The sequence below is a fragment of the Mustela putorius genome, unplaced genomic scaffold (genome assembly GCF_011764305.1).
Source record: "Mustela putorius furo isolate JIRA1106 unplaced genomic scaffold, ASM1176430v1.1 tig00000083_pilon_pilon_pilon, whole genome shotgun sequence".
Taxonomy (NCBI): domain Eukaryota; kingdom Metazoa; phylum Chordata; class Mammalia; order Carnivora; family Mustelidae; genus Mustela; species Mustela putorius.
Genome location: NW_025421273.1, coordinates 42,713,565 through 42,849,960, shown reverse-complemented (window position 1 = coordinate 42,849,960; position 136,396 = coordinate 42,713,565). Strand labels below are relative to the sequence as shown.

Sequence of the window (136,396 nt, the reverse complement as noted above, 5' to 3'; positions counted from 1 at the left end):
GTGGCCTGGTCCTGGCTTCAATTAACAGGCCATCTGAACCCCACATAAAACCTTTTTTCCGTAAACAAAAGATAAAAGGGAGTATTTTGGGCCATGTCCGACATGCCTTTGGTGGGACCTAATTTTCATCCCCAATCTCAGCTGCAAGACAGTGCAGGAAATGGCATTTTTAGTTCTCCAGGCTCTGTAGTCCCAGAAGATGTGTTAAGAAAAGGTTGCATGAATGCAGAGGGCCAATTCACCTCACCTGCCAAGCGTGTGAGAGATGTGTGTCACAGTGGATCTCGCACCTGTGCTGGGAGGCTTGGAAGAGCCCTAATCCAGCGCCCCGGGGTCATGTCTATGGTTCAGTTATTAAAACTGTATCATCATAGGAGTCAGCTGTTTTTTAAAAAAGATTTTATTTATTTATTTATTTGACAGAGAGACAGAGACAGCGGGAGAGGGAACACAAGCAGGGGGAGTGGGAGAGGGAGAAGCAGGCTTCCCACAGAGCAGGGAACTGGACGCAGGGCTCCATCCCAGGACCCCGGTATCATGACCTGAGTGGAAAGCAGATGCTTAAGGACTGAGCCACCCAGGTGCCCCTGGAGTCAGCTGATTTTACCAATCACACCTGATGGATGTTGCCTAGCCGAATTAGTTTGGATCAGTTTGCAACACATTCCTAGAAAATACTAGATTTTGATAAACACTATCAAGTTACTTTCTAAAGAAATCTGTAATCAATTTCCCATTAACAGCGGTTGTTGGGAACATCCTTTTCCTGTCACCTTAGCAGCCCTGGGGTCTCTCTCCTCTTTTTCTTGGCATGGGCTCCTTTTTCATTCTGAGAGCACAAACAGTAATGTAGTGAGGACGGTAACTATGGTTTTTGGGGCAAAACTCTGCATTGCACGCAGTAAGGGCTTTTACAAACATGGTTTCATCGCATTCTGACAATCCCATCACATCGATGAACCGCTGCTGTGTTATGTGAACCGCCGCTGTGCTACAGACCAGGCAAGAGAAGTCCAGAGAGGTTAAAGAGCTTGCTGGGCATTCAGAATGGCCAGGGACATGGCAGACACGTGAACAAGGAGGATCTCCTCTGAAGCCTATGGGCTTAGGAAAAGAAGCAGCAAAAAAAAAAAAAAAAAAAAAAAAAAAAAAAAAAAAAAAATAGAGAGAGAGAGACAGACAGACAGACAAACTTAATGGCAAGGGCTCTTACCATTTTTATAATAGTATTTGGTTGGCATTTGATTATTCAAATGGTCTCTCAAGGTCAGAGTTCTGTCTGCCTCCAGCAGTGCAGACATAAAAATCTTATTTTGTAGAACAAAGATCAGCCTTAGGATGTAAGCGGCTTTTGGCTTTCTACGAACTCTTGTTGATTTCATTGTTCACATGGACAGTCTTTGTGGGAGACAGCACAAGTACCATGGCCTTCATTTTAGAACACAGAAAGGAGACCAAAGCTTTCCGGTTTGCAAGTTGGCCACTCTAAGATTCCAATCGATAGATTCAGCCCCTGACTTCATGTTTGCCCTGTGGTGGTAACTTAAAGGAAGCTGCAGGGGTGTGTGTACGTGTACGTGTGTGTGTGTGTGTGTGTGTGTGTCTACACATGCGTGCATGCCTTATTTAAAAAGGGGTGCAATGGGAGTGGGCGGGGAGAAGGAGGTTGTGTGTGTTTGTGTTGGAAGGGCAGCACTAGCCATTTGGAGAAGCTGACCTTGGCCATCACTCCGTCGGAACACCGGGAGACTTTAAAAGCTGACGTGTAGGGCAGAGGTTGGCAGGATGAGCCCTGGAGATAATGATTTCTTCGTTTTTTCAAGATAAGATAAGGAGGTCTCCATAGGTCCCCTCGGTCTCTGTTCCCTCCCACTTCCACACCCACCTTGCCCCACCCCATTCTGCTTTAGAGTCTGAGTCCCTAGAGCGGGAGATCTGAAGGGTGTGCATTTTCTGACATGGTCCTCGGATGAGTTTATCAGCTTGGTTTGAGCCCAGTAGTGTCAGACGTGGATTGACTAGGAAGCTAATAAAGCTTCAAGGAATTCACGTGCACGAGTCCTTCTAAGTTCTGGGAGGGCACCAGGGTCGTGCTCTCCTGCCATGTGTTTTTGTGAAACTTGCAAGAGTACAAGTTTTAACTGCACTTGTCCAAGATTCCTGTCTGACTTCTGCTCATGTTAATGGGGCTGAAGTAGCTGCAGGAAAGGGATTTGATCTCAGGAATTGCATTTTCTTTGGGGTTAACAGAAGGTATGCATGTGTTGACATTGCTTCCTTGCTCAGTTACTGTCAGCTCCTCCCAGGGTGGGAATAATATCCAGGAAAACTTTCATCACGCGCAGGGTTAGCATGGACACCTGAAGCATTTCTGAGGGCGTATCGCAATAGGAACGCGTCCTGTGGCATCTGGCTCAGATGTGCCCATGGAGGAACAATAGGGTCAGAAGCAAATCCATAGAAAATTCTTCCAATCACCAAGGTGCATAAAATCATAAGTAGGGGACTTGTTCTCATCAATACCTACTCCAAACAGAAGTTCTTTCCTATCAAGAATCTACTCTTGGGCGCCTGGGTGGCTCAGTGGGTTAAGCCGCTGCCTTTGGCTCAGGTCATGATCTCAGGGTCCTGGGATTGAGTCCCGCATTGGGCTCTCTGCTCAGCAGAAAGCCTGCTTCCCTCTCTCTCTCTCTGCCTGCTTCTCTGTCTACTTGTGATCTCTCTCTGTCAAACAAATAAATAAAATCTTTAAAAAAAAAATCTACTCTTTTTTCTTTGTTTTGTTTCTTAAATTCCACGTATAAGGGGCACTGGGTGGCTCAGTTGGTTAAGCATCTGCCTTTGGCTCGGGATCTCAGGGTTCTGGGATTGAGGCCTGCGATTAGTCCCTTGTTGGGCTCCCTGCTCAGCAGGGAGTCTGCTTCTCCGTCCCCTTGGTGCCTCTCCCCCCTCTGCCCCTTCCCCGGTTCATGCTTGCTGTCTCTCAAATAGATAAATAAAATCTTTTGAAAAATTTTCACATATAAGGAAATTAATATGGTATAGACAAACAAAACCAGACTGTTTAATACAGAGTACTGGTGGTAGCCAGAGAAGAGGTAGGTTGGCAATGAGTGAAATAGATAAAAGGGATGAAGAATACAGTTATCATGATGAGCACTGAGTAATGTATAGAATTGTTGGATCATTATATTGTACACCTGAAACCAATATCATGCTATATGTTAATTATACTTCAATCAAAAAAAGGAATCTACTCAACAATGTGGCAAATTATAAATGAAGCATATATATGTCTTTCCTTTTTGAAGGAATCACATGAAATAGATTTTTTTTCAGAATTTCTGTATTTATAGGATACAAACCTATAACATTTCTACAAAGGTGAGCATTGGTGTGTGAAGTCATGTGTTTTTATACATCCAGTTATTAAAAGACAAATCTTAATCAACCACATGAGAGGGAAGAATGGCTTGTCTTTTTATTCTCTCAATAAAAAATTATGAAATTGTTACCATAGAAAGAGGCTATTAAAGACCTTGCATCTAAAAAGTGCAAAAAATAAATATTGTAAAGATGGCCAGGCAGCTTGCTAAGAGATACTATGATATTTTTAGAGATTTTGTAATGTTTAACCTATCTTTCGGCTATTGTTATAGTTTATTTGGATTTCTTTTCTCATTTGAAATAAATATTCACATATTCACATAATCATAGCTGATTTTATATTTGTATTTGTTATATTCTTTTTAAAGAGTCCCTCCCCTTCCCAAATTGGTAAGCTTCAGGTCTCACAAAACCTGGATTTACTGCTCACTGAATTATACCACTTTGGGGGGTGGGGAGGGTACATAGGGAGAGAGAGAGTGAGCACCAGCAGGTGGATGGTGGGGCGGCTTTGGGCAGGGGGAATGCGGAGAGAGAGAACCTTAAGCAGGCTTCACACCCTTCGTGGAGCCTGCCACAAGTCTCAGTCTCACAACCCTGAGGTCACGACCAGAGTCAAAAATCAAGAGTCAGAGGCTTAACCAACTGAGCCCCCCAAAAACCCCGTCCCTACATTTCTGAGACTCACGTCCCACATGGATGCCTGCCCATCCCTGCCAGCCCGTCCTTCTCGTCCTGCCTCCCCTTCCAGTAAGACCGTATTTCTCCTCGATTTCTTTTGTCATTCTCTGTTACCAAGATAATCTCCCATTTAATCGCAGCCAACTTGTCTGCCTATGTATTAAATTCTTGTAAAATCAGCAGCAGAGATTTTTGCAATGCCTGGCAGGCGAAATACTTGCAGGCATATTAAATTTGGTCTAATTAAAAGCTCAAATGAAACCGTTTGTTTCACTCCATGCTTCATGAGGGGAGAGAGGCCTTTAAAGGAAATTAACCAGATGACTCTTTTCATTTCAAACCTGCACGTCAGCCATTTTCTTTTCGTAAAAAGAAAGTTCTGATTAGTAAGGTTGAAAGCTTCTGCTTATTAAAAAAATATGCATATGTCCAACAAATTTAGGCTGGGCTGCATCGTCTTACATGCGTTTTTAAGGTCGTAGTGGAGGAAGGCAGGAAAGGAGGAAGGAGGAGGAAAAGTACACAGCTAGTATTCGAGGGGCTAGTTTTCTTGGTTTCTGCATACAAGTGAGTTACTCGTGTATGCACTCACGCCGCCTTTAGGCTCTGAGCTGAGGTTTTTCTTTCTTCCTCTCTTTCTTTCCCCTTCATCCTTAGTTCCTTCCTTATTTTCCTACCTCCGTGGAAATACACTTTAAATTGTGACTTTAAATATGCATCTATTCTTTTTTAAAAAAGATTTTATTTGCTTACATATTGAGAGGGGGGAGGGGCAGAGGGAGAGAGACTCTCAGGCAGACTTCCGGCTGAGAGCAGAGCCCCAGGTGGGACTCCTTCTCAGACCCTGAGATCATGACCTGACCCCAAAATCCAGAGCGGGTGCTTAACTGACTGAGCCACCCAGGTGCCCTAAATACGCATGTACTCTTATGAAACATGCAGTTTATTTTGTACCTACTTTATAGGAATGGCACGTGATACTGCTTCCTACTTTTCCTACTTTTCTCACTCCACACTAATTTTGAGAGATATCCATATTGATTTACATGTGTTCTTTGTATGGTCCTTGTAAAGATATTGAAAATATCTTCTTCCATTCTATTAACTACTGCTAACTTCATGGAAAAAAATTTTTTTTGATACAAACCAATCCATCAAAACCTTGCCAGGGAGATTAAATATTTTCAGTCCTGATGAAAAAAATCTTTCCTTCCTGGGAGTTTGCAGTGACAGTCTCTTGCATTTCCTTCAGTTCACTTTTAGTTTTTTTCTTTACACCAGATATCTGTCTTTGTATATGATATAAGGTAGTGATTCTGTTCTTTTCAAGCCATTGCCTAAGTGGCTTTTATCCACTAATGGGTGGTATCACTGCTGTTCTTACATATCACGAGCCCCTAGGTGCCAGGATGTGGCTCCGACTTGTCTCTTTGGTTTCATTGGTCTGTTTTCCCCTTTCTTCTCTAGCATGTTGCTAAAACAAAATCATAGATACCTAGAAACTGAATAAAACTCCACTACATAACTTTTCAGTTAAAAAAGGTAAAAATAATATGGATTTGCAGGGCGTGCAGGTGCGTGGATCCAATGGCGAACTCTCACGGGAACCCAAAGCAGCCTTTACTACAAGTGAACTCCAGGAATCCTTCAGCAGGATTCACTTTGTCTTCCCTTTTAAGGAGACTTTCTACCATGGAAAACGTAAGCCCCTGCCAAGAATGGTAAGCACAGATCTCCAGATTCTTTGTTTTTAAACCTACGAGTCCCAAGTGCCCTTCCAGATTTTCTACAGTTCTCAAAGGAGGATATCATCATCAGTAATACTTCTTCCACTTTTGAAAATTAAAATTACTGAGTGGCAGAATGTAGCGAAAAAAGTGGGGCTTTGGAATACGTGTGGATATATATATATATATATATATATATATATATATATATAACAAGGGTTGGATTTTTAGGGACTTATAATCCTGCATGTTTAGTTTTTCCTTAATTCTTTCACACAATATTATTCATTGAGCCCTTCCCAAGATCACTAGTGAATTTCAACTAATTCTCTTGGAAGCACTTTTGAGATCCTCTACTTTTTCTATAAATAATTGTAAACCCTTGCCTTTTTCAAATCTTCCCCATAAATAATTGATCAATGAATAAAAAAGTGACATTCAGGGAAAAAAAAAAAAAGACAAATAACCAAACACTTCGGGATGAGCAGGCAACAGCCCATCTCAGGACTCCCACCACCCTATGTGGCATCTTCTGTTTGAATCAGAAAGAGGCACATGTTTTGTGTGACCCCCAACCCTGAGGCGCTGTGAGAAGTGAGCTAAAGGTCCCTTTGGGCAAAGAAACAACATTCCTTCCTTTGTGCAGGGCCTCCATTCACCCCTTCCAGGCCTGATGGGGCACTGAGCAAAAAGCATCACACTATGAGGCTACTTCTGCCTGGATGCCAAAATTCAGGAGACCCAATTAAAGCAGAACTTAGAAAGAGACTTGTAACTTTAAACAAATTTTTAGAAGAAGCAAACAAGGGAGATTGAAAACAAATGAGTTAGGCAATTTTCTAAAGCAGTTAAAGAATAGCAACAATGTAAACCAAGCACGAAGGGCGGAAATAATAAAGATAAAGGGATGGTGGAATCAGATACTAACAAAACGAACACAACGAAGTCCAGAAGATTCATTATCAAAATATATTTATTTTTTAAAAAGATTTTATGTATTTATTTGAGAGAGAGAGAGAAAGAGAGAACAAGTGGGTTGAGGGGCAGAGGAAGAAGCAGACTCCCCACTGAGCAGGCAGCCTGATGTGGGGCTGGATCGCAAGACCTGAGCCAAAGGCAGATGCTTAACTGACTGAGCCACCCAGGTGCCCCTATCAAAATATATTCAGCAGTTTGAAAAAACTGGGATGATAGACTTCTGGTAAGACTGATCAAGAAAAGGAAAGAGAAGACAGAAATATGTAAAAGGTAGAATAAAAAGGAAAATAGCTGTAGACACAGAGATTAAAGGAATTTTGAAATGCTGTTATGACTAACTGTTTTCAAATAAATTTTGACTTAGAAAAACCAGATACATATCTGGAAAAATGTGAAAGGTAAAAATTGGTGGAAGAAAGAATAGAAAATTTAAATAGAGTAATGATTATTTTAAAACCTGCTTATTTATTAGTTATTAAAAACAAAGACCTACCTGTCCAGAATTTGACCCAAGCAGTTATTCGTAGGAATTTTACCAAGCTTTCAAGAATTTCTTTTATTAGTTATTCCAAAAAATTGAAAAAGGAGGAAAGGGTATTCAGCTCCACTGAGAGATGGAATATACAAACAAATAATGGCCAGATCATTGGTAAAAATAGTACTCTGGCCCATATATGCAATGAGCAGCCCAGGAAACGAATCCATTACTTATCAAAACCAGGCAAGGAAGCCAGCTTACGACTAGCTGCAAGTCAGATTTGTAGGAAGTCAGACTACTATCGCTAGTAAACAGTCCAGGAAACCAAACAATAACTCCCATAACCATTGGCCCCAAATAGCTAGGACTTGATTAATAATTGACAGCTGCCCCTATTTTTTTGCCCCCACGTTCAACTTAAAGCCAACCAGAGAAAGACAAATGTGTAGCCCTAACCAATCACACAGAATATCCTGCTTATACCTGGCCATCCCACAGGTTTCCTATGTCAACAGCCTCCAATCAAGGCATACGTGAAGCCATTCTTTTTTAAATCCACCATAAAACTTTCCCACTTTTCTGCCTGCCTTTGTGTCTCTGTCAAAATCCAAGTGATGGTGGCTCATGCTCTTGCTATATTAAGCTCTAAATAGTAGCCTTTGCTTGTTCCAATCCAGTTAGTCTTCATTTATTTCCACATGGTTTAGGAAGCTAGCGCAACTATGATCAGGCAACTGTAAGCTCATTTCATTTATTGTCGCAGATACAAAATCCTAAATAAAACATGAGCTACCCAAATTCTACATTTTATTAAAGTATGCGTATTTATATATCCCATGTACAAGCAGGCTTTATACAAGAAATGCAAGATTGGTTTCACAATCTATTGCTGTAACTTGCCATTTAATGATCTAAGGAGAAAAACCATGAGAGTATAAATAGATGAAGAAAGAACACTTGTTAAACTTTTGCCCAGATTAAAAAAAAAATCCTGTAACAGAAATCATGCTTATTGGAGACATTTTTGGATGCATTTCCATAAAAAGCACACTAAGACAAGGAGGTTACTCGCACTTAACACAATGTTGCAGAAATAATCCAACGCCATAAGACAGGAGGAAAGCCTAAGAGGTATGAGGATTGAAGGGGAAAAGTAGATAGTTACTACTGTGGGTATTTTAATTATCCTCATTTAAAAAAATGAGTCAATAGGATCAGCAGGCTAAGTAATAGAGCTAATAAGATAGTCGAGCCTGTTTGCCAGACACAAGATCATCTTATAAAACCAATAGTGTTCCTTTATAACAGAACCTAGAAAATAGGACAGAAATAAAGAAGAATGAGTGGGCTCACTCCAAACATCTGTGGTACCTTCATACAAACGAAGACCACATCATACATTTAATATCAAAAATTAAAAAGTCGAAGCTATTTAAATTAAGCTATAATATGGGAGTGCATTTAACAATATCCATCAGCAAGCCACCGTTTGCTTGTCTTACCACACCACCACGTGAAAGAGGAGCCACTTCTTTTTGCCACCAGGTGAGTTGGCCAGACCAGGATCCCTGGAATGACACTCCAAGACAGAGATTTGCTTGCAGGTGGATTAATGAGGAATCCTATGATATAGAGTCTGTCTTGCATGTGACTGGGGGAACCAGGATGGGGCAGCGGGAGAGGCTGAGACATGTTATTTTATTTTTGGAAAAGTTCATGAAATAGTATTAAATGTCTTTATAAAAATAAGACCATTACAATTCCAGTATTTCATACCCATCTAGTGGCCCGTGTAAAAATTTAATATCGCGTTTCACGCATGTTTTGTCTAACCTGACACTGGTTTGCTTTATCTTTCATTTTCAGCCGTTTGATTATGATGGGTCTTGGGGACCGGGAATTTCTTTAGGTTTATCCCAAGACCTTGTTTTGGAATTGAGTCAGCTACTTGAATCTGATGGTTTTTTGCTGTGGTGGTTTATTGTTTATTTGCTTTGTCTTTCAACAAACTGGGAAGAGGGAAGGGTTCAGACTGTATTTTCTCAAATATTTCTTCAGCCCTGACTTTCTTCTCTCCAGCAGCACTCCAGGGATATGAATGTTAAATCTTTCATAATTCTCACAGGTCCCAGAGGCTGTGTTCTTTTTTTTTCAATTTATTTTTTCTATGTTGTTTGGATAATTTGTATTGATAGATCTTGAAGTCTACTGACTCTCTCTGCTGTGTTCTCTGCTATTGAGCTCATCCAGTAAAAGTAATTTTATTTTAGTTGCCACTCCCAGTGTGGAGCCCAATGCAGAGCTTGAACTCATGACCCTAAGATCAACACCTGAGCTGAGATCAAGAGTCAGACATTTGACTGAGCCACCCAGGTGCCCCACCCAGTGAATAGTTAAATTTTTATTTTCTTGTATTTTTCATTTTTAATGAAATGAATTTTTCATTTTAAATAAATAAAGATTTTATTTATTTATTTATTTATTTATTTATTTGACAGACAGAGATCACAAGTAGGCATAGAGGCAGGCAGACAGAGGAGAAGGCAGACTCCCTGCTGAGCAGAGAGCCCAATGAGGGGCTCGATCCCAGGACCCTGAGATCATGACCTGAACCGAAGGCAGAAGCTTTAACCCACTGAGCCACCCAGGCACCCTATTTTTCATTTTTAAATTTTCATTTGATTCTCTTTTTTTAATACTGTCTGTATCTTTGCTGAGATTTTTTCTAGTTTTCCATTTGTTTTGAGACTATTCATAATTGCTTTTGGAGAACTTTCATGATCGTTCCTTTAAAATCTTTGTCAGATAATCCCAACACTCTTTGGGTTTAAATACCAGTTGATTTTTTTTTCCCCTCTCATGCAAGATGAGATTTTTCCTGATTCTTGCCATGCCAAGTAATTTCGGATTGTATTTTAGAAATTCTGTGTGTTATGTTTTGAGACTCTGGTTTCTCTTTAAGTCTTCTATTTTAGCAGGCAGTCAACACTTCTAGATTTAGGACACACATCCTGGCCCACTTTTGTGGGCTGTGGTTTAAATGTTAATTTAACTTTTGGACCTTTGCAATGCTCTTCTTTCTGGTTCTGTCCCACTGTGACCTGGTGAGAGGCCAGTCTGCCTTGGTAGTTAATGCTCAAGGCTTTTGCTGTGTTGAGTATGGTCAGTGAAATGCTGGTCTCACTCAGAGATGAGTCTTTTTTACCTGCTCCCTTCTCTCCATAATGGGCTCCCAACTCTCTCCTTGGAAAGGGGAGGAGTTGCTACTTCTTTGCTGCTTAGTGCTGGGTGAGCACTAGGAGCAGGGCTCCTCCCCACTGTCTCCACTGCTACTACATCAGTACCTGGGGAAAGGGGAGCCTAGTAAAGGATGGCGATTGGGCTCTGTCCCGTAGACTCCACAGCATGGTGGCAGTGGGGGAGTGTTTCATCTTTTATGGTATATGCTTCCACTCAGATAGTCATGGTCATAAAGGCTCCATCCTCTTCCTGGTTCTTTGTTGAAAGAGAGTGGGTTTTCCTTGGGTCTTTTTGTTGTTGTTGTTTCCTGTCTCTTCCTGGTAGTGGTTCCAGGTTGTATGGTGTTCTAGCTCCCAGACCAGTCTCTGTGGCAGGTAAACAAACAGAAAACTCCTCTGAGGAATTTGCTGCTGGGTTGTCCCTCAAGTCCTAACTTCTCTAGCTAGTCTTCCATCTTCTCTTCACCCTTCAAAGTCTACCAAGAGTTGCTTTGTAATAGTCCTGTTTTAGGGTATTCTGCTGTAATTAGTGGGAGGAATAGAGGGGAAGGCACTCATTCATACCTTAACTGGAATGAGAGACCTTTTTCTTAGGGGTTTCATTAGTTCTATTATGTCTTTAAATGTACTTATTTTATAGTTTGTTCCTGACAATTCCACCACGTGAATCCCTTGTGTTGTGCCATTTGCAGGGACAGCTAACTCCTGCATCCAGGATAGGTTTCCTCATGTGTTTTGTTAGTTTGGTTTTGTAAATCCAAGTAAGTCTTTCTCTGCATCATGGGTTAAGAATATGTTCTTCCAGAAGTGTTTGGTATTTGTTCATATCCAGGGATTTAGATAGGAAGTCTCAGTTTCAGCTTACTATAATCAAAATCATGTGGTATTGGTAAAAGGAAGGACACACAGAAATAGTGAAACACCAAGTTCTGAAACTGACCTATATGTATACGGTTAGACGATTTTTGGGACAAAACTACACAGTCAATTTGAAGAAGAGTAGTCTTCTCAAGAGTGGTATTGGATGGGGAACCTGGGTAATCTCAGTCTGCTAAGTGTCTGACTCTTGACTTGGTTTAGGCTCAAGTCATGATCTTGGGGTCTTGAGATCAAGCCCTGAGATGGCCTCCTTGATCAGTGGGGAGTCTGGTTGAGATCCTCTCTCTTTCCTTCTCTCTCTGCCCCTCCCTCTGCTCATGCAGGCTCGCTCTCTCTCTCTCACTCCCTCTCAAATAAGTAAGTAAATAAGTAAGTAAATAAATAAATAAATCTATCTTTAAAAATAAAGTGGTGCTGGAGGGGAGCCTGGGTAGCTCAGTCGGTTAAGCATCTGACTCTTGATTTTGGCTCAGGTTATGATCTCAGGGTTGTGAGATTGAGCCCCGTGTCAGGTTCCATGCTGGATGTAGAGCATGCCTAAGAGTCTCTCTCACTCTCCCTCTGCCCTTCTACCACCTCCCCCTTCTCAAAAAAAAAAAAAAAAAAAGTGGTGCTGAAACATTGGACATTCATATTTAAAATACTGGACCTGGACTCATACCTCATATATTATATGCAAAAATTAACCCCCAGTGGGTCAAATGTAAAACCTAAAGCAACAAAATAAAAATAAATTTTTTTGTGTGACTGGGATAGGCAAAAGTTTCTTAGTTAGGACATAAAATTTATGATCCATAAAAGAAAAAAATTGATAAATTCATCAAAATTAAGAACATTTGCTTTTCAAAGACAAACTATTGAGAAAATGAAAAGACAAGTCACAGAGTGGGAGAAAATACTAGCAAAATAACACTTAAATAGAGACTTCTCAAAATGCAGCCATAAGGAAAAAACAACCTAATGAAAAATGAGGAAGGGGTTTTGGGATTGAGTCCCACATCAGGCTCTTTGCTCATCGGGGAGACTGCTTTTCTCTCTGTGGGCTGTTCCCCCTTCTTTTGCTCTCTCTATAAATCTCTGACAATTAAATAAATCAAATCTTTTAAAAAAATGAGTAAAAGACTTGAATAGACTCTCCATCAGGTAAGATATACAGTTGTCAAATAAACAAGCCCATGAGAAGATGCTTATCATAAGTCACGAGGTAAATACAAATTAAAAGAACAATGAGATACGTTCCACCATTAGGATGGATAAAACAAAACAAAACACTTGACCATATCAAGTGCTGGAAAGGTTGTGGAGTACATGTTGCTGGCTGAAATGCAAAGTAGTACAGTGACTCTGGAAAAGAGCTGAATAGTTTGTTAGAGAACTAAACATCACTGGGGTGCCCAGGTGGCTCAGTCGGTTAAGCATCGGACTCTTGATTTCGGCTCAGGTTGTGATCTCAGGGACTTGAGATTGAGCCCTGAGTTGGGCTCTGCGCTCAGTGGGGAGTCTTCTTCTCTCCCTCTCTCTCTCCTTTCTGTTCCTTCTGTTGCTTGTGCTCTCTAAAAGAAATAAATCTTTTTTTAAAAAAATAACTAAACATTAGCTACCACACAATTTAGCAATCCCACTCTTAAGCATTTGCCCAAAAGAAGTGAAAACTTACATTAACACAAAAATCTTTATGTGAATATTTGTAGCAGTTTTATTTATAATGGCCTCAAACTGGTATTAATCCAAATATCCTTCCCCTGGAGGTTGTATGAGCTATTGTGGTACATCCACATTAAATAATGAAGAGGAGCAAACTACTGATATATGTAAAACCACGGACGAATCTCAAATGCTGCTAAGCAAAAGAAGTCAAACTCAAAAGGCTGCAGTCCATTCTGAAAAAGGCAAAAGTGTATACAGGGAGGCAAAATAGGCCTGGGGTTACCTAAGGATTGACTGCAAAAGGGCATGGGAGACTATTAGGGAGGTGGTTTGTATTTTGTGGGTTTTTTTGGCTTTGTTTTGCTTTGCTTTGTTGTTGTTGTTGTTTTTTCTTTTTTAAATTAATTTAAGGTGTTTCCTGGGCGACTCAGTTGAGTGTTTGACTCTAGATCCCAGGGTTGTGAGTTCAAACCCTGTATTGGATTCCCCCACTTCCAGCATGGAGTTGTCTTAAAAAAATAATAATAATAATTTCAGTATAGTTGGGTCTTAAAAAAATAATAATAATAACTTCAGTATAGTTGGCCCACAATGTTGCATGACTTTCATGAAGGAGAGGCTTGAGGATGGTGTGGGAGAAGCTGGTTTGAATGTGTGGTAGGATTTTAGTCTGTTTGAGGGATTGCATGAGCCCAGCCTTAGAGGCACGTAATTGACAAACGCTTGGACTTTTCTGCAGGAGATGTGATCTGGAGTAGACGGGCAAGCCTTGAAGGTCATCAAAAACCTCCTCTTTGAGTTCTTTAGAGGCTGAGTTCTGAGCCTGATGGAGTTCCCAAGAGTAACGGTTCCTTATATGTCAACTTGACTGGGCTACAGAGTGCGCAGACTAAGCGTGATTTCTGAGTGTGTCTGGGATGGTGTTTCTGCATGACACTCACATTTTTGAACCTATGGACTCAGTCAAGTAGATTGCCTTCCCATGTGGATGGTCATCATTGAGGGCCTGAATAGAACAAAAAGGTGGAAGAAGACGGAATTGGCTTGTTTTCCTTCCTGCTGTGTGCTTAAACTGGGACATTGATCTGCTGCCCTCGAACTAGGGTCCATACCATTGACTTCTCTGGTTTTCAAGGTTTTGGATTCGAATTACACCACGGGTTTCTCCGTGTCTCTGGCTTGCAGAGTAGATCATGGGGCTTCCCAGCCTCCGTAGTCATGTCAGCCATTTCCTCATAGCAAATGTCTTCTTGTGTATATAATATTCTACTGGTTCTCTTTCTCTCTGGAGAACCCCGACTGATATACTGGATCTAGAAGGTCAGAGATATGGTCTAGGAACCTGAAGATCCAGTTTCTGTCTTCTATCCTTAACCCAGACCACTCAGGATGCCCATAGGGAATGCAAAACGAGGAACTAATGAGCGGAAGTACTCAAAGCAATAAACGTGTCTACATTTAGTGAGAACTGCCATCTGCAGAAGTCATACATTTAATAAGAATTCTAATTGGTAGCATGTATCACTCTCATTTAGGGGTCACTGTGGATACAGAACAATTAGGATTGGGTCAGAAATAGGAAAAGGTAACAGGTTCAGTTTACACATCTTAAAATGAATGTACCCTTGAAGAACAATTGTTCTGTGCACCCACAGGTCACTTTGGTCTCTTAACAGTTTAACTTCTGCCTCTCTATGTATGTGTTTTTACTACCATCTCAACTTGTCCTTTCCTGAACAGAGCCACCTTTTTCCTTTTAGGCACATTAGAATTGATTTAACTTGCCCCCAGTAAGGCTCCTAATCTCTTCTTCAATCTGATAGCTCTTAAAATATTGGACGATTATGGATTTGTGCATGCACGCGCACACACGCATGTGAGTGTGTGTGCACACCCACACGCTTAACATCCTTCCTTCAACGATTGCTCCAAGAATTTGGTTTCTTGTAAAATTTCCATCTGTCACCATTCTGATCATTCACCCAGGCAGAATCCAGCTCTCATATAGTACCTCCTTGGAAAGACGGGTCTGTTTTTGAACTCAGCAAATGTCATGTCACACATATATAAAAAATGGTTGGAAGATTATAGCCAATCACCTGGACCAATCCCAGCCAGTGTCCCACTGTGATGTAACAGTCATGTGTATCTTTTGAGCTTACAGTCAACTATCTCAGTGTAAAAGCAGGGAAATTTCCTGGGGAAACCTGGAGAGTGCTTCATTCAAGGTTTGAGTTCAGCCTCCTCCCAAACGTTCTTCCCCTCTCCAAGCTGTGCAGGTACCGTGTAGCAAGGGCCAGCCATGGTATTTTATGTTATGCTACGATGGAAGTCCAGGCCGAAGGTAGCTGCGGTGAGACCTAACAAGCCACTGTCTTACTTTCAATTACATTTAGGGGGAGGGTAAAGAGGTGATTACATTTTGCTTTAAACAAGAACTCTTAAGTCTCCATCAGAAACCATTTGTTGTTCCTAGGCTACGAAGGACATAGCAGTGTCCATGGACATGGTGTACTGAGAGCTTTAAAGTTGATCCAGAATTAGTAGATGCAGTTACTGTCCTGTTTGATGTCCCACTCCCAAGCTACAAATACTAATCTCTTATTTAAAAACTTAAAGAAATATGTATGTATTAGACATTGTATTTCTTTTAATTCAAGACACTGAATATCCTTTTTGGGAAAGAAGGTGAGTATCATAAAAAAATATTCTTGAGAATGCACTAGGTAAGTTTGTGGATTTGGTGGGGGAGGGGGGTTGTCTGCAAGCTTATGGTTTGTGGCTTAGACGACTTCCTGCTGCTGTTATCCAGAACCCAGGGACATGACTTCAAGGCTAAGTTAATTCACTCCTTGCAGATGCCAGTTAGATTTCTTCTTTTTTGAAGATTTTATTTATTTAAAGACAGAAATCACAAGTAGGCAGAGAAGCCGGGGTGGGAGGTGGGGGTGTTGTAATCAGGAGCCCTGCTGAGCAGAGAGGCCAATGCGGAGCTCAGTCCCAGGACCTGGAGATCATGACTCAAGCCTGAGGCAGAGGCTTTAACCCACTGAGCCACCCAGGCGCCCCTAGATTTATTTTTCTTTCCCTCCATCGAATTTGCCTATGAAGGGGTGACTCGCTTTGCAATTTCTAAGAACTGTTTCATGTTCCATGGTCAAGTTCTGATCCTAGTGATCACTGCACAGATAGAAATCACATAATCACACTTAATATTCTGATGGTTTTATTAACAAGTATATAATACATATATTGCATACTGTATATAGTATATGAGGACTGTACAGTACAAATTTATGTTCACAGTTTGACATGACAAAATGTCATTACTGAATTCCCATTGGACTACAGAGTAGAAACAGCGAAGGTACATTAAACATTCACATCTTTAGTAAGAAAGATTACCAAAATGTTTCAGTATTTGCAAGTATACTAATGCATGCTAAAAACCTTTACCCATTCAGTCTTATTAGCTTATAAAATATATTACACTTTATTAAAAATTTCTGCATAGTTTATACAAGTATTAAAGTACTGTAAATGTACTAATCCTGCTACACTTGCAGGTATGGTTTAAGAGATGCTAAGCAGAAAGATTATTTTGACCCTCTAACACTAAGTACATAACAGCAAAAAAAAAAAAAAAGTGCTAGTATCTGTAAAACGTAATATTGTTGTAGCCCTCGTTTAATGCATGTAAAATGGCTTTGTAAATGTATTAAGTGAATTTGCGATCATTTAGAAATTGTTAACCTCAACCCAGAAGAGAATAAAGACAATTCTGAGCAACTTCATGTAAAACAGCGATTCCTTCAAGATGATGGTGTATTTGCAAACCAAATTATTTTAAAACCTTAGATCTTTGAGATTGTCTTTAAAACAATCTAATGAGGAATGACGTGCAGATATACAGTATCAGCAATAAAGTCTTTCAGATCCCACATTAGTGCAACACTGATAGTGCAGATGGGTGTTTTAATAAAATATACATTTACATCTATGGTTCCCCTAGAAATCTGTTCCAAGGCTCCTGAAACTCCCGCGTATGTAGCATTTCCTTGGTTGGACCTAGTTACACTGCTAACACATTCTCCCTACCGGACGATTTAGAATGTTAATGCCCATTTATGATGTAGATTTCCATTTTGGAACTCTACAATATGATGCATTCAGCCTTAAATTTTCTGATTTCCCCAAGATGACCCTTGGACAATAATCAAAAGAAACTCCTTAACAAGATTTATACCACGCTAACTTCATGTATACAAATTATTCTCATCAATGTAAAATACTGCAATTAAAACCACTGATGGTGACCTGGAACATCATTAAATCCACACGTTCAAGGGCATCCTATCTTGTATTTGAGGTCTTCCACCATAACAGCTAAAAACGTCTAAGAGACTAAATTTCTCAACTATCATAGTAAAATACAAATATATATAAAAAAAGGAAATTTGGTCAAGAGCCAATCAGTAACTGAAGTATACAGACCAGCAATGGGAACAGTGGGGCTTTGCCTTTCTTTCAGACTTAAAATCAATCTTTGTTAATGAACTTGTTAACATAATCTAAGTAAGCTGAACAGTAATGGAAAGTCTTTGCAGGGTCTTGCTTGCTCTTTCGACAAAATTTAAATATGCTGTAACAAACACACCAAATTTCATGAGAACCTACGAAGCTTTCTATCAACCAGACCCACACTCAAAAGCTAATTATTCCAAGATGATCAATTCTACCCTTTCTTGCTTTTCCCCCTACCTTCTCTATAGGTTGAACACGTGCACGCGCGCACACACACACACACACACACACACAGGTCATCTCCATGAAAACAAAAAAGTTCCTCACATTCCAACTTGATCTTCAGTGTGTTGCAGAAGAACCCCTCCTAGAAATACACACTTTGGTATGAAAGTGACAGCATTTACAGTACAGACAATGCCTACTTTCCCAAGAGCCATTTTTATCCCTCAATTCATGTCATAGTTTGCAAAAACACAAAGAAAGCCCAATTAGGAGGTTTTAATATTCTGAACAAATTTCGCAGTGCTTACAAAAAAAAAAAAAAAAAAAAAAAAAAAAAAGAAGAAGAAGAAGAAGAAAAACCAACAGAACCAAGTGCCAAGAAGGTAACAAGTAACTCTGCATTTCTCAACTGCATTTCCTTTCAGCTGGTTCAGAGGGCTGGTAAGTGGGATCTCTTAGGTGCACAGTCCCTACAACTAACTTTTTATTAACACAAAGCCATCAGAGTAAGCTCCCCACACGATTCGCGGGCCTCCAGAATCACTCATTCATTGATGTCTTAGAAACAGATGAGCAATGGATTCCTCCCAGTTAAGGTTGTGTTGGATCCTGAGTTGTGGCCGGGATGGCTCTTCAGGATTCCTCTCCCTTCTCTTCCATCCTTTATCGAGGGATGAAGGCGCGTTTGGTGACACACACCCACTGTTGCCCACTTTCTTCAAATTTAGGACCAATGACTTTTCTATGCGTGAATTATTTTTATTGGCATTTAGACTATGGTGCTCAAAAGCCAGCTTTTGAAAAAATTAAAAAAAAAAAAAAAAAGGAAAAAACCCCCCACAAAACATTAAACTTCCCCCCAAAGAATGGCGCGCTACTTCTCTTTGACATAAACACGAGTCATTTTCAGCTTCTTCTAAGGGGATACTTGAGTGATCGATTTCCAAACTCTTAAATAGTAATGTTGGGGAATTTTGGAACTCTCAAGATCTGAATCCCTGAACTGGGGTTTTCTGTATTTTTCAGAAATCTGTCCCCCGACTGAAGGTATGTGCGCTTCCCAACCAGCTGTTATTTACAAATCGGGTCACTTGGGTCTTAAAATGAACACATCCACTAGAGGATCAGCAGACGCTGATTTACGGTATGTGTCACAAACACAAGTGACAGCCCACTTGGCACCCTATGGTCCACAGCAGACTTTCCGTATAAAAGCTCTATGATTAATTTGATATGGAAATACAAATACACTCAACGTTTCCCTGTTTGCAAAGAAAAAAAAAAAAAGCTGCAAGTAGGTTGAGTGAAAGAAAGGCCATCCAGACTCTTCCTCAAAAGACTTTTTTCCCTTCCTACCATTATTGGGCAAAATATTTTCATGGTGTTTCGACAATCAAGGCTCGATGACCCACATTAAGGGCATCGGAGGAATGGTGACAGGGATGAGGAGGACTCACTCCATCAATTTTCGGCTCTGCTGGATGCTTCTGCACAGTCGAGCAGAGAGACTGAGGCTCTGGGGATGCCCTGTGCAGCTAACCCAGTGATGAAACCTCAGTGGGAAAGCCCGAGCCCAGGAGGAAGGGGCCGGCTTCCTCCCTCGCCCACGCTGCTGCCTCTCCCCTGCGCCACGCCCCTTCATTCTGACTCCCTGCGAGGCTGGGCCCCTCACTGACCGAGATCACCGCCTAGCTCAGCCCCGGGGGGTGGCAAAGACCTTGTTAGCTGCTGGCACAGAAGTGCATCAAGGACTGAGGACATGGTAAATCCAAGTCGACAAGCAGGGTTTGTGAAGGGCACCGGAAGGGAGGAAGGGTGGACGGACAGTCCTCCCTGAAATCCGGCTGCACTGTCTGCCTAACCCGGGAGAGGGGCCGCCCTACTTCTTGCTGGCAAGCACAAAATACATTCACAGGGCACATAGGTATCAAGGTCCCCTGGCAAGGACTTGCAGGCTGGATACTGTATTTCTAATACATTTACTTTGACATTCTTTTGAGAAATACATGGAGAAATCGACAATTGGCTATTTTAAGTTTACATGTTCCCTTGTTCTCATTACATTAAACGTATCTGTAAGAAGGGTTTGCTTAGCATCCCCGGAAAAAAAAAAAAAAAAAAAAAAAAAAAGAAGTGTTCACATTCTTTAGGTCTGACCCGTGGTAAGGAGAGATTAGAGAACATCTACTACTGACCATATGGAAGTTTGCATGATATAAATTCCGAGATTCAGGCCAGCTGAATCCAAATTAAAATGTACATGTAAAAAATGAGTTAGATCATGGGGAGGAGGACAGAGAGCGAGCCAGGAGAGTGGGGAGCCACGCTGAGGCGGGGGACGGAGCCGTTCAAACGAGCATGTGGCGTTTCCTATGGAGGGCAAGGTGATCAGAGCGGGAGAAGCTTCGGTCACAGTCTGGACACTGGAAAGGTTTGATTCCAGTATGTTTTCGGAAATGTCTTGTTAGTTCATCAGACCGAGCAAACTTCCATGTGCATCCTTCCCATGTACATTTGTAGGGTTTTTCTCCTGCAAAAAGGAAAAACGGAGAAGCTTATTTTTTTTTCCCCCCCTGAGGGTGAAAGGCTATTCATTAGTAAAAACTGTAAAGATGTTTGAGTTACAACTCTGGGCAAATATTATTTCCGAGGTATGTCCCTCCATCCGCTCCCCAAACAAGAAAACAAGGGGCTTAATTCTCTTACTATTTAACTAGCACTCTGCACCCGTCCCCACACAAAGAAAAGATCTTAAAAGTCTTCACAGCATAAAGCCACTGAAATCCATTTGGAGGAGCTCGCAAGTAATTTCAGTTTTGCCCTAAATAGCAGGGAGGAAATCAACTTGTGATCTGTATTTATCTTCAAGTCTGAAGCCACCGTGGTGCTTAGTTACACACAATGCTTTCCACTTAATGAGAAGTCCAAACTGAAAGTTTACAGGATTTCCTTCTTATTTTAAGTTTCCTAAAAATAAGAAGCGTGATAGATACTGACAGGAATTTCAGCATCTTTTGTTTGAGTCAACTGCAATCATGCCGAGGTATAATGCTCTGAGACATCCTAAAAATACAGTAGTTCCTCCTCGGCCTGTCAGCAACGAGGTCTCTCGGACACCCTCCCGTGGGATAACGGTAGCGGACAGGTGAGGAACAGAAGACCCTTGGCGGGAAATCACAGGGAGAGCCAGCATGAAGGCCCTCACAAATAAAAAGGCTGTTAGTGGCCATCGTACATGTTTAATGTGAGTCACTAAGGGCAAATGGGCCTCACAAATCAATTCCCACTTACTATCTCCCTCGTTGTCTAGAAATTTTAAGGATTGACATGCCTTGGTATTTCGAGGAGCTCTTCAGAATTGTCTTACCTGCTTTGCTTCAGAGAATGTAAATGCTGAGGTGTTTTTCCTACATCTAAATTGTTGCTCAAATAACCAATGTCTTTTTTCATCTTAAGCTGAAGTTGGTTAACATCCAACCTTTCAGGTCGCATTAATGCCCTGGGAATGCTTTTTTACTGGTTTCCCTGGCATCTGAGACCTGATGCTTCTCTAAACGCAAGGCGCACCTCCTACCCCAAGTTCCCTTTAAGAACCCTGTGACCAGGGGCGCCTGGGTGGCTCAGTGTGTTAAAGCCTCTGCCTCCGGCTCAGGTCATGATCTCAGGGTCCTGGGATCAAGCCTCGCATCGGGCTGTCTGCTCAGCGGGGAGCCTGCTTCCCTCTCTCTCTGCCTGCCTCTCTGCCTACTTGTGATCTCTCTCTCTGTCAGATGAATAAATAAAATCTTAAAAAAAAAAAAAAAAAAAAAAAGAACCCTGTGACCAAACCCAGGAACTCAGCTGTCCACAAGCTGCCGTTCCCTCTCCCTGGGAATCACCGAGTATCTTCACTCCACTCTGCCCCTCTCCTTCCCCTTTCTCTTTCAAACCCCCGATTTTCCTTGTTGTAAACATTCCTAACAGGAGTGATTCCCAAGGCTCAACAACAAACAGCAAACAAACAACGGACATTCTGAGTGAAGGAAAATGTGCCCAGGGGACAATGGCTGTTATACTAGAATTTCACATCCAAGGGTCTGAGGTTAGAGCAGACGAGGCCTGCTGTCAGCACGGATCTCCCACACTGACTGACAAAGCGGGCTGTGGGCACCATTCCTGTAGGGGTTCCTCGAGCTGCTCTGCTCATGAAACGTTCAAGAGCGAACAGAACAGCTGTGTTTTCTTCACCCGTGGAATCACTCCTGGAAGATCTGGTGGCATGCTGTGTTCAATCCTGGGCAGAAGAAATAATACCCCAGAACAAACAGGGCAGGCAAGAGCAAAGAAGTTCCCTCTGTTTTAGAAAATGCAAGTCACCCAAATATCTTTCCTTTTCTGTATTTGTTCTGCATAAAGAACTGTGGTGGTTTTGGTTTGCTTGTTTGCTGCCGTTGTGAATCTGGTGATGTACCACATTTATTAAAGGATGGTGCCTACAAAGGCCACATCCTTGATGAAACAGGCCCAGGGCTAAGAACATTCCCACCCCCCCTTCCCACCCCCCATCTCCCTGGAACACAGAGCACACAACCCCACGGGACTGGGAGCTACCCTGTCACGGTGATAGCCTCACATCCATTCTAACTCATTACAAAAAAGTGCGTTTTTTACAACTGGCAGAAGAGACTGGAGACAGCTCTGCTCCTTTCAAGATGCCTGGACCACGTCCTTATCATCACCTCTGAAAGCTAGAACATTCCTAATATTCCATTTCACTCTCTCTCATGAGGAAAAGATGGAGGGCGTGTGGCGTGTCTGATACCTGTGTGTGTTCTTCTGTGCGCTTTCAAGTGAGAGCTTTTAGTGTACACCTTGTTGCACCCGTCGTAGTCACATCTGTGTATCCTCCGCTTCCTCTGGGTGTCCGGAGATTCCACAGGTAACGGTCTCTTTCCCGGTTGCACTATGACCGACGGGTGATTCCTAGGAAAGCCAACGTGCAGTGTGAAATATCCGGGTGAAAGCCTCTCTCCTGTCCTTCAGTCTACTACCAAAGGCATTAACAACACTAGGCAAAACCAACCAACCAAACAAAACAAAACAAAAAAACCCAACGACAACAACAACAAAAAGAAATTAGCTGATCAACCCAAGAAGCACTTCTATAGTCATTCAACAAACATGGAGTGAGCACCTACCATGAGCCAGGCACTGTGCTTGGCACCGGGACACAAAGATGAATAAAAACAGGGTTCCTGCCCTCGAGGAGCTCACACTCTAGGGGGAGACAGACATGTAGATAAGTAATGACAGTAAGAAGGGTTAGGTGCTACGCTAGAGGGAGACACAGGTGCTAGGAGAGGCTTTCCCTCAGTAGATTCGCCTATTTACAGAATCTCGTGGTAGGAGAGCGAAGCTGAGTAGGGTTCCAGCGTCCTTCCACGGCTTGCCCTAATGGTCATTTCGTGTAGGGAAGAACACAGGTCAAATTCCTAAAGCTCAGGCAATCCCGCTCATCTGCATTTTATCCTTTCTGAAATTGGCAATGAGCTTCGCTTAAAGATCACCAATCCACGTCTGAGTTTCAAATTCTGGCTCTTCCAAAAGGAATAAAGAAAGGCACTGCTCTTTTCAAAACCTCAGACCTTTCCTGTTGCTGTCCTTCCTGCGTGAGGGAGGATTCTGGTGCAAAACCAGTTCGCCTGCTTGCCCACACCCCTTCCTGCGTCCGCACACCTTTCCTGGGGGGCTCTGAAAACCAATCAGGTCAATCACCACTGCTCTAAACTTTCTCTTTTTCAGAAGGAGAGAAGAGGCAGATGGGGAAAGATCTGGGGAAAGGTCTGTAAAGCTTTCTGGGGCTTCCTCTGCTAATTAATGTCAGTAATTAAAAAATTCTAATCGGTTCATTAGCTTTCCTAATGACTGATTACTTGATACATCATCACAAGCTTATGGAACTGGCCTCCAATGGTAACAGGTAATAAAAGACTTGTCTCTTAAACTGGGATCTAAAGTTCTTTAAATGGTCCAAATAAAATCTGAGTTTTTCTGTGCTAAGTGTGGATGAGGAGAAGAAAAGGAATCTGATGAAAGCAAACACACACGCTTGGGAGAGAAAAAAAGGGTAATAAAATTTCACCATCAGGGACGCCTGGGTGGCTCAGTTGGTTAAGCAGCTGCCTTCGGCTCAGGTCATGATCCCAGCATCCTGGGATAGAGTCCCTCATCGGGCTCCTTGCTCAGCAGGGAGCCTGCTTCTCCCTCTGCCTCTGCCTGCCATTCTGTCTGCCTGTGTTCACTCTCTCTGATAAATAAATAAAATCTTTAAAAAAAAAAATTTCACCATCAAAATCAAAAGGGAGCCCCTGAAATGAAGCTTGTTTTGATCTTGGTAAAAATCTCAATACAGTGCCCTATCAGGAGCTCTTCCAGGCCCATTAAGTAACTAGGAAAAGAATAAAAGGTGCATTGATTTTAAGTGACTACTTATTTTTCACTTCTATTATTAGCAAAGAAAACTGGCAGTTTTGAGTCTCACTTTACCCCTACCTTAATGTTTAGTGGGGTCAATACAGAAGAATGAATAGCCAGGTTTAGGTGGAAAAGTCAACACTGAAGGGGGAGTGCGCAAGGACTTCAATTATATGTATGTACAAACAGAGAGAAAATAGAAGAGTGACAGACCTGGGCACACATACAGGTTTTTAGAAAGTGGAATTAGTACTTTAATTACTCTCCTAGAGAAAGAAAAGAGTTGTCGGTTTATTTTTAACTTTCAACTTTAATGCCATCAACTGTAAAGTTTCATCTTCATTAAAAGAACTTCAGGAAATAAAATGCTGGGGGAAAAACGGAATGGTTAAAATGTTATCTCCTCTGCCGCTGGAATACTAGGGGAGTATCCCAGGTGATTTTAGAAATCGCTCCCAATTATTAGATTTTATGGGTTGGAAATCTGTTTCATAGTATCCGTGTGGTAGTTCTGACTGCTTTCCCCAGCTCATTTTGCATATAAAGGTATGTTAAAAGGCTATGTGCTCCAACGTCAAATCCCAGCTCTGTCACTCAGAGTCCCTGGGACCCTGGGCAAGGGACCGATCTCTCTGTGCCTCCATGTCCTCTGTACAGTGGGGATGCTGGTAATAATATGATGTCAGAAAGTTGTAACATACACAGAGGACTGCAGGGTAACATCAATTCCAGATGTGAATCTAGTAAATGGTCTCAGTTAATATTTTGAAGTTCAGAAGAAACCCATTTGCAAACTTGGCCTCTACAGTGGTTTAATTTCATGAGGCGTTTTCTGGGGGATCTCCCAACACCAGGAAAGGAAATCCCTGCTCGAGCCAATGTCTACCTTGAAAAGTAGCATCATTCTGAGAGCGGGTGGTGGCCCCACCTCTGGAGGGCCGGAGGCTGGCACAGGCGGCAGTTGGAGGCTGGGGTCTCAAAAGACTGCCCCCTTTTTGGACTCTCCGCTGCTCATTTTCAGAGAGGCTATTTGGGATCATTACAACCAAGGGTTGCGCTGTAATTCACAGACACAGTTAAATGGGGAGATCTGATCCTCAAGTTCTTTGTTCTAAATACATTTCATATATTTAAATATAAAAAAAAAGAGAAGAGAGAAGAAATCTGATAGACATTCAAGTGCCTTTAAAAATCATCCTAGGGCGCCTGGGTGGCTCAGTGGGTTACACCGCTGCCTTTGGCTCAGGTCATGATCTCAGGGTCCCGGGATCGAGTCCCGCATCGGGCTCTCTGCTTGGCGGGGAGCCTGCTTCCCTTCCTCTCTCTCTGCCTGCCTCTCTGCTTACTTGTGATCTCTCTCTGTCAAATAAATACATAAAATCTTAAAAAATAAAAATAAAAATAAAAATCATCCTAGAGCTCTAACTCCTCTGTGCAAGCAAATGGATTTCAAAGCTGTATCTCAAAGTCTGCCTTCGGACAGGAAGAGTTTCCGGAAAGAGAATTATTGGGACCGCCTCACTGCAATGGCACTAGGCACTTGGTTTCAATCGATTCTTTCCTGGCTAGCTGGCTTCCTATGTGGGCTGCTACTGGGCACATTCCAAGACATTACTTAATCACATCTGTGAGAGAATTACTTAAAGACTACATGTCCCAGTTGTGGCTAATCTGTTGAATTTTTTGAGGAGCAAAATGCATTCATTGGTCAGCATTAAAATAAGCATATTACTCATTGATCATTAAAAGCCACCGAGCTTGAGATCATCAAAAGGACATCACTCAAAGCAAGCAGAAAGTATGTTCTTTTCAGCAGCATTTTGAGCGCAAAATAATGCTCTCCAATCTTCTTCTTCTGTGACGGTTTACGTTGCAATTCACAGTCACCTCGACTTTGGAATCACCCCTTTTCAGTCTGTGGGTCATCCCTCCCTCTCTCTGCGGGCACTTTGGCTGTATTCCATCTTACTCACCACGTGGGCAAGAACAATAAGTGCAAGTCATGTAGCCAGTCACCTTGCCAGAGACACCTGGCACCATAAAAGAGGAGGGAACTTGGCCCACAAGGTATGTCTATTCTGGGTCTTTCTTTGGGTCTTTCTGGGTCTCCTTCCACCCGAGGGCAGGAGTGGGGGGGCACTGGTCAGATAGGGACGTGGCAGGAAGAGCCCTCATCAGGTGGCAGGGGGATGGAGGCTGGACCCCGCTGCTGTTGTTCACACTGTGACTCTAGGCAAATTATTTAATGTCTTGGCTCAGCCGTCTCCATTTGCTCTGACTCCCACAAGCTTGTTGTGCTGCAATGAAATAATTCCTTTGGAAGCACGTGGGAAAGTCTCACCGGGGGTGGGGGAAGCATGATGCAACTGTGAACTGTGAAAGGTAGTACTAGTCCAAGTTCACCAGACACTCTTTCCCTGCTGATGTGGCTGCTCGTAGGATTCATTCTCTTCTCCAGTTCTCAGGGAGCCAAGGACAACCCCTCCCCCCAAAATAACCAACTAGGACTTGTTGCAATGGGCACTGAACATGACCTTGAACATGACCTACTATGAAGGGATGCCTGCCTGGGTTAGATGTGGACAGCACTAGAATGAAGATTTTAAGTTCAAGAAAATAGCTCTTGGAAAGTCAGAGAAATTCACACTCTGTTGCAGAACGCCTTGGGTAGGAGAGATGGGAAAAGATGAAGTAGAAAGGAGTGCAGAACACTGTTTCAAGTTGGAGAAAAGTACTATAGGAGAAAGAGGACAGAAGGGGCCTGGAGGGAAGGAAGCCTACTGCCTTGTACCAGGAAGTCGGCCATGGTAGTCAACCTTGAAAGTGCCACACCACAAGACAATGAACAAGGAAAATAATCACAACCAATAATGAAAACAGAGAAGAAACGGAGGCAGCAAGACTGACTAGGCCAAGGTCATACATATGGTGGAGAGCAGAGCTGGGATCCAAGATGCCTGACCCAAAGGTCACCTTCCGAGCTCCTACAAACACAGCCTCCAGTAGAAGGCCAGACAAGGCTATCTACTGCAGCGAATTCCATTAATAATGCTATTGAACTTGTGTAGGACACCCATCACAAGTTAGACCTAAAACAAGCCACTGTTCAGGGCTTGGATGTAGTTGATACAGAAACCTTCCTCCTGGATGGCAGTTCTAAACCACGCTGAACATTCTAAGGGCAGATGTGATGAAGACCAGAGACCAGAGCATAATGGGTTATTCCAACACTGAACTTCTCCGAGCTACACAGCAACTTTCTGTTGCCACCACTGTCTACAGGTCTTTCTTGGAATGACTTCCTTGGGCTCACAGGTGGCCTGAAAATTCTGACTGAAGACATTCCCCATCACAGAAACAGTATTAGAGGTGACAACTGGAAGGACGAGGTGTGTCTTTTCAAGTTTTCACGATCCAACCTCGTGTAGAATATCCAGGATATCAAATTCAATCCATATTGGGATAAAGATTATGGGAAAACTATGTATAGTCTAGGAGGGTTAAAAAAAACACCAAAAAACTCCCCCCAAACCCCAAAACCCCAAGATAAAAACAACTGTTGTGAAAAGTGGCAATCGTAAGTGCTCAATCTGTTGTCGACTTGATGAGAATGTCAGGATGCAGTCCATACAGCAGAACACACTGCCTTTGGAGAGATTTCCCATCCTTCCAAGTGGCTGCAAGGTGTTCCTGGCAATCCACACAGCACGAGCTGGAAGCGCGTGCTTCCAACCCAGGTCCCAAGATGTGCGCTGCCACGCAAAGTATGGCAGACCTGAACATACTTACTCTTGCAACAGTGCTTGCGGGGGGGACACTGAGTTCATTAAAGGGGGTGACATTTCTTCAGGATAATAATCTGTCCTCTGTGGTTCAATCCCAGGTTCTATTTTAATTTTTTTCTGTAATATAGGCTTCTCGTATGATTCAATTACAGGTACTAAAAAATAAAAATAGAAAAGTCACTCCATGTACAATCGACCGATTTCAGGTTTTTTTAAAAGTTTACTGCACAGCTTCTATCTACGACAAGGATGTGTGGAGTATCTATTGGCTTCTGGCAAAATTTACAGCAGAAAGCAAATCTGGGGGGTGGGGGAGATCTCGTTTCCCCCCAACCACTACTCCACCAGCAAGCAGCAAGCATCAGAAGCTGACCTTTGAGCACACTGGCCCCAAATGGGTCTTCCTTAGGATTCTAGGAAATCTCCTTTTAACCCCACAGTCTTCTGCCTGCAACCAGCCAGTAAATGAGCTGGCTTTTGGTAACCATTACTTATCACCGCAATCAAAGGCATTTATTAAATGCCGTTTTAACGGAACCAGGTCAGCATTCAATAAAGCAGAATACAAAGTCAGGATTTTTAGTATCCTGAAGTTGACAATTATGCAGTGGGCGTAACCATTTCATGGCTTTAAACAGCCTGGTTCCTGGGAGCTCTTCTAGTAGCAACACTTAAAAAAAAGAGAAAGGACCCCTTCAGCCCACCCCAGGACATCAGAAAGGAAATGCCTCAGGCAGGCCTACCCGAAGGGGACTAGCTCCTCCAAGAGCACAAGAGCTCTTGGTCCCGCCCCCAGTGCAGCCCCCGGTGCAGCCCCCAAGCGGCTGCGCAGTGGGCGGTGGTCTTTACCTTGCATGCTGCTGTTCGAGTTCTCCATGTCCTCCGACAAGGAGACCATGAGCGGCTGCTGGAGGTGGCTGGTGTACATGAAGGGGACCGGCTGCACCACGACGGGCTGGATGACGGGCAGTATCCCGGGGCTGCGGATGCCGTGGCGGGACAGGGCGGCGGCCATGACCGGGGGCATGGACAGCGGCACGCCGAAGGGCTGCACGCCCGGGGGAGGCGGCGAGTACTTCTTCATGGGCGGGCTGGAGGAAGGCATGCTCAGGCCGGGCGAGGCTCTCCGGTGCGAGGGCTGGAACTTCAGCGACGAAGGAGAACTGCCCGCGGAGGGCGGCGAGCTGCGCTTGTTCACGGTCAGGTCCACCGGCTCCATCTGCATCCCATGTGACAGGCCCTCCGGGGTCTGGAAGAACTTATCCGGCAACGGGGTGGAGTAGATGACCCCGTACTTGTTGGGCTTCATGGACTCCATGTAACTGGATGGGTAGGACTGTCGGGAAGGAAACACAGAAGCGTCTAAGCCGCGACACAGGTGCATTCGCTTCGGACATGGGAATGAAACTGGAGAGGTCCTCCAAGGCACGCTCATTTCCGTGGGCTCAATAAGCAGGGTACGGTCAGACGGCTACTGACCCTAAACAATGCCATGAGGGGGCTAGTGCAATAAAGGTTAAGGTTAATGGGATAACTGTGTCTCATGAAAAATTCTAACTGAATTCCCCGTCAGACGTTAAGGTTGAGGTTCAGGTTGATACCAGGCAAAAATTCTAGAACAGGTCATAAACAGAAGACTTATTATGGGCCTTGATTGGTGGGAGTCGGTGTTGGGGTTCACCAACAGCTAGCCAAGCCAAGAACCCCCCCCCCCCCAGCTTTGCTGATGGTGGCTCCTCAGCGGGCAGGAAATGCTGTCACACCCTTCCAGAGGAGGACGTCTGTCCTTCTCACCATACGCTGGTGTAGAATACGGAGAACCGGGGCTGCAGGCAGTAGGTTTGGGGGGTGGCTTCAGCTGCTGACCAACCCATGCTGAGGGTCCCCCAACCAACAGTCCTGGTTTACCCCCGACAGTCTGGTTTTAGCACTAAAAGCCCTACGTCCCAGGAGCCGCCTCAGTCTCCGGCAACCAGGTCAGTATCCCTCCCACCTCCACACCCTGAAGCCCACCCGCAAGCAATCACGTCCTTGACCCAAAAAGTCCTTGATCCCAGCTTTTTCGATGGTCTTCGTCACCATTTGAATGAAACCGTAGAAGGTGACCTGATGTCCAAGTTTGTGCATGCCACAGAACTTTGAGACAGTTAATGGGACTCCAGTTAAGGACACAAGGTGCTTGAAGCAACTTGCACACTGACCCAGGCCTGGTGCCTCCTCCAAACCTAAGAGGTGACAACTGACCTACTTTATCTCCTATTCTATTCTATTCTATTTATTTTAAAGATTTTATTTGATAGAGAGTGAGTGAGACAAGCAGGGGGGAGGGAGAAGCCAGCTCCTACGGAGCAGGGAGCCCGACTTGGGGCTCAATCCCAGAATCCTGTGATCATCACCTGAGCCGAAGGCAGACACCCGAACGGCTGAGCCTCCCTTTAAAATACCCTCCTCTCTTGTTCTATCAGAATAATGGACTACTCCCAGTTTTAAATACAAACCAATTATAATCACTACACACTATGGGTATGGTCCTTGGCCCTGAATTAACTAGAATGACTTCTATTCCTTAGTCATCATTGGGGGGGGGGGGGATCTCTGCTGTAGGATGCTTTTTAAAAATTTACATTCAACAGAAGTTATTTTCTTTACTCTTAGGTATTTTAGGGAAATGGAAACGTTCAGTGATGACCATTTCAAGTCCCTGTGCAGGAAACTACTTGTATTTGAATTCTTTACACTTGATCTTAGCCAGAAAGCCAAGAAGCGATGTATATGAATATACTGAAAGTGGTAACATACTATTCCTCCCTTCCAGCTCTCAAATCCAATGCTGCTCTCATCCTGAGACAATACTAGCTCATAATACAGCCAAGAAAACCCACCAGTGGGGCCTTATCATTAAAGGGCTTAAATGCATGATAAACTTCTGGGTTGCCCCAGTCCCCCAGTGGCCACAATTGTGAGTTATAAACAATTGTGGGACAGCGGTGGTTTTTACTGGGATTACCACGGATATCACACCCTTTCTTCTCTGGGTCTCTAAAACCTCCACAGGGCTAAGCACCCTGGTGTTGTTGCAAAAACTCCCTTCTCTGAGCATAGCAGGCCTAAGATCAGAGAGTATATGGGCGGTATGGGACCAGGCAGTATTCATCTTTATCTGCTTTTTAATTTTAATTTTTTTTGACAGAGAGATCCCAAGTAGGCAGAGAGGCAGGCAGAGAGAGAGAGAAAGAGAGAGAGAGGAGGAAGCAGGCTCCCTGCTGAGCAGAGAGCCCGATGTGGGGCTCATCCCAGGACCCTGGGATCATGACCCAAGCCGAAGGCAGAGGCTTTAACCCACTGAGCCACCCCCCCTTATCTGCTTTTGAAGTCACTTTCTCACTGTTAAGATTGTGTGTTTTGTTCTTTTGTCCTTTCTTTATCCCTGTCAACGCCCATCATCTCCTAGAATTGTGATTTCTGTAGTAGGTACACACCTCTCTGGGGGCACCGAAGGGATTTCTAGACAGTACACAAAAAATACACAGTGCTTTAAAATAGTTACGTGTTTATTTAAATTGCACAAGAAAAAACTTTTTTGTACAATAGTGATACGTCCTTTTCAAAATTAATTTATTATGTTAATAAAAGCATGTCGACAAAAGAGGGCAGGAAAAATGACTAAGTATTAGAATCGAAGGTGCCATGGGGATAGGGCAAAATTTGTCAGGATGACTGAAAACCCACATTCTAAATTTTAAATAATTTAAAATTGTAACTGGATTCATTGAGCTATGTTGTGAGCTTTACCCACACTGTGGGGCTAGAAGTCCCTTCTCTTTCTAGACCAGTAGGAGCACTGTAATAGGTCTGATTCCCCCTAATCAGGGCTTCTGGAACCTCACTCTGCATGAATGCTCCTGACCCATCTTGTTAAAATACAGATTCTGAGTTTCTGGGGAGCAGCCCTATGGGCACAGACCCTTTTTGAAGAACAGCATGGCTCTAAATGACAAAGAGATACAGAGTAGAATAAAAATACCAATTTTGAGTATTAAAATTTGGTAAGCCATTCAGAAACAATTTAAAGGTGGGGGAAGAATTTTTCACTAATAATACTGTTTAAAAAACAAGGACGTGAATATAAATAAGGAAATACAAAATATATAAATGGTGATTTATAAAAGATTTAATTTATTTAAGAGAGACAGAGTCCGTGTGCACAGGGGAGGGGGGAGCAGCACGGGGTAGGGGTGTGGGCAGAAGGGGAGGGAGAGGGAGACAATCTCTAAGACACTCCATGCTGAGGAGGGAACCTGATGAGTAAGAGGTCGGATGCTTAACTGACTGAGCCACTCAAACGCCCCCTATAAACTGCTGTTTTGGAAAACAGCTTTGAGTTATATATCAAGAGTCAGAGGAAAAGACTATTTCTACCTTTCTTTAGAACCAAGTACATGTAAATATACCACAGGGTGAGAGACCCAAAACATCAAGTTGTATTAATACTAAATACATTTACATTTAAATATTAAAATATATAAAGTTAAGAGGCAGTGATTTGTTTCTTAAAAAAAAAAAATTCCTAGTATGTACAACAAAGGTTTAAAGAAGTCATTAAATACAGGGGTAGAAAGATTTCTCCTAGTTCTAAAGGTTAACTCACTTCATAGGATTCTCAAAAGGGCAAAAGTTAGGAAATGGGAGGCAGCATTTTTTTCTCCTCACCAAAATGTACTTCTCCCTTATTTTCAGCCCTATTCTTCAAAGACCTCCCTATGACCTAGATTTTAATGCCAAGTTATTGGCAGCTAAATAGAAAGCAGAATGAGGACACACTTTTACTGCTGTCACTGCTGGATTTTTCTAACTGTGGGGTGAATTTAAGGAAAAGTAGGAATTTAGAACCTGGGAGATTTGCAAATTTAATAATCATCTCGGGTTTCTCCAGCCATAAAGAAAGAGAAAGCCACACATCAAGCCAAGTTTTATAAACATGCACATTCCTGCTGACTTTGCTCCCCAGTGGCTGCCCCGCACCCTCCATCCCCTATTCCCTGGCCCGACCTGCAGTGTATGTAAGGCTACAGGGCTACAAGTAGGGAGACACGTTTGGACACACAACAGAGTACACAATTAACTATTTCCAGTCTGACCGCCTTGTTAAAGGGTGAAGAAACGCAGCTCCTCATACTATCTCACCAGAAAACCCCACAGCAGTGGTTACCAGAGCCTTCTGTGAGATGCGTCTGCTTCCATTGTCTGGGTGGAGCACACGAGCTACTACACAGCCAGCAACTACACAGCCAGCAACTACACAGCCAGCAACTACACAGCCAGCAACGGTGCGGATCTCCGCAGGACAGGGTTTGCTCTGGGTGTGTGCCTTCAGGGGACACCACGGTAATAGGAGCCTGTCTCTGTTCCAGACCTTTCCTATCTCCTAGCAAAGCAGTGCAAACAGGCGCTGGAGGAGCCCCAAATCCAAACCAGGCTCAAGTGTTGATGAGGTAGCCAGCCCTCCTCCGGCCCCCGATGGCCACCCAGCCCCGCTGTGCACAGCGCTCACCTGGGGAGACCTTCTATCCTGGAACAGAGCAGCCTCAAGACAGACTCCAGCAAGGGTCTCTCCGATCTTTTGGCCCTCACTGGGGGTGGGAATGGGCTGTTAACTTTCCAGAAAGTTCTCTCCCGTTGTGACAGACATTTATGTCACATTTATTTGCAGACTGCCTCCTCTTACCAGAACAGGAGATGTGGGTCTGGCTTTCATCGATAAACACGGGATGAACGAATGAAGTGAATTAGTACACACTGAGCGGGTTTTTATCACTGTCAAGACTAAAGATAGCACCCATTCTTTGGATTCTTGAAAAGCAGGAGGATTTTAATTGTGACAGGGAAGAAGGCACAGCGTTTGGATGATTTTCCAAAGCTAACACTTTGTACCTAAGTGAACATTTTTTTTTGAAGATTTTATTTATTTATCTGTGAGAGAGAGAGAGAGAGAGAGAGCACGCAAGCACAAGCAGGGAGAGTGGTAGGCAGAGCAAGAAGCAGGCGCCCCACGCGGAACTCGATCCCAGGACCCTGAGATCTTGACCTGAGCCGCAGGCAGGGGCCCAACCGACTGAGCCACCCATGCATCCCTTAAGTGAGCATTTCAATCGTTTGTTTTATTGGGAAGAGTGTTGGTGAGTTTTCCATCACCAGACAGCTGAAGCGGATAAAGTGATTGCATGGAACACTGGCAGTAGGGTCTCTAGTTCACTGTTCTTTAATATGAAAAAAAGAGTGAGAGTCCGTGACAGGGCCAAGGCAAGTCAGAGGAATCTTCCTACCAAGGGTGGGGTTCCCAGTGCTGGAAGGCGTGGTGCCGTTTATAAACACACACTCTGGAAACAGCCGATGTCATACCCTTCTATGCAAACAAAAGTAGAAAGCGCTCTTTCTGCCAGGCTCAGAAGAGTCATAAAAGTTTCTGGGAGAACAGAACAGAGGTCCTACTGATTTTAAGTACTTCTCAACCTGTAAGGAGTCTGTTAGAGGGTAATATTCATTACAAGAAGGGGGGGAATACACCCCCCCCACACACCAAGAAGTTATCTTTCCTTAGGAATAAAATTAAGAAAGACTACTTTGAAAAACTTTGGTTTCTTTCTCACTTCCTGAATTCAATTCCTTAATCTCCAGCTTTCTTTGATGATATACTGGTGAAAGTTAACTCTTCACATGTGCATTTTGTATTCACAGGCTGTTTCTTCACGTACATATGATCATCTCCAATTTGACAGAAAGGAAAGAGGCTCAGGGAGCCATGGGTGGTTTGCCAACATCACACTGATAGGAGGTGGCGGGGATCCACAGCCAGGGGAGGGGGCCGTGGTCTACTCTGCCCCACATTCTTGCACTTTTTCCTAGGGCGGTTCAAAGCCATCCTGTTTGCCTCAAAGCTCAAGGTTGAAGCAGGGGAGGGTACTGAAGTCTTGCATTTCCCTAAGCGAGAAAGGACACTTCCTTATTTTCTCTAAACTACAGCAAAATACCAAATAAGTAACCAACCTTCAGGTCAAGGGTGGGATTTAAAAAAAAAAAAAAAAAAAAAGAGGAGTAAAGGAATAATAAATTAGGTTTAGCACATTCTACCTAGGGAGGCAGGAAAGATAAAATCGGAATATTCAGGAGTGGAAACAAAGGCTTTTTATTTAGTTTTGTTAAGTAAAATAAATCATAACACCCCACACCCCCCAAATGTTTCAGTTAACTGAGGTTTTGCTGTTAAGAGAAAGACATTTCCTTGTGGGGACTGATTCTAACTTTTGGTGAAATGATCTAATTAAATTTTCTAAGTGTCAGCTGGAAGCTGAAATTGAGAACTGCAGTATGAAAGAGAAAAAAGATCATTAATTGCAAAGACACTTCTATATGTTTTAACTTCATGTATTTATTTAAGTTACAGCATTATAAGTATAAATGTTACTTCAAATTCATTTCCCTTCCATTTTTTTTTTCAGTCAAGTGCATTTGCTTGCTCTTAAATTATATCATACCAACTTGGCAATGCCGATCTTCATTTGAGCTTTAAATTGGCTCTTCAGCCGTATTTTCATGCTTGATTAAAGGCAGTGGAAGTATACGGAGTATTAAAATGCATCAAAGATGGTTCTGCATCATTTATAAAATTAATCATATTCTCCAGTACTAAAAACCTATTCATATTTCAAGGATATAATTAATAGGGAAATTTTATACCTCAATTTTCCTGCCGTGTGATCAAGCAATAGTTTGGGTAAAGGGTTGATGAGTACAGTGAAAGGACCACATAACATCAGAAGTCAATTCAGTTTTTTGATTAAGGAAGTTCTTATTGCTCAGTTACTGAGTATTTAGACACTTGCTTATCCAGTTATCACACCAGAATGTAAATGTTATTTCCTGAAAGCCACTCAGACCTCACTTTTCACTGTCCACAGCAGTAAACACTTCACGGGCTCAGTCCTACCCATGGCAACTCAGCTCCAAGGGCCTCTGAGTGACCCCTGTGTCTTGTATAAACATTTTTGGCAGGAGCTTCAGCGGCCGATGCATAAGGATGATCTAATTTTGCAAGCGTGTCATTACCAACCTTCGGATACACCACTCGGGCCAAGTTTTTCCCCTTGTGACTATTTTCCAAGCCCGTGGAAGAAAAGAACAAGTCGGAGTGGGAGCCTTGCCTTGTTATTTCCTATTGGCCCAACCAATGGCCGGGAGTCCAAACCACTCCCTGCCTGTCAGCCCCCCACCCTGGCTTCACATACTGGTGCTGAGAAAGGCAAGCCCACTCCCTCCCAGCCAGACTCCTCCAAGTGCAAAAGAATCCCACCCTCAAGGCCATGTTCTCTTTCACTACCATCTCCTCAAACATCTCAGGATCGCTGCTGTCAGTCGGTTTTTAAGCTTTAAGCTTTTATTCGGAGTAAGTGTTTAGATGCAGGACTTGAGGACTTCCCCCCGCCCCACCCCGTTTCCTTTTTTATTTCATCAGCTCCATGAAGGAGATGCGGAACACTACAGAAGACAAAATGGAATGCTTTCTTCTTCCAGTATTAAAAAGAAAAAGACATTCACAAACATTTTTAAGAAACTCTTCTACTGGGCCCCTGGGTGGCTCAGTCAGTTAAGCCTCTGCCTTCGGCTCGGGTCATGATCCAAGGGTCCTGGGATCGAGTCCCAACGCTGGGCTCCCTGCTCAGCAGACCGCCTGCTTCTCCCTCCCCTGCTCTCCCTCTCTGTGTCAAATAAATAAATAAAATCTTATAAAAGAAAAGAAAAAAAGAAACTCTTCTATTATGATCGGGGTGGTGATCTTGATTAAAAAAACACCTCACAGGATTACTGTTTTGATGCAGATTTCTTATAAAAGTACATCTGAAAATTGCTTCCTAACCATGATAAACATTGCATACAAGGATTTTTTTTTTTTTTTTTTAATGTTCCTGGGAGCAATTGGCGGGGGCAGGGTGGGGATTGGAAGTCCCCAGATGCACATTAATTGTTAAAAATCAGTCTGGCCAGACCTTTTTTTTTTATTTTTTAGCCCAAACCAATAATCCTGAGAGCTCAAACTAAAAAGCTGGTAACAGGAGTTTTTGTAAACCTCCTTCCAGTCATGGCCTAGATTCACCTATGACCCAAGTTCTGTGCGGATCCAATCTTGGGGGCATGGGGTAATGGACCCCACTGATTAAAGGACGCACACTGCTAAAAGGGTGTTCACCCCACTCACTGACTGAGGCTTTAAGAAAAGTCTGTTCACCAAATGTCTGTCCGGTGATGAGTAACTTGAAGGAGTAACACAACACACAGTCATGTTATTGGCACTGGGAATAAAAGAGAAGAGGTGGCTCAATTTTGGAAAACTTACCACCGACACGGGGTCCATGGCCTCTTGCTTGACAGGGACTGGGTCAAACATGAGCATTCTTTTAGTTCAGCTTTCTAGGGTGCTCTGGTGTTTGGCCTAGAAAACAAAACAAGCCGTCCAAATAAATCCCAAGGTTACTTTAAATATAAACTAGTAAAAAGAAAACTTAAGAGTCCTCAAACCCCTTCCTTAGCTCCTTCCTCTCCCCTGGCTCCAGAATGGCTGGAATTTATTTTCCTTACCTACAAAAGATGCCATCTGATAGAATTAAAACCAGATTCCATGGTCCTAAGTCGATGAGAGCCAACTGGCATTTCTAACTCAAATACATAAACCCTGACATTTCTGGAACAATATGTACACAGCCCCCTCTGGGCAGCCAAGCCTGCTTAAGATTGCTGTGCAATTCACCAGAAGTTCACATGATATATGAGTGTTAAATGTTTTTCCTTATGTTCATTACAGAAAAAAAATGAAGAAAAACCAAGACAGGCAAAAAGAAAACCTAGAACCAACCAACCACTGTTCCCATCTTCAGTTTTCATCCTTCCGAACTCTCTTTTAAAATGGATTATAGCACACCCATAATTTCACTTGACAACGGATTGTGAAAATGTTTCTTTTTCAGCAAGTATGGTTCCACACTATTGAATTCAGTGTGCCACTGTGCCAACAGTTTGCTTCAAGTTTTCAGTTTACTTCAAGTTTCCCTTTTAACTGGGCACCGAGGTTGCTTCTAAATTTTCACCATTATGGATGGCAGCGAGCATCTCTGTACTTAGGTCCTCCTGCATACCCGTAATTCATCTTTAGGGTAAACCTTATGTAGGGGAATTCTTGGGTGAGAAGCACTGTACATTTTCCAAAGCAGCTGAGGTATCATCCAGCGAAAATATGATTTCCATGAACAAAACAGAACCCACTTCTCAACATGTCCACCTGCAATGTGTATCATCATTTATTAAAAACAAAACAAAACTTTGTTAGTTTCAAAACTGCAAACTACTTTTATTCTAAATTGATTTAATTATTAAAGTCGGATATCCCCCCCATGTTTATTAACCATTTGCATGTCTTCTATAGACCCTATGTGAGGGTCTTGCACCCCGCCCCCAAGGCTGCCCATTGCTTTCTAAGCACTTTTTATATATGAAGACTATTAGTTTGTATTCATTCCCATTCTTCGTTAGGAAATTAGCTGATCTTCAGCCTATTGTAAAGGAAATGTCCATGTTAATCCTATTTGGCTTTCTCCTCTTCTTTCCTTCACTTTCTTTCGGTGTTCTGGACTAGCTCACTTCTGGCACTTCTCTCCATCAAGCCAACTGCTTCCCCACAAGACAAAATATTCAGTCTGCTCAACAATCAGCTGCGTTTCATAGGCTTTGGAATCGCTGCCCAGCTACTGTCCAGATCTTCAACAACCTCCTTCAGGCACCTAAAATCCAAATTTGACTTAAGTCGTTTAGAGCTTTGGTTGAAGACAAGGTCTTTTCTGGACCCCTCTGGTTTGGGTGGGAAAGTGAGCAAGTTCCCAAAAAAGCTGCCAAAGTCTCTGGTTCTCGGTTACCTCCTATTTTTCAGTATGAAAACTCCCCAGCCCGTACCTCCAGGACCACAGTCCCGCTGTTTGCTGTATCCACGCTCTGTGGGTCATACACTAGGAAAGCTTCACGTACAATGACACAAATAATACTGTCCTCCATGCGTGTCCTTGCTCCGTTGAAGAAAGACTGTTCCGGGTCTCATGACAACACGTGAGAATCGTCATTAACTCCACATAAGGCTCTGACTTCGAATTTTATTTTCCTACATCACAGGAGGTATTATAATCTGTGAACACAATTTGATACCAGGCTGCTCCAATCAATGGTGCTAATACCCTCTTATGTATGCCAGCAAAAACAAACCCCAACAGCCAGTGAAAAATGGATGATTTCATAATGAAGGATGAAAACCCCTTTTGTGTCTTAGGATCTATTATTAACCAGTTCCCAGCCTAGCAGCTGCAGAGATGGATATGGTTCTGAGAACTGCTGCCCAGTGCCTCCTAGCAGACGGTCAACAAAAGATGCAGAGATCTCCTGCTCGCATCAATGAGGTCAGGAAATTCAGCAGCTCTGACCCTTGGCCGGCCACCCCTCCCCCCAAGCCTTTTAAATGGAATGTAAAGGCCACCCCTCCCCCAAGTCTTTTAAATTGAATTTACTCTTACAGATTCATCCACTCTACTGGAGGGGGTCTTGACGCAAATCCTTCTAAATAGGAGCAGTCCAAGTCTCAGGTGCATCATGAAAGAGCCCCGGGCTGCAGACTCAAGCAGGCGATCTGCATGCTTGCTGTGAAATTTAAAGCAAAGCAGAACTCTTTGCCCTGTAAATAGTTTATATCCACAAATACGTATACAAATTTTGGAGATGCATACTGTACTCACAGCACTAAAATTGTCGGTTCCAGCATTTGGAACAACATCAAGTACTGGACTCTGTGCTAACATACCCAGGCTTAGAGGTCAGTCCCCACCGCCCTTTAAAAAACTCATAACCGGGGGGGTCTGGTGGCTCGGTCAGTTAAGTATCTGCCGTCAGCTCAGGTCATGATCCCAGAGTCCTGGGATGGAGTCCGTCGGGCTCCCTGCTGGGGGGTGGGGGAAGCCTGCTTCTCCCTCTATCCACCACTCCCCCTGCATGCACACACTCTGGCACACTTGACTCTCACTGAAAAATAAATAAAATCTTAAAACAAAACAAAACAAAAAAACCCTCAGACCGAATGGTTACAAGTGACCAACAGCGGACATCCTGCCTGAAACCTCACCTAGGGCCTGGTCACTTCCCAACTGCACCACAACTTAGCTTCCGGCCCCACCATACCGTACACCCTTTGCCACCAGCAAGAATGCACAGTGGAATTAGGATGGGCTCTGGTTCAAATTCTAACTCCACCACCTAGCTCAGAAAGCCTTTAGCGACTTTTCCTAATGCCCACAGCAGGGACTACTAAATCCACTTAGAAATGAATGACACAGTAACCTACTACATCTCTTCTCATTTTTAAGATATTATTTAAATAACTTGCATTCTTTTAAGTTTTATCTAAATCTAAAGGCACAAGAATGCGTCACAGGACTTGGACTTGAAATCGCAGAAGAAAAGTCAAGTCTAATAGGGAGCATCTGCTCTAATGACACTTGATTTATTTGTGTTAAAAACTAATTATAAAGGTATGCTTATGTGTTCAGAATGGTACCTCAAGAGTAATTCCATCACTGCAGGAGGGCTATTTTTATTGTAGAAGTATTTCAGCTAGTAAGTGAGAAAGGACTGGTAGAATTAGGGTACATTTCAAAACTCCTGAACAAGCCATCGCTGGACAGTCAATGACTCTGCAGAAGTCACGTATTACTACCAACAGAACCAAAGTCACTCACTGTTCTTTTGCATGGTGAACAGTAGTATTCTGTTCCCAACTTGGTCTGCTTCTAAAACGACTGCTCATACTTTCAGTGGTCTTCACTGGATACGGAACAAGAGTAGGTGAAGGGCATGGAAAGAAAACCGTCCACTCTCAGCTGTTATTAAGACAGTCCTTTCTGGGAGGGGCTGGGAAGGGGGACAGCCTTACACACATCTGTGTGCCAATTCTTTTTTTTTTTTTAAGATTTTATTTATTTATTTGACAGACAGAGATCACAAGTAGGCAGAGAGGCAGGCAGAGAGAGAGAGAGAGAGAGAGAGAGGAGGAAGCAGGCTCCCTGCTGAGCAGAGAGCCCGATGTGGGACTCAATCCCAGGACCCTGAGATCATGACCTGAGCCGATGGCAGCGGCTTAACCCACTGAGCCACCCAGGCGCCTCTGTGTGCCAATTTTTAAATACATTAATTCCGTAATTAAAACGTTCAATAAGAAAAGGTAAGCTAGATAGAAACCAAATTTAGGAAGAGAATCGAACACAGTAACACAAATGAGGCATCTGTTATTTGCAGGAAAAAAAAAACAAAACCTAAACTCTGTAACTACTGTGCCCATCTCTGAAGAGAACACTTTGCTACTGGTATTGACCTTGTCTTTGGGTTTTGGTCTAGAATCAAAGAGGGACTGCCATGTCTCCAAGATGCCTTCCACACAACTGAGAATTAACTTATGTACTGAAAGAATTAGAACTTAATGACTTTTGTTACATACGGGCCACTGCCATTCTTCGAAAAGAATGCTCAATAAAACACGAACGCTGACGGAACTCTAGCACACGACACTGAGTGCAGTCTTAAGTGGAGCCAGCAGGTGGCGCACTATAACAGGTATTAGAGACTAAGGACGCAGGCAGTGAATTTGAGTTTGCCAACCTCCGAGTCTTTAAACCTAGTGGATTTTAAGCAAGCCTAGGAATTCTGTTAACTGTTTTATGTGAGTATCACAGAGATGAGGAGGCCCCAAATGTTTGCAAACAACTATCTTCCAATCATTAATACATTTACATCTTAGCTGCAGAATAATTTTCCATAACTGGAACAAATACCTTCTCTGTGTTCTTTTACTGGGAAGGGTGATACGACTGAATTTTTCCTCCAAAAGGAAGACACACTTCCCTTCACGCTCTCAACTTACACTTCTGACTTTTCAGAAGTCAAAATATGGGTCAGATTTTTTTTTTTTTTTTTTTTTTTTTTTTTTTTTTTTTTGCCACAGTGCAAAAACCGTGGGATTTAGGTATTTAAAGGCTTTGGTGAACCATTTACATTAACTTTCAAAAGCAATACAGTTCCATGTCCCAATCACATTGTCCACAGTAAGGCCTACTCAACAGTCTCTTTATGAGGGCACAAACCTCCTTTGAAAAGTAGCTTGTCTTGAAGCAACAGCAAGTTTTATTATAGAAACAATCTTAATGACTGTCCCTTCCTTAGAAGCAACACACACACACACACACACACACACAAACATACACACAGAATGTGTCTGCAGCGAAGTTTGTGATAAAAGCAGGATTTGCTTCTGCCATTCTCCCTTCTTGGGCACTTTCCATCTCTCTCCTCAGATCCTCAAGGGGTCCCTGCATTATCCTTCCCCAACCCAGCCCGATTCCTCATCCTCAGACTCCAAAGGACCTGCCACCCTTGGAGCAAGCTCGGGCTCCTCGCTGACCTCAGCAAGGTGCGAGGAGAGAAACAGTATGATGACCAAAGAAAGACACGGTCCGGTCCGCAAGCAACCTCAATTTTCCCAAGGGTTTAGATGCTAACAGAGGAAGTGCACTGCCTCCCCCCACTCTTTACTCCCCAAAGGAACTGCAGGAGAAAAACAGAAAAGTTTAAAAATATATATATAGATATATAAAATAATCGTGTGTGTGTGTGTGTGTGTGTGTGTGTGTGTTCTTGGGTCCAGAGAAGGACCAGGGGTAGGGCAAGCAGGCCATATCCCTGCAACCGCAACCTAACTGCGTTTCAAAAGAAACACTTCTCCACTTCTGTACCCAAACTCTTTACGGGGCCCGAGGAGTCAAGTATTTCATGGCAGCTGGCCTGGCCATAAATGCAGGAAGCCAGGCAACAGATGTGGGGGTGGGGGTGGGGGAAGCATGTTTAGGTTGGGGGCTCCTGTCAGAACAGCCAGATGCTGGCCTCTACCTGGAAGCAAGCCCCAGTTTTCCCATCACGAAAGGATTTTTCACCTTACCTTCGTCTCCTAGCATTGGTTTGAGAGGAAAAAAATGCCACACAGTAGTTCTAAATCTTTGCCCCCTCATAAATCAGATTAGCCATTTTGCACAAAAATGTTTTGTAAATGGGCATGAAGTTAATTATTTAGTTTTAGGTTAAATATAAGGATCCGGCGAGCAAACAGCCCGCCCTCTCTCCTCTCTGCTAACAAGCCACCCAATTTTACTTTCTGCCTCCACCCATCTGCTCCACCCTGTGGAGAGCTGCCAAGGCGAGTCCAACTTGTCCAAACAGGACATGGCTTCAGATAAGACTCTGTCCACACCCTGTACTTCGGAAAAGACCAAGTGAAGCAATTGATTTTGCATGTAAATAGGGACAGGTGCAAAGGTAACCACCAGGTAAAATCCCAACACAGTTGCAGACCCGAGAGGCCCAGGGCTCAGCAGGGGTTGGGGGCGGGGAAACCCAAACCCATACCCTTCAGGTAAACTCTCAAGTTCAATGCCAGCCAGCTAGTGGCATTCCACAGTTCTCTTTAAAAAAAAAAAAAATGTTCACAAATACAAGTCATTTCGCCTCCTAAGGTTACACACTTGTTTTCCTTCTTTAGGCTCTCTGACGTTCTGGTGTTTTAGTTTTAAGGACTACCAACCCAAGATCAACTGGAAAAAAAAAAAAAAAATCACCACGCCCATACTGTGCAATAATCCTGCTGTGTACATATCCTACAAGGCCGGCCACAGCCCTCAGGATTCTCTTCGGTGGAGCGTTATATAATCAAATCCAGAAGGGCTGCGTGAGGCCACAGGGCCTAGTCCGCCTCGGGGCTGGTGCCCTATCACTGGGGACCCGCCCCGGCTGGACCCCAAGGGGCCTCCGCCCATGGGCCCCACCCTGGAGGGAGTGGGAGGCAGGGAGGGACCGTGGAACTGGCTCCGGTCAGCAGCCAGTTCCTGGAAATTCCGGCCCAAGCAGGGATGGCTGGAACCTTAAAAATAACCAGAAAGAATAGTTAGGGTGGTGGTGGTCACTCCCCCGGCTCCTGAGGGTTTAGACCTCACAGCGCCACCTGGACCTCTGGATGTGAAACCATCAGCTAGCACCGCCCCCTCCCTTCAAAAGCACACAAAAGGGAAAGAGGAAAGCATTTCCAGCCCCGGCCGAGGAGAGAGAATCCTCCTCCTCCTTCCTCGCACCTACCTCGTGAAGCCTGCCCCCCTCAGTCCCCACTTGCCTTACTTTCGGGTCCTGCACCGTGGAAACCTCGAGGTCATCATCACACAAGTCTTCCTCCCCAACTTTTCTTTCCATTCCTGCTACTGCCACTGGGGGCCAGGCCCTCAGGGCCCCCCCTCCCCCGACTGTGTGACTGGGTTCTGCCCTCAGCCCCCTTGGTCCCTCCAATTCATCCTGAACTCCTGGCCACCGACATGGCTCCAAGCAAGCCCTCTTCTCCTCGGTCTTGCTCAAGCTTGCCTTCCTCCACAGGGATCCCCAGGGCTTGCAGAACGTGTTCAACTGCCCATGCTCCGCACCCCGTTTCCAACCGGGTGATACCCCCCCTCACCCCTGGCTCACAGGGCCCTTTGCGTTGCTGGCTTCCCCGTTCCCCCCACCCCCATGCCTTTGTTCAATTTTGGCCCTGATGCTGGGCAACGGGCGTGGAATGCCCCATCCCCTTCCGGCTTATCTAAATCCTCCTAATTCTTCAAAGACCAGCTCAAGGCCCTCTCTACCCTGTGCAGCCCGCTGATTGTGCCTGGGCTGATCGCAGGCCACCCTTCTTACCTAGCCGGGTGAGGCCCTGGAGAGGGTTTGTCTCAAGACCACCACCTGGACTGGGAGCACCAGTAGGACGCACGCACCTTCTGTTTCCTTGGCGGAGCAGAGCGGGTCCCAGCTCCCCCAAGGACAGCCTTGCTTACTAGATGATGTTTTCTGGCAGGCAGGAGGGGCTCCAAGAGCTCGCAGCCCATCCTAGGACCGCCGGTGTCCCTCCTTTTCCTTCTGCCTCTGAGAACACTTGAAATCTTCCCTAAACAAGTAATTTGGGTGAGGAGGCCTAACCTGAAACTTGTTAAACTAAACTTCCTTAAAAAAAAGTTACTGCTCCTGGGCGCCTGGGTGGCTCAGTTGGTTAAGCAACGGCCTTTGGCTCAGGTCATGGTCCCAGAGCCCTGGGGTCCCAGCTCCATGGGGAGTGTGCTTCTCCCTCTGACCTCCCCTCTCATGCTCTCTCTCACAAAATAAACAACTAAAATATACTAAAAAAAAGAAAAAGTTACTGCTCCTAACCTTAACCTTGCCTCTTAAGGGTCCTCCAGAGACCTTGTTAGTATCATCCTCCAAGAATTTTGTATTAACTACCCAGAGATCTTCTGAACAAATCTAGTGTCCTGTTTTACAACCTAGAAGGAGGAGTGAGGGGCAGAATAAAAGAGCGAAAGGGGAGGAAGTTTTGCATGAGACAAGAGTGTGCGATGGTAGGTATTCTTGTTTTTTTTTTTTTTTTAAAGATTTTACTTATTTATTTGACAGAGAGAGATCACAAGTAGGCAGAGAGGCAGGCAGAGAGAGAGAGAGAGAGAGAGAGAGGAGGAAGCAGACTCCCCACAGAGCAGAGAGCCCGATGCGGGACTTGATCCCAGGACCCTGAGATCATGACCTGAGCTGAACGAAGGCAGCGGCTTAACCCACTGAGCCACTAAGGACACTTCTACTGACCAAGGAAAGGGGCTAAGTGATGTCACAGGTTTTCTGCGGACTGTCACCACCTTCAGGACCCAGGTGCTGTTCTTCACATGGACCCGAATGCCTATCAGGTGGGTGGACACTACTTTCCTATTACTTAGGAGAACTGCGGAACACAGAGGTAAGCGATCTGCCCAAGATCACACAGCTAGCTGCTCAGCGGGACAGCCGCGTTTCTGAACCTGAAGTAGTAGGACTGCGAAACTGGCGGACCTGGCGCTCTCCTCTCCTCCCTTCCCAGCCAGAGGACAACATTACGCCACAAGCGGCAATCGTGGGTGGACGCTTCTGCAAACACATCTGTCCATAGGGGACGCGGAAGGCAGGGACACAGTATTTACAGTGGTGGCAATTTCACCTCCTCCCAACTGGCCCCCACTGCCTACCCTGTCTCTGGGTGTGCAGGCTTGGACGCGAGATCAAAAGACACATTCTGAAGGCCCCAAATTAGGCTATTATTCTTCCCAGCCAATGCACCTGTGACTGGTCCATAAAACTGCTCAGAAAAAACCTGGCAGCACTAACCAAGTAAATACGGAAATCCTCCTAATAACTGTACGAAGGTGGAAGGGTCAGGTCCTCATCCCCATTTTAGAAATGAGGAAATGGAGGAACAGAGGTGAACTGACTTGCCCGAATTCACAGGGCTGGTTGGAGCTGCAGCCAAGAACAGAAATGAGTCTCCCTGTGGACCCGGGGCTCGCTCTCTGCTCGGTGCTGTGGCCAAGTCCTCTCAAACTGGGATCAGTCCCTGGGTACAGAGGGGATAGGTGGGTACCGTGCCTGCCGGTCCGTGTTAGGCAGTGCCCTGGGGAGGTTCCAGAGGTTCATTAAGATTTCCAAATGCCTTTTCAGGTTGGATCACCCGGGACCTACTCCATCCTGTGGCCTAACTAATAATAATGACAGCACGTAATGTGAGATTACCTCTAATGAGTAGGTGCTCAATAAATACTTGGGAGATGAATAAATGAATGGACGTCAAACTACCCTTCTTACACGTGAGGATAAAAAGCAGGACAAGGGCCTCCCAATGATTGTGCAGCAGGTGTCACACAAGGAAACCCTGCCCAGAGGCCGGTTGAAGCTAGCCTGAAAACCATCTTCTAAAACCTAAAACGCAAAGGAAGTGTGAATGCTTTGGGAGGCTCGGGAGAGAAAAACTCCCTTGTTCGGAAAACGGAGCGGAACAGGAACTTGAACTTGCTAAGGAAAGTAGTTTTGGGGCACAAAGCTTTGGAAGGTATCAGGGTATAAGGTATAAAAGCGCAAGAAGAGATAAAGGAGTGGATTTCAGTGATTGAACTCGAGCACGGTAGTTAGCACATGGAAGGTGTACAGGCCAGAGGAGAAAAAAACCCCAGTTCATTCACAGGTCGCTCTCCAGGGTAGAATGCGCTGACCTCAATGTCCACTTGGTCTCTAATGTCTAAGCTTTGGCGAAACTCCACTGATCCGGACTGAGACTAGCCCCAGGCCATCCCTGGAGATCGCCAGGCCTGCCAGACACCGGCAACCACCTCAAGCAGGTCCCAGGCTAAGCTGGGTTCTCTTCAGTATCCTCTGGTCAGGGGACTGCCTCGGGAAGCACCCCCTTCCTATACTAGACCCAGCTTTGTTCAGAATGCATGCGAATAAGGGCTGCTTAACTTGCTCCGTTTGGTCTCCAGCTCCCCTTAATAACTGGATGGAGATAATGATAATGTATTCAGCCGGCCAACACAATGGAATGAGTTTCAAAAAGCTCCAGGAACCTGTTCTGCTAGAAAATGAACTTGACTACTAAAAACCCTGACTAGGCATACAAAATATACTAATTTTAATTTTTTTTTTAATGTTTCATTGAACTATGGTGACATTCTAGAAAAAGTACAGATCCAATTAAAAGGGTATTTTTGCTTTGGGAGGAAACAGTCCTAGTTCTGGTGCAGAACTGAGTCTACAGCACTGGGTCTCTTTCTCATTACTACCAAATTTCAAGGAAGGAGAGCTAAGGGGGGGAAACAGGGCTGCCTCCTTTAGACAATGCTCTCCCTTATCAGGGCAGACTGCTGTCTGGTTTCCTGTCTCAAACTCTGGCTTACTGCTTCGGATGAGAACCAGGGTCCAAAAAAGGGACAGATGAGGCTTGAAAATGAGAATACCAAAACCCACCACAATCCTCTTGTAACTCTCTCCGAGATGAATTCAGACTAGAACATTACACATTAGCAAACCAGAGTATCAACTGCTTTATGAATCTAGGTTTTTGTGGGGTTTTTTTTTTGAAGTTAGAACCAATGACTATGAAGCATTCCAGAAAGAAACCCAATTTCCAGAATAATGTAATTCCTAGTCTTTCAAGGATAAGATTGCTTATATTTAGTTTTTTTTTTTTTCATAAACACAACTGGTATGAAAAAAAGAGAGTAAGAAATACCACCTAAGAAAGCTGTTCACTGTAGCAGAAAGGTTGACTTGGAAATATTAAGACAAGTATGTCAAGGGGGAGGGGAGAAATAAAATGGGATTAAGTTAGGAATGATAATTTACATGGTCAAGAGATGAAACGGTTATTCCCATTTTTTTTCCTTTTATAACTTTAGTAATTATCAGACTGGTGTAATTTTCCCAAATTGTTCAGCTTAGCTTTTAAAGGTTTGATGTTGGGGCACCTGGGTGGCTCAGTGGTTTGGGCTGCTGCCTTCGGCTCGGGTCATGATCTCAGGGTCCTGGGATCGAGCCCCGCATCGTGCTCTCTGCTCCGCAGGAAGCCTGCTTCCCTCTCTCTCTGCCTACTTGTGATCTCTGTCTGTCAAATAAATAAATAAAATCTTAAAAAAAAAAAATAAAGGTTTGGCGTTTTTCTTTTTTCCTGATAAAATATACAAGACCCTAAAGACATCTATTAGCCAACTACCTCCCTCTCCCCCCAAATGGGGAGGAAAGGTAACTTGAAGTAAGCTAAACAAAGATTCTGTCTACAAAAGCTAGGAGGATCATTAACAGCTTTGGAACTAAAACTGAAAAAGTTGCTTCGAATTTGGGTTACTTACAAATTTTAGCTTAAAGGTCCCCTGCGCTGTAAGTCAGCTTAGTATTTCAAGTTTGCTTCTCCCAAAGGAGAAAGAACAAATCTTACTGCAACTTCCAAGAGGCCCATCTTTTTTCAAAGAAGGTTATCAGTAACCTTCTATTTGATTCCAGTAGTTTTCTTAGTATTATACTATGTACTTCCCTTTTCCCATAAAGAATGTGGTGGAATGTGAAGTTAAAAACCAAAGTACTATTATCATCAATTTTGGGAGGAGAGGGTCTGATTTGCTGCCGTGGCAACTCTGAATTAATTCCATTAGAGAACACTGTACATAATTCCTTTGGATTTTAACAAAAATCCAAAAATAAATTTAAAAAGAACCTTGCGAGAAGTTTCTTGTCCAACTTATTTCTTTAAAAACTTAGTTTCTGAAGAACCAAGAGAAAAAGTTAATAGGTTTTAAACAGTTAACCTAGAAATGTTAGCCCACAACTGACAGAATATACCCTCCCCCCCCAAAAAATGGGGATTATGAAAAAGTTGGTGTTGTAAGACAATAAAAACAAGAGAAGTCTCCTTCTGTTTTCAGAATATAAGATTAAAATTTTCCAGACTGTCATTAAAATGAATTTCTTATTTCCAGTTCTCTTTTTCTTGGGGCTTTTTCTTCTTAGAACAGGTCAGAAATCAGATGCAGAATCCATCGTGGTCCTTAGGAAAATGATCCTAGTACTCCCATCTTTGTCTTTAAAAGAGATGACCCTGGGCTGATTCCCTCAAATGTAGCTTATGTTTCTAGCTTCAATACTTTTCCTAAATAAATATAAAAAACCTAGGCGAGATTTTCCAGTCAGCCCAGGGTGCCAGGAACACTTCAACTCTCCCTCCATCCAGTGGGCCCTCCAGTCTGGAGCTCCACTGGGACTGGGGAACAAGGGTGGGGCCAAGGGTGGGCCACTGCCTGGAGATAATGCTAGGTCTTGGTGACTGTGAGGTGGCAATCCTCCCCTCCAAAATTGACAGCTTCAGGGCCAAATGCCTATCTCCAAGCAAACACCCTGCCCACCTCGACACAAGAATGGAAAACCAACCAATGCAACCTCCGTTTAGCCTTCGGGCCAACCTGCACGCGCATTTCTCAGAGTCACACTTTGGCGATGATGAATTTCAGAAGGTGCAAGTATTTATTCACTCACAGAAACACACTGGAGCAAAGGGTATATGTAAAAAGGTTAACTGACTCCTCGTTATGACATAACACAGGCCTCTTAGGCAATCGCAAGTGTGTAGAGACAGGATAACTCCCTGGGTGGAGATCGGGAGTTTAGGGGCAGGGACCACGGCCTGGTCGCGGCTACTGATCAACCAGAAAACAGCCTGAAACAGGAAAGAGCACACATATGCCACTTGGAATGTATGACGCAAACCCCAGCCTTGAAACAAAGAACAGGAAACAGCTCTGCTGGCTGTGCTGGAGAGCGAGCAGAGAAACATTGAGCCAGCCCTCCCTGACCCTATATTCATGAGCAGCTGGAGTTTTTTAAGACAACAACAGGGGGGTGGAGGTGTTTGTTCCATGGGTGTGAATAATAACACCAGCTTTATACAGGGGACCTGCCCTATTTACAAATAGGAGCTTCCACATACAGTAAACACCGTAAGTGAACATGTAATTTTATCACATGCAGGCAGCAGAGACCCTTCCTAATTAACACCAGCCTCCTTTCCCATTTCTTTTGTCTCTTTCTCCCCCATCCCAATGGCTGGTCTCTAGCCTTCATCAGATCGGGGGTGAGGGTAATGATCACTGCTCAGCCTCAGCATCCCGAGAAGGCAGAGAGAGCACTGGTAAGAATTCAGAGGACACTGGGTTAGTCCATATAACCGACAACTGGACCAGTTCCGTGTGTCCCTTCACTATACAGAACTACATTCCTAGACACCAGAGTGTGGGCCACCTAGAGCCACCCCCCCAAATTTCACCATCTTTTTCAACTGCATAGTTAGAAACCTATCCGCACCCAGCTGCACATCTGTTCTCCCTGTCCATACATCTAAAGAAATTCACCTTTGGAGAATGTCACTCTGTTCCTGACATTTCATTTAACCCAAGAGTGTCATACAATCTGGAGACCAGAATGTCAATTTTTTACAAGATATCTGAAAACGTCTATTTTCCCTTAAGTATATTTAAGGTAGTAAAAACCATTCTTAGAGTCGCCCCCCCCCCCACATTATGTCTCTTTTTTTGGTTAGTTGGTCAGGACTGCTCAACTCAGGTTTCCATGATCAGAGATTGAACAAAATGTGTGTAGACAAAACTACAGGTGAAAAAAAAAAAAGGCATTACTGTGCCCATAGCAACCAGAAGATTGGGTTTTAATTTAGAAACTTTGCAGTGAAAAAACAATAGCATGTTTTATATCTGACAAGATTTTGTGGTCTTAGCAGCTACTTTTCTTTGTTGTTCTAACATTTTTATACCTGCATTCCCCTTCATGAAAGCCCAGTGTTCCTTGAAGTGTATCTTTATTGAACTTAAATAGTACACTGAGCTCTTTTTCTTCTAAGACTTCGGATGCAAACCCCACTGACTGGAGGACAGGACACAGTTTCCCTAGAGAGTTGAAATTCATCAAACATCTCATTTCAGGTCTCTGTTAATGAGCTACGGTCAACATATTCCATGCTTGGAGCCAGAAGAAACTCCTCTGTCCGTTCTTTCTTTAAAAAACACGAACCCTCCACGTTTTGGAGATGTTAATATTATCAGACTGGTTTTCCCCTAAAAGCAAGTGTTTCCTCCAGTGGCAGATCATCATCCAGATGGATTTCTTATAAAAATGCTGCTCAAATTCATACAGAAAGCACTATTTTAAAAAAAAAGTGCAAAATTGCTCAGTGGAAAAACCTATAATGAACAACTGTCCATTCTACTCCATGTTGCTAATAATTATACACTAAATGTAAATGAAGTCAGAACACCACTACATACTTCTCAAATACCAGACTCTTGTGAGACTATAACTGATATATTTAAAGTATCCTGGGTGATATTAGTGGAAAAATGCATTTTGAGCTGGTAAAAAATTCAGTGCAAAATGTTTATTTTAGTGCAATACAGGGTGAGCAATTTCCAGGTTCCGTTTCACCTGACTTATTAAAAATAAGTCCAGCTCACACAGATTCTCCATCTATTATTACTGTCTATAGCTGTGAAATGTAACACAGAAGATCCTCCCTGATATCTGCCAAAGTGGATATGACAATTCCAAGTATTATCTGCCATCTCCAAGAAAGCCAATCTGGAATGCTAGGTAAGTCCCAAGGGTCCAGGTCCAGGGGTCAGTCTCTTAAGTCTCCACACGGCTCGAGTCCCTAACGCTGCAGGCACTTGCCAAAGGCGCTCTCCGCCTCCAGCCTCGCTGCAATCCTTGCTCCAGGCACTGCGGCAGGTTCTCGGTGTGCCCCGGAGGAGGACTCTCCAAACCCGGCCAGCTCTTTTCTCCCGCCCCTGAGGATCCAGACGCCCTGGCAGCTCCTGGGCTCCAAGAGCGAGAATGGGATGCTGCCTTCAGTCCCAACGGCCCTAAGTTTCTTCCCAGAGGGCCCGGGAGGCTGCTCCAAGTTTGCTCCGGCGGGCGAGCGGTCGCGCGCCCCGTCCGAAGAGGGGGGCGGCGGGGGGCGGAGAGGGGAGGGCGCGGGAGCGGGGGGTGGGGGACCCGGAGGGGGAGGAGCAGGAGTGCGCGGCCTCCTCGCTACCTTTCTCCAAACAACGTTGCCACACGCGGAGAGCACTGAGATTTCTGGGGCTTTGGAGGGAATTGCGAGCGGGCGGGAGGGCGGGCGGCAGCCGGGGGACCACACAGGTGAGCCCCCGCCCGCGGCCTCGTCCGGGCCGCCGCGGGCGCCGCGGGTTTCGGTCCCCCGCACCGCGGGATCCGCACGGTGGCTCCCCCGAATCCCACACTTTCAACCGCCGAACCCGGGTTCCCCCTCCCCCTTGCCTCCCCTTCCGCCCCCACCCCCGGCTTCGAGGAGCTGTTGCACTTTCCCAAGCCCACAGGCGCCCCCACCCCCGCGCTGCACCCCCGGCCCATTAACTGCGCGACCCCTCTCCGGGGGAAAAAGAAATGAGACCGGACGAGTCAAAAAGGGCGACAGCAGGAGTCGGGGCGAGGGAAGGTGAGGGAAAGGGACTTACTTTTCGAGGCGCGGTGCTGAGCGATGCAGACGAGAAATAAAGGCCCGGCTCCGAGCCGCCTTGAACCCCGCGAATGCAGTAATGTCAGCGCGCCAGCCGGGGCGGCGGTGGCGGTGGCGGCGCAGGGCACGGGGACAGGAACGGGGACGGGCGCGCGTGCGGCGGGCGCTCGCGCTGCGCTCCGGCTCGGGCCCCGGCTCCGCGCGGCTCCGCTCCTGGCTCCCCTCTGGCTCCTGGCACCAACTCCGGGCAGTCACATGACGCCGGCGCCGCTCGCTCTGCGAGCCTCCCGGGGCTGGCGGGGTAAGTAGAGGCTGGGACCCGGGGTGGGAGGGTCAGGGAGGGGAGAGGGAGCCGCCGCGGCCGCCCGGGCTGGGCGGGTCCCCACCCACTTGGGTGGAGGCAGCCGCCGGAGGGGTCGGCCGAGTCACTCGCGCAAACACGCACCCCGCCCTGCGCCCTTCCCCCGCCACCCCCGCCTCCCGCGCCGCCTCCGCCCCGCCCCGCCCAGTCACCCGGGGACGGCCTGACAGACACTCATTATTCCCCGGAGCCGGGCGCCGCCCCGCCGGCCCAACCTGTCCGGCGAGGCGCGGGGCGGCCGAGGGGCTGGGCGTGCGCGGCGCGGCCCCCGCCCCGGAGCCTCCGCCCTTCGCCCTCCGCCCCCCACCCTCCGCCCGGCCCGGCCCGGCCCCGCGCACCCGCCCCAGCTCCGGAGTCCCCGCCCGCGCCCCCTCCCTGCGCCCCCCGTCCCCCCAGTCCCCCGCCCGCTCGGGACCCGCCGCCGCGCCGCCGCCCCAGCCCGGGGGGAAGGAAGGGCGGCGCTGCCCGCTCCGGGCGTCACAGGGCTGCAGCCCGCTGCGCCGCTTCCAAAACACACAGCCGGGCGCGCGGGCCGGCCGAGGCGGGGGACCCGGGCGGCCGGGCCATCAATCAGCCGGCTCCGGCGGGAAGGGCGGCCCCGGGCGCGGCGGGAAGGGCTGGGCCCGGCGGCCAGCGCGGCCCCTCCTGGGCCGAGTGCGTGCAACTCTCTTAAAGAAAAAGCAGGAAAAGGCAGCGGCGGTGAAAGAGCGGGAGGACCGGGGCGGATTCGGGGCAGAAGAGCGGCGGGAAAGGGGAGGGCAGTGGGGAGGACTTAAACCCTAAAACGCTCCCGAGTTTCCAAGGTCATTCGAAGCAGTGTTAAGAGCGATCTTTCTTTGTGCCCGGGACGCTGGGTCCCCTCGTCGCCCTCCCCGCGCAGGGGCGGCCCGGGTCGGGCGTGGGGGGCGCGTACCCGCCGTCCCCTCCCCCGCTCCGGGCTTCTTTGAAGGTCCTGGGACCCCCGGAGGCAAACTTCCCACGGGCCGGGCCTGCCACTGGAGCGAAAAGGCAACCGGTAGCAGCAGCATTTGCTCAGCCGGGCCTGCCTGAAAAGTTGGCAAACTTCGGTCGGGCTCCTCCTGCCCGGAGGGAGGACTTCGGGCCAGCAGAGGGCTCGGCCCGGCGACCTCTCATTTTTTTTTTTTTTGTCGCTTCTCCGGGACCGAGCGCGAGCGTGCTCGGTGCGGGGCGGCGGAAACGCGCTTGCGGTCCTACCCAGGCCCCTGGGAGAACTTGGTATAGCATAGCCCCCGAGTTTAATGCTTTTTTGAATTTCTTTTAAACAGTAATAATGTAATAAAGAATGTAATAAAAAGAACAAAGGACAAATTGGTTCAATTGTTTTAGTCCTGCGTAATGTTTAAAAACGCCCTGCTTGAGTGTATGGCTTGTTATTGCTTCAAGATGTTTTAAAGGCCCTTTAAGTTCACCATTCTCACTTTGAAGCTTCATCCAGGCATGGTACTACTTAAAACCTGGAGATACAGTATATACCGAGCCCCATCATGTAGCTACGCAGTATTATAAAATTAGTACCGGGTAACCTCAAGTAGTGAAATTGCATGTTATAAAAAAAAAAAAATGCACATAACATAAAAGACCACGTGGAGAACAGCCAGCTCTGACACTGGTTCCTGTGCCATCTCTCTGTTCCATAAGATTAAGCTTTAAATGTAAAAGGGATGAGGAGTTTCTGTTTACAAGAAAAGGACAGATGCAGGAAAATAAGTTGGATTTGTGTCAATTACTAATTGCAATTCATTGATCAGTAACTTCAAATGTCTCATTGGATGGTTTAGATGTGTATTAGCTGAAAGACCGTATTAGTGATGACTGATGAAATCATATTGCATTTCCAGGTCTGGCTCTGTAATGGGGGCTCCAAAACCATAGGCTTTGCTCAGAGGACACTATAGGTGAAAACCTAAAGCACATAAACCCGTGTTCTTTACATTGTTCATGTGGGTGTGGACCCAAAGGAGAAACTTGAAATAGGTCTGAGAAAAGTGTGATCCAAGATAAGCAGGGAGTGTCTTTGATATGGAAGGTGGGGGAAGGAGGAGAAAAGTTGTAAAAAAGTTTAATTAATGAACACACTGTGTTCAGTGCCCTGTGGGAACAGCTGAAACACAGCTTGTACCAAAATGAAGGATCCAGGGGAGGAGACCACCATCCATCCAGGTATCTACCACACCAGAAATGCCTGGAGTCGTCTTTGACTCCTCCCTTCCCCTAGCTAGTCAGAGCACTGTCATTCACTGCATCTTGGACCTCTTCAATCCCTACCCGATCTTTGACCACTCTTCTGGTCCAGCCCACTGCCACAGTGTCTTGTTGGTCATCTTGTTTGTAGTGTGTGTGTGTGTGTGTGGGGGGGGGGTGTTCAAGTGTGGGAAAGGGATTGGAGCAAGGGAACAATGAGAATACTTTTTCTAAAATGCAAACCTGAACGTGTCAATGTCTTCATTACATTCCCATCGGATAAAGTCCAAGAGTTTACTACCTGTGCTGACCTGGCCTCCATCTATCTTTATAGACCCATCTCCTTCTATTACCCCCCACCCTACTCTGCCCTCCAGCAATGCTCAACTTTTTCCCCTCCAACTCACTCTCCCCACCTCTGGCCTTTTGCACATGCTGATTTTTCTAGGTGGACTAGCCTCCTTGCTTTCTCCCCCAACTCCTGACTTCCACTCTCATTTCTATACATTGTTTCCATCCTTTAATTATTGACTTACATGACATTTTCAACAAAATGGTTCTTGTCTTACCACCATCCCTCTGATAGCACTCACGCTCCACCTCTTGTAACTCTTTCTTATAACTGGTTATTTAACTCTCTTTCCATGACTCTGAAATAAGAAACTCTGTGAGGGCATGGACATTTTCTTTTTAGCAAAATTGTATCCTTGTGGCCCAGGTGCTCAATGTATATTTGTAAAATGAACAAGTGTCAGCTATGAATTGGGAAGAAGTCATTCAGAGACTAAACAAATAAGAGAAGAATTGGTGAGGGTTAAGGTGGCAGTGGCCATGAACTGTATATACCTTTGAGATAGTGAAAAGGAGGGAGTTCTCTCTCCCTGAATGTCTTCAAGAAGTAGAGTGAGATGGTCAAAGTGGCGCCTGGGTCTTCTCTTTATCCTTAACATTAGCACAGTGCCCGCACTTGCTCGGTTGTTCAAGACCATCCCCAGAAACGATATATCTCAATCTTGGTCCTTGTTCTAGCTGCTTACTCTTGTTCTTAGAGGACAGTAGATCTGTCTGGTTTAAGTTTGGGGCAGCACATACTGGGGGAAGGATGCCTGTCCTTGGCCCCAGCCTTTCTGCTCCCAACCAGTCATGGCAGTCCTGGTCTCTTTTGCCAGTGACTGGCCAAAGAGTAGTAGATAGATGACGTAGTTCTGGCCAGTAGGACAGGAAGGGAAGTGTGCTGGGGCTTGTTTTTCATCCTGAGTGAAGGAAACTCTTGCAAGGATAAACCCCTAGACCTGCTTTGGGAGTTATGTGAGAATGTGATTCTTGAAGCTGTGGCAGCCATCTTGTAAACATGAGAGGAAACCAAGGTTTCAGATTTCCATACGGAGAGCTCTTTATTCATCCTTAGTCGGCAGGGTCTGGTAAATAGAAGGCGTTCCAAAAGTAACTGTTGATTAATGGCTGACAACTAAAGAGTAACAGTGTGTTGAAACTGATTCAGAGCTGCAGGACCCAAACTACTGCACACCACCATTTTCTCTTCTGTGGCTCATATCATAGTTAGCTCCATTTCAGAAGATCTCTTTCTGCTACGCACTGACATATTCCTAAGATTCCTTCTTCTCCTACTCTCTTTCAGAGCTTTTCCATTCCTTCCCATAGGAAAGTTTCTCTTTTTCATTTGACAATGCATATTACAAAGGTAGAAAAGTGTCATGTGTTTAAGAAATTATGAACAACACAGATAATATCTACCTTAAAGGATAACAAAGCCATATAGTTTTTTCTTTTTTTTTTTTCTCTGCTAGCTTTATTGAGATATTATTGGCCTATAGCATAGGTAAGTTTAAGGTGTATGACATGGTGGTTAAAGACACCTATATATTGCAAATGATTGCCACAATAAGGTTAGTTAACATTTCAATCCCCTCATGTATGGGTGTGTGGTGATGACATACATAAACTTACCCTCTTAACAACTCTCAAGGACATAACACAATATTGTTAATTATATTTACCATGCTGCACATTAGATCCCTAGACCTTTTCATTTGCTAGCTGGAAATTTGTGCCCTTTGACTGACATCTCCCCATCTCCCCCCGAGCCCCTGGAAACCACCATTCTATCGCCTGTTTCAATGAGTTTTGGCTTTTTTCGATTCCACATAGAAGTGAGATCACTTCTTTGTCTTTCTCTGTCTGACTTATTTCACTTAGCATGATGCCTTCAAGGTCCATCTGTGCAAAAGGTAGGATTTCCTTCTTTTTTAATGTGTGTGTGGGGTATATATATAGTGTGTGTGTATATACGTGTGTATGTATATGTGTGTGTTTGTGTGTGTGTATGTGTGTGTGTATATATATATATATATTTATATATATACTGCGCGAGAGTGAGAATGAGAGACATTTTTTTAATCCATTCATCCATCAGTACTTGTTTCAATATATTGGCTATCATAAATTATGCTGCAATGAACATGGCAATGCAGCTGTCTCTTTGAGATAGTGATATCATTTCCTTCGGATATCTACCCAGAAGTGGGATTGCTGGATCCTGTGGTCCTACTGTGAACTTTTGGAGGAACTGCCATTCTGTTTTCCACAGTGGTTATACCAATTTACATTCCCCTCAACAATGCAGAAGGCCTCCCTTTTCTTTACACCTTCACCAATACTTGTCTCTCGTGTGTTTTGTAACAGCCATTCTAACAGGTGTGGGGTGATATAATATTGTGGTTTTGATTTGCATTTCTCTGATGATGAGTGATACTGAGCACTTTTCGCATACCTCTTGGCCATTTGGATGTCTTCTTTGGAAAAATATTTACTCAAGTCAAGTCCTTTGCCCATTTTTTTTTTAATCAGATGATTTGTTGGTTTTTGTTACTGAGTTGTAATACATTTTGGATATCAACCCCTCATTGGTAGATAGTTTGCAAATATCCTCTCCTATAGACTACCCTTCCATTTTGCTGATTGTTTCCTTTGCTGGGAAGAAGCTTTCTAGTTTGATGTAGTCCCATTCATTGATTTTTGCTTTCGTTGTTTGTGCTTTTGGTGTCATATCCAAAAAACGGTTGCCAAGACCAAGGTCAAGGAGGTTTTCTCCCATGTTTTCTTCTAGCCATTTAACAGTTTCTGGTGTTACATTTAAGTTTTGAATCCATTTTGAGTTAATTTTTGTAAGCAGTATTAAGCTATGGGGTCCAGTTTCATTCTTTTGCATGTGAATATCCAGTTTTTCTAATATCGTTGGTTTTTTTTTAAGATTTTATTTACATTTGACAGAGAGAGAGATCACAAGTAGGCAGACAGGCAGGCAGAGAGAGAGGGCTAAGTAGGCTCCCTGCTGAGCAGAGAACCTGACTTGGGGCTCGATCCCAGGACCCTGAGACCATGATCTGAGACGAAGGCAGAGGTTTAACCCACTGAGCCACCCAGGCACCTCTTAATATTGTTTTTATTAAAGAGACTATCCTTTCCCCACTGAGTATTCTTGGCTCCTTTGTCAAATATTAGTTGACCGTATATCTATGGGTTTATTTCTGGGTTTTCTGTTCTGTCCTATTGCTCTATGTGTCTGTTTTTATGCCAGAACCATGATACTGTGATTGCCATAACTTTGTGATATAGTTTGAAATCAGGGATTCTGATGCCTCCAACTTTGTTCTTAGATTTGTGAAGCCATATGTTTTTGAAATAAAATTAGAAATGCTAGACTAAGGGTCATCTATCTCAAAAGCATTAGAAAGGGCCCGGAGATTCTCTTTGGTTTCTCCCAGATTCCACCAATATTATCCATCAACCCATCCATTCATTCAGTTTCGGTTTGCCAGGAAGTATTGAGGTAGAGTTAGGTGACCAAGAGTTATAATAAACATGAAACTGAATGTATGATCTCTCCCCTTCCCCCACCCGACCCCTCCAGGAGCTCTCAACATTTCTAGGACAGATGGAATTCAACATTTCTAGTACAATTGGAACTGTCGTGGATTGTGTCTGGCAAGGCAATGCAATTGAAGGACTGTGGTACAAAACAGTTGAAATGTAGGATCCTGGAATCGAAGTTGAAGAGCTAAAACAGAAGGGACACTGGCCAAAGGATCAGCAACTGAACATTTCAAACACATCGAGGAGAGGGCATCTTGGGAATAATGTAGTGAGTAACCTGAAAGGTTAGGAGATGAGCAGTCTGAGAGTGGGGACATGTGGCCTTAACATTTAAAGATGGCACAGCACCAGAGATGACAAGGCTTAGGGTGTACCTCTGAATGTGGGAGACTAGAAGAGGTGGTAAGACCAAGGGAAAAAATGACTGGGGTACTGAGCAAGTTCATGGAGCCTAAAAATTACTCAGAACTGTGGCTGGACTTGGGGTCAAGAACAAAACCCAGGCCATCAGACCACATCTTGCTTTCATGAGAAAAAGACTTCAAGGACCTGGTGACCAACAGCAACCAGGAGAGAACAGTTAAGACACCGCCTCCTTTATCTATGATTAAATTTGCTTTCCCTGCATCATGATGACTTGAGTTAAAAATAATCATTCATATGGGGTTGTTTATTAGTTATTTTACTAATAAAATATGTCAATAGTTTTGTACTTTTTATTGCAAATGTACTATTTCTGCTTCATTGAGAGTTCGAATCCCCCTTTGGAGGGAAGAGAGGACTTATCAGGGATCTCAAATACAATTTATAATATCATTTCAAAGGGAATATATCACTATACTCTTTGAAAGGGAAATGAATGGTAATTTCCAAATCAATGACCTATGCATATAAAGAGGTAGAATGTGACTTCTTTCGAATTGGGGGACTACCTAGATTTCTCCTGTGCTGGGAGCACAGTGCGTAATGAATGGGGGAACCCACAAAGTAAGAGAAAACACTTGCCATTTTTCAACTGATTTCAGAATGAGCCTGATTCTTTATGTTTGCCGCCCTCCCCTCTCATGGAAAAATTATCGACACTGAAGTCCTGGGTTTAAGTTAGTTGAGCTAAGTATGGGTGGAACCTTTCCCATAGGTCTGCGGGGCGGGTGCAGGAGTGACAAAGCTAGCACAGAGAGGGTGTGTGAATTATGTTCTAGGGAAGTGGCCTGGCCACCTTCCTTTTTCTGCTCATTCCAAGTGTGCTGTAAACCGATACCCCAAACTCTGAAGACTTAAGTGCTTACCTCCATGGCAAAGCACACATGTTTCACTGGTACTTGCCGGGGAAGAAGACTTCTGGCCTTTCGTTCCTTAGCCTCTCAGGCCAGCCAGCCAGTGAGACCCGACTTACAAATACTTTAGAAGCTTTGCTGATATGTTCTGGGAAACAGTCAACAGATGGTAGGATCATTTAAATGATAGAGAGTTCTTTATCACCTTCGTCATTCAAAAAGATTTGATACCTGAAGACAATATTAAAGTCGTAATAATGGTCCTATGAAAGTGATAGGAGTAGGGTGATTTTTTTTCTTTGCCTTTGAATACTTTTCTGTTTTTTTTTCTTTAATGAGCATATACTACTTTTGTGATAAAAGAAGAAGAAGGGGAGGAGGAGGAAGAGGAAGAAGGTATGCTTTTAAAAAGAGCCCAGAGGGATGCCTGGATGGCCCTGTTGGTTAGGTGACTACCTTCGGCTGGGGTCATGATCCCGACGGTCATGATTCCAGGGTCCTGGGATCGAGCCCCGAATTGGGCTCCCTGCTCAGTGGGGAGCCTGCTTCTCCCTCTCCCTCTGCTGCTCTGCCTGCTTGTGCACCCTCGCTCTCTCTGTCAAATGAATACATCAAATCTTTAAAAAAATAAAAATTTAAAAAGTCGAGAAAGAAATGTGTACGTTGTGTATGATTAAATGTGGGCCCTCAAAGCACAATTTTGCGGGCGGGGTCCTTGAAAGCACCCTGGACGCAGAAGTGTGTTTGTGTGCTTGTGACTTTTGAAGCAGGTTGCAGTGAGAAGGGAAGGGCTCTCGCAGGGGAGAACTGTGGGAGAGGGTGAACATCTCCTTTTAGTGACTCTAACTTGTTCACGGCTGCTTGAATCGCTGGACCTGTGCGGATTCTTGGAACTGCAATTCATCCTCAGAATAATCCGTATTTTTTTTTTTAAGATTTTATTTATTTATTTGACAGAGAGAGATCGCAAGTAAGCAGAGAGGCAGGCAGAGAGAGGAGGAAGCAGGCTCCCTGCTGAGCAGAGATCCGGATGTGGGGCTCGATCCCAGGACTCTGGGATCATGACCTGAGCCGAAGGCAGAGGCATTAGCCCACTGAGCCACCCAGGCGCCCCGAATAATCCGTATTTATTTTAAGAAACCACTCCAAGGAGTAAATGTTAAAAACAAAAACAAAAATAGAAAGCCCAGCACGTTGGACTGAGTAGAGCCCAAGTTCCTATTTCTTAAAAGATAGAAGTGTACTTCCTGGAGCACAAGGTCGACGCACTCACCCTGTCCCTGGGTCTGTCGCCGGGATCTGTCGATTCAGCGGGAAACGCAAGAGTCCGCGGGCTGCGCGGGGCCTGACTGTGCGCGAGGCTCGGTTCAGCTTCCCAAAGCACCATCATGGATACACGGGCGAGGACGGCGCCTCGGCTCTTGGGGTTCTAGCTTCTCTCCGATTTCTTCCTAAGTTACATCTGTTTGTTATTCTTAAAGTTTTCTGGGTAACTATAAGCAACAGACCTTGTCAGTTCCTCTTGAGATCGCCCACTACTCCCCACCCTTATTTCTCACCTCCCAGCATCCTGTTTGTCTCCCTGACTGTCCCCCGCCCCACCCCCACCCCCGCCCAGCTTTTAGCCATGTTTTGCTTCCCTCAGGTAGTAAATTTTAAATTTCTGTCTTTGTCAGTGTTCTTCATACCACAGGAGGCCTGCCGTAGATTCATTTTGTGTTCACTGGCTTATGATTGCTTCTCCTGTGAAAAATGTTAAAATGTGTGCCATGGACATTCCAATGTGTGTCTCCCCCACCTTGTCTTGAAGACCCTGTACTTCCAGAAAATTTGGAAGAGTAGAGAGCCTAAGAGAAAATATGGGAAACTTTGAATGGATGGACAGGGTCTTTTTTGGTGAGTTTTGCCTATTTAAAATTACTCTGTTTTGATAGGAACAAAAAAATCTACAATGTATACTGTGTTTATACTCACATTGGGATAATCTTTAGCTTATTAAATTTTAAAGAATATTTTGGCCTGTCCATAATTTTATATGAACTATTTACACTTACATTTCGATTTTACTCAGTATTATTGCAAATGGCTCTATCAGCTATTAAACGGTATTGAATCCGGCCTCTCTTAAGTCTTGTAGGTTTAGAGAAACACTAAAAAAGTTTTTGTTTTGTTTTGTTTTGTTTTGTTTTAGAATACCAGCATGAAAAAGTCACCAGTACCCCCCTGAATATATGGTTCTGCCTAGTAGTGGTATCTTCACAGGAGAGAAAATTCATTTTCTAAAAAAAGGAGGAAAACGCTTTCAAACTCATTAAATACATCTTTTGCTACACAGTAATTTATCTAATCAGTTTCTTTTTCTCTGCTGAAGATAAGAAAAATAGAGACTCAAAAGAGCAGAAATGGACCATGATGTATTTTTAACCCCCTTTCTCCTAATACTTTGTAAATGTCTGAAAGGTTAAGATTCCCTCCAGATACACACATTTTCTCTCCTTTCCATGTTTGTTTATTTGGCGAATTTCTCAAATACAATTCACTTTCTTTCACTTAGTGCTGAAAAGACAAGGGCATCTTAAGATCCCAAGAAGATTCAGGAGACAGGAAAGGTCTCCACAAGGGTTTATTACCATGTCCCAGGAGAGATGATTTTGGTAGAATCTTAGTTTGCTTCCCCTTCTTGCCACCCCCCAAATTTCTCAAGGTGTTCCCTGTTCTGTTGCCTTTGAAGGTACTTTGCCAAAAGTCTAGTCCTCAGGACTTTGTGATTCTGATTAGATGATGGTTCTAAGAAATGAATAGTGCCATTTGGATGATAACATCTGTCACATTTCCTAATGTAGTTTCCTTTACTTTCTTCTGTACTTCAAGCAGAGGTACATTTAGAGCCTTAAAAACAAACAAACAAGCAAACAAACAAAAAACCCAGCTAATTTTATCTTAGACCATTTGGTACCGATGACCTGATGAAGATGTATTGTCTAATTCAGACACAGTGATTGCTATGTCTGATGCCTGCCCCAATAGCACTGTTGATTATGTTATTTCAAGTCTGGATAACAGTCTTTTTAAAAACTAGAAAAGGAAAGCAATATTTGTTCAGCTCATTTTAAAGAAAATGTTTCTTGTATTATTTTTTTAAATGAGTCTAATTCAGATTTTCCTTTTGAATCTAAGAAAGAAATATTCCAAAAGAGTTTTAAGAATTGTTTTTATACTCTAGAATTATCTACCCCCCCCTCAGCTTCTCTGTGCAATTTATATTTTTAGTTAGCTTGACCTCCGATAAGTTGTTTGTAAGCTAATTAGGGTAAGGGCTTTTATCTTTTTATAGCTCCTGTTACAATTCTTTATACTTAACAGACAGTTTTGTATTATCGCAAGAGCTAACTGACTTTACAATTTAAATAACTTGTTTTCTCATTAGAACTTAAGTATCTATATAAGGACGTCGCTACTCTGATTTATATAGTGTCAATTTGTATTTTTATGTTTTATACCTTATTACATATTACTTGCTTTAGTATCTCTGAGTTATGTTCCTGAAAATGTAAGCTTTATTCAAGACAGTGTTTATTAGAGCCTAACATTTTAGGGAAAATATTATAATTAAATGTTATATTTAAAATATTGTAATTAAAAATCCATTCAGAGTGTCCTTTTTATAACACATAAAAATGGAGAGAGAATGAGACTAGGGATTAAACAAGGAATGGCCATGAAAATAATCAAAGATGGCGACGTCCATGCTTACGCGTGAGGTTAAGGCCCTCCTTCTCCAATTATCTTCAGTTTTCATTATTGCTTGGATCCAATTAAATGAAAAGAAACATAATAGGGTTTGTAAAGGTCCTATGAAGATGAGATCAAGTGGTCAGAAAGCAACTCGAGGAATATTACATTTTTCCTAAAGGTTTTGCCTTAAATCAAGAAAAAAGACTTCCTTATAGTGGCTCACGTATTGTTATCAAGGGAATCAGAAAAATCACTGACTGTGAAAAACAACAACAACACAAAAAGTAATTAGTTCTGTACAGTATTTCTTTTAGCTGTGATTGTACAAACATGCTCTAGCTATTTGCTGAAGCCCACAGAGGCAGAGACCGAGCGAATTCCCGCATCCTGCTGCTGATTTGGTTATCTGAGGTAAGTGGCTATTTGATCAAAAACACACCCAGAGAAAAGAGAGTAAGAAGTCCTTAGATAGGAAACTCTCAATGTTAATTAAACCGGCATTATTCAAATATAGGGCATGGTGGATGTTTATTAGATTGATCCGCAATGGTCGTGCTATACTTTTTGGGGCTGTGACATCAGACTAACAATGTCATTACTATTCCCTATTTCCCACTTGTGGGAGGATTTGTGCCCAAGTTCATAAAAGAGAGTTGGATTTTCCAGTGCTTTCTCTGGCACTTCGTACTGTCAGGGCTGTGGCTGGGTGTGAACACTGATATGCTGTTTTCCAGTGATTTAATTCAAAATCTATTTACAATATTTGCTGACCCCTACTTAGATAGGGTTGGAATTGAGTATTTTTCAAGGTTCTTGTCCTCAGAGACCTTAGTCCAAAATGGAAACCAGACACATATCTTCACACCAAGATAACTACTGGTATGAGGAAGTAAGTGATATATTTTCTGAATGGTAGTCCAAAATAAGTGTGGTATCACTGTGGCTTCAGAGGGTCTGGAAAAGCTTCCCGGGAAAGCCGCTGAGCCTAGAAACACGAGGTAGCCAGAAGAGGCCCAGGCCACTGTGGTTTCAACAAGGGAGGGGGGCTTGTGGACTTGGGGAACAGGTTTTACAGACCAGTGAGAGCTAGACGGGACAGTGCTTAAATTTAGGCCAAGGAGTGGAGACGTCAAACATTTGAAAAGTTAGATTATCCAAGGCCAGCTTGAGTATCACATTTTGCCCTGTTCAATTAAGATATCTGCTAAGTGCGATTCAATATTTAAAGTTTTGCAACGCTTATGTAAATACATTTACGTAACTTTGTTTTCCTCAGATTATATCCTGATATGGTATTTGGAAAATAACATAATTTATTCAGTCATAAAATATTTGCTGACTCTCGTGCCAAGTACAAGACTGAACATTTATGTAATATTTCAACAATTACTTATTAGGGGTACTTGGGGGTACAACATAGAACAAAAAGAAACATCTCTGTCCTCATGGAGCTTGTATTCTAGTGGTATCTTAGTTTGCGGGGACTGCCACAAACTGTCTTAAACAACAGAACTTACTTCCTCACATATACAGAGACTAGAAACCTGAGATCAAACGATCAGCCAGACTGGTTCCGTGTTAGGACCGTGAGGGAAGGATCTATCCTAGGCCTATCTCCCTGGCTTGTGGCCATCTCTCCTTGTGTCTTAAATTGTCTTCTCTCTATACTTGTTTGTATCTAAACTTCCTCTTCTTACAATGACACCAGTCACACTGGGTTAGGGCCCACCCTCATTTTAACTTAATTACTTTGGAAAGACCCTATTTGCAAATACAGTCACATTCTGAGGAGCTGGGGGTAAGGACTTGAACATACACATTTTGGGAAGGACACAGTTCAGCCCATAACAAGAGGGCATTGATGTCAGAGCAGTGAATCAAGTCTAGAACGTGGGTGGTCTTGGTCTCTGTGTGCCAGGCACAGTTCCAGGCATGTTCATGTCCCTCATCGCATTTAATGCTGTAACCAGCCCCGGAGGTAAGTATTGTTCCCCAGACTTTACAATGAGGAAACTGAGGGCAGACCGCGTTGGTTCTTAGGGGTGTTTGCTTGAGCGGCACCGTGCTTAATGTTTTCATTGGTGAAGGCCTTGGAAAGGAAAATTGAGCTGTGACTGAATGTGTAGGCTATATATTTGTGGCTGATTCAGAGTCAGAAGCAATTTCTGAATGTTAATGTAAAGAGGGAAGGGTCTTTTCATTTTTATTTTTTAACATTAGGTTCTCAGAAAAAAAAAGATAAAAATAATATTTGATAATTAAGTATCTCTTTTTTCTATAAATAATCTTGTATATTATTTTATGAGTATTATATATAGTAACACATTATTACAAATAACCACAGTTATTTATAGTAAATATATAGCTATCTATTAAATAAATGCTCCATTTTTTATAGCAATGATCACTTCCTTTGGATTAGCTAGATTCAGGTAAAGTTCCAGGTCACTTCTGACCTATACCTTTTCATTCATCTCCAGACTAGGAAGCTCGCCTCAGCACTACTCCTATGGGAGGAATCCTCATATTATCTGTTTTGCCTGTTTCCATCGTGATGCTCCTCTGGTGGACAGATTCAGATTCAGCAAACTTATGGAGGGCGTACTGTCCTACGGCAGGCAATTTCATGGAAATCCGCGTGGTTCATAAATATGGAAAACCAAAGGATAATACGCATTTTTTATGAGCACCAATTTTTATGCAGTTATTTTACAGGGAAAAAAGTACTTTTTCTTTTTTTAACTTAAGGTAACCAGTGGATAGTTTAAAATGTAATTTAAATATTAACACAGGGATGTCTGGGTGGTTCAGTCAGTTGTGTCTGCCTTCAGCTCAGGTTGTGATCTCAGGGTCCTGGGATCGAGCAGCACATGGGGCTCCTTGTTCAGTGGGGAGCCTGATTCTCCCTCTGCCCGCTCTGCCTGTTCTGCCTGTAGCTCTCCCTGCTCCTGCTCTCTCTCTGACAAATAAATAAATAAAATCTTTAAAAAAAATAAATATTGAAACAATATAGGTATATATTAGAGTCCAAAATGCAACATTTGTATGAACTTTCAAGATAAAACTCATTTAAAAGGAGTGGCTTTTGTTGGGAGTTGTGCCTTTAGCTCAAAAGAGATGTGAACTTGCTCTTCTCCTTCCGAGGGCTGGGGCTCAGAAGCCCCAGGGGCTGCCCGAGCCCTGGGGCAGGGGGTAGGGTGGGGTGGGGTGGGGTGGGGTGAGGGGGTTGGGCCTCAGGAGAAAGCCTTTGAAAAGTTCTGAAATTTTCTTCATTCCGTCTTCTTAACAACCATGCGAGGTATATTATCCTCATTTAAGACATCAAAAAACAGAAGTTTGGGTAAATTATCTTGCCCTAGTTTACACAGTGAGTAAATAGCAGAGGCAGGTGTTAAATTCACACTTTCTGAGTCCAACACCCAGGCATTTCATACTGTACTACATCCACTCCTTGGATGAATGAGGCTTCTGTCCTCCCGAGGCTGCAGAGACCTCACTGCTCTGCTTGTCAACATGGTCCAACCTCATTTACTCATGGATTCATGCATTTATTTGTGCATTTAATCAATCAATACATCAATAAATATTGAGAGCTTACTATGTGCCAGGTTTCGTGCTGGGTCTGGAAGACACAGGAATTAGCAACAAAGGCAGAACATAGTTCTCTCCCTCGTGGAATTTACGGTCTAGTGGAAGAACAGACGTTAAACAAATACCGCAAAACACTTGCTCATAAATTGATTGACAGAGGTGCCTGGGTGGCTCAGTGTGTTAAAGCCTCTGCCTTCGACTCAGGTCATGATCTCGGGGTTCTGGGATCGAGCCCCTGCTGAGCAGAGAGCCCGCTTCCCTTCCTCTCTCTCTGCCTTCCTCTCTGCTTACTTGTGATCTCTGTCAAATAAATAAATAAAATCTTGAAAAAAAAAATAAATTGATTGGCATTATGAAGCGAAAAATAGGGTGCCATGAGAAGAAAGCAACAGGTGAGTTAATTCAGATTAGTGATCAGAGAAGACCTCTTTAAGGAAGAGACCTTGGATCTGAGGTTTTGAGCATGACTTAGAAAGAGGAAAGCTTTTTTTGCCCTTGAAGTAGTTACAAATGGCCATTCTACACAACCCATCACTTCATTTCCCTCTGTCTTCATTAGATTCCCTCCTTCTCCACAGCAAGATCAAATCCTGCCCTCAGCCACTGCATTTATTCTTTTCTATTCTCTCCATCCACCTCTTCTGTCCCTTCATCATCGAGCATCAACTATGAGCCCGGCACTACTGCGCCCTGAATCCTTTTCTTTTTCATCTTCACTCTCTTCTTTTTTCTCCTTTGACTGCTTTAACTTTCTGATTCTTTTTTTTTTTTTTTAAAGCTTTATCTTTTCGAGTGGGGTAGGGGTAGAGGGATAGGGAGACAGAATCTCAAGCCAACTTTCCGCTGAGCACCAGCCCAACTTGGGGCTTGATCTCATAACGCTGAGATCATGACCTGAGCTGAAATCAACGGTCGGATGCTTAACTGACTGAACCACCCAGGTGTCCCTAACCTTCTGATTCTTGAATCTATTTTTGACTCACATATTCAATCTTATGCCTTTCCCAGACCAGTCACTTCCCTTCCCTTGGGCTAAATTATCATTTCTATTCCTGTTTTCAACAAATGCATACTTTCCTCACATTTTTCTGAAATTTTTATAATCAGGTGCAAGAAAATTAATGAAATTTTGTTTGTTTGTTTGTCAACTACTTAGTATTTTCATCCCTTAACACAGAATTATCACTAATATAAAAAACAAACATCTAGGAATCTCTCTCTACCTTTCTACCTATATCTATCATCTGTTTCTATTTGGGACCATTTCTTTCTTTTAACTATAAACTCCTAGAGATGGGCAGATCTATCTGTGTAAGTTAATATAAAATCTGGAGCTAATAGTAATAACTTCTTAAGCTTTTCATATGCTTTTAAAAGAGGCAAGGCACATCCTTTATGGGTCTGCTAATATGCTTGATGTAACTCTGATATAAAAGTACAAATGAGGGGCACCTGGGTGGCTCAGTGAGTTAAGCTTCTGCCTTAGGCTCAGGTTGTGATCTCAGGGTCCTGGGATCAAGCCCCACATTGGGCTCTCTGCTCAGTGGGAGACCTGCTTCCTCTTTCTCTCTCTCTGCCTACTTGTGATTTCTGTCTGTCAAATAAACAAATAAAATCTTTAAAAAATAAAAAAAAAAAAATAAAAGCACAAATGAATTCAGAAATGCATAGATCAAGATTAGCCTGGTTTTACCTTCTCCTATAAAGTAATTTCTGTCCTTTCTGTCATAACCTGGATATAAAAAACCCAAGTCAGCAATAATACAGCATATCATCAACTATTTAGGCAAATATATGCTTACTTCTCTATCTCCACACAAGTCAGACAAATCCAACAAACTTCCTTTGGAAAGTCTGAAAACTCAGAGTATGCTATCTAAAAAGTTCCACCTAACCAAAGGCAAGTAGAGGGGATTTCTCTTTCTAGGCATGATGGAGTAACAAAGATCAGACTTCAGTGCCCACCATAAGTAATTAGAAAGCTGGATAAAATATGAAACAATGTTTTTTAGACATAGAGCAATAGTCTGCATAGGATTATGATTACTGACAGAAGAGAAACAAGTGAACTCAGTAATTCCCCTGGCTTTCTGCCTAGAAGAACTTTCTAGACTGTACAGTCAGGAACAGGGACTCAAATGGATCCTGATAGCCTTGCTGAGTTGATAAAATGCAGGCCAGAGTTTAAGGAGGCTGAGATGGCTGAGAGGTAGTGTGGCAGAGTTCTGGGAAAGAGGAGACTATGCAGAAAAATTGCTCCAGAAATATGTACAGGAATCTTTTGAATCTTTGCTGAGTACCAAGACACAAGTGTATAGAATGACAGTCCACAAGTTTGGATAGAAAAGACTGGTGAGTTGTAAGCTGAATTAATCTCAGGGCACACACAAACTGGGAGAAAGTTTGGTTAGCCAAAGGAGAGAATCCTTGTTCATCCTTGGAACATTCAGAGGATACCCTAACATCATCATATGTTAGGAATAGTTCTGAACTATCCTTTGAGTGAGATACTCTAGAACAGGGGTTGGAAACTTTTCTTAAATTTAGAGAACACAATCATTTTGGGTTGTGGGTCATATGGTCTTCATCACAACTACTCAAATCTGCCCTTGTAGTGTGAAAGCAACCATAGAAAATACATAAGTGAATGGGTGTGGCTGTGTTCCAGTAAAACTTTATTAGCAAAAAACAAGTGACCAACCTGTGAGCTGTGGTTTGCTGACCTCTGCTCTAGAGCAGCACTGTTCAATAGAAATATAATGCAAGCCACATATGTGGTTTTAAATGTCTGGTAACCACAGTACAAAGGAAAAACACATAGGTAAACAATAATATATTTTACTTAATTCTATAAATCCAAACTATTATCAATTCAACTTGTAGTCAATATAAAAATTATTAATGAGGAAGTTTGTGTTTTTTCTCAAAATAAGTCTTCAAAATGTGTTGTGTATTTTATACCTATAGCAAGCACATCTTAATTCAGATTAGTCACATTTTAATAGCCACATACAGTTAGTGACTACCACAGCACTTGATAACACATTGGATAGCACAGCTCTCACCCCTTTCTATTAAAGCTTAAAGACAGGTCTCAAAGGAATCAAACTGATGGAACAATTAAGTTCACTGCCCAATGCTCTTCCAAGGAAGACAACACAATAAAGACACTTAATTATGTAACAATAACAATGTCAGGATTAAACAAAAAATCACTGGACATGCTTAAAAGCAAGAAAAAAACTACAACAAGAAAAACAATCAGTTAAGGGAAACAGACCTAGCAATGACAAAATAATGGAATTAGCAGACATGATGTTAAGACAGATTTTATTATTATGTATAAGTATTTAAAGGAAAAAATTATCAGAAGAAAAATATCAGAAGAAATAATACCCAAAACACTACAAAATTCAGTGGAAATTATATTTCATAAATCCAAGAAGCTTAAAAACCCATAAAAAAAAAAAGACCAAGTCACACAATAATCAAATATCTGAAAACCAGTGCTGAAAAGAAAATCTTAAAGGCAGTCAGAGGAAAAAAAAACAACAACAACACATTAAGTACAGAGAAATAGACATAAAAATGATTATAGACTTCACCTCAGAAATTTAGCAAGCCAGAAGACAATCAAATAACACCGTTAGAGTGCTGAAAGAAAAAACTCAACTTGGAATTCAATACTGATGGAAATAGCCTTCAAAAACAAAAGTGAAATAAGGATGCCTGGGTGGCTCATCAGTTGAGTGTCTGACTCTTGGTTTCAGCTGAGGTCATGATCTCAGGGTCACGAGATCAAGCCTCACATCCAGCTCTAAACTCAGCAAGGAGTCTGCTTGAGATTCTCTCATCTCCCTCTGCCTGTCCCCTTGTTCATACACAGACACACACACTCTCACTCTCAAATAAATAAATAAGTAAAAACATTATTAGACAAACAAAATTTGAGGAACTTTGTTGCCAGCATATATATACTAAAAGAAAAGTTAAACAAAATTATTTAGGCAAAAGCAAAATGACAACAGATGGAAATTTAGAATACCAGAAATGGTAAATATGTGAACAATAGAAAAGATTTGTTTCCTCATTTTAAAATTTCTTCGAAAGCTAATAACCACATAAAGCAAAAATAATAACAATGTATTTTTGAGATTCATCAAATGCATAGAAACAGTATGTATGACAATAGATTGAAGGACAGAATGAGAGCAGTGGAAGTCTAGAGTATTAAGTATTTTATGTTATATATGAACATAAGTATTTTATGTTATATATGAACTTAAGTATTTTAGAGTATTTTATGTTATATATGAACCGGCATAATACTATTTGAATGTAAATTATGAGTTAAGATGCATATTGTAAAGTGTAGAGCAATCACTAAAATAAAATAATAAAATAATTCTCTTCAACAGTGGAGATAAAGTGGAATATTAAGCAGTACGAATTAACTCAAAAGAAGAAGGAAAAGAAAAAGTAACAAGAAAAGATGAGACAAAATGAAAACTGATAGTAAATGGTAGACTTAAACTCAACCATATTGATAATTATACTAAATGTAAATGGTCTGAAGACTCCAATTAAAAGTCAGAGATTGACAGACTAGATAAAAAATTAAGATTCTATTATATGCTGTGTAGGAACAAACCACTTCAAATATATAGACAGGATAGGTTAAAACTAAGAGGGAAAAAAAAAGATATACTGTACAAACATAAATTATAAGAAAGCTGGAGTGGCTATATTAGTATCAGATAAAGCATGCAAGATAAAAAGAATATACTAGGAATAATGGGAAAGTATGCAGTTTATTGGGGGGAGATATGACAATCCTAAATGTAATAGAGCTTGAAAATACGTGAAGCAAAACCTGGAAAATAAGTCAGGGTTCTGGGAAGCACTTAAATTCTCTGAAGTGAATCAGTTGGGTGGATTTGGGAAAATCATTTAATCTGTGAATAAAACTTTATTCCCTTGTAAAATAAAAATAGTCACACAATATTTCATGGGTATTTTGTGAAGACTAGATAAAAGTATATATGAAAATAAAAACAAAAACAAAAAAAACAAACCTGAACTGAAAGGAAATTTAAAAATCTGCAGTGACAATTGGAGTCTTCAACACTTTCCACTTATAGTCAATAAAGAAAGAAGGCAAAATCAGCAAGGCTATTGAAGACTTGAATGATAACATCAATCAACTGTACCTAATTGACATTCATAGAATACTCTACCCACAACAGCAGAATTATGTGTTTTTTTAAAAATTTCACCTGGAACAATAATTAAGAGAGACCATATGTTAGTCACAGAACAAGTTTAAACAAATTTTAAAATATTTAAATCATAGGGTCTGTCCTCTGACCACAGTGAAATTAAATTAGAAATCAATAGCAGCTATTTGGGAAACCTCCAAATATTTAGGAATCAAATAGCATACTTCTAAACAACACATGGGCCAGAGAAGAAATCACAAGGGAATTTAAAAAATATTTTTAACTGAATGAAAAGGAAAACACATCAAAATTTATGAGATGTAGTTGAAACAGTGTCTCAAAGGAAATGTACAGCATTATATGTTAATATTAGAAAACAAGAAAGGTTTAAAATCAATAAGAATCTATCTAAAAAAACAAGAAAAGAATATATGTTGGCTAATTGAATTTAAATTTTAAAAATAAAAAAAAAAGTAAAAGAAGAACAAATTAAACCTAAAAAAAAAAAAAATAGAAGGGAGAAAATAACAAAGATAAAAGCAGAAATCAATGACATATAAAACAAAATAATAGTGAAAATCACTGAGACCAAAGGCTAGTTGGAGAATTTCAACAAAACTTATAAACCCCTTGCTTGATACATTAAGGAAAAAAAGGGAGAAGACACAAATGATCAATATCAGTTACATACTACAGATGCTACTAATATTACAAGGATAGTAAATGAATATTATGAAAATTTGTTGTCAATAAATGCAACAACTTAGATGAATGGGCAAATTCCTTAGAAGACACAATTTGCCAAATACGACTGCAGAAGAAGTAGAAAACCCAAAGAAGCCATGTATTGCATAAAGAAATTAAATGTGTAAATTTAAAAATTTTCCGGGACGCCTGGGTGGCTCAGTTGGTTAAGCAGCTGCCTTCAGCTCAGGTCATCATCCCGGCATCATGGGATCGAGTCCCGTATCGGGCTCCTTGCTCCGCAGGGAGCCTGCTTCTCCCTGACTCTCCCTGCCACTCTGTCTGCCTGTGCTCGCGCTCGCTCGCTCTCTCTCTGACAAATAAATAAATAAAATCTTTAAAAAAAAAAAAAAAAAAGAATTTAAAAATTTTCCACAAAGAAAACTTTAGGACCAGAAGGTTTCACTTGTGAATTCTATCAAATATTTAAGAAACATACCAACATTTCACAAACTGTTTCAGAAAATGGGAGAATGGAATACTTTCCAACTCATTTCATGAGGCCAGCATCACCTTAGTATGAAAATCTGAGAGTGAATTATAAGAGAGAAAAAAATGAAACAACATGAGACCAGTATGACCCATGAACTTAGGCACAGGAATTCTTAGCAAAATACTAACAAATTGAGTCCAACAATCTCTAAGAGGAACAATACATAGTGGTTGAGGGGTTATTTCAGAAATGTCGAAAATCTAGAGAAAGACCTCTGAAGGGGGGTGTATACCAATGGGAAGTAAAAAGTAAAAAGGGAGATCATTAACTTCCATAGTCTTGATTTTCATCGTTTTAACAGCTGGCATTTCTGAACATTTACCACACTCCAGGAAGCAGGTTCAGAGCAGTATATGAATTCTCATGTTTAATTTATAAGAACCCTATGTGGTAGATACTGTTGTTGTGCGCATTTTATAAATGAGTAAAGCAAAGCAGGGAGAAACCTCAAAACCTATCCACAGTCCCATAGCTATTAGGATTTGGACCTATATTGTCCATCTCCAGATCCTGCACTCTTTGCTAATAATGTACCACTCTACAGGGAACTGCTCATCTTCTGTGCTTTTGCCTAGCAAGGCTTATTTCATCACTCCTAAACATTTATCCACTTTTTCAGTCCATAATTAAGAACTTCCATCTGAGTAAAAATATTAAGTAGTTCCAAACACAAATACTTCTGAAATAAAAGTATGTGTATTAAATTATAAAACTTATAACACTAGCATGGAATATGTACTCCTTTATCCCCTTCCTAAATTTTTATGCTGTTACAAAAGTGGTCTCCAAGAAGTGGGGGGAAAAAAAAACCCAACAAACAAACCAAAACCAATTTTCCCTTTCCTATGTGTAGAACAAAATGCTTTTTACCTGCCCACCGTGCCCCCACCCCCCCCATCCATGGGTTGACCTAGAATTCAATGCTGGCACTAAGACTTGATGGCATATGAACTTGGGTAGGGTCTTAGAGCCCTGGAGCCTTAGTTCTCTGTTTTGTGAAACAGAATCTTTCTGCCTCCTGAACTGGATAGTGTGAGGATGAGGAAGGTACCCAGGTGAACTTCAGTATTCTTTCCTTCCCTCTGTTTCTTCTTAGCCTTCATCCTTTGTGATGCTTCTTTAGAGTTTCAGAACTTTCAACCTCTCCAGAAAGGCCGTTTAGAAACTGTTTTTGATCCATGTCCACAGTGATCACAAATCAAAAGAACCCTAATATACATATGTACGTATGTATAATAAAAGTGATTACCTAATTTATTGTAAAAATTAGGTAAATTATTACTTACAAAAGTAATAACTACGCTGATCCACCAGGAATAAACTGGGGCTATTCTGGAAGAACCGAGTCAGATGTCACAAAACCACTTAACCTTATTTATTTTGGTGCATTCTGTTATTTTATCTGTATTCTATTATTTATTTATTTATTTATTTTATAGTTTCCCAATTTTATTGTTTTTTTCATGCATTCTAGTTAATTATAAAGATGCTTTTCAGGATCTATTAAATCGATTTTGTATTCCACTAATGAATCCCTACCCATATAAATATATATGTATATATACATATTTATTTATTTATTTATTTATTTTGGCTTTTCTCAGAAGCCTGGAGGCTCTGCATGGGTTTGTTTATTTATTTATTATTTTATTTTATTTTATTTATTTATTTGACAGAGAGAGATCACAAGTAGGCAGAGAGGCAGGCAGAGAGAGAGGAAGGGAAGCAGGCCCCCTGCTGAGTAGAGAGCCCCATTCGGGACTCGATCCCTGGACCCCGAGATCATGACCTGAGCCGAAGGCAGTGGCTTAACCCACTGAGTCACCCAGGCACCCTATTTTTAATTTTTTAATCTTTTATAAACATATAATGAATTATTAGCCCCAGTGGTACAGGTCTATGAATCGCCAGGTTTACCCACTTCACAGCACTCACCATAGCCCATACCCTCCCCAATGTCCATAACCCCACCACCCTTTTCCTATCCCCCTCCCCTTGGGCCCCCTCAGTTTGTTTTGTGATATTAAGAGTCTTATGGTTTGTCTCCCTCCTGATCCCATCTTATTTCGTTTATTCTTTTCCCACCCCCCAAACTTCCCACATTGCATCTCCACTTCCTCAAATCAGGGAGATCGTATGATCGTTGTCTTTCTCCGATTGACTTATTTAGCTAAGCATAATACCCTCTAGTTCCATCCATGTCATTGCAAATGGCAAGATTTCATTTCTTTTGATGGCTGCATAGTATTCCATTGTATATATATACCACATCTTCTTTATCCATTCATCCGTTGATGGACATCTAGGTTCTTTCCATAGTTTGGCTATTGTGGACATTGCTGCTATAAACATTTGGGTGCACGTGCCCCTTTGGATCACTGTTTGTATCTTTAGGGTAAATACCCAGTAGTGCAATTGCTGGGTTGTAAGGTAGCTCTATTTTCAACTTTTTGAGGAACCTCCATGCTGTTTTCCAGAGTGAAAGCTTGCATTCCTACCAACAGCATAGGACGGTTCCCCTTTCTCCTCATCCTTGCCAGCATCTATCATTTCCTGACTTGTTCATTTTAGCCCTTCTGACTGCCTACCCAGATATTTTGACTTCCTCTAAAGAATGTCTTGTCTGCCCTTTAAAATATTCCTAAGATCCCAAGTGCTAAAAGGAAGCATGCACGAATTTGAGGAAGTTCTGGAGAACTGAAGGGGTTCTAATTCCTATGGGTACACTTACTCTGTTTCTCTTCATTCATTCCTTGTCCATTCTTTCCTCCTCTCATTCATGGAATACTTTGAGCACTTCCCATATTACCAGGGGTTGGAAAGGATCAGATCCTGGATGCAGGGACGGGGGTCCCTGCCCTTGAGGAACTGCTGTATTCTGCTGGGCAGAGGCCCCTGAAGATGGAGCGTATCAGGACGGAGAGATAAGTGGTACAGCCAGAGATGATCAAATGGGCATAGGAATCTGGAAGAAGGATCCATCAGCTCCGCGGAGGTGGAAGGGAGGGTTCCGTGGGGAAGACTAACACTGAAATGTAGGAAGTTCTTGAGGATAGACATGGAGGCATGGGGTCGCCAGGGGAGCTACCGCAAGGCAACCTCCAGGCTGCTCCACGGGGCTCTCTTCACTGGCGGGAGGGGCACTGGGGCGCGGGGCTGATGGGGCGCCCCATCTGTTTCTTTGGCGTTTCTCAGATTTGTTTTAAACTTCGCGAGAGTGCTCACACCCCCTCTGTTTTCGTCTCCCCAACCTGACTGTCCTCTCCAGCTGACCCTGCTTGAGTTTTTTCACAGCAGGGTCAGTGAGTTTTACACGTTCTAAATATGCTATGTCATTTACTTCTCTGGCATGTTTACTACCTGTTTGGTCCTCCTATAAGATAAGCTGAAAGAGAGGATTCCTTTATTTCGCTCACTCCGTGTCCCCCCAGCTCCTGGAAAAGTGCTTGGTCCATTCACAGCAGCTTCCTGATAAATAATGCAAAAAGACCTGCAAGAGCGAATTTCTGTTTCCAGGACATAATTTGCATGTACTCGCATCTGAAGGAAAGTGTGGAGGAAAATAAAGTCCTACAAGGGACCACCGTTTCTAATAGCATCCTTTCCCTCTCTCCCGTCACTGGCGTTTACTAATCACCTGCTCCCCGCCAGCCCTGTTTTGAGCACTTGGATTTCAGAGAACAGAACAGATGCTCTTTCCTGTCTTCGTGGTGCTCATCCGCTAGAGTGGAAGAGACATTAATGAGCTGTGTAATTGCAAATTTGGGATAACTGCTAAGAAAAAAAAATGTACAGGAAGCTCTGAAAGCTTGAAACCATAGTGCATGACTTGGGCTGGGACGTCAGGGAAGTGATTTTTAAGCGGTGGCAGAGCTGAGTGTCTGGTGTGGCCAAGCCAGTGGGGAGGAGGGGCTTAGCCGAATGGGTGGGCGGGGCAGACCAAGCAGCTCCAGGTGCACCCCGGCCTTAAAGGGGTTGACCATTTGGCCAGGAGCAAAGAGGAACAGCGAGAGGGGTGTCAGCTAGGGGATGTTGAAATGAAAAGATAGCTCAGGCTGAAGTGCAGGCATGAGATTAGGGAGTATCCCAGGGCTATGGGGGTATCAGGTAGGAGGGTGGTGCAGAGCTTAACAGGGGATGAAAAGCTGTGGGTAGGTTAGAGAAATAATTAAGGCATAAAATTGAAGTTAATGGCTTTTTTGTACTTTCAAGTAAATCGGTAACGGCTTGTATGTATAAGAGATTTTTTAAAAAGATTTTATTTTTATTCATTTAGAGACGGAGGGAGGGAGTGGGGTGAAAGGGGCAGAGGGAGAGGGAGAGAGAGAATCTCAAGCAGACACCCCACTCAGTGTGGAGCCCATTGCTGGGCTCGATCGCTCGACCCCCAAGATCATGATCTGAACTGAAATCAAGAATCAGATGTTCAAACAACTGAACTACCCAGGTGCCCGGTATGTGTAAGGTTTTCTTATGTTTGTGTGAACCAAACTATAAATAAAGATGCACTTTGAGTTGTCAGCATCCTCTGTGATATGTATACGGATATTATTAAGAATTGGCCCAATCCGTGGTGATCTAGTGGTCCCCGGGGGCTGGTGGGTCTTCTGGGGATGCAAACAAAGGAATGCTATCTAGAAGGGCTGTACAGACCATGGGAAGATAATAAAAGTGGCATGTGTGTTTGTGTGTACATGCATATAACCAATCATGGAACCTCACTCCTTTCCCACCTTCCTTCTAGCCCTGCTTCTTTCTTTCCGCATTCTCCTGCCAGACTACAGTTTAAGATCAGTGGTTCCTAATGTTCCTTGGGCCTTAGCCTGAGAGTAGCATGCATCCAATACACACAGAAAATGTCGTATCATGTATCAGCAGCCCCTGGGACCCCAGACTAAGAAGTTCTGACCTGCAGAGTTTGTAAAATGGCAATCCACAGACCAAAATATATATATTTAGTCAATAAATTTTTTGAAAGATGGTCAAACTCATTAACAATCAATGGAGCTGGGTGCCTGGGTGGCTCAGTGGGTTAGGCCACTGCCTTCGGCTCAGTCGTGATCTCAGGGTCCTGGGATCGAGTCCCGCATCCGGCTCTCTGCTCTGCAGCGAGCCTGCTTCCTCCTCTCACTCTGCCTGCCTCTCCATCTACTTGTGATCTCTCTCGGTCAAATAAATAAATAAAATCTTAAAAAAAAAAAAAACAATCAATGGAGCCAATGACAATATAACACCTTTTTTCTTTTTCTTTTTCTTAAAGTAGGCTCCATGCCCAGCGTAGAGCCCAATGCGGGGCTTGAACTCAAGACACTGAGATCAACACCTGGGCTGAGAATAAGAGCCTGACACTTAACCAACCGTCACCTAGGCACCCCAGGAGATAACATCTTCTATTGATTGGCGGAAATGATTGATAATACCCAGCTTGGTGGTTGTGGGAGTAAATGAGCACGCTTATATATTCAGGGTAAGCGCAGATGGAACAGCTTTGGAGAGTGCAACTAGGCAGTACCTTTCAAAATTTTAAAGGCCTAGATCCTTCAACCTAGTAATTCCATCCTAAGAAACTATCCTGTAGGAAAGCAGATGTATGTGTGCACATAGGCAAGGATGTTCACTGCATCAATGACTAGAAAGTTAGGAACTACCTAAGTGATCACCAGCAGGGAAATGGTTAAATATCTCTAGGACATGCCCAGGCTACACAGTAGAATACCATACAATCCGAAAGAACGCACTTGATCTGTACTGAGAATATATTAAGTGAAAAAGCATATTGCAGACCAATATATGTAACCCAACACATTCTCCATTAGAGAACTCACAGAAGTATTTGTTCTATATAAATGCTTTTGTATATATTTAGAAAATAAATACATGGATATATATGAAATCCAAAATAGTGATTAACCCAAGGGAGTAAGACTTAAAGGGGTGAGTGAGGAAGTCCTGAAATTTTCCTCTTTGATTTTGTGCACTTTCTATACTATTTGAATTTGTTTTAACAAGCCTATACTATCTGATCTTCATTCTTAAAATGAATAAAGTTCATGGAGAATTCTTCCCCTTGAGATTTTTTTCAACCGTACAGCTCTAACTTCAAAACTTGAGATGGGGAAGAAGCAAACAGTTAAGATGTGCCCTAGCGTCCTCCTCTGATTAAAATATTTCAGTGATGTCCCATGTGTTGGGGCTCAAGTCTGAACTTCCTGGGGCGCCTGGCTCGCTCCATGGGTTAAGCATCTGACTTGGGCTCAGGTCTTGATCTCAGGGTCCTGGGATCGAGCCCTGTGTTGAGCTCTGTGCTCAGCGGGGGGTCAGCTTGTCCCTCTCCCTCTGTCCCTTCCCTGCTCATGCTTGCGCTCTCTCTCTCTCTCTAATAACTGAATAAAAAATCTAAAAAAAAAAAAAAAAAAAAAAAGTCTAAATTCCTGGGAGTAGCACTGCAGGCTCTCCTAAATCTGGCCACTTGCCTCCCCCTACAGTGTCTTCAGCAATCCTCCAACCCACAGACTCTGCCCTCACCAGATCGTGCTTGGATGTGGATTCCGAGGCGTCTCCGGGATTATTGCTACACGTTAGCTGTACTTGCCTCTAAAGACAGCCTCTGCTACCTGATATGTGTTCTGTCCTGTAAATGCCGCCTCCTCCGGAAGATCCAGCTCACTAGCCAGCGGCACTCTGGTCTGGGCAGGACGCAAATGCTCCATGTCTCCAGGCGTATCCCCTGTATGATATTACTTGTGGTACCCCACTGCGTCCCTGTTTTAGCATCCTATTTCCCTCCAGTTTGAGAACCTACTGAAGGCAGAGGCTGTGTTTTGTGTCACTATATGGGCTTTGCATATCCCAATGCCTGGCTCCCGGAGGCCCTTACCAAGCGGCTGTTGGATCGCGCAGTGCTCTCCCCCCCTTTCAGGGATCCACTCGTTAGCAGCCTCAAAGAAGTATGGGGACCAGATTTTAGAATTCCTCACACATTACTTCTTTCCATAGAATATAACTAAAAATTTAGACCCACCAAAGCACAGCACTTTAAAAGTAGAAAGGACTTAAGAGTTATCTAGGGGAGTTGTTTTCAATCAAAAGTCTGTGTATTAGTGCAAGGCTTCATACTCCGAGGCAGAATGAGAAAAACATGAGCAATAGAGCAGACTGAAAAAAAAAAATCAGGTTTAATGCATTTGGTTTAAAGGATGCTCTCTTACTCAGAGTTTGTCTCTCTCCCATTTTAAGGTTATTTATGAATTATGTGCTAGTAGAGTGTTTTTTTTTTTTAAGTTTAATTGGTCTATTAAATAAGAAAATCTGGAAACTCTGCCTCTTGTCGTCTTTCTCCTCAGAACTAAGACCCAGAGGGATTATCACTTTGCTCATAGTCAACAAAGAAAAAACTGTTTAGGTCCAGGACCCTTCGGCTTGGTGGGTAATGCAATTGCGTATGTATACAAATATTGTATATGCTTGGTGTGACTGGTTTTCTCTTCGGCATTTTAAATCCAGAAATGCAACAGTCAGTTAACATATTTGTTGTATTACAATGGGAAACAGGCTTGCTGTTTGACAAGTGTCTATTACCATATGGTATTGCTGTCTGTTAGTATTTTGGTGAGGTTTTAAGAAATGTCAGAGTCTTGAAATTATATATATGCAATATTATTATTGACTTTGATATGGAAATAAAGGCTGTTTACTATCAAATTTTGGATGCTTTCTCTGTCTGAAAGTGTTGTAAGCATCTTAAAAAAGAATTAAAAGTGGCTTTGAATTTGGCTATTGCTTCGATTCTGATTTTCAAACATCTGAATACTGTCCAACGATGGGATTCTACTTCTGAGAGTTTATCATGAGAAAATAATGAGAGATATGTGCACAGACATACATATGAAGGTGTTCGTTAAAGCATTTGTGTTAAAGATTAGGGAAAAAACACAAATGCCCAATAATAGAGAATTGTTTAAATACATCTTGACATAGTCCTATATGGTTGCATTTTTACCTTCTTTCATATACTTGTTCGTGTTTTCCCATTTTTATCTACCACACATTATACTTATATAAGTAAAACGTTTAAAAATCTGCCTAGCTTAACGTTTTATCCAAAATAATGTTTCTTACCTCTTTTCCTTATGGTTTTTTTTTCTGATTTGACGTTATTGACTAATATAATTTGATAGCCCATCAAAGCTCAGTGGATATAGACTTGAAATCTTATTTTTTTTTCAAATTTCACTTTTACCGCTTCTGTTTTTATGTAGTTTGGCTTGGCTTCATATCAATCAGCCCACAATCAAGGGCAAAGCTGTCATTCTCGTTTTGAACACTATTCTCTCGGGCAAGTTCATGTTCTAGGCTTGCACATTCTAATCAACTATCAAGCACAGCTCTCAACTTAAAGATCTACGGACATTTGGAGGTGTAATCAATCTAAGTATTTATTTTTCCTCTAGATCTGGCTCCCTCTTAGCTCGGGGGGTTGGGGGGAAGCTTGGCCATCGTATTTACCAGTGGTGCAGCCTGTTGGCCTAAAAACCAGAGGGAATAGCATCTCCTGCATTGCCAGCCCCCAAGAAAGCCTCTTTGAGAGAGGAAGACAAGAGATGCTTTATCACACCCTAGCTATGTGTGTCTGTGTGTGCGTACCTGTGTGTGTATCAGTGTGTGCCCCAGTGTGTGTGTGTTTGTGCGCATGGCTGAGAGATGGGGGTGGGGCGGGAGGGAGAGAGAGAAAGGGAGAGTGGGATTGTGTACAAGGGTTTCTGGAATCTCTGGCGTTAGGTTAATTCTTATTCGCTGTTACAGTTTCCAATAGTTCTTCCTAGTAGCTGTTCTACTTTTAATTAATGAAAGAATTACCTGGTGAATGTCGGACTCTTTCTAGGATGTAAGACACCTGAAGACTAGGACCGTGTTCCCATTCCGCCCACCTACTCCCAGTACCTAGCATGGAGCTTTTTACATATGGAATGAGGATTTAATCAATATTGGTTGAATAAATGTCTGTATGGGTTTTCAAAACCCTTATTTACTTATGTTTGGACCTTGTCTAACAATTTCTACAGCTGCTGTAGCTTTTCTTCCTCCAGTGGTTCCTTTTTTTTTTTTTTTTTTTTAAAGATTTTACTTATTTATTTGACAGAGATCACAAGTAGGCAGAGAGAAAGGAGGAAGCAGGCTCCCTGCTGAACAGAGAGCTTGGTGCGGGGCTCGACCCCAGGACCCTGAGATCATGACCTGAGCCAAAGGTGGAGACTTTAACGTACTGAGCCACCCAGGCACCCTTCTAGTGTTTTTTTTTTTTTTTTTTTTTTTAAGATTTTACCTATTCACCTGACAGACAGAGATCACAAGTAGGCAGAGAGGCAGGCAGAGAGAGAGAGGGAAGCAGGCTCCCTGCTGAGCAGAGAGCCCGACTTGGGGCTCGATCCCAGGACCCTGAGATCATGACCTGAGTCGAAGGCAGAGGTTTAATCCACTGAGCCACCCAGGTGCCCCTGAGGTGCTCTTTTGCCTATAGTTCGCCCAGTTAGGCTCTTCCCCAAATTACGGTTCCAGTCCTCTGCTACACAATCCTTCTAAACTGGATTCCACTTCTTCCATTTCCCCTTATGGAACATGCCAGATCATTCAGATTGATAATCATGGGCTAGTCTGTAGGTTATAAACTTCTGAATTTTCTCATCAACCATAGATTTTATCAATATAGCACATCAGCCTTTTTTTTTTTTTTTTGTAAAATGGTATACTTTTAAATCAATGCTTTCCATAAGAATACCAATTTTTGTTGTGTGATTTGGAATGGAGATAATATACACTCCACTTTAAATTAATCTACCTTTTTTTATAAACAACAAAAACCTTGTCACTGCCAATGTGTCTTGTCTTGTGGGAAGCTCAGTGCGAAGACTTGTATCCCCTTGTCCTACCTACTTTTACCATCAACTTTCTGAAACAGTGATTTCACCTATTTTCCTTCATTACTTTGTTCTTTTAATCTTTAAAAAAAAATATATATGGCATTATGCTTTGTTGAAAGTGGCCTCAAATTCTTTTTCAGTAGATGAAAAATTATAATTAATGAGAAGAAAAATATTTCCCTAACCATTGACAGGTGCTTTTCGAAGCCCACATTCCAAGATGCTCTCAATGCTTCTAACTCACTGGCTACCAACCTTCTCACTGAATCTGATTTCTCCAGCATCACAAGTGCTGGAAAACATGGCGGTTACACTAGAACATTAGAGTGTAGCAGAAAGAACCTTGGGTTTGCAAACAGCAGAACTGGGCTCTTGTTAAAATTCCACTTATTAGTGGCGTCATCTTGGATAAGACATTTAACCTCTCTGTGCCTCAATTTTTCTCCTGTACACTGGGTATAAAAATCACATGTGGTACCCACTACATTGGGTTTTTGTGATGTAAATGAGATAACACATGTCCAGACATTTTCTAAACATGACAGTTGTCTGCATTTCTGTGTCCCCCACAAATCTGTTTGCTCTTCAAGATCAGGGAGGACACCTGGTTCATATTTGTATTTCCGGGGCCTGGTCTGTGACCAAAAGATGTACTTTCGGAGAGGGCACTAGATGTGGAGGACATGAAGTTACCCTTTCTTTTATTTCAGGAATATTCCACTGGTTTCTCATTATTAACAAACCTTCATTGGTCAGCCGGACTCAGCTGAATCCCTTCTGCATGCTTTCTACTGCCTCTAGGATATTGAATTGAGGAAGATGTATAGAAAAGAAACAGAAAAATGAAGTGCACGAACACACATACACTCACACACCATTATAGATTCATAAATGTCAGGGGTCCCAGATTGGTGACTTGAGGGCTACATCTGCCTCCAGACAGGCTTTCTCTGGCTCAAACACTCATTTTTAGAAAGCACGCCAAGAAGGGGCACCTGGCTGGCTCCATCCGTGGAGCACGTGACTCTGGATCTCAGTCAGGGATGTGAATTTGAGCCCTACCCTGTGTGTAGAGATTACTTAAAAATAAATTTTTTTTTTTTTAAAAAGTCACCCAATAATTTGAAATCCAAAAATGTGGATTTTCCCTTCTCTGAAAATTGTGAACAGCTGGTCGCATGAGGCCATGTCCCTCCAAGGGGGACAGATGCAGCTGTGGCTATTTCCGGCACGTCCTTGACAGTTCGTCATGGAGGCAGCCCTGTCACTTCCTGTTGCCTCCTGAACACCGAGACAGATAGGAGCTGCTGCCTGTTATCACATTTTTTGTCCTTTATAAACAGCACGTACTGCACACCAGGTGCTGTTGTGAGCTCTTTGGTTCCCCTATCTACCTAGCAGTCACGGGTTAAGAAACTGAGGCATAGTTAATGCCCGGTGGATTCAGAATTCCAACCCTGGTCATCTGGCTTCCAAGTTCTCACTATTAATCACTCAGCTATGTCACATCTCGACAGGGAGAGGAGGAAATCAAAAATCATACCTAACTACAGCGCAAAGGCGTGGCAGAGCCTCTGGTCTGGAGGACTCTATTCTGTCTAATCAGAGAAGGATTCACAAAGGAAGTGTGCAGAGTTGTCGAGTTTTAAAGATAAAAAGAATCATTAGCCCAGGCATGTTAAATGTTCTGTGCATAGGCTTGTTCTCGACCTGAGAGCCGGGCATACGGAGGGCAGTTGGGCCAAGGCGGCTGAGTGAGGTGGGGGTAGGAGACAGACCCGGGGGTGAGGTGTGGCCGCCGAGCCTCACCTAGCCTCTGCGCCTGGAGCTGAGACCTGATATGAGAGGAGAGGAGTCTGACCTGGGCGGGGGGAGGGAGGAGGAGATACGGCCGAAGTCCTGTTTGACCAACGTGATGTGGGATGAATCGGCATTCTTACAGGAGTCCTGCCGAACTTCATTCATGGCTTTCACAACACCAGAAAGTCAGTTTTGTAACGCAGGTGTCCTTATAATGCTGGCCTGACTGTTTACTTCTGCTTCAGTCCCTGAGCTTATGAGCAAATACTTCAGGCACTATAACGAGCAGAAACTTGAGACAGAGCTTATCTTGTAATGCTGGGTTTTGCATCATATCCAGGGTGTGGTGTTACTTTAGAAGGCAAGTTCAATAATTACGTGTTTACAGATTGAGCAAACAGAGCATGTGCCCTGAGATGGCTCAGAATTTATACTTTGAGAGCCCAGGGAACTGACTTACTCAGCTGGACAGCAGGCTCAGTACCTGGATGTGTCAAGTGGTCACGGCATATTCAATACATATACATGTATGTACATATACATGTATGTAATAGAGAGGCATGCACATATTCAATATATACATATAGATTTATACACAAGCATACTTTCCATTTTTGAACATGTATACAGCACCTTGTGTTTAATCATACTGATGTACAAAATAGCCCAGGAAAGCTTGAAGATGTTAAGGGAATCAATTAAAGCTTAATTCAGGCAAGCCCAGGTCACTGACCTACCCAGCATGCCCTCTCTTTTTTATGTGTGATCTATTAACCGTAGTACTCTGTTTTGGTGTTCCCTAATAACATAATGAAGTGACCAAAATCAAAGTTAAAAGCATTAGGGTCATTTCAACTGCCTCTTTTAGAAAATAAAAATGCTGATCAACCAATTATATTCCTTTTTTTTTGCTCTGTTATTATTACTCTCTCCTGGAGAGAGATTGGAACCATGTTGACCTCTCTGCTCTTTACAGAGCTTGTCAACTACTGTCCTACATTAAGTGTTTATAAGCATCGGTACTAATGATTTGTGGCTCACACCTCCACCTAGTCTCAGTTTCCCTGGTTTATTTCCCTTAGATAACTCCTTCCTTTTCTATTTTTGCATTTTCAAGGACAAGGCAAAGCACGAAAATTACCCAATTCAGGGCTTTCTAAACACATTTGAAAAATGGCAATCACTTATTATTCTAGCTTGATAATAAACCTAAAGGCAAGCGTTCAAGCACTGACTTGTCCTTTCTCTCTTTCCAGCTACTACTCACTTAAAGTGCAGGGCTTTGAAATTACCTGCTTAATTGGGCTACATGTCACAGCTGTCTGTGGAAGTGGCTTTAAGGTGCAGGTGTTGGCTTTTTGGGCCTTCTTTGCTGTGATTTTACATGTCATGTTTGCATTGCTACACTAGCTCCCAGGACCAGGCAACATCCTTAGCTTCCCCTGGGGTGAGTAGGAAGGGGCACGCCCTAGATTGTTCTACTCCCTTTGAAGTAGATGCAATTGGAGCCTGGCCCTTCCTTGCTTTGGTTTTTCAGACGTTCTTGATTTAAGTTTCTGCTCCTTTTGGAATGGTTGTCAGATGTCCACATGGAGACTTTTGGTCTACTTAGAGCTATGCTAGGAGAAGCATGAAATTACTTCCCAAAGGATGTGGTCCTGCCCCCTCAGAACCGGAAAAGTGGCAGCCATGTTTTGAACAGGAACCCATCTTGTGGGGTGTCAGTTTCCTTAGCTGTGAAGTGTTAAGCATCAGACAAGATGCCTCTAACAAATTTGCCTTCTTCTTCTCCTCCTCCTCTTCTTCTCCTTCTCTTCCTCCTTTTCCTCCTCCTCCTCCTCCTCTTCTTCTTCTTTTTCTTTCCCCTCCCCCTCCCCTCCCCCTCCCCTTCCTCCTCCTCCTTCTTCTTCTAAGTTTTATTTGTTTAAGTCATCTCTATGTCCAACATAGGGCTCAAGCTCATGACCCGGAGATCAAGCCTTGCATGCTCTTCCAACTGAGCCAGCTGAGGGCCCCCAGGATTTCCTTTTCTGATCAAATATTCTATGAGCCACAGAAGGATAAGCATACACATAAATGGATTCTTATAATTCTGAAAAATTTTAAGAATCATCTGAAGAAAAATGAGATTCTGGCACCAGCCAACAGGACTGAGAGCTTGCAGACAAAGGGAATTAAGATTGAATCCAGTTCTGCCCATTCGTTGCTCTGTGACCCTTAGTATATTTCTTTTCTCTAGGCTTTTTTAGGTGTCTCCCCCTTAAAATGGAAATGCTGCTATCCACATAGTGAAGTTGTTTTAAGGATTTAATAAATGTACATAGTACCTTTTATTTACTAAAAGGTTGTTTATTTATTTATTTATTTGACGGACAGAGATCACAAGTAGGCAGAGACACAGGCAGAGAGAGAGAGAGAGAGAGAGAGAGAGAGGAGGAAGCAGGCTCCCTGCTGAGCAGAGAGCCCGGATGCGGGATCATGGCCTGAGCAGAAGGCAGAGGCTTTAACCCCCTGAGCCACCCAGGCACCCCAATAACTTTTAAATACTACATGCTTGGCTGCCACATTGCAGCCACTCTGTAAATGGTGACAGTCATCTTCTGAGTGTATGGTTTTGAGACTAGTGGAGGGTTTGGAATAGATTCGATCCAAGAAGATGGCATATGAAGTCTTTGAAGTTGAAGAAGGACTAAGATTAACATTGAGGATAGAGTAGCTACTGAAGCAAATGATGCCAAAATTGTGTTAAGAAACTGAAGCGAAGGGTACTGATGGCCGAGACCCTCTACTCACTTACTTCTAGCCCTTGTTATAGGTGTAGATATTTCTGACGAGAAAATCTCCTCATTATCAGTATGGTCTTGTGTCCTGTTCAGCATTTTCCAGACACAGAGTCAATCGTTGTATTCAAAGATGATGGTATACTGATGACACATTGTTGCTCTTGTTATCCATAATAGATAAGGCGGTGTCTGAAAAGTCCCATTCGTGATCAGCATTTCTTTCTCCAATATCTTGCTGTGGAGATTGGGTGGATTTTGCTACTATCATTGCTTGGTGTGCCCATCACTTCCAGTGTTTCCACATACAGCTGGATCCTTCACAATCTTGCCTTCAGAGTTTAACCTGGGCTCCTGTAGTCTCAGGGGGTGTTTGAAGTCCTTGAAATTCTTGACGGAATTGCATGTCTATGAGCCCATGTGCATTTGGGGGGGGGATGGGGGGGGGACACAGGACTCTGGCAAGAGCAAAGGGATCAGACCTAAAGAAGCCAAGCACTGTTGCTGAAGGTGTCTTATGATAGGAAAGAATGTGGGGAGCCTGGGTGGCTCAGTCAGTTAAGTGACCGCCTCTGGGTTTCGGCTCAGATCATGATCTCATTGGTTGTGGAATGGAGCCTTGTGTCAGGCTCTACGCGCAGCAGGGAGTCTGCTTGAGAATCTCTCTCTCTCCCTTGCCCTCTGCCCTTCCCCCCACTTGCACATGTTCTCTCTCTCTCTCCCAAATAAACAAGTAAATCTTAAAAAAAAAAAAATAGGAAAGAATGAAAGTGACTTCATGAGATGAAAATATGGTGAAACACAGACACTTAAAGGTCCCCCAGTACCTATTTGCCTAAATACGCCCACACCTATTCCTTTCCTCTAACAAATGACCTAACAACAGCATCTCTTTGGCAAGGACCAGCTCTTTATGACATAATTCAGGGTCTCACTGAACGGTCCGGAGGATCTCTGGTGAGTGGATATGGAGACTTTGCACTTTCTTCATTATCCTTAGGAAAGGATTACTCTTTTTTTCTTTTTCTTTTTCTAAGGAAAACTAAAGTGTCTGAGAAAGTTCTCCCGGGGAAAGAAATGAAAACTGATTGGGACACCACCAACCTAAAAGTGTCAAGTAAAAGTGACAGGATGAGATTTTTAAAAGAAGAGAAAGAAAAGTGCTTGTTTTCCAGATTTTATTGCAAAGACAATCAGTCCTTTGTGCTGGCTTTGCCTCGGGGCTAGCCAGGACTGCAGGGCCACACCCCAAGGCAGCTTTGGATCTGTCTGTTCTCTTCCTCTTCCTCCCTTCCTCCTCCTCCCCTTCTTCCTCCTCCTCCTCCCTTCCCTCCCCCCCTCCTTTTTCCTTCTCTGTTTCTGGGTTTCTCTCTCTCTCTCTTTTTTTTTTTTTAATATTTATTTATTTATTTATTTGACAGAGACAGATCACAAGTAGGCAGAGAGGCAGGCAGAGAGAGAGAGAGGAGGAAGCAGGCTCCCCGCTGAGCAGAGAGCCCGATGCGGGGCTCAATCCCAGGACCCTGAGATCTTGACCTGAGCCGAAGGCAGCGGCTTAACCCATTGAGCCCCCCAGACACCCTCTGGGTTTCTCTCTTTCTGTGTCTCTCAGCTCCTCCCTGTTCTCTCTCTTATACACACACACAAACACACATACACATGTCTTTAAAACGTACAGTCTTCATTAGATCACCAGTATCAGGATTGGGAACATCTTTTTCTTTTCTTTTTTTTAAAGATTTTATTTATTTATTTGTCAGAGGGAGAGAGGGCGAGAGAGCACAGGCAGACAGAGTGGCAGGCAGAGGCAGAGGGAGAAGCAGGCTCCCCGCCAAGCAAGGAGCCCGATGTGGGACTCGATCCCAGGACGCTGGGATCATGACCTGAGCCGAAGGCAGCCGCTTAACCAACTGAGCCACCCAGGCATCCCAGGATTTGGAACATCTTAAGGAGAGGCTGACTACTATCAACCTGGCTTGGGAAAGGATCTGAATTTTAGTTGACTCTGATCTGAAAATACAACACCTCTCTTTTAGGAAAGGGGAGGAAATCAGTAGAATCTGTTGAGCCTCAGTGAGTCTAAACCTTCCATTAAGCCTTCTGAGGAAGCCAAAAACCCATAGTTCCTTCTTCAACAGTTATGGTAGAATGCATCTTATACCTGGATGCAGAGGTTGCTCTCCAGAAGTTTATCTGCTAGTGTGGGAGACAGATCTCACATCCCTGAGTCAACCAAGGAGAATAAAGTACAGCCAGACTTCCAAGAACGGGAAGATTAAGTGGTCTGGAAGAACACATCAGATCCTCAAGAGACAAGACTGAATGACCTTCAGTAGGCAAACGATTAAATACAAGCGGTCGGTCCAAATGATGGAGTACTATTCAGCAGCCAAAAGTATGGAAATAAATCTAAATGTAGCTACACGGGTAAGCCTCGAAATAGTATCAAACAAAGAAAACAATTTTTGGGGATATGCATAGTATTATACCAAATATGTAAAAAAAACCCCACATAAAATAACATCATTTATTCTGTGTGTGTGTGCATGCGTGTATTTCTTTTTAAAGACCTGGAAGGAGACACATAGAACTCAGAATTACGGTTACTTTTTGGGGATGGCGAGCTCAGGATTAGGGTGCCAGTCAAAGATATCTTTAGTTTCATCTGTTTTGTGCTGGTTTTGTATTCGGTGTCTTGCTTCACTGAGTGGGAGTCTCAAGGCCTAACTCCCTTCTGCAGAAAGCAATTCAAGGTTCTGTAAACACCTGATTTTTTCCAGGTAGCCCACGTGACTTCCTGAGAGCCAGGGCCTTTCTGAGGTCCCACGAGTGGAGGCTCTTCCACTTTTCTTGGTGTCTCCAGCACGGTACTAAAGGAAAACCCTCCTGAAGAAGGTACCAGCCAGCACGGGGCATTTAAATGTTTGTGTTCGGTGGGACGCCTGGGTGGCTCAGTTGGTTGGAGGACTGCCTTTGGCTCAGGTCATGATCCCGGAGTCCCAGGATCGAGTCCTGCATCGGGCTCCCAGCTCTCCGGGGGAGTCCGCTTCTCTCTCTGACCTTCTCCTCACTCATGCTCTCTCTCACTGTCTCTCTCTCTCTCAAATAAAGAAATAAAATCTTAAAATAAATAAATAAATGTTTGTGTTCGGCTTTTCAGGTGGAGTGATGAATCCTTTCAGTCCCGTCCACAGAGCTCTGTGAGACCATCAGATGTTTGCATTTGAAGTCTTGAACCGAGGGGTCTCCTGCTGCACTCTTCCCAGGGGCCCCAGGGAACCAGAAAAAGCCCTGTAGGAAACAGAATGACGCGCGGATGTTGGGAGGGCCCACGAAGACCAGGTCTAGTGCCTTCAGACCTTCCCCAGGCCTGGCGTTTGGATTCAGAACATTCTGTCCTACAGAGTGGCTCAAATAGAGAAAATTTTACCCTTCCAACCATCCTCCCTTTCCCCATTCAGGGCATTTAAGGCCAAACAGGCTTTCAGGACACACCCTGTGCCCGCCCTCCCCAACCCTCCTCTCTCCCTTCCCCAAGCTCAAGGAGCCAACGGGGCCAAACTCATCACCACCTTGTAAAAGGGCCAGGCATTTTATTTTTTAAGTGGGAAACATTCACCCTAGGAAAAAGCTGCAAAGGGGCATACAATATTAAAATGCGCCTCTCTTTCATTTTATAAAAGGGAAATGGATTTCTTTTTAAAGTCTTTACTTTTGCATTTGGTGAACCACTTGCATAAGTATCCGGAGAAGTTAATAGCCTTAGCCAATTACGAACATACTCTTAAAATGTTTTGAAGAGCTTTGTTCCTCCTGTCTCCCTCCTTTTAATATTATATTGAGAGTTTATATATAATCTAAAGTATTCTCATTATGACAGTACTACTAGTCATTTGAAGAATACATTCATCTAAATAAACACACTCCAAAGCGAACCAAATGCTAATGCACATTTTATTGGATGAAAAGACAAACAATATAATTATACTTGAATTTCAGAAAATCAAAGGTAGTAAAACAAGTTTACACCAGAGCCCAGGGCAGGGTTTACAAGTTAGCCTTATACACGTTCTCTTCAAGCCACACAAACTCAGAAAGTTTGCTAAAATGAGCTGAGGGTTACTTTGCCAGGCTCACGAAAAGGAAAATGGCTATCATTTTTCGTTCTTTCCAGATCCTGTTCAAGTGTCCACTGAGCCAGCGGGTTCACCAGAAAGCTATGGAGCATTGGCTGGAACACATTATGCTGGGTGAATTTCTTCTGGAATGTTGCCAAGGGTTTTTTAATGCTTCTGTGGTAGGCATTTCTTGTACACTGTCATTTAGCCAAGCAAAGAGCATTTGCTTGAATCATAGAAAATGTTTAAAAAAATTCTTGTTTGTTTAAAAGCAGGTTAAATAGCAATGTGATCTTAGGGTCGGGTAGAGAAAAGCACTTACTTCTCTAAGTGATCTGATTATAAAAGTTTTTTGCTTTAACCAGATTCTAGTTTTTCCTAAAATAGTTATACATGTATTAATACGGTCTCCTAGAAAGTAGCTTCCGGTGTCTGCTTTTTCTTTAATGCGATTAGCTCGTTTTCAAAACTAAATTTTCACTTTAGAGAGCTCACACATGTTTGTGTATATAGGAGCTACTAGTAAGAGCTAAGAGAATTTGGAAGTGCAGAGAACATGCTAAAATAGAATTTCTTTTTTCACTTTCAATTCTAGAACTATGCCATAAAAAATTTAAAAAGGAAAGCATGAAAATGTCTTTAAATTAGAGCAGGTAATATTTTAAAAGTACTGTGAATTTGGCCCCAAATTCCAAGTTCAGGTTTTTGACATGTAAAAAATACAATACATAAGCCTCTCCCCAGAAATTATTCTCTAATGAATAGTGAAATCTGATTCCTCAACTGCCTCACTTTAACAAAGTTTTAATTTGTACCAAGGTTCTCATCGTATTCTCTGTAATATCCAGTAACATACAAGGGCTTTCTCTAAATCTGTCAAAGAGAAATCCTGAATATACAAAATCTGAATATTGTCTCTGCCATTCACCAGCTGTATGATCTTGGTAAAGTTACTTGGCTTCTGTGAGCCTCAGTGTCCTCTTCTGTAAAATAGGAATGATAGTCCTGGGGCAGCTGTGAAGACTGGAGACCACGGTTAAGATTGGAGTGTTTTGTCAAGGCTTAAAAAACTATTAGCTTCTTTCTTGTCTTCCCAGATCCATTCCACCACTCCAAATCAATCTGGAGATTTAAATAGGCAAAACTGTGATCTAAGCTGGGATTGTGTTGTTTTCGTGTTAGGATATTTCTAGCTGCGGCATTTTGTACTTGGATGTGAAATATACAAGTTTCTGTAAACATGCTTTAGCCAAATTAATCTGTTTTTGTTTTGATGAAGATAGGGCTGATTCTGATATGGGAGAGCTAAAATGATCACGCAAAAGAACTCTTGTTTCTAAAGAGCTGACTTTATCATGAAAATGCACTCAGTGGAAAGTAAATCTGATGCCATCTCCCCCTGCTCAGTATTTAAATGAACTCCTAAGGAAAAACATGGCAATTCTCCTTTTATACCTAAAGCCTATGGAATTTGCTGCCTCCTGCATTCAGGTTGGGGCTATGATCCTAAACTTGGCTCCCTTCAATTGAGGTTTGTTACGTACTTGGCGTGTTCCCACAACCCAACCTCCCATCTGTGACCCGCACCTGCAGCTTGCAGTCCTCAGACCCGGAGAGCTCTGTACATCCGGGCCACTCAGGTCCCTGGAAGCTCCGGCCACAGCCTTTCATACCCCGTTTTGCAGTTAGTTTAGACCCTCACAAGCGTTTGGGTGTTCTAATTTTTGTAACTTTGTTTTGGTTCTTTAAAAACAGCTCTTCCCCCACCCCTGGCACATCACCATTTCTCCAAGGCGCTCATTGTGAGATGGGAAGCCTGGTGCCTGTCATTTGCATTCCAGATTGAAAGGAACAGAATCTAGACTTTTTTCTTTCTTTCCTCTCTCCTTCTCCCCCCCCCCCCCCGCCCCCTTGGTGTCATGACAAACAAAAGAGCATATGAGATGTATTTATTCTTTTGTTAAATGCAGAAGTATCAATTCCAGGAGCTGTGGCGTTTTCCTCATTTACTCCGAGTTGTTTATGTAAACGGTCACCCCTACTTTTAATAGATAAGGAGAAAGTAGGAATTTGGGGGAGATGTTGGGAGGGGAGGTGATGATGTGGAAAAGCGACTTCATTCTCATTTGCCCAGAGGCGTTTAATTTCTGGAAAGAGCATATATAATGGCAAGTAAAATGTTCTGGTTTCTAGGGCCAAGAATTTGTGTCGTGTGTGTGTATTACATGTCTTACCCGTCGCAACATACATGCTGAGGCTTACACGTCCCCTTTCACCCCATGGGGATCTGCTTGGTGCTGTTTCCCTGGCACAGGGCACTTTCCCAAGGCCAAGTGGCTTGCTGATGGCCCGGGATCTTTGGGTAGGGAGGAATAAATCTGATAAATAAATTCATAGCAGTCGATTTAATTGCTTTAAGAAACCATTCAGAAAGAGAATGTCAGGAAAGGGTGTGAGCAAAATAGCACCCACCCTCCCTCAGATTCTGGCTTGGGGGTGGAGCTGGAAGCAAAACTGATATAAAATTATGTAAATGAGGTTTCTTAAATATTTAAAAATATTTCTTGAGACAATGGCACTGAGAATCTGTGGGTCAATATCATGCTTTTTAACATTGTTCGTTTTTTTTTTAAAGGTTTTATTTATTTATTTTTTAAAGATTATTTATTAGAGAGAGAGAGTAGGGGAGGAGCAGAGGGAAAGTGTCTCAAACAGACTCCCTGCTGAGCAGAGAGCCCCAGGTGGGGCTTGATCTCACCACCCTGAGCCCTTGACTTGAGCCAAAACCAAGAGTCCAACACTTAGAACTGACTAAGCACCCCAGGGATTTCTTTTTAAGCAATTTCTATCAATGCAAGTTTGGGTTAAGGTTAAGCATTAAGGTTGAGAGAATTTACAGCTCAGAAATCAGGATTTCTTCCCACTTTCCCTTTTCTCCACACTGCCTTTTCCCCCTCTTCCCTTCTTCTCTTTGGCAAGGGGCAGGAAACAGGCATTCTTCAAGGTGCTTGCAATAAAGAAGGCCTGCAGGCAAATGAATGCAGACAGCCCAGGCTGGAAAGAGTAGATACTAGCACAAAGGGAATTCAGAAGCGATCAGTCCTGAAAGGCTTCATGGAGGAGGTGTCTTGCAGATGACAAGGCAGGAAGTGAGGAAGGAGTGGTGGTGATGAGATCCTGTGAAACTGGTTCGAGCAAAGGAAAAAGCTTATGAACGCTACTGCGACTCGGAGTGCCCGGCAGTCGTTGAAAGTTTATTATGTCCAGCCACCTGCTATTTTACATGGATTGTCTCATTTGGGGGCAGATTTTCTCCCTATTTTAATTAAAGAAAAAATTGAGGCAGAGCAAGGATATGCTACTTCCCCACAGTTGCATAGCTGGTGAGTGATGGGCCAGGACTGGAATTCTAGAGTCTGGCCTCTTAACCTCTTTGTAGAAGAGATCTGTTTTGGGGGGTGGGGTGGGGAGAGGAAAGGGTGGGATTTCAGTGTTTTTGTGTTTTAAAGATTTTATTTATTTGAGAGCAAGAGAAAGCGAGAGACAGAGCACAAGCAGAGGGGGAGGGGCGGTGGGCGAGGGAGAAGACGACTCCCCACTGAGCAGAAAGCCTGATGCAGGATTCAATCCCAGGACTCTGAGGCCATGACCTGAGCTGAAAGCTGACACTTAACTGACTGAGCCACCCAGGTGGCCCAGTGTTTTGTTTTTTTAAATTCCTTTTTTCCCGTATTTGTATGGAAAGAAAATTTTCCTTAAATTTTTCTTCTAGGTGTTTGTGTATGTAATTTGTAGATGGTTTGGACAATGGAGAGGAATATGTTCAGAGGTAGAAGAACAATTAAGAGGGCTCCTGCCATCCAGGTAAAAGATGATGAGGAGGAGAAAGATGATAGTTATTATTTTACTGAACACATACTATGTGTCACCATATCTTTACTTAATCCTCACAATGGCCCATGATATAGATTGTTATACTTTTAATTTATAGATGAAGAGACTGAGGGTCTAAGTGGCTAAGCAACTTGTTCAAGGTCACATTGCAGGTAAGAGGCAGACCCAGGATAGGGGTACGGGTCTAGAGCTTTCAGGCTCTTTATCCTTAAGCTAGGACAGCAGGTGATAGTAAGTGACACAGACATACACAGTGGGGTGTGAGGCTCCTGAGGTGTCATCCAAGTGGAGAGATGTGTAGGAAAAAGTAGAAATATATACATTTGGAAACTTAGAAGTTGACGGATGAACAAAACCAAGGGAATAATGTGTGGAGGAAAAAGCTGGGTGGGAATGGTATCCTAGGGACCATTCCACAGAAGGGGACAAGGCTGAGAATGAAAGACCCTTAAAAGATGGGGAATGAAGATCCAGCCCCTCAGCTCTGTAGCATGTCTTCTGGGTAGTGGTAGACAAGCCCCTTACCCGGCATTTCATACTCTGCCACTGTAGAAGTGAATAAAGGAACCTACTTTCCTCTTTTTTCCCTTAAGGTTTTTATTTTTTTAAGTAATCTGTATACCCAACATACGGCTCAAATGCCCAACGCCAAGATCAAGAGTCACATGCTCTATTGACTGAGCCAGATGGGCACCAGGGAACCCACATTCCTAGATGGCTCCACGAGACTTTTTGTCATCATCCGTAAGGGGCTGGACATAAACATGCTTTAAGAACGCCAAAGTTCTTTATAATCTAATGTGTATGGAGACAAAAGGGGAGTGCTGGAGTGTTCTGAACCCAATAAGTGGTCTGAAGATGCTGGGCGAAATAGGGTTGTGAGCTTTTAAAATGTAACAAGAAGGAAGTTACCTAGATATGCTTGTGGGCTGGGTCCAGGTAGGACTCCTGGAAGAAATACCACTCTAAAAAAGATTTAAAAGTAAACTAAAAGAGAGAGAGGAACAGGAAGATAAAAACTCAGGAGTATAAGTGGAGAGGTTGGTGCCATGGGAGGAGCGCCAACCTGGGTCTGTTAGTCAGGGACTCCTTGCCCCACCTTTGACCCTAACAGGTTCTTGACTGCCCGTACATGGCTTCCACTTTCTGGGTCTCGGGGTTCATCTCTGTGAAAATGATAGAGTTGGCATAGGGGATGGCATGGATGATGGTTGGCACGGATGATGAACCCAACAGCCCAAGTTGGGAATGACAAGTATTCCTATGTCTCACGCCAGGTCCATGGCTGTGTGGACTGTTGTGTTGAGAAGGGTAGTGAGGCTAGGAAAACAGATGTCAAGGTGGATGAGTGAAATCTGCTGGTGTGGGGGAGGGGAGGTGCTTCATTCAGGCCTCCCCTAAGATCTCCTCAACGCCCCCCCCCCCCCCCCCCTCCAAAACAGGAGATTCCCAATTCTAGGAAACTGAAAGGTGTGAGAAAAGTTCTTTCTGGAATTCTGGCCCAGACTTGGGCCCTTGCGAAAAGTCTGCTTTGTGAGGAGGCGAAAAGAGCACACTGGGAGTGGCCAGATTCTTCTGATAGGTGACTCCTGCGGTCTGGGCCAAGAAAGGGTTTTTGACAGGAAGGGGATTCTCAACAGGGCATGCTTGAGAGGAATTGTTTAAGTCTTTAAACCCTTGCCAAGGCAGAGAACACGAGACTGGACCCATAAGTTCCTTTAGCTATATATAGTATGGAACCTGAAAATGCCTCCCTGGGCCCCATTTGTGTTTTTGACCTCATAGCCTCAAGTGGAGCTGGAGTGGGGGAAGGGCTTTTGCTGAGGACAGACAAAAGTGGGGAGGCACTGGCTTTGAAGACCACATTTCCTCCCTTTTTATGCCTGGGGTGTAACCAGAGACCAGAGTCAACAAGGAATCTGGCTCAGGCCTGCTTTTGTTTGCAGCTCTCCATGGGGCGTGACTTGCTTTTTTCAGAGGTCAGTGAATTGTAAATTGTGTAATTTTGGGTTCTGCTGAACCACCATAGGGGAGACCTTTGAGGGGGTTGGTAAGACAGGGTGGATGGTGTCACTCAGGCATGTAGGAAACTGTTGCTGTCTCTAAGACAGGACCGGGCCACATGGAATTCTCCCATTCATAGGCAAGCAGAATCCACATATGGATTTGGGTGTTAATATCTGACTTTGCTTCAGCAGATGGATCTGTGTCAAATATCCTAAATAAGGTAATATTCCAAGTTCTGAAGGAGCAGAAACAGTAATATCAATTATTTTCTATGCTTGATTACACTTTTCTGGTTACAACTATCCATTGTGGTCTACAAAGATAGGTACCTAAACCCTGCACTGTGGAGAAGGGTAGCATGCTGGGAACTGCTGAAGGTCTCAATTATTTGTGATCTACGTTTTCCCTCCCCACCTCTCCCCTGTGCTTAGCCCAGGACCTGATATTTATTCATGCATTCAACAAAAATCTGTTGGACATTTATCTTATTCCAGGCCCTGTTCTAAGGGCTGGGGATGCAGAAATCAAACAAGCTCTTGCTCCCTTAGAACTTAAAATCGACTGGGTTGGGGCAGACAGTAAAATCAATATATTGTATTATATATCAAGTAGCAAGACAAGCTATGAGGACCCATAAAGAGAGGTATGGAAGATAGAGAGGGGCGGTAACTTGGGAAGTAGAGTTGGAGAAGAGTGAGGAGGTGAGCCCTGAGGCTGCCTGAAGGTAGCATGTCCAAGACAGAGGAGGTATTCCAGGGAGGGCGAAGAAGTAGTGGTGGGAGGTGAGATCAGAGGGGAATCAGAGACAAAGGCAGAACTTGTGGGGCACTGCAAGAACTTTGAATTTTAACACTGAAGGAGACTGGAAACTTATGGAGGATTTTCAGCAAAAGCGAGACCTACGATCATTTTGGCTACAAATTTTAAAATAAGTTGAAGAGGGCAAAGATGGAAGCAAGGGAACAGGATACAATAATCTAAGCAAGAGATAATAGTGGCCTGGACTGAGGATTTGCCAGATTCTAAACACTTTGAAGGAATAGTTGGCAAGATCTTGTGATGAGTGGAATGTGAACTTGGAAGGAAAGAAGTAAAGATGAGTCAAAGACTTGGGTCTGAGCAGCTAGAGGAACAGAGCTGTTGCTTACTAAGATAGGGAAGGCTGACGGAGGAAAAGGTTTGGAAATAAGGGATCTAGAGTTTGGTTTTAGAATTGTTAAGTTTAAGATGCCTGATAGACATCTAATAGAGAGGTCCAATAAGCTGTTGGATATGTGAGTCTGGAGTTCATGGGACAAGATGTATAAATGTGGGAGTGGAGAGCACATGAAAAATTAAAGCTATAGGTGGAAGGAGGCCACCTAAGAAGAGGGAATATAGGCAGAGAGGAAGAGCAATCCAGGACTGAACCTCAGGGAGTCTGGCATTAGTGGTTAGGGGTATGAGAAGAACCAGCCAGGGTGATGAGGAGGAACCAGTGAGACAGGAAGAGAGAGTGACGTCCCAGGAAACAAGGCAAGAAGCTATTTCAAGACGGGAGTGTCCAACTGGGTCAGATGCTGCTGATAGATCAAGTATGAAGAAGACTAACATTAGTCATTGGACTTGGAACATGGAAGTCATTGGTAAGTTTCACAAAGACAGTTTTAGTAGAACCATGGAGATGAAAGCCTGATCTGGAGCAGTTTCAAAACAGTGTGGGAAAAGATTAAGTGGAGAGAATGAATATGTAGACAGTTCTTTCAAGAAATTTCATTATAAAGAGAAGCCAACACTAACATCAACAACAATTGAGGCAGTTGCCAGAGGGAGAAATGTCAGTCTCTGATATGGCTCAGTAGCATGCCAGTGACTGCTTTTAGAACAGTGGGTTGTTCTTTTCTGAAGAAGGCTGTTCCAGAAGAACTCTAGAAATCTATCTTGTGACTCTTCTATTGCGATTTGCTAAGGACTCTACACAGCACCCCTATCTATTATTGGGAGCTCCAGCCTTGTTGGGTCTGCCAGATCATAGGAGCCAAGGGCACCTTGCACAGCAGACTGGATGTGCCATAGAGTCTTTTCTTGCTCTGGGCCCCACTCCAAACTACAGACATCTTGAATCACCCAATATATATGTTGGAGCAGTTATCGCAACCTATAGCCTGTTATAGGTTATGTTTCTCCAAAACCCAGTGGGGCTCACCAAGCATTAGATTCTTAAGCAGTAGTTAAGACTAAGGTGTAATAAGCTGTTCTTTACCTTTCAGGGGATGTCCTGATATGCCCTAGATCATCAAAGTCCTAAAAACCTCGCTAGACTGGGAAGCAATTACAGGATCCTTTCTCCAGGGGACCAAGGCTTTGGGTCTGAAAACTGGCTCAACTCTGGAAATTGTGATCCCATCAGTTTTCTTCTTAATAGCTCTTGATTTTTATTTTTTGGCCAGTTCTACAAGGCATGCAAGATTCTATTGGCTGCTCATCGATCTCACTCCTAAGAACACCATGGTCTATTAACCATCATCAAAACCTCTGTGGGTGGAGGCCCACTGGTCACCCCTCTGGCCCCACTGTCTGTTATGGTTTATGTCCATTCTGGCTCTGATAGTTAAGCACTGGCATCTGGCCTTCGTTATTCTGGGATCTCATTATTCCCCTTGACATGAGGGAGCCCGCTTAGAAGGCTGAGTCACCTACTCTCAGTCTGGCCCACAGCAGAAGGTCATGACTAGGCTTCTCAGAGATGATGCTGCTCACTGAGATATTCTTTATCGCCTAGTGAAGATAATGTTCTTTGAGCCCTTCCAAGAAGCATAAGCCTTACACGATAAATTTGTGCTAACATGCCTGTCTCCTTGAGCCTTGTGAGTCCTTCTTCAGTTTCCTGCCATGGCACTCCAGACTCTGTAATTTACTGTCAGGCATCACCATGACAAAGCCTCAAGGAGCCATTCAGGAACAAACTACTGCAAACTGTAAAGGGGTTCCAAGTCAAGAACTTCTCTCTTGCTTTCATATTCTGCTCCCCTCCTTGTTCTTCTGTTTATCATCCTCAAAATCACTCCCACACATGTCCCCCTAGTTCATGCTGATGCATCTCAGGCAAGTCCCATAGCTCTTTCTGAGGATAAGATGTTTTCTGCTGGATTTGGCACTCTATTTCTCTACTGATCTTCGGGAGCCGTGAATGGAGGCAGAGGCATATCTTCAGGGGAACAACACAATTATGTGATAGTTACTGTCAAGAATCTGGTCTCACACAGATCTGGAGAAGAAAACAGAATCAACATTCAGCTTAATATCAGTCAACTGATGGGATGTATTGAATAGAGTAAGAGAAGCCAAGGAATGTCCCCTCGGGCCCAGGCTTCCCCTGAAGGATTGATTGGGAGGAAGTTGATTGATTGGAAGGAAGTTGGTGGTGGTGGTATGTGTGAGGCCAGAGAGCACTGTGGGAAGTGGGGTCAGTGCACTCTATTTGGTGAGTTTTCATGGGTAGCTGTGTAGTTCCAGAACTCTCACTCCAGCAAGCAGAACTACAACAATCATTCATTCATTCATCTATTCATTAACTTAACGTTTATTGAAAGCCTCTTCTGCTAGGTATTTGGTTCAAAGATGAATAAAACCCTGTCTTTATTCTTCAGAAATTCAGAGTGTAATGGGAAGTGCCAATGGGAGTGTAATAGGAAATGCCCTTTCCTATTTACAATTACATGTAATAGAATAAAGGATATACAGGGTATTGTGGGAGTGGAGACAAAATGAGAAAAGAACTTGCCTGGTGTGTATGCACACAAAGGAGGAGTTATATAACTCCTTGGTTAGTTTTGTTTCCTGGCACACTTCCATTTCTCATTCTAGGAGGTCTTGACCACAGTCACTGGTCAGGGATAACGTAAAGAATCTTGATTTGGTAGCTGAAAGAAGTATAAAGTTAACCTTCCTTTTTGTTCTCCACATTTCTGCCTAGTTTCTTAATCTGTTTTTGCAGCCCATCTTCTCTTGCCCCTCAGTTTCATTGTCCTAAACCTCTTTTCTACTTTTATACCTGATGTACTTTCATAGATCTCTTGACTCCCTCTTGCCCAAATCCCAGATTTTTGGGCAAATTCTTACTCCTTTTCCTCTGTACCTGTCTTGGGAGAAAGGAAAAGTTTCTTAACACGTGAACCATGTAGGTATGTTGATGATCAATTTCAGCCTTCCGTGTTCCCATTCTATAAATGAGATTCAGGAAAGTTAAGGAATTCTCCCAAATTCACACAGCTAGACAAGAAAAAAGCAGGATGTTCAATGTAGACCCAAAATTCAGAATACTGAACCATACCTTGAGTACTCCCAGATAACTAAGTACCTGGAAAACATTCCGTCACAAAGCTTTTCTGTTCAAAGTCTCCCAGGAAAAGAGAAGAAGAACTAAAAGACTTCTTTGTAGTTTAATAAGCTCTTCATGTTTCCTATCAAAGATTTGGTCCCCTCCTTACCCGCAGACTCATAAGGCACTTACATCTCTCCTCCAGGTTGTATGAGTATATGACTTTATCATGACCATAAATGTATAAATGGAATTCCTGGGTCACACAGAATGCATATAAATCTATATCTACAGGTATATATTATATCTATCTATCTATCTATCTATTGAGTAAATATCACTGAATAGTTTTTCAAAGTGATTTTACCAATTTGCATTTCCACCAACAGTATATGTGCTAATTATTCTCATCAGCATTTGGTATTATTGTCAGTCATTTGAATTTTAGCCATTCTGGTGAGTTTGTAGTAGAATCTCATTGAGGTATTAATTGCATGTACCTGATTATTGATGAGGTTGAGCACACGATTTAATAAGTATAATATTTGAATTAGATTTTTTTGAAGAGAACTTCTTTCAGATTGAGAATGTCAAAAGCTATACAGTTTCCTTCTAGCACAGCTTGAGTTGTACCACAAAAATTTGATTTGCCGTATTTTCATTATTATTCCGTTCAAATTCTTTTCTAGCTTCCATTGTGATTTCTTCTTTGAACCAGTAGGTTTATTTTAAAGTATATTTTAAAATTTCCAAACATGATTTTCTGAATATTGTTTTGTTATTGATTTCTAGCTCAGGTCTGTGTTAAGGTAACATACTCTGCATGATTTCAGTCCTCTGACATTAGTTGGGGCTTGCTTTAAGACCCAGAATTTTGTGATTTTGGTGCATAGAATAAATAAGTATTCTTCAGGTGTTGGGTGTAGTGTTCTTAGAAGCTGATTCAGTCAGTTTTATAAATGTGTATACACTCTTGTGAATATGAATTAACTTTTGTCTTACCTGTCAGATCTCAGAGAGGTTAATAAAATTTGAGGCTATGCATTTTAGTTACATTTAAGTTTAGAACTCTTATATCTTCATGATGAGCTGAATTTTTATCACTATGATGTCATTCTCTCTGTCTTTAGTAATACTTTTAGCCTTAATATATATAGTTTGTCTAATATTGGTATCATATCCCTGAGAAATTTTATGCTTTAGACTTGTCTTTTCTAAATAGCATGTGCAATTCAATGTAATTCTGTAAGACAATCTTTGGTGGTTAAAGACAAAATTTAAACATTTATGTGTAGTCTAATTTCTGATTGTTAAAATTTAAATTTACCATCTTGCTCATCTCTTCAATATATACTACTTGTTCTCTATTCCATTTCCTTCAGTTCTTGCTTTCAATGCATTGATTGAGGACTTCAAAATGTTATTTCAATCATATAAGATCTTGTAGTGATTGTACCAGACATTGCAATATGCACACTCAACTCACACCAATTCAGTATTGATTAGTTCTTTTCCCTCTTCTTGGACAATACATGGACCTTACCATACCATAACCCTATTATTTTACTCCTGACTTAATTCTCTTGCAATGTATTTATAATTTTCTATATAATTTTCCACAAGATATTAGTTTTTATTGTTTTATATTTAACATTCCTTTTTGCATTTTTGACCTTTTATCTGGAATCATTTCCTTATGTCTGAAGGTTCTATATATTAGTTCAGATCTTTGGGGATGAATTCTCCCAGTTTTGGTTTATTGAAACAGTTCTCTTTATATATATACATATACATATATATGTACATATACATATATATATGTATTTTTTTTTCCTTTCTGGGAATAGAATTCAGAGTTGGCAGTTAATTTTTTTTGTTATTCTTATTATTCTTACTATTTTGAATCTATTATCCCATTGTCTTTTGGCTTCCAGTGTTGCTGTTGAGAAATTGGCTGTCAGTCTAATTAGTCCTCCTTTAACGGCAATCTGTCTTTTTTCTGGCTGCTCTTAAAATATTTTCTTTGTTTATGATCTTTAACAGTTTTTCTATTAAGTACCAAGGATTTCTTTTGTTTAACCCATTTGGGGATTCTTGGATCTGTCAATTGATGTACTTAATTAGGTTTGGAAAAGTCTTAGCAATTAGCTCTTCAAGTCATATTTCTGTTCCATAATCTCTGTCCTCACTCTCCAGGACTTCAACTAAATATACATTAAGACTTTTCATGGATCTTTTATATCAGTGCCATAGTCTGAGAAAAGGTAAGTACAAGAATTGAGAGTAATGCTTTTAATGCTTTTATAGCAACTGGCAGACTGATTTTATGCCATAATCTAATAACAATTTGGTCTTATATTTATTATGTCTTTTTTTCACTGATTTATTTCAACTGCATTTTATAGAACTATCAGTTTGTAACATTTTGGCTTTTAAAAAAATTCATTTAAGAAGTGCTTTTCTAGGTCTCTTATACTCTCTTCTTCTTCTTTTTTTTAAGACTTTATTTATTTATTTGACAGAGAGATCACAAGTAGGCAGAGAAGCAGGCAGAGAGAGAGGGGGAAGCAGGCTCCCCCGCCAAGCAGAGAGCACAATGCGGGGCTTGATCCAATGACCCTGAGATCATGACCCGAGTTGAAGGCACAGGCTCAACCCACTGAGCCATCCAGGCACCCCCCTCTTATCAAATTTCAAGGTTGAATTTCCTCTATTTCAACAAATTAAGTATATATTATTTTAAAATATGTAAAAATTCTAATATCTGAATGTCTGTACTTTATGGCTGTGTTTTCTTGTTTTTTCATTCACGTGGTTTTGTCCCCTTGATTTTCTGTTTTTGTTTTGCTTTGATTTGTTTGTTTGTTTGTTTTCTGTTTTGTTTTGCTGTGTGTGTATGTGAGTTCAGATATTTTCAGTGTGAAGGAAAGGGGTTTTCACTCTTCCCTGCTCCTTGCAGGATATCTGCATCCTTGGTTGCCTTGTAAGAAGAAAATGTGTAAGGGTAATGAATGTGTGCTATTTGTTTGTTTGTTTGTTTGTTTTAAATGCTTGCTATTTAAGCTACTTAGTTTGGAGCCATTTGTTGCTCAGGACTAGATAGCTAATTAATATACTTGGTTTTGAAACCAGCAGTACTCTTTCCTAGCTTTGTATCCTGGGACACAAGACTTCACCTTTTGAAGTTTGTTTACTTTTTCTTTTTCAAAAAATGGTAATAATATCTACTTATAGTGCTATTGAAGCCCAGTCTCTGTTATACAGTAAATTCTTAATAAATATTTTTATTGTATTTATTATTAAGTAAAGGGAATGCTTAAGAACAAAGAAAGCTATAGACCCACTAAAAAAAGTAAGCACAAAAGCTTGCAAAGAACAGCCACCTTGGGTCATTAAGTGTAGGCCAGGAAGCTTTATCTGCTTTCCTAGACCCTAAGAACAAAGTTGTGTCAGAATCCGCATAATGAGGATCATGAATTGCCCATAAAAGTTCAAAACAGAGTCTATGTACTGTTACTTCCTTTTTTTTTTAAGACAAGAAACACACTAAAATATAAAATATATATTCTTTAATAGTGTGTTTATATCAAGGAAGTTTCAGCAATCTAGGAAGTTCTTTTCTCTGGAACAGTGGTTCTCAAACTATGATGCATCAGGATCACCTAGAGGGCTCACTGGACATAAAATGCTGGATTCACTCCCTGAGATTTTGACTCAGCAGGCTTGAATTGGGACTAAGTCTTTGCAATTACAACAGATTCCTAGGGTGATGCCAGTATTGCCGGTTTGTGGCCCCATTTTGGACCTCTGCTTTGGAACCTCTTTGTCTCTGATAAATGAAGCCTTATAAATGTGTTGAAGAACAAGCAGTCATATTTACACAAAATGTGGAGTAAAAGAACATCCAATTACTTTACAAGGATGTACAAGGCCCTACATGATGTAACCCGTCAATTTCACCTCCTTTATCTTGCACTGGGTTTCTTATTTCCACATGGTCTTCATTCTGTTACTCAAAAACACCAAACCCATTTCGGTCTCAAGGCTGCACTTGCTGTTCCCTCTGCCTGAGGCTCTTTCTTGTCTCCCAGATTATGGCCCTTCTCCTGTGTCATCTCTGAAGGCCCCGTTCCAAATATCACCGTTCCAGAGAGGTATTGTCTATTTAAAGGAGCCATTCTCATGCTGAGTGAAATAGATCAAGCAGAGGAAGTCAATTATCATATGGTTTCACTTACTTGTGGAGCATAAGGAATAACATGGAGGACATTAGGAGAAGGAAAGGAAAAGTGAATTGGGGTAAGGCAGAAGGGGAAATGAAGCATGAGAGAATATGGACTCTGATAAACAAACGGAGAGTTTTGGAGGGGAGGAGGGTGGAGGGATGTGTTAGCCTGGTGTGGGTATTAAGGAGGGCATGTATTGCATGGAGCACTGGGCGTGGTGCATAAACAATGAATCTTGGCACACTGAAAAAATTAAAGTTTTAAAAAAATAAAAAATAAACATTACTCTGTAAATTAAAAAATAAAATAAAATAAAATAAAGGAACCATTCTCTCTCACTCTTCCCACCCTCCTAATTTATTCCTTTCACGTCACTTACTGTGATCTGAAAATGCCTTTTTTTTTTTTTTTTTTTTTTTGCTTATTGGAAAACTCCAATATAACAGATACCTCATCTCTTAAGTTCTTTGCCACCTCCAGCCTTGATATGTTGCAGGTGCCCACAGAATATCTGTTGGTTGGAAACATGAATGTTGGCGTGGGTCTGTTACTTTCTGACCTGGTTTCTGAGGGGAAGTGAAGAACACTGATAACCTGGGGAATATGGAACATTCTCCCTCTCTAACCTGCTTTCCTACATGTTACAGCTGCCAGGATTCTCCCCAGTTTGTAATGTGAAGGAAACGGGTTTGTACTTTTCCCTCTCTTGTGCTGTCTTTTACACTCTTGGTTGCCTCATAAGAGGACAAGATGGTGACGTGGGTGACAGTTGTCCCTCTCAGAGACTCTAGAAGGTTGCTAAATGGATCACTATTTCATCCATCCAGAACACTCCTAACTTGTGTAAGTGATTTTCTTGAGGATGGCTGACATCTGCCAAGTTGTCCCCAGCTCTAGTGATGGAAGCACAGCTGCTTTCTTACCTGTGTTGGGTGCCACGTGGGCTCTGACTAGAGTTGTTCCCATCAGGTAGTTCCAACTGTTTGGGATCCTGGGTTAGAAATGGACCAGATCCATCCCATTGGCAAGGACATGGGCCACTAAGATGAACACAATGCAATCCTGCTTACTCAGGTATTTTAAAGTTGTATTTATTTTCCTCCCAATGGTTTGCTCATTAAAAATTGAGTGCTTGTGCCAATTCTGGTTGTAGGCAAGGCCTGGACATTTTCTCTACAGACAATTGTTGGTTGAGCTGACTCATTCCTGTACACTCTCCTCCCTGTGTTTCTGCTCCTGGCACCTGGTTTCCCAGTAATCTCAGGCTGCTGCCATGAGTTGGGGGAAAAACAACAGAGCTTTCTCTAGAGAACTAAGAAGAGAATCTCATGATCTAGGTACTGACTTCTACTGTTATTTTCATGAAGTTTGGGGGAGGGTTTTTCCCAAATAAAAAGAATTGGGAGCTCTCTTGGTTTGGGGATGCTTCAGATCCCAGAGCACTAGAGTTAGAAATGTTTATACAGATACATTATTTTATCTGTACTTTAGATAGGCATGTAGAGCATTCCAATTATACTAACTTCTTTCACTCCTGCCCTTTATCCATGCTAAGGCCAGTTAGACACACTGATTAGTGCCCCTTGATTAGTGACTTTGGCATGGCTCGCTCATCTTGTGCCAGGAATGAACTGAAGATGGATTTGACAAGAAGCAGAGGCTGTTGGTGGGAGGCTTTGGCAGCTCCTCTGTGAGTTGCCTTGAGAGTTTTTTTAGGCCAACTCATCCTCTCCTAGAGCTTTCCTGTGTTTGTGTGGGAGTTCAGTGCCAACAACAACTTGGTAAGTGCCTACTCTATCTATACCAAGCACTCTTCCCAAGTAGGTGTTGGGGATACCAAGACTAATAGAATGCTCTCCCTGCCTTCAAGGAGCTCAGGATCTTACTGGGAGAGGGACCTATGGTGGTGACTTCAAGGTGGCTCTAAGTCTCTTTTCATTCCTTGCCCTGAATTTGAGCCTGTCCTGTCACTAGCTTTGGCCAGTAGAATGCGGTGGAAGCAATATTGCTTAACTTCCAAAGTTGGGCCTTGAAAGATCTACAGCTTCACTTTTGGCACACTTAGAATGCTTCTTCTTTGAAGCTGGGCACCATGTAAGGAGTGTGTCTACCTAAGAAGACCATGCTGGGAGGAAGCCCAAACTAGTCACATGGCAAGAGTGTGAGAGGAGCACTAAGGCATGTGACTAAAACCTTCATGGGCTTTCTGTTTAGGTCAGCAGCTAGCTGTTTAAAGCTAAGTGAATGACCTCAGCTGATGCCCCATAGAGCAGAAGAACCACCCAACCAAAGTTTGCCTAAATCCTTGACCCATAGAATTGTGAGCAAATAAAATGGCTATTATTTTAATCCATTCAGTTTTGGAGTAGGTTGTTATTCAGCTATAGATAATTGAAACACACACAAATAGTCTTAATGATGGAGAGATACATAGGATGTTTTAGGAACACAGTAGAAAGTGCCTGAGCCAGCTTGAGGTGATGAGACAATGGCCATGGAATGCTTTCCAAGGGAGGTTTGCTTGAGTAGAATCTTCTCTAATGACCTAAATGTGGGCCAGGCTTGTGGGAGGGTAAAGGCTGTCTAGATATAGGAGAATAGAACAAAATGACATGGAGATGATTCAAAGCTTGGTACATATGTGAGGGATCTTCAAGCAAGTGTAAGGCAGAGAGCATTGGGTAAGGTTGCAAGGGTGTTCTTAATAATAAGAGTAGTAATAGATTATCTTTATTGGACACTTACTATGTGCCAGATACTGACCTGAGGTTTCACACATATTAACTTATTTAATTTTCACAACAACCCTATATTATTGTTCCCCTTTCACGTTAGAAGAAAATGAGGCACAAAGAAATAAGTAACTTGCTCAAAAGCAGAAGTTGGCAAGTGCAGCGTAGGGATTTGAACCCAAGCAAAGTCTTGGAGGATTTTGTGTGCCTCTTTAAAGAGCTTGGGATGTGTTCTGTAAGGGATGTGAAGTGACCCAAGGTTTTAAGGAAGGGAGTGACATGGCCATATCAGGATTCTCTCATCTTTATAATCTGTTCTTCACTGGTCATTTTCTTTGCTTGTTGTCTATTTCTCTAGAGTGACTAGCAGTGAGCTCTTTATAACAAGCAGGGCCTGTGGGCTTATCTTTGAAGAATATAAGGAAAGAGGAAGGTATGGGGGACATATGGGTAGCGGGTCATGGGGGTAGAGGGGAGGACGGAATGCCCAGGGAGAGAATGAGTGTGGCAGCCACAAAGAGAGGAAAGTGGGCTACATCCTTTAACCCACAGAAAGATGAGAACAGCGGCAAATGGGAGCCAACCTGTTTTAAGATCTTTTAGCCTGAGGCACAGATAGGCTCACGGGCTTTGCAGACAATCTGCCTCTCTCTCTTTCTCCTCCCCAGGCCTTTTCAGGTGATTAGTAACAAAATATTAAAAATAGCAGTTGGGTTTCCAACAGCAATTCACAAAGAAAGCATTTCACATAAATTCAGAAATGCTCAACTGGCTGTGGGCATTGCTTTCTGAAGGGACTCTTAATGCGTAAGCCATCAAATAGCTTCTCCTGCACTCACCACACCCATTTCCTGTCTGTCCCCTGCACTGTCATCCAAGGGCAGTAGAGCAGACTTTAAGTAGAGTCTTAATCTGCGTGCAGAGTAGTCATATCTTTACTTCGACAGATTTTGTGCAAGGAAGGAAGAGACAAAAATATGAGTGTACAGGTCTGACTTAGGTTCTAGTAGAAGCTAGGAGATCTGTCCCTCAGACTTACGTTAACTAACTCTTCCTTTATATGATATGGACAAATGTCTGAAATTCCCAAGATACCAAGCTCCTCATCTGTAATATGAGGGTGAAGAAAGATTTCACCACAAATAAGAATAACCATTGTCAGTGTTTTTGAGCCTGACCCAGTGCTAAGCATTTTGTACACTTTATTTATTTAATCCTCACAATAACCCAAGTGCAGTAAAGTTCGTTGAGGTCATTCCTGACCATTCTATCTAAAGCTCCTTGTATTTGTTATCTGTTGCTGTGAAACAATTTTTTTAAAAGATTTTTTAATTTATTTGACAGAGAGAGATCACAAGTAGGCAGAGAGGGAGGCGTGGGGGCGGAGGAGGTGGAAGCAGGTTCCCTGCTGAGCAGCGAGCTAGACCAGGGCTCCATCCCAGGACTCTGAGGACATGGCCTGAGCTGAAGGCAGAGGCTTAACCCACGGAGCCACCCAGGCACCCAGCTATGAAACAGCTTACTTCAACTTGCAGTCACTTCGAACCACAATAAAAATTTAGTCTCAGAGTTTTGGTGGATCAAAATTCCAGAGCAGCTTGACTGACTGATTATGACTTGGTGTCTTATGAGTTTGCTAGGTCTGCAGTCATCACTTTCAACATAGCAGGTAAGCACTAGCCAATGGCACCTCCTTGCAGTGGGACTGTCCATGAGACTCTTTGAATGTTCTCATAACATGGCAGCTGGTTTCCCCCAGGATGAGTGATCCAAGAGAGAGCAATGTGGAAGTTGCAGGGTCTTTTATGACCTACTCTTGGAGGCCACATACCACCATTTCCACAACATCTTGTTGGTTACCTTGGTCAGCTCTACTGATTGCAGTGAGGACCACACAGGGCAGGAATACCAGGAAATGAAGGTCATCAGCAGCCATAATTGAGGCCGGCTATCACCTCCTTCCTAAGTTTCTATCACATTACTGTGTTTTACCTTTAACAGACTTACCTGACATTATCTTATTTGTTTGCTTGATATCCATTTTCTCCCCACTAGAATGTAAGCCTCCCAAGAGCAGGGATTTCATCTTCCTAATTGCTGTATCCTCAGCACCTGGAACAATATCAGGTGCAAAGTTGATGCTCAATATTGAGCACAAGCTAGATACTATTATACCAGTTTTAGATGCAGACACAGAGGCTCAGAGAAGTTAACTAACTGGACAGAAGTCACATAGATAGTAAGTGTTGGAGCTGGGATACCAACTTATGCATATCATTCAATGATTCCAGTGGTGCGATTATACAAATGGAATTCCATGGAGAAGTGGAGAATAGGACAGCATGTGGGGGGAAGGGATGGTAGATTCAACAGGTAATTGGGAAACACTAGGAGGAAGTGTGTAAGTAAGTGTCTATATAAATGGAGGGGTGTGTGTGTGTATGTGTGTGTGTATGGTTGAGATGGTTGAGAGGGAGATTGAGAGAGACAGGGAGACAGAGGGAGAATGTATGGGTACTGTAGCTGGATCATTACAGGGGAAATAATGTGCTCTGAACAGCTGTAATGACATAGACCTAGAGAAAATACTTCGACCTTAGTCTTATTTGCCTCAAAATTCGTCAAAAAATTGATCTCCAAGGAACATCCTTATTAAAATGACTAAGTAAATTTTCATTTAAAAATTCCACAAGCAATTTAAGTCATTATTTGATTAGCAAGCATATTGCCAAATGACAAATGAATTGCTAACTTAATTATGTTTGTGGGAATTATCCATTTTCTGGACTATATACCAGAAAAAGAAAAGTACTGTCTGTTGGCCACCCACTCTCCATTCTCCTTCTCAGCCTCCTAAGGGAGGGGCCCTGGTATTCATCAAACAGACAATGGGGTCCTCTTAGAACAATGCCTCCCCCACCCTCTCTCTTGGCCTGGGAGTTGGAAACTTGGGGGAAGAGTGGAGGGAAATGATAATGAAAGGCCCTCACTTACTCTTCCTACTCTGAAGCATTCTGGGTGCTGAGTTAAGGGACTAAGGGTCTCTGTGGAGGGGCCTCTGGTCTTTGATGAGACCAGGTGAGATCCAGGGGAAAGACCACAGAAGTTGGCTGCTGAGGTGGCTCACATCTAGCCTTGAAGCAAAGGTAGAGATGGTTCTTGAGTTTCTTCAGGACCCTGCCTTGTTCACCAGACTAGCAAAGCAGAGAGAAATTCTGTCCAGGAGGTCTATTTAGGAAAAATGGAAGAATTTGCATTGAAAATATCCCCAGGAACCTTGGGTAGTTAGCATTAATTGGACCAAAACCAGACCTGGCCGAAAGTATAAAATAACGTCCCCCTTCAATTTGTCCTCACTAACATCATCTGGACAGAGATGGATAGCTATGTGTCAAGGAGAATGGCATTCTCCCTGTGCTTACCTTTTAGTTTATTCAAGGCAGACTCTAGGAGGGCCCTGCCTTACCTTTTCCATGACTCCATTATGAGGGAGCCATAGCACAGTGGTTAGAGCAAAGGCCTTAGAGTTTGCTTCATTTTGTGTCCTTGGTTCTGGCACTCACTATGTGACCAAAGGCAAGTTACCTAGCTTCTTTGTGCCTCCATTCTATCAAATGTAAAATGGGAATAATTGTTCTTATTTCATAGACTACTTTTGAAGACAAAATTAGGATAATATATGTAGAGCTCTTAGAAAAGTACGTTGCATCCAAGAGTTCATTTAACAAACATATATGCAATACATGTTGTTATGTGCCAGGTATTAGAGAAGGTTGAAGGAGATCTTGATCTGGCTCCAATGAAACTCACATTCTAGTGTATTTGTTGGGGGTGGTAGGCAGAATAATGTGCCCCACCAAAAGATGTTCATGTTCTAATTCCTGAAACAGGTGAATATATTAGATTACATGGCTACAGGAATTAAGGTTGCAGATAAAATTAAGGTTGTTTCTAAACTGGCTTTTAAATAGCAAAGATTATTCTGCAATTACCCAGGTAGGCCTACTGTATTCACAAGGGCCCTTTAAGGGTAAGCACATGAAAGAAGGAGGCAGAAGAGTGAATATCGGAATGATGCCTTATGTGAAAGACTTAACCTGCTGTTGCTGACTTTGAGGACAGAAAGGGACAAATGCCATAGAGTGCACATGGCCTCTATAGGATGAAAAAGGCAAGGAAATGAGTTCTCCAAAAGGAATACAGCTCTATTGATACCTTGATTCTAGCCCAGTGAGACCCATTACAGACTTTTGAACTCCGGGACTCTAAGATCATACATTGGTGTTGTTCAGACTACCAAGCTCATGGTAATTTATTACTACAGTGATTGGAAACTATACTAATATTGATAAGAAATAAGTCAACACATGAATATATACTATAATTTGAGGCAATAAGTATAAGAAGAAAATGAAGCATGTTAAAGGGGTAGAGAATGAGTGGAGGTAGAGACTCCTTTTTAGGTGGTCAGAGAAGATATCTCTGGTGACATGACATTTGAGGAGAGGCTTTAAAGAAATGAGAGGACCAACAATGGATCTACATTCTAGGGAGAGGGAATAGAGCTGACAAAGTTCTTAGACTTCCAGTAGTTGAAGAAGGGTCAGGGTAGCTGAGGCATGGTGAGCAAGCGGGAAAGTGGTGGGAGATGAGATCAGACAAGACAGAGGTCAGATCCTACAAGCCCTTGGAATTTGTTTTTCATGGCAAGAAGTTTGGACTTAATTCCCAGTGTGATAAGAAATCACCGTGGGGGAGCCACTGAAGGAGGTGGTATGAATGGATTTACATTCTACAAAGCTCACTTAGGCTGCTGTGCAGGGAATGAACTGGAAGGTGGAGGAAACAAGCCAAATTAGGAGAATACAATGGAAAAAAAATGGACCAGGCTTAGCTAGTAGTGATGGAGGTGGTGAGAAAGAGTTAGAATATGAACATATCTTGGTGGTTGGAGCTTACTAGATTTGATTCCATTTTGGATATGGGGTGTGAGGGAAGGAAACAAATCAAGGATACCTCCTAGATTTGGACTGGAGTAGCTAGGTAGAATGGACATATCATTTAATTAAAAGTTGGTCATCCCCACCACTCAGGAAGTTTCTAAATTGTTTATTTCTGCACTTGATTAGGGAATGGGTGGACAATGCAATCTACTTTCAATCCCAGGCCAAGGAACACTTAATTAGGAAGGAAATATTGGGATTGTAGATGCATACAAATATGGTTTTCTGATGCCAAAAATAAATGGTTTCAGATTGTATGTGGTTTTATACTACCCATCCTTTCTTTCTACTCACTCTCATTTCCAATTTAATAGGAACAACTTCGGAACAGATCAAAAATAGGAAATGATGGTAGGATGCCAGTATTGTCTTCAATTATTCCATTTCCACAACTGTAAAAATCCCATTTGTACTACTTAATGACTTAATTTTGGCAGCAATCATGTGTATCCATTTCCAGTGCCAAGATTGACCAACAAGGGCTTGGATTGCATGGGTTGACTTATATGTGAATTTTTTTTTTTTTTTAATAAATGCAGTCCAGTACTGCAGGTATTTTCTCTTACTTAGGATATTCTTTTTTTTTTATTTTTATTTTTTATAAACATATATTTCTATCCCCAGGGGTACAGGTCTGTGAATCACCAGGTTTACACACTTCACAGCACTGACCAAAGCACATACTACTTAGGATATTCTTAATAACATTTTCTTTTCTCTAGCTTACTTTATTGTAAGAATATAATATAAAATACATATAATGTACAAAGCCCATGTTATTCAACTGCTTATGTTATCAGTAAGACCTGTGGTCTGCAGTAGGCTATTAGTAGTTAATTTTGGGGTGAGTCAAAGTTATACGTAGATTCTCCACTGCAGGGGGAGTCAACACCTCTCACTCTTCACATTGTTCAAGAATCAACTGTATGTTTAAAGACTGATCATTGAAATGTACAGTTAAGAGAACTTTTTCTTAGCAACAATCTGTATTTTTACTTTTATCCATATATCAATTAGCTTTGGCTACATGATAAATGATCCCACACACAATGTCTTATTAAAATAACTATTCATTTAATTCTTTGTTCTGTCATTTGGCAGTTTTGGCTGGGAAGCTGGGAAGTTCTGGTATGGGCTGGCTTGGCTGATCTTGGCTGAGCTCATTTATGTATCTGTGATCAACTGGTGGGTTAGTTGGGGCTGGATGTGATTTGATGGCTCAGTAGAGGTGGCTGGGAATAAAGAATCACTCTCTACAGGGTTTCTACTCTTCCATAGGAGAGCCTGGGCTTCTTTATATATGATGGCAGCAGAATTCCACAAGTGAGAAAAAAAATATGCCAAAGCTCTTGGAGCCGAGGGTTTGAACTTTTTGACATTGCTTGTGCCACCATCTATTGTCCAAAGCAAGTCACAAGCCCAGTTCAGGTTTAAGGGGTGAAGAAATTGCCTCCTTCCATCGGGATTACATTATATAGGCTACACATATAGGGAGGGGATGAAGAATTATGACAGTTTTGTAATCTGTCACATTCATTTAAAGTGCTTTTGGTTTAAATAACAGAAAATCCAACTGGAAGTTACTTAAATAATAAAGATACTTTTATTTCACAAAATATGAAGTTTGGAGGAAAAGTGATTACAGGGTTATTTTAATGGCTTAGCAATGCCATCATCATCTTCGATTTTCTTTTATCCAAATTTCCACTCTGTCATGCCCAGCATCTTTGCTTCCATCCACATTTTAACAGGCTGTCTATGACAGTTTCAGGCTTTACTTAAAATGATAAATGGCTTTACTTATAAATGACACTTATAAATGATAAATCTTAGATAAAGCTCTAGAAGAGAAAAATGGAATATCTCTGTCTTGTGTTTCCTTTTAGAAATGAGGAAAATCTACCCAGAAGTCCTTGCAGTTTTCCTATTGGGTCCCCTTATATCATATGACTATAACTGAGGATAAATAGAATGAGATGTTCTGCTTGTCAACTTCCTACTGCTAGCTTCTGAGATAGGAAGATGGGAATTAAAGGTTGTGAGCTATGCATACATTTCCCTCAAAAAAGATAGCAGCTTAGGAATGGTGAATGTAGGACAAGCAGTTCCATGCAGAAAGTAGCTTTGGGTTTATCCTTCTGGATATCCCTACCATGTGCAATGAATTCTTGAATAGTAATGACAATACAATAGATGGTAAAATGAATTCAGCTGATGGGAGGTGATGTCTTGGGCTCAAGGGATTTCAAGTAAATTAGAACAAATAATTTAAAAAATCTCATTACTTGATTCTTATTTTGACTACTTATGCTTGCTTCTTGAGCCACGTAAGAAGGTATATTTCTTTACATCTTCTGGGCCACTAATGAGGTCTGAGTTTCACAGTTTTAAAGAGCCAAATAAAGAGTGAAAGGATGAAAACATAGCCACCAGCTAGGGAAATTTAAAGCTTTTTTAAAACTGACTACATTTGTCCTTAATTTAATTAGGTCTCAGAACATCTATTAGTTCTCCTGTCTTTTTAAAATTTGACCTGGAGTGACATATATGGCAAATTCAAGTATTGTTTTCTAGGAAGTCTCAAGTAAAATGTGCCTGTCCTTTAACTAGTCTCCATCAATAAAATGTCTTGTAAAAAGACCGTCGCCCTAGCAACTGTCAACTGAATCAGCTTTATGAAGGCGAAGTAAAACTGCAAGTAAGCCTGTAGAGAGGGCTTGGGTAATTTTTTTTTTTTTAACCATTAAAGTGAAAAAAAAAAACGTGACTTCTGACCAGGGTTTGAGAAAGATTAAACTATGTAAATTTAAAGTAAACACAGTTTAATTTTAAGAAGTTACCCTGAAAGGCAAAATTGAAAATCACAATGTTCTATAGTTTCCTTCCATTTATGATTTGTATGAATATCTATTTTTTTCTTTTTTTTAAACTGCTTATCCTTCAAAAAGCTTTTCCTCTTTCTATAAGTATCACTGTTAAAGTAAAAGCAGCCAGTGCATTTAGTGAATTCCATACTGTGGGGTTTTGTTTTGTTTTTGTTTGTTTGTTTTTGTTTTTTGTAGTATTTTGATCCTTTGATAGGATTTTGTTATTAGCAAGCTCGTGGGTATGGAGGGTTTGGGATGGCCAATCCTCTTACCTACAACAAGTTAAATAGCTAGGACCTTGAAAGGCAAACCACAGTGATTTTAGAAAAGAATTAGCAATGTGGGTCATTGGTCAATGATCAGAGGTTGGTAATAAAAATATAAGCCTAACATATGACTGACTTAAAATACCCCATTTTTTGGAATCACATATTCAAATCAAATCCCAGGGGTGCTATAGTTCAGCTATCAAGGTATGATGCTGGGTAGGAGAACATACGGAGTAAATTTCACCTTTGAATTTTGGATATTTTCTAAGAACAAAAAACTGCAGTAAGAAACATAAAATCATATTTTGCATCCGCCCTCAAGATATGTATGCACGGAAGAAAATCTAAAGTAACTGCTCCCAAACTGTGTTAACTGTGATCATTTCTGAGTGGTTCCTACTTGGGGGCAATTCTCCATTGTGTTTAGTTTTGGTAGAGTCCTTTGCCTATGAAAGCAGCAAGGGGAGCCCCTTCCTTGCTCACTGCATAGCAACCAGGGTGTGGTCATATGAACTAGGCTTGGACACTGAAAGCTTCCAGGCTTCCCCCTGGGACTTCAAAATGGGAGTGTGTGTCCCAGAACCTGGAGTAAGGTAAGCAGTGAGTGAGGCATCCAGGATGCTAGGGTATAAAATTTAAGGGGGCACTCATTCTCAGATGCCAGTCTGCATTTGTATGACCCCAAGTGTAGGTACCTCCTTAAATTTTGTGCCCCAGCCTCCTGACTTGCCTTCTTAAGTCACAGCTATGGTCTGACACTTGGACAGTCAGAAAGCAGATCATTACAGTGGGAGTGAAGGTGAAGATAGTGGAAATATAATAGTGGTGGCATAAACAGTGATGGTGGTTGATGGCAGTGGCTATGGTGTCGTTGCTGCCGACAGTGGCATCCTGTAGGTTGGGATGAGCTTGGCTCCAGGTCCTCTGGGAAAGACTCCTGGTTCTCCTGCCTTTGGTTTGTCAGTCCCTTAATGGTCCCTCCAATACATTCTTTTTCTACTTAAGTGAACCAGAGTTGGTTTCTGTTGCTTGCAACCAAAAACCCTGAATAATACAGTGACATCGTGAGCAATTTATTCCTTGTTCTTTGTTCTCTTATTCTCTGTTTTCACATATTTATAGCCAGATTACATTTTCATGGAAGGCCAAATATTTTATAAACTTATTCTGCCATCAAGTAGACCGAAGTGTACAGAGCAGGCTCCAGAGTCAGTTAATGCCACAGTTCAGTGATGGATTCTTTCCATCTCTCCACTGTTCTGCGGTTAATGTTGCTTGATCCTCAGGTTAGTGGTAGCCTGGCTGTAGCAATTTCAAGAATTACATGCAGAAATGACAATGTCTAGAGGACATCCTATGATGCCTTTTTATGAATGAGAACGATTCTTCAGAAGCCCCACTATTGATTTCACTCTCCTTTTATTGGCCCAAATCCAGTCACTTGCTTAAGTACAGCCTAACCCCTGACAAGGGCAATGTTTTCCATAGATCAGACCCATTCCTAGAGCTGGGGGTTGGTTTCCACGGAGGCACATGCCACCGTAGGGAAGAGGAGAGTAACTGAACAAAATTGGAATATTCTTAGGAAAGATTGAAAGGTTGAATGGAGGTTGCATAGTCAGCTTGCAGTACCCATAACTTCTTTGGATTATTTGTTGAGTGCTTTGCTCATGTTGAGGTGTGTTGGCTGCAGGATGAATATCAATGTATATGTATTTTCTTAAGCTAGAGTTAATTCTGTCTTCTGCTACCGGTTTTTAAATGCTGACTATAGCATAGTTAAACTGTGCAGCTGCTATGAACAACAGCATGGCAGTTCCTCAAAAAATTAAATAGAATTATTATATGATCAAGTAATTCCTCCTCTAGGTATTCAAAAGAATTGAATGCAGGGCCTCAGAAAGCTATTTGCACACTCATGTTCATAGCAGCATTATTCACAATACCCAAGAGGTAGAAACAATGCAGGCAGCCATTGACAGAAGAATGCAGAAAGAAAATGTGGCTTTTACATACAGTGGAACATTATGCAGCCTTAATGAAAAAGGGCATAATGAAGAGGGACAAGCTAAAAAACATGGGTGCACCTCGAAGACACCTAAGTGAAATGAGCCAATGACAAAAGGAAAAATTCTGTATGATTCCACTCCTAGGTGGTACTTAGAATTGTCAAATGCATAGAGACACAGAGTAGAATGGAGGTTTCCAATGGCTGGAGAGAAGGAAAGATGGTGAATTATTGTTTTATGGGTCCAGAGTTTCAGTTTGGCAAGATGAAAAGTGTTCTGCACAACAATGTGATTGTACTTAACGTTGCTGAACGCGTACACTTAAAAATGGTTAAAATGGGGAATTTTATGCCATGTATATTTTACCACAGTTAAGAAAACACAATAATTAAAACAAAAAGATCCCATTGCGAGGGTTAATTTTATGCGCCAATTGCATAAGTTCGTGTATGGCATCAGCTATATTGTCAAACACAAATCCAAATGTTGCCCTGAAGGTATTTTTAGATCTGATTAACATTTAAATCAGTAACTTTTGGTTTTGTTTCTCTGGGGAACCCTGACTAATAAAGCTATTTTTTTTTCATAAACATTATACAATATTTACAGAAATTTTATAATTAAACACTTTCCTATCTTGATGGCTAGAGGACGTGAGAAACCCAAAGACCCAAAGTTGTAAATCACAGCAGCCTTGGACCAAATGTCCGTGGGATGGATGGAAGTTATGCAGGAATAGATGAGGAAGTGTGTGGGTCGGGAAAACCCCACAGAGCTTTCCCCTTGGCTTGGAATTCCCTTTCCTTACATAGTCCCCTATTGTATTCTTTCTGAAACCACTCAAAACCATAGTTGGTATGACTAGCACTCAAAAAATGCTAGAGGCGTTTATTATTATTTTAGGGGAAGATAGGTCTTCCTATTCATAATATTTCCTTTTATGTGGAGGCAACTCTGCTAGGGAAATCATCTGGACTCTCCCTCCTCTCTCTACTCTGAGATGGCTGAGTTTAGAAGAAGAAGCAGAGCGTATTAGTCTCATAGGGCTGCAGTAACAAATCAGCACAAACTGAATGTCTTAAAACAAGAGAAATGTGTTGTTTTGCAGTTCTGAAGGTCAGAAGTCTAAAGTCAAGGTGCGGACAGGATTGGTTGCTTTCTAAGGCTTTGAGGAAGTTTCTGCCCCCTGCCTCTTTCCCAGCTTCTGGTGGTTGCCTGTAATCTTTGGAGTTCCTTGGCTGCTAGGTACAACACACCTGGCTCTGCCTCTGTCTGCACATGGCTTTCCCTCTGTCTTCTGTTCTCTTCTAAGACACCTGCCATTTGATTTAGGTCCCATTTAAGCCCAGGAATGATTGCATCCCAAGATCCTTAACTTAGTTACAACCACAAAGGAACTTTTTTACAAATGAGGTCACAGTCACAGATTCTGGGTGGGCGTATCTTCTAGGGGGCATCATTCAACCAACTACATCAAACACATGTTTTCTAGCCTCTTCCTCCCTTTTTCTTCTTGGGTGAGCCTGAGTGCTGGAAACATGGGTTCTGTGCTGATTCTCCTGTTTTAAGTTTTAGAGGAGTCTTGTCCTCCATCAGGAAGTCTGTCTCTGCTATGCAATCCTTTGACTACATGGATAAACCTGTTTAATTCTGGGTTCAGAATTGGAAACCCACTTAGCTGCAGCCATAAACCCTTATTCTTCAATATCGGCTATATCAAATAAAGGTAATAGTTTGGTTTCCCATCTGCTTACTCCCTCTGTATTACTTCTCAATTAGTTTAGAATTCAGGAAGGGAAGAAAGGTGCCCTTTTCCTGGATCCCTTGAAAATTCAATTACTAATTCTTGAGGCTCAGATCAAATGTCACTCACTTTCTAAATTCTTTCCTCACTCTCAGAATTAGCCATCTCTTCTGGGCCTCCATGCTCACTTCTATTATCTTGTTAGTACTTTTTTCTATTGGGTTATGGTTGTTCATAGGCTGTCTCCCATTTTGCACCTCCTGAACCTCATTCCATTGTGATCCATGGATACATGATTGGGATGAGCAAAGACTATATTTTGACAACCCAGACATCCTTCTAAGTACAAAACATAGGGACGCCTGGGTGGCTCAGTCAGCTAAGCATGTGCCTTTGGCTCAGGTCATGATCGCAGGTTCCTGGGATGGAGTCCCACATCAGGCTCCTTGCTCAGTGGGGAGCCTGCTTCTCCTTTTGTCTGCTGCTTCCCCTGCTTGTGCTCTCTTTCTCTCTCTGACAAATAAATAAATAAAATCTTAAAAAAAAAAGTACACAGAATACAGGGCACATGATTAGCCATTCTGTTGAACTTTTTGTTTTCTCTGCTGATAGGCATCCCTGATTAAGAAAGAAAAATCTCACTTCCTTTACTGAAAGTGGGGTCTGAAGTACCTTGTATTTTTTGTCAAACCAATTTATGGGGTTTTCCTCCTAAGAAAGGGTGGTCATTTATACTGCTTTATATATCTTAAAATGGAGAATTTTTCTTTTACCTTTAAAAGGTTGAGAAATTTTTAAAAAATGCATAAGAAGAAAACATAAAACTTACAGATCATCTCATCATCCCAGGTCCCTGTAAACTTGTCTTTCCAGTTTATTCTCTCTCAGTTCCATAGGTGAGTGTACAATTAGCTCATCAATGATAACATATAACTTGTGTGTACTGATTTTTATTTAACATTATATCAATAAGCATTTTCTCTTATCATGCTATACTTTCGAACTAGATTCTTTTGGAAGGCTGTATAATATTCCTTTTCATAAATATAATTTATTCAATTATTTTCTTCTTATGGGATTTTTAAGCTGTTTTTAATTTTTAGCTATTTAAGATAACCTTTTAAAAATTCTAATTCAGGGGCACCTGGATGGCTCAGTCAGTTGAACCTCCAGCTCTCAGTTTCCACTTGGGTCATGATTTCAGGATCCGAAATGGGAGTGCCAAGTGGGCTTCCTGCTGGTTGGGGAACTTGCTTAAAGATTCTCTCTCTCCGTCTCCTTCAGCCCCTCCCCACCCCACTAGTCTTCTCTCGCGCTCAAATAAACAACTAAATAAATTTTTTAAAAAGTCTATTTCAAAAATCGATTATAACTGTGACATTCTATGTAGCAAAGCCCAACAGTTGACACAAACTCCAGATGGCAAACAATGTAGTGCAACATTGTACTGAGGATAAGTCAGCTGATAAGATTGCCAGCCCCGACTACAACCCTGCGGTGACGCAGGTGACCCTGAGCCCCGCTTCCCCGGCTACAGCAGATTGAACTGAGAATTGCGGTCTGACCCAAAGGCGGCCGTACATGGAGTGTCTAGTAGCCAGTGAAATGGGCTGATGCAGGAGCTCCGCCCATGTGGTCACTGTTCCCTGGATGGTGACTGCCCAATAACACAAAGCCTCTTTCAAAGTCCCCTTGAACTTGAAACCTAAGTGTGGAGTAGGAGGAGAGCTAAACCAAAATGTTGGGTGGACACGGGCAGCTGCCCCGAGAGCAGTCAGAAAGCTCCGTCCCCATGGCGGTGGGGTCCGTGACAAAACGGAAACAATGGCGTAGAGGAAAAGAAGCACCGAGAAGATTTGGCAACACGAGCAGAGGAGAACGGAGGCAGAGAGGAGCCGAGTCACCATACTGGCAGAGCCTTAGAGAAGGAGCAACAGATGTCCAGAAGAACAGGTGGCTGGAGGTATACTGTGTCCTGAACGACATTCCCAGCTCCGCCAGGCAGCTGCTGAAACGGCTTCCTGCTCTTCTCCACTTCCTCGGGTATCCTCACGGTGAACCGCATTAACCCGAGTCACCAGAGCACGTCCGTCCTCCTGGCAACCTGAAAAAGCCTGATCGACGCCATGTAATATTCATATCTCTATTACGACACGTATCAGGTGGCTCTATGATGATTCATTAGGCGTCTCCCTAGGTACACTCCTGAAGGTCAAGGACTATGTTCAGTGCCTTCTTAAAATATCCTCAGCAACCCAGAGGGTCCACTAGCACATAGTAGGCACTCACTGCTTGTTTGATGAATGGTTGGTGAAAAGTGTGAGCGTGCACGTGGCCAAAAGAGTGCAGTCAGTGGGCATTTTTCTGAAGGCAGTGAGTTTTTGATTTTTGATTTTGTCTGCCGTTAATGGAGTACAAAACTGTTTTCATCTCAGGAACTTTATTTGACGCAGCAGCTAGGCAAAACGTCCCCTTCAACTTTGTTGTAAATAAGTCACATTAATTACTTGTGCACATTTATTTACCAACCACTTACTGTGTCCTGTCTCCTATAACACATCAGGCTAAGCTCTCAGCATACATTATACTGTGCTGTATGAGGAGGAAGCCTGTGGGGTGAGAGAGTCCAGCCTCATGGAGCTTTTCAGTCTAGGAAAGAAATCACGTCATCCACACCAAGAAAAATAAAATAATGTAGAATGGCTACAGCGGTGGTAAGTCTTGGGAAACGTTGTTGCTGAAATGTGATTTTAGAAAAGACACTGGAAAGTTTCATAGAAAGGGCTCGCTGTTAAGGGGGGTGGGTAGCAGCGTCTTTTATAAACCTTGGTTAGTAATACCCTCTGTATTGTCAGTTTAATAAGGCATGATCATCAAACCAGGCTTTTCAGAGTTACTTGGAATGTATGAGGTTGTGAGCTCCTGAATTTACTTTCTTCTGGTAATATTTATCCATTGTCTCAAAAGAAGGTGCTACTATTACTGTTTCAATTGAGATGAGAAATCACTATTTTCTCCACAAGGAAACTGCAAAATAGGACCCTGATATAAGAATTTCATCATTGGCTGATGTTTTTTAATACACTGAATGTGTTCATTTTGGCAGTGTGGAGTTACAAAGTCACCACGCTTACTTGGTGGTAACATGTCAGCACTTCAGATAGTGACTCGAATAGCAAAACCACATTTATTTTACCGTGTTCGGACTCTGAACCGTAGTCACTGCGATATTGGAGTTTTTAAAAAAATGATCTTGTTGAATTTATCATCATCTATTATAGACATATTTGAGACGCGTCTTCCCGATGAACACGGAAATCAGCAAAGGAGCCTCATCATGATTTTTGTAATTAAACTTTGACACAGAATTTTCTGTTACTCAACTTTTGGTGTACTTTCAAATTTAGGCATACATTTAATGAAGGGATATTCTGGGGGTTCCATGGATGCTGTTTAAGAAACAGTTCCTTGGGGCGCCTGGGTGGCTCAGTGGTTAAGCCGCTGCCTTCGGCTCGGGTCATGATCTCAGGGTCCTGGGATCGAGTCCCGCATCGGGCTCTCTGCTCAGCAGGGGGCCTGCTTCCTCCTCTCTCTCTCTCTGCCTGCCTCTCTGCCTACTTGTGATTTCTCTCTGTCAAATAAATAAATAAATAAAATCTTAAAAAAAAAAAAAAAAAAAAAAAAAAAAAAAAAAAAAAAAAAAAAAAAAAGAAGAAAACAGTTCCTGTTGGGAGCGACTGGGTGGCTCAGTTGGTTGAAGGTTTGACTTTTGATTGGGCTCAGATCAGGATCCCAGGGTCTTGGGGTCGAACCCCTCAATGGGCTCCACGCTCAGCGGGGAGTCTGCTTGAGAGTCTCTCTCCCTTTGCTCCTCCCTCCCACTCACATATGCGAACTCTCTATACATACATACATACATACATACAATCTTTTTTAAAAAAATTAAAAAATGGTTATTATTTGTAAGCACTCTGTATGGGATTTGGGTTTTTCTCAATACTGTGCCACTCAAAGTACAGAGGCAGACTAGGTATTGAGACTGATGAAAGCCTGTAATTGTCATTACCTTTACCCCAGTTTAAAATGTTCACATTATGCTTGTACAACAGTGTTGTTTTTACCTGCCCAGCACCCTTCTGGTAGAAGCATCCTTCTTTTTCTTCTGGTAGAAACACCTCAGTTTCCCTCTGAGTCACCATCTGCCTCCACACTCAATCCATGGACTCTGGGTATCTGGGGGACCCATGATGGCCACTCAGTAGACACCATTGTCACGCCAGTGATAGGTTTAGGGACAGGCATGTCAGCCGGACCTGACCAATGAGGCTTAGTTCTGGGACTGTGTTGGGCTCCCTTGGAAAGGAGACAGCAACTGACAAAGCCGGTTATAGGCTCAGAGCCTGGGGTCACCATTGGGAGGACACCCTATTCCTTTAGCCTGTCCTGAATCCCAGAACCACTTCTGGATTTACGTTAGTAAATAAATCCTTCTTGTGCCCCACTTTCTGTTTCTTCCCCGAAATAGCTTAGACGGGGTTTTCTGTCACTCACCCTCGGAAAAAAAAAATCTTCATTAATGTGTGAACGATTATAATTTTTCCCACTGGTTAATTTAAGAAGAGGCGAATGTAATAAAGCTGAGAAGATCAAAGTCAGTTTTGCTAAGCATCCTTTCTCTTGGTTCTATATACATTCAAGTCATGTAGGAATCCCTTGACACAAGTTCTGTTGAAATATAAAGATTTAAAGACCAATATAAAGTACAAAAATATAGAACGCCTACAACCCCTGGCCTACAAAAATAAGGTCAAGTGCAGGTGGAGCAAGTCATTTTAGACCACCCACAGCCTGTGCTGACCTACCTTTCTAGCCTCAGGCCTTGCACTCCCTCCTGGTCAGAATTCTAGCACTCTCTCCAGCTGCCTTTGCCTCTCAGCTCTTCAAAGTCTTGCTTAGCTTGTGTCTGCTCAGAATACCACACTTTTCTAGCTGTTGGGCTTTTTTTTTTTCCCCCCTCCTTCTTTATAGTTCGGCTAACTAGCACCTACTTTGTAAAGACTTCCAGAATCTTCCCACACAGAACGAATCACTCTTCCTTCTGCTTGGCTGCCATCACCGTCTGAGCTGTATTATTGCTGGGGATGCATGAATGTCTTTATTCTAGTTTGGAGCCTCGTGTACAGGGCCTACTGCTTATTCATGTCCGTATACTTCCTGTTTAAGCTCTGGCACCTAGTATATGCTCAATGCATATTGGTCAAATGGAATTTCTAGGCTGGGGCTTGGAGAAGGTTCTACTCCAGTTTGCTGGCCCTTCTCATGTGGGGTGGGGGCGGCGGGGAGAGGGATGTGTATATACCCAGCAGCAGTACCTTCAGCATCCACACTCAGCAAACACCACAGATGACCTGTGTTCCCCTCCATTCAAAGAGTCCCAGTCCAAAGATGACTTTTATTAACTCGATTTATTGGCCCAAACATAAACGGCTTGGTTTTAATGGGGCCTTGAGCCAAATACAGTAATGCACAGATCAGAGAGCCTCCAAGGTTCTTCCATATTGTGGATGCCACCATTCTTCATCAATTTGTATTCTAGTAACTTTTCCTTGGGAGTCTCTATTTATCACAAGAAAGAGAGCTACTTATCCAAGGAGTCTACAAGTATTTCACAACACACTCAGCTATCAGGAAGCTTGCTTCATACCCAGCCAGGCTGGGTGTGGCACCAGGTTTGGGCATCACTCATGCCTTGTCTCACCTTCATTGGGCTGCTTAATTGACTTGTGTGCTTTGGGTCATCTGAGTGGACAGTGACTTCCCATGCTGCTTTCCTGAATATCTAATGACAGGCATTATACTGGCTAGCAGTGACCACTCCTGACTTAAGTTGGACTTGTTGGACAGCATTAAATGTTCTGAAACTGCCCTTCTCCTTTTCCTGCTGGACTTTCTTGGGGACGGTGCACCCCGCCCCACCACCTGTTGAGGAAGAATATCGTGGTGGACACTTCACCCTGTATCACATGGTCAAGCCATCCTGACACTCGGAAGACAATGCTTGTCTTGCAGAACTCACTCTTCTAAGTGGTGAGCAGTTAGCTGTGATGACCCAGTTCCTACTGAATGATTAGGAATGTTCTCTTTGTGAAAGCAGCCTTGTTGAGAGAAGGGACAATGGAAATGCTAAGGTTGTTGGGACGGCCCAGGGCCAGTCCAGACATATCAGGACAAAACTCTTACCTTTGGGGCTGAATTCTGCCGGATTGCAGGGGGGGGGGGGGGGGGTAGGGAGGAGGCAAGGGAGGTGACAAGGTCATATTCCCTTGGGCATTCTTAGTTTGTTGGACAATGCAAGCAAATTGCAGGCTGGAAAACACTATCTGGGACATGTGCTGACATGTTAAAAAGAGATGGCTACCCTGATTTTCCAGCAGTCAGCCCATCTCAAATCATTTTATTTTCCAATTGATTGTTCCTGTTGGTTTGGCTATCTGTTGATAACCCTCTCCTGGTTTACCCCTCCCTAACAGTGCAGGCCAGGGAAACATTACAGGAGCCATAAGATCAAAGAGGGAAAGGGGTGCTTAGAGTGGATGTGTTGCTTGTTGTAACTAAAATCCAAAAAATTCAGAAAGAAAATCACCCCCCATTCTTTAGAACTTTTGATGTTGTTTTCCTGAAAACGTACAGTTATACCTATTTTAGAATGTGGAATGAGATAATTAAAAAAATATGATGGTAAGTGGCTGTGATCTTGGGAATCCATTCAGGTCAGTCTGTTGTTAAGAAAATGGCAGGAGTTGGGGAGCACCTGGCTGGCTCAGTCCCCAGAGTGCACAACTCCCGATCTTGGGGTTGTGAGTTCAAGCCCCACATTAGGTATAGAGCTTGCTTTAAAAAAAGAAAAGAAAAAAGAAAGGGGTGCCTGGGTGGCTCAGTCAGTTAAACATCTGGCTCTTGATTTTGGCTCAGGTCACGATCTCAGGGTTGTTCGATCCCACTCTATGTTGTGAGATTGAACCAAGGGTTCGGGCTCCAGGCTCAACGTGAAGTCTACTTGAGATTCTCTCCCCCTCCCTTCGTCCCTCCCCCCCCCACTCCTGCCCTTTTGGAAGGAAGGAAGGAAGAGAGAAAGAAAGAAGAAAGGAAGGGAGGGAGGGAGGAAGGAAGGAAGGAAAGAAGAAAGAAAGGAAGAAAGAGTGAGCCGGAGTGTTGGAGTCTACTGGACGCAAATTCAAATCCTATCACCATGAAGTTCAGAGAGAGAATGTGCGTCGAAGTATTCAGTTCCTAATAGTGTTGTTTATTGTACTATAGGAACATTTTAAAAAGTGTACTAAGTAGAGAATATTATTCTTGAACCTTTGCTAAGTCTATGCACAGCTCACTCTCCCCAGAGATTCTACCATTTTTGTAAGAGAAGGCAGTGGTGGGCAGCCCCTCTTTTCTTTGCAGACTTCCCCTTGTTGCATTTTGACCTTGAGACTGCTGGATGTCTTCCTGTATCCTCAAAGGACTTATGGTTTAGTGGACACTGAGAGTCGCATCCACTTGTTCCTGCAGAGATGTGAAACAAGGGGCTTATTGGCCATCTCGCTCAAAAGGCCCTAGATGGAGAGAACGAGAAGGAGGAAGTCAAGAGATTTGGGAGTTGGAAGGAGATGAGTACTCTCTGTATCTGCTTGGCAGAGGAAAAGCTCCGAAGTGCAGAAAACATAATGACTGCCTTTGTCTGCTGGAAGGTTGCTGGTGTCTTTGGTTTTCAAGTTTTTGCCTGCTTCTTAGAGGCAGGCAGAGAGTGAGAGATGCCGGATTCCCTGGAGTCCGGCAATTTGTAATCCCGTGATATTAAAAAATTATTTTATTTTGTTGGAATGTAAATTCAAGAGGAAAGTGTGGGATTGTTGCGTAAATGCCTGATCTTTTAAAGCCTAATAAGTCAAAAGCATCATTGTAACTTTGCAAGAAAACCACACAACGTGAAACATTTTCATACTGTGGTAACCTAATAAAGTCATCTCAATCAGGTGACAAGCATTTGAAAGATCATAGGCATTTATCTCCCCCCCCACCTTTCCCATTACAAGTGGGGGAGGGAAAACATTTCAGTAGCCACCTTTGTGTAACTGATTATCATATGGGGCTAAATGCACGGATTCTGCTTTAGTTGGGATAAAAAGCTCCACTTTTTATTAGCAAGCCTCTCCCCCATGCATGGATGGGGTTTCTTATAAAACGGGCTTCCCGTGAAGATCGAGTGAGTGTGGATATGTGATGTGCTTAGCGACGGGAGCGTTCTGTAGCTCCGACCCGTCTTCTCCTTACATGCCAGCAGTGTCTCCTCACCAGCGTTTGATGAGAAAGATACAGCAGGAGTCAATATCCTTGAGGGAAATGGAAAGCTCACAGGGACAGCGTCCCTGCCCTGGGATCACACATTTAGTAAGAAGGATTCAAATTTAAGTGCTCTGGCTTTCCACTGCATCTCTCACGATATCAGGAAATTTTACATTTTTTTTAGTCTTCTCCTTCATGCTCAGGGAGTGAATTGAATTGAGCTCACCTGTTGACTGAATAGGCCTCCTTCAAATATGTATGTATGTATGTATGTATGTATGTATTTATTTATTTTAAAGATTTTATTTTATTTGTCAGAGAGCAAGAGAGCATAAGCAGGGGGAACAACAGGCAGGGCAGGCAGAGGCAGAAGCAGGCTCCCCGCTGAGCAAGGAGCCCAATGTGGGACTCCATCCCAGGACCCCGGGATCATGACCTGAGTTGAAGGCAGCTACTAACCGACTGAGCCACCCAGGTGATCCTCACATATGTATTCATTGATTGACTAGAACCACTCAGAAGCAGGTGTTACCCACAGCAGTGTTTGGTCAACGTTCCCTGATAGGAAATCACAAACATTCAGGCATTTTATAAGCATATTTTTCCCTCTGAGAGTAACCAGATGTTTTATTTTGACTTTTTTCGGTTGGATGAAACAAAGGCAATTAGAGCTCGAACCACTATTATTACCAAATTCACCAGCTGAGTGCCAACAGGCTCACGTGCCCGTTGATGGCACGATGGCACACGAAGCCACATTACAAATGATGCAGTCATTGAAAATGAAGCCTTTGCATAATCCGAAAGTATGATTAATCTTACAAGAGATCGATTTCCCTATCTTTTGTCCATAACATGGCTATCCTTACTTTTCATCAAAGCACTGAAGCCTGAGTCACCCTCCCAGGGCCTGAACGACAGCATCCACAACCGGAAACAAAATCGAGAAAGGCATCTCTTCGTTTTGTGGAAGTGTCTACTCAGAAGCCTCAGAGCTGAGAGGAGGAGGAGGTGATGGTGAGTCCGGAGGAGAGAGAAGTGGGTGGAGCTGGCAGCCACCGGAAGGGCAAAGCTGAGGGACAAGAGCTGCTTAGGGCAAAGTGTTGTCAGGGCTTGAAGAAGTTGCTCTAAGGACAGTTTGTTCTATTTCTTTAAGCTTGTTTGTTTATTTATTTACTATTTATTTATTTATAAGTAAGCTCCATGCCCAGCATGGAGCCCAAACAACAGGGCCTGAACTCCTGACCCGGAGATCAAGAGCTGAGCTGAGATCTAGAGTCGCGGACACTTAACCAACTGAGCCACCCAACTGCCCCTTTTTCTTTTAAGCTTGAAGAAAATATATCTACATTGATTTCACAGAATTTCATCACTGAGAGAAAGCTTAGAATGTACTTGCCATTTTCCCTCCACTTTTTTTTGGTGGACGAGATCCAGAAGGATCTGCAGCAACCCCAGTGTCACAGTGCTGGTTCCACATAATCAAGTCAAGACTCGGTCTTTTGACTCAGCATTAGCTTATGGCTGAATCCTGCCCCTGATACATTGTTGATGCTCCACAGATACTGGAAGGAGGAGGAGAGGAGGGAAGGAGAGAGGGAGAGAGGGAGGGAGGGAAGGAAGGAAGGAAGGTTGGTTCAGTTTCCCGTACTTTTCATTAGTGGACCCCATTTTGTCCCCTACAATAAGAAAAAGGCAAAAGCGTTGGTGATGGACTTTGTAGCTGGGCCCAAAGATTTAGAAAGCCAAGATTCTAGTTACAGTACAGACTGAGAGAGATCAGAAAAATGACTCTACTTCTTTTTTATTTTTTCCATTTCCCCAAGGGGCAATCATTCTGCATCGACGTTGTCTGATCAGAGGGGCAGGTTCTGAGGCCAGCCACAAGACGAAGGCCACAGATAATCAAAACTGCCCTTGAAAGTCTCTTAGGGAGATGCCATGCCAGAGACTGGAGGACTTTCAGTCAGTACCTGCCCCCACCCCCCCAACTCCCACCCTCTTTCTCCTACAATCAAACTTAACAAAAGTTACATGCATGTCAAATTCGACTCCCCTGTTCTGAATGAAGAAGACTAAATGAAGAACTAATCAAATATTCTAGAATCAAGATCTCCATGAAGGCTATTTCTTGAATTTGGTGGAGTCTCTTAGTTAAAGAAGAGTTGGTTAAACTCTAGAATCAGATTCTTTTCTCCCCTGTGGAGGCTTCAAAAAGGGGAAGCTTTAGTATGAATATCCCTGGGAAAAGGAGAAGGAATTCTATGATTACTGAACTTAGAGGAATTTAAACGCAAGAGGAAATCTGTCTCTGCTGCCCTCGCCCTCCTCTCCAAAAACAAAATTCCTTGGTTTTCTTGAACTTCCTCTTGAAGACTTTATTCAGGCATCAAAGCTTTCAATGGCGACCAGTTTCCTCAACACATTGCTCTTTCTGCCTCCCTCTCCCTCTTCCTTCCTTTTCCTCCTACCCACCTCTACCTCTACCTCTACGTCTCCATCCACTCTTGTTTGTGGCGCAACCTCATGGTGAACAGAGATCACGGTCCCGTGGAGGCCTTGGTGAAAGTTCATTAAAAACCAATCTACTCTGTAGACGTTACAGAGGCCTTTGGACAGAGACCTAGCTGGTTTCCTGGAGCAGTACCTGGGGAATAACTTTTTTAGGATTATATTTTAAGTTGTTACATATTTGCTGATCTTGGGGAGATTGTTGGAACCATCCAGCATGCACAGGAAGCTTGGGCTCTTGGCCCAGTCCGCTCAGAGTCTAAATATTTGGAGGATGAATACTTGGAAGTGCATTTAAACATTTAAAGCATTTTATTTGTTTTCCCAGTAAGTCTCATTGTTAGTGCGATCTAATTCTTCAGTAAGACTCTATCTGCTGAAGGCACAGGCCTCCCGGACAAGTCTAGGCCCAGGCTCCACCTCAAGTCTTGGTTCAAAGCCAGAAGTGTATATCTATTGGCTAACATCCACACCCCTGAAGTGGGTTATTATTACCATCATTCACTGTCGATGCCCATGTTCTAAAGCCATGCTAAGAGTCTGACCCAACTCTGCACCGAAACCAACAATGGAACTTGGGCGTGCATGTGGGTGTGCGCACGCGTACACACATACACACACACACACACCCCATTTTCCAAACCAAATGCTGCACGATTCCTTCCTTTTGTCAGTACTGGATCTTTCCTTCACAGCCAACTTTCAGGGCTACCCTGATGATCACCTGTGGTCAGTTATCCTTGCCAGCTTCCCTGGCAACATACCTTTAGGCTGGTGTAGGCTTAGAGAATACAAATTCACATGAACACAGTAGATTATGTAAAACATAATTAGGGAAGCAAATTTGCTATAAAGGCAGCTTATGTGTTTCTAGAACTCTGAGGCAGTTTTAAGCAATGGGAGAATTTCTTCCTGTTTTGTAGATCTGCAGATATACTCTAGAACCTAATTTTTTTTTTTAAAGATTTATTTATGTATTTATTTGACATGGAGAGATGGAGAGATCACAAGTAGGCAGAGAGGCAGGCAGAGAGAGAGAGAAAGGGAAGCAGGCTCCCTGCTGAGCAGAGAGCCCGATGTGGGACTCGATCCCAGGACCCTGAGATCATGACCTGAGCCGAAGGCAGCGGCTTAACCCACTGAGCCACCCAGGTGCCCACTCTAGAACCTAATTTATATGAATTGTTCACCTATCCCAATCAAGTGATCTAGATCATTGCTAAATATCCACTTTGCCATGCCATCGAGTCACAGGTTCTTGTTGTCTCAATGGAATGGGAGTGAGCATGGAGTTCATTTCTGAAATTCGAAGTAGAAAGGGGTGGGGTGGGGTGAGTATGGGTGTGCACCTGGCCTGGTAATTACCATGGTAAGGTGTCTTAGACAACACGATAATGACCTTCTTGATAGAACTGGGGATGTGATAGCCACAGTAAAAATTATATTAAACTGGGCCTGATGCCAGACTGTCAGCCTCACATAAACAAAGGACAAGAGACACATTTCTAAAGAGACTAACTTGTGAATCAAGGAAGCAAAACAGGCCAGAAAGGCGCTGGCTTGAAGACACAGTGCTTTCACCTCTTTGCCAAAGCTTTGCCTGACCCAATTAAAATGCCCAATGTAATTAAAAATCCAACCCTAATCCCTCTGGAGGCCCCTAGCTCTACCTCGTTCCATGGGAAGATGCTCAGTAGGGCCCCCACAGCTGAAAACTTATTGATTCAGAGTCTGTGAGCACATACGTATAATTCCTAGCCTATGAGTTGGAGCAAAGACCCTAGTGATTTGTCCAGCGGATGGTGGTGTCTCACTCAACAATGATGTATGACCTGGATTAGTCCGGAGGGGCCATCTGCTGTTGGGGAGGGCGGTAGACAGAGTCTGTTCTCCTGGGGCAGATGATTCCCCAGTGCTGGCCAGCTGGCTTAAAGTGGACAAAGTTGACGAGAGCAAAGTGATGTCCCAGCAACCTTCTGGGGAAATAATTCAAGGGCCTCTCCCTGTCTTTCTGTCTGTCTTCTTGACCAGCCCCGCCCCCCGCCCCCGCCACGCACACACACACTCTGTAGAGCTGACATGGTACATGGAGCAGAGAAAAAGAAGCACAGGCCCACCAGAAGGGCTGAAACGTGCTGGTCGTAGTCTGAGAGGCAACTGTGAGTTTCCTGGTAGCCTGGGCAAAAAGAGGAGACATTGATAAGTCATATGGCTCGTGTTATTTGGGAAAAGAAGCAAATCAGTGTCTTGGAAGAAATAAAGCTTCTTACCACAGTTGTCAAATCTATTTTTTCACAACTGACTTGACAGAGAAGAGAAACTGAGTTTTTTAGGGCTTGTGTAACAAAATGTCAAACTGCTAGGATGCTTGGCCTTTTGACAGGGAAAGGACCAGAACATTGACCCCCCACAGTGACTACGGAGCAGTAGACAGCAATCAGCGATTCTTGGAGACTGGCAGATTTAACTTTGCCTCTCAACACTGGCCTCTTCAAAACTCTGTCGGAGAAATAGCCGCACCCCTGTGTTCATGGCAGCCTAATTTTTAAAAATCTCTTGTCAAAATCAAATTTAATGCAGAAATGAAAACCAATTCTTGAATGGTTTCATATTTGGAAACACAGGGCCGTTACTTTTCTCTGTGCTGTTAGGGCAAAACATAAAAAATATAGACATTTGTTTCTACTCAGGAAGGAGAACAATTAATAGGAATATTCTCTTTTTTTAATAGAAATATTTTCTAATTTATTCTTCACTGAATACATACATATACTCACTTGCAAAAACTCACATTCACCAGAAAAATGCCCTGCCTCAAAAAAAAAAAAAAACATAATGAAATAATTGTTCAAATCATATATACACTTTGTATTTAAGCAAAACAAAGATCCTGGGAGTAAGTGCAAGATGTAAAGTTATTGAGGGGCGCCTGGGTGGCTCAGTCGGTTAAGTGTCTGCCTTCAGCTCAGGTCATGATCTCCACTTCCCAGGATCTAGCCCCGCGTCAAGCTCCTTGCTCATCGGGGCGCCTGCCTCTCCCTCTGCCCTTCCACCTCCTCATGCTGACCCCTCTCTCTCTCTCAAATACATAAATAAAACTTTTAGAACATGTAAAGTTAATTGAAAGAAATTGGTGAACAAACAGCATTATTAATATACAAAATATTCCTATTGTGTAAGTGTTAATAGATGATATTCTATGCTTTTCCAGCACTTTGGAACCATATTTAGTGACAGCATTATTTACAATTGCCAAGACCTGGAAACAACCCACATGTCCATCAGTGGATGAATGGATGAAGAGACTATGGTACCTATACTCAAAAGAATATTATT

General features: G+C 42.7%; 1 protein-coding gene and 1 pseudogene across 2 annotated transcripts; one reads left to right on the top strand and one right to left on the bottom strand.

The window, feature by feature from the left end:
* Window positions 1-16,225: 16,225 nt before the first annotated feature.
* KLF3 (Kruppel like factor 3) lies at window positions 16,226-53,167 on the bottom strand. 2 transcript variants are annotated; one of them, XM_045076485.1, is made up of 7 exons: window positions 53,029-53,118; window positions 39,607-39,730; window positions 37,392-37,487; window positions 28,853-29,339; window positions 28,008-28,158; window positions 22,567-22,727; window positions 16,226-20,295 (listed from the first exon to the last, which is right to left on the bottom strand). In XM_045076485.1, exons 3-7 carry the CDS (start codon window positions 37,446-37,448, stop codon window positions 20,114-20,116), a joined length of 1,038 nt encoding a protein of 345 aa, XP_044932420.1. In that variant the 5' UTR covers window positions 37,449-37,487; window positions 39,607-39,730; window positions 53,029-53,118; the 3' UTR covers window positions 16,226-20,113. The 2 variants fall into 2 exon arrangements, with proteins under 2 accessions (XP_044932420.1, XP_004764046.2); XM_004763989.3 differs by lacking the exon at window positions 39,607-39,730 and having other exon boundaries at window positions 53,029-53,167.
* Window positions 52,043-61,321, top strand: LOC123391011 (annotated as a pseudogene).
* The last annotated feature ends 75,075 nt before the right edge of the window (window positions 61,322-136,396 follow it).

Coding starts and splice junctions, on each gene's coding strand:
- KLF3 (XM_004763989.3), bottom strand. CDS start 37,448: ATGCTCATGTTTGACCCAGTCCCTGTCAAGCAAGAGGCCATGGACCCC. Junction 22,728..28,007: donor CCGCAAGCACTGTTGCAAGA/GTAAGTATGTTC, acceptor TGGCTTTCCTAG/GAATCACCCGTCGGTCATAG. Junction 20,296..22,566: donor GCACAGAAGAACACACACAG/GTATCAGACACG, acceptor TCCTTTTTGCAG/GAGAAAAACCCTACAAATGT.